At 42.9% G+C, this 124,482-nt stretch overlaps 1 protein-coding gene across 1 annotated transcript; it reads right to left on the bottom strand.

Annotated features, from left to right (window-relative positions):
* Positions 1-6,464: 6,464 nt before the first annotated feature.
* LRRC2 (leucine rich repeat containing 2) lies at positions 6,465-112,484 on the bottom strand. Its single transcript, XM_006129375.5, has 9 exons — positions 112,349-112,484; positions 103,273-103,418; positions 91,068-91,278; positions 74,511-74,667; positions 60,911-61,047; positions 20,540-20,685; positions 14,298-14,453; positions 12,844-12,980; positions 6,465-6,798 (listed from the first exon to the last, which is right to left on the bottom strand). The coding sequence occupies exons 2-9, from the start codon at positions 103,395-103,397 to the stop codon at positions 6,749-6,751; spliced, it is 1,119 nt and encodes a 372-aa protein (XP_006129437.3). The 5' UTR covers positions 103,398-103,418; positions 112,349-112,484; the 3' UTR covers positions 6,465-6,748.
* Between the last annotated feature and the right edge of the window lie 11,998 nt (positions 112,485-124,482).

The following is a 124,482-nucleotide window of genomic DNA, read 5'->3' as shown; positions in this document are numbered from 1 at the left end:
AAGTGGCTTTTTTTTTAAAGCAGGATGGCTTAAATATGGGACTGTCCCTTTAAAAAGGGGACATCTGGTCACCCTACTTGGATGTCCCTTCCTAGCAATGCCCATATTAGCAACCTTTGCTTAACAACAACATTATGCTCAGCACTGAATCCGTCCTATTAACTTGAATGGAGTGGGATTAGGATATTAGCAACAGGCATGCTGTTTGGTAACAACTTTTTTGAAAGCAAGGCCATGGCTGCCATCAGGTTTGCAGGACTGCAGCCTACAGTGAAGGAAGGAAGTTGCTGAGATATATCGAGCCCTAAGGGCAGGGCAAGGCATGGTCTGGAGTCTACAGGAAGAGATATCATCCGTCATCAAAGCCCTCCGGCATGCACACGCCTCACGATACGTTCTTGCATCTGAATTCAGCGCCGCAGCTTTTGCTGTTGCCCTGACTGTATTCTCCCTTCCATGCTCCACAGCACCAGCATTGTGGCTCACATTGGGTAGTGATGTGTGTGCCCCAGTCAGATATCATTTGTGGGAAACACAAGTTCCTGGCAAGTCTGCAGCCACTAAAGGCACATCCCAGCACTTTCTTCTCTGATGCAAGCCTCACAGGCCTGCTTTTCACTTATCCTATGAATTGTTGGTCCAGGATATCAAAAGCTTGTCTACTCACCAACAGAAGTTGGTCTAATAAAAGATACTACCTCACCCTCCCACTGGCAACTTTTCCACACATTGACAGCTTTTGAATAACAGCAAGTTTTTGCTGGGAACCAAGAGGTTGCTAGTAAGCAGAATCCTTTCTACATTGTAGGGATAACATATTAATGTATTGAAAATGATTCCTCCAAATGGAAGTGACTCCCCATAATTTGTTCCCTACAACTTAAAGTGTTTAGATTTATTATTAATTCTTCTTATTATTATCATTATTTGTTAAGATTGTTAAATGTTTAGATTTATTATTATTATTGTCCCTTTAGAATATAATGTATTAGGTCATGTAACTTAGAACTGTTAATAATATAATCCTATGTAGCCAGAAACAGCCCCCCCTCTGTGCTACAGGGCATGCTCAAGTTTGTGCAAGGGGCTGCTTGAAATTGACATTGCAGAGATACATGGTAACAATGCATTGTCAAGGCACTAACTCTGCTATGGGAGCCAAGCCCTGTAATTGACTAAGGGCATTGTTACATAATTGACGCCCGTTCTCTTTAAAACATTGTAACTTTACTCAGCACTCAGAGAATGTTTTAAGCAATACCACCCAGAAACTTTTGTAACTACAACTTTTATTATTATACAAAATACTGTATGAATGTTTGAGAGAGTGCTTGGACGATAAATGAATGGTTCTGAGAGGTGCCAGCCTGAGAATACAGCAACAAAGGGCTGAAGAAGGAGTCAGGTGCCAGTGCAACCAAAAGGTGTCAAGTGGAGAAAACCAAGTACTGGAGGTCCACCCGATGAGATCACTGACGAGCACCTGGCAGCCACCCTGGAGACATCAACATGATGCAGCAATTTCCATAGACTGGCATAGGAAAAAATTCCTATAAGAACTGAACTAAAAAACTATGGAATCAGAGTCCAAGGTTCTGCTGCCAGCCTACCAGGAGCTTCAAATGCGCATCTGATCAGGACTTCGCTCCCCACTACCATCACTTGTGTACAGAATACCTGGCCAGTATTCTGTCACAAGCAACTTCCAGGCTGGTAACTATAACAAATACACAGAACCTGAATGAATGGATGAATAAATGTTTATATGTATAAGGGTTAAGTAGTTAACAACGTTGTTTGCTTCTATCTTTTCTTTATTTTTTTATTATTATCTTTACAATAAATGTGGCTTTTTGCCTTATCCCCCTCATAAGATCCTGCTTGCTTTTATTTGGTATAACTACATGACTACAAGAACCAGGGCTAAAGGAAAAACATCCACTATTATGAGCTAGTATTATGCCCTTGGATAAATCTAGAGTAACTCCAAGGTAAAAGCAGGATTCTGTCTAATTTTGGCCCCAATTCTCCAATTGGACCACCAATGTGGAGAATGACTGACTCCATCTCCAGACCTTTATATATCACAGAGCATGACTGCTGCACCAAATATATAAAGAACAAATGTAGTCATTTTGCCTACATCAAAAAAATCCAGACCCTTTTGTGAACTGGAATAGCAGCAGAACAAACATGTGTATTTGATTTGTTAGTCAACTCCACACACTTCATGAAGAATGTAAAAAATATTCCCTTGCTACTACAAGTGACCATAGGAGTCTCCGCTGCCAAGAATTGGGATAGTTTAACATTATTGTTGCTACTTGGGAAAGCTGTAAACAGTAGCTTACAAAACTATAGGAAGTCTGGGGAGAGTACAATAGCAATGCTTTTTCACCTCTTACAGAAGTCAGAAGGCTGGGTGAGGTAAAAAAGATAGAAACCTCCTAGCTGCTGGAAGGGCTGGAATTTCACCTTTATAAAATGCTTCCTATTTACTGCTGATGTGAAAAATACAGAACTCAAGCAGAAACCAAAATCCCAGTACTTTCCCCATTACCAATAACTGATAGCCAGTAAATGGTGCACCTGACGTGTGTGTTACCAAAGGGCCTGCACTAAGTCTAAAAGGTTTAATCCTCAATCCAGATGGTGTGTGGTAATTTTTTAAAGTATTTATCCATTGAATAAATATATAAAACCTCTAGGCCCTGTTACCTAGCATTTGTTATAAGATCAGCAAGGTGATCCCTGTTTTAATAATACAGCCCATATATGATTTTATTTACAGTATTTTATAACAACATGTACCAGGATAATTGAATTACCTGACTCTTTCAACCTGAAAATAAACTGATTTAAAATATCTTTTTTTAGAAAAAACTATAACAAGGTTACAAGCAACAGAAATATGTAGTTGCTGAAAACTGGCATTCCACCATTGCTGTTTACACAACATCAGTAAGTAAAAAAAAGAAACTAAAATAATATTGATCTATTCTTTGACTTCTCCTGCCATAAAGTTTTAAACAAACACAATTTGCCTTTTCTCCCTTTCTAATGTCATGCAGAAATTTCTGTATCTCTTATGTCATTTTAGCAGTATCATCTATAGTACCCGGCTAAGTCTACACTGGCCCCTTTTTCGGAAGGGGCATGCTAATTTTGAAAGTGGGAATAGGGAAATCCATGGGGGATTTAAATATCCCCCTCGGATTTAAATAAACATGTCTGCCGCTTTTTTTCCGGCTTGGGGAAAAGCCGGGAAAAAAGCGTCTAGACTGGCCCGATCCTCCGGAATAAAGCCCTATTCCGGAGGATCTCTTATTCCTCCTTCAGAGTAGGAATAAGAAATCCTCCGGAATAGGGCTTTATTCCAGAGGATCGTGCTAGTCTAGATGCTTTTTTTCCGGCTTTTCCCCAAGCCGGAAAAAAAGCGGCGGACATGTTTATTTAAATCCACGGGGGATATTTAAATCCCCCGCGGATTTCCCTATTCCCACTTTCAAAATTAGCATGCCCCTTCCGAAAAAGGGGCCGGTGTAGACGAAGCCCCCATGTATGATGCAAATGAGTAGTCATAGGATTATTCAGATGGTTAATGTTAAGCGTGTTGATAAGTGTTTACAGAATCACAGCCTTAGCGATTAATAAATTGTATTATTTTCCACATTATTTTGTTGATCTGAAGTATTTTACATAATATTTGGGGGCCAATGAATCTCACCTATCTTTACTAGTGTAACAAATGTAGAAAAATAATTTAATAGTGTAAAATCATATTTTCAAAAGTTTTTTAGAAATGCAATAAGAATATTATATAAATTACCTCTGTAAGTAATATTTCTGATACTCTTTCTTGCTCACTAAGTAGTGTTAGTGAACTCAGTCATTGTTTGTAGATTTCATACGTATGTATGTAGGTAGGTATGTTGGGGTGGGGCATGTCTGTGTGTTTATTCTAATTCTAGGGTTTAAACCTGTAATCATATGTCACATGAGACTCAACATGGTTTCATATAATACTCTTCTGTTATTTCAGGTCACTTTTAAAAACCTAAGAAACCACATGCAAAAATGTAGATTAAAAGAGAACATTAAGTTTGAATGGAAAAAATAGTAAGTGATCATGTAATCAATGATTTTATCATAATGCACATATGTGAAGGGGAAACAAATTAAGGTTGCACAGAAACCTTAATTCTGCATTTCCTAACCTTTCAGTGATTTAATGTTCTTTTAATGTAATTTTTACTTGTACAGTAATTCCTCATTTATCACTACAGATATGTTTCAGAAAATGATCATGTTAAGTGAAAACGTGTTATGCGGGGTCAATTTTCCCATTGAAAATAATGGAAAAGGTGGGGGTTGCGTTTCAAGCGGTGGTGTCTGTTGGGACCGAGACAGAAGAGTGGGGGAGAAAGAGGACTGGGTTACAGCAGGGAGGGGAGGTGTTTGGCTCTGGGGAAGGGCGGAGCAGAGAGGGAAGGGGGATTAGGTTGGCAGTATGCCCCTGTGATGGGTCTGCCGGGACCTGCACTGCGTCCAGCGAGTGGCCGGGGAACAGCGCAGCGAGCAGCGAACCCTCCACCGCTTTGCAGGGAGGTGGAGGAAGGACCGCGCAGCCGCCGGCGATGGGCTGGCTGGGAAAAGCCAGCTACCGGCCTGCAAGCGGGGGTGAAGGAGAGGGGACAAGGCGTCTGGCGAGGGGGAGTCAGCGGGGAACGGTGCAGCGAGTGGCGAACCCTCCATTGCTTTGCAGGGAGGTGAGGGAAGCCCCGTGCAGTCTCCGGCAACAGGCCAGCTGGGGAAATCGTGTTATTCCAGGGACAGTTGTGTAATTCAAAAAATGTTCCCTAAAAAAAAATCATGCTATAGCGAAAACGTGTTAAGCGGACAAGTGTTAAATGAGTAATTACTGTATATCTACTACATATTTGAGAAAGTTTGCCTGTCTGTTCAAGAACTCCTCCTAAACAATAAGAGCTAGAACCACCAAAATCTATATGCAGCTTCCTCTTATCATAACTTAAAGTGACCTGTTCGGTTATGCCAGGAAAATGGGATGTGCCTGAAATAGAATTGTTTCTCTCACTCCCTGAGAGGGACAGGAAAGGGAAGAGCAAGCAGCCCTGATACAAATCTCATCTATAGCAGAGCTAGCACTCTTCTGTAATATGTCATCCTTATGATGTTACTATCCTTTATTACATTTTTCTCCCCCATACACAAACATTTTGGGATTACTTTAATTAAATGAGTTCAAGTTTCAATTAGTATTTTTAGATTAAAAGTCGATTTAATAAATGAAAAATATTCATATGCAAAACTAAATCATCAAAACACTCTACAATTTGTACACTTACAGAACTGAGTACAACAGGTTACAAACAAGCAAAACAAAATATTATAACCAACAAAATCATACTTATACAGCTAAGGCATTTGCATTATGCCAACAAAAATACTGTAATTTAAGAGCAATCAATATTAGACAAAGTGCTTGGTTTCAAAATATTTTCGTGATGTTTTATTCATTCAGACTTCTTCCCAGAGATTATTTTTCTTTAAAGTCCTATTAAGCCATTGCCAAACTATTAATAGAAAATTGTTTACTGCAAAAATTCCAGTTGCCAGTGTACTAATATTTGTGATAATTTAAATGCTTATAATATATTTGAACAAAGTGACAGTATTTTCAGACTCCATGCTGTCTACTTGCTGAAATTTATTTAAATTGAAAAACCACAGACGCACCCTTCTGAACAGCAGAAAGTAAACATCTCACTCATAAACAATGCATTTAAACCTACCGTTAAGAACTATTGCAAACAACTGACTTAGTCATTTGGTCTTTAAAATATAATAGATCACATGCATTTTCTAAAGCATTAGCACTTCCACTGCTTGTACAAAACAAATGTTTCTTTAGAACCGCAACAGAATATATACCTGATACTCCATAAGGCCCCTATCCTGCAAACACATATCTGCTTAACTTCATTCAGTAGCCCTATTCACAGTAGTGAAATACAACCCGGCTACGTCTACACTGGCCCCTCTTCCGGAAGGGGCATGTAAATTTCAGCAGTCGTCGTAGGGAAATCCGCGGGGGATTTAAATATCCCCCGCGGCATTTAAATAAAAATGTCCGCCGCTTTTTTCCGGCTTTTAAAAAAGCCGGAAAAGAGCGTCTAGACTGGCCCCGATCCTCCGGAAAAAGTGCCCTTACTTACTTCGAAGTAAGAATAAGAGCCTCCGGAAAAGGGCACTTTTTCCGGAGGATCGGGGCCAGTCTAGACGCTCTTTTCCGGCTTTTTTAAAAGCCGGAAAAAAGCGGCGGACATTTTTATTTAAATGCCGCGGGGGATATTTAAATCCCCCGCGGATTTCCCTACGACGACTGCTGAAATTTACATGCCCCTTCCGGAAGAGGGGCCAGTGTAGACGTAGCCCCCATGTATAAATATTTGCAGGATGAGGGCCTTAGCAGTGTATAAATTAGTGCTTTTGCTATTGACTTGAAAATAAATACGTTCATTTAAAAAGTGAAATGATATCTGATTAAAAACTATTTAGTCCTTGCAAATTTGTCTGTAGCTGTAGAAAGCAGATATGGTAACAAATAAGAAATTCCGTGATCATTATTTATGAGCTGCTTTTGACCCTCCGTGACATTTTCCATTCACATAGACATACAATTTTTTTTTCTGGTGTCCTACAGGATCTTAGAGATTTCTGATCTTCAGAGCTGAAGAGTAAATGATACCTTTGTAGTATAGCAAGGTACAGATTCTATAAGAGGAGAAAAAATATACTGTATTTAAAATTTCAGCTATATGATCATCAAGTAAACATTTATAAGTCTTGCCTAGAAAAAGCTTGATATCTTTATTTCAAATGTGAACTACAACAGATATGATTTGTTTGCTGTTTTTATAGAGTCTGCTGGTCTATTTTAGGTAGAATGCCAAACTAGATGATCATAATGGTCCCGCCTGGCCTTGCACTTGAAACTGTGCCTCTACAAAGGTGAATGTATTTTGTGCTTATTTGCCTTCACTAGATTAGCACTTATGGGTAGAAACAATTTTTATATATTAAAAAATATATTTTCTATATTTGTATATATTTTAAACGTATTTTATATATTTAAAAATATATTTGATTTGCAGTTCACTTTTAAAAAAACAAAACAACAAAATACAGTAAAACCTGTGTTATCTGGCATGCTCAGTGATTAGAGTATTCCGGTTATCTAAAAATTCCAGTTATCTGAGAGTCCCATCAATCTAGGAAAAACCAATGGACAATAATAGTAAAACTCAAGTTTTTAATATTGATAGTTTTGTAGTGTGAGGCATTTGGTCTCACATTTCTATTTTGAGTTAAAGATGATTAGTACTTCTTAAATAAAAAACTGTTAAGCCAATCATGGTAAACCAAGCCAGGCCTGTGCGCCTGAAGATGTGACAGTATTGTGGCTGGGGGCAATGCCGGTTAAAAAAGTTTTCTGGTTAACAGAGTGTCGGATAAACAAAGGTGTCACTGTACTATAGAGTTTTATTAATAATTATTATTATTATTATCTAAATTTCTACCAATGAACTGGGTTTCAAGGACAATTTTTAAAGAATAACATTAATTTAATTTAAAAAACTGGCAATTATCCCAGATCAAACCAAATAATCCAGGAACACTGCTAAAGCATAGAGTTCCCCACACATAGCATCCCCACTAGTCATGGAGTACGTCTACATTAGTCCCCTAGTTTGAACTAGGGAGGCTAATGAGAGCAAATGAAATTGCTAATGAAGCGCGGGATTTAAATATCCCATGCTTGATTAGCATATCCCCGGCCAGTCGACATTTTGGAAACTGACTAGCCTGAAGTAACTTCCCCCATCTACACGTGGCAGAGAAGCACAATTCCGAGATAAACCCCTTAGTTCGAATTAACAGTTAAATCCTATTCCATGAGGTTTATCTCAGAATGGTGCTTCTCTGCCACGTGTAGACACGGGCAGTTACTTTGGGCTAGTCAGTTTCCAAAATGGCAACCGGCCTAGAATATGCTAATGAAGTGTGGGATATTTAAATCCTGCACTTCATTAGCAATTTCAGTCACCCTCTTTAGCCTCCCTAGTTCGATCTAAGGAGCTAGTGTAGACGTACCCATGCAAACAGAACACCATCACTACACACCTGTTTTCTGCACATCTCCAAGACTTTTAAGACCAAATTCTAATTTGATGTTTTCTTGTTTTTTCCCCACCTTCAGATGTGCACTACTATTAATAATGTCAGCATCAGTGGTGGGCAGAGGAAGTAACCCAGCTCTATAGCATAAACTCAAGTGTGTGGGACAGTTCTCTAATCAAGGCCTCATGGGAGACAGGTTTAAGAGGCAAGGGAAGGCTCAACCCCTCACCTCTTCCTATCCCTATCCCCCCGGGCCCTTTCTCTCCCCTCCTTTCCCTCCAGCCCTTTCTTGCCCCTTCTCCCCAGCCCCCGGCCCTTTCTCGCCCTCCTTCCCCTTCCCCCCCACTCACCCTGGCTCTCTCTTGTCCCCCCTTTCCCTTCCACCGTACCATGCCAGGGGTGGGGCAGGCAGACAGGGCTCTGTGGCCTGGTCCTGGCTTCCAGCTGCCTCCCCAACAGCCTCCAGCCTCCCTGGGAGGGGCTGCCTTCTGGGGAGTGCAGCTCCAGACCCCAAGTAAAAGCTGTTGCTGGAGCAGTGCCACCCTCACCTAGGGTTACCAGGTAGACTCCCCCCCCCCCCCCAAAATACTGGACACACTTGATTGTGGGTGGGAGGGGAGGGACTGGCCAGAAGGGGGCGGGACTGGCTGTGAGGAAGGGGGGCGGAAGGCGGGGCTGGTGGCGGGGGTCGGGGGTTGCAGGGCTGGCCGGGAGGAAGGGGGGCAGGATGCGGGGTTGGTGGGAGGGAGGGGGCCACGGGGCTGGCCAGGAGGAAGGGAAGGCTGGAAGAAGGGGAGTGGGAAGCGGAGCTGGCGGGGGTGTGCAGCCACTGGCTGCAGCCGGAATCCAACAAGCCGCGCCTCCGGCAGGCACCCCCTCTAGTTGCTAGTAGAAGCTGGGTGGGGGGAGTAGCTAGGAGCCACTCCCCCTGCCAGGCTTCTGCACACAACCAGAGGCTCCCAGCTGGGAGGTGGGGCCACAATTGGCGCTGGGAGCCTCTGGTTGTTTGTAGAAGCCGGGCGGGGACAGTGGCTGGGACTCCCAGCCACTGCCCCCGCCCTGCCCCACCTTTGCATTCGACCACAGGGCTTCCAGCGCCAATCGCAGCCCCACCTCCCAGTCGCTCCCCTGCCCCCGCCAGGCTTCCATCTGGCACCCTACCGGAATTTCAGAAAATACCGGCCATTGCACATGTTCTGTATTTTCTGAATTTTACTACTGGACAGAGGGCGCAAATACCAGACTGTCTGGTAGAAAACGGGACACCTGGCAACCCTACTCTCACCACCTTGAATGGCCCACGTAAGATTCCCCTTCCCCGGCCTCCCAGACCCCACCCTGAATCCTGCATCTTCCATCCCCTTACCTGACTCCCTTCATCCCCCTCCCCCTGCCCTCACCCCTCCCACATACACCCCAACCCTTTGACCTGAGATCCCCCACCCCCAAACCCGACACACCCAATTTCCCCTGCCTTGAGCCACTCCTCACCCCCAATTCTTTACTCCAGCCCCCCCCATATACTTCAACCCCCTGCCCTGAGCCTCCCTACACCTTCCACACCCTGTCCTGCCTCCTGTACCCCTCACATCCTTCCCTGAGCCCCATCATTTAAATAAAGGTTGTATATTTTCCTTTTAATTTCCAAAAAGGAAAACATTACAACAGTTAAGGACCCACACAATTCTGGGTATATCTGCTGGTTTAAAATAATATTTTTGTTTCAGTTAGTTAAATATGTAGTAATCTGGAATAATTACTATATGAAAACTAAAGTGCACATTTAAATATTAAATCAGCTTAGAAATACTGATTAAAAAAGTAAAACAGAAGAGCTGCATCATGTATTCCATATTTAATGTTCTATTCAGCAGGACTTACCTTCTACTATAAAGCTTAGCAAATAAATCTCTGAAAAACTTCAGGTATATCAAAAAATCTTGTGACTGTTTCCTCCTCCCCCAAAATTGGTGGGGGGGGGGGGTTAAATTAGGTATGTACTGTATATCCAGTCTTCACAATCTGGCATGCAGTAGAAAACATGCTCCGTTGTCTTTAGAAAGAAATTTTAGAAATGTGTAATTTACAAATGTTATTTACTACATTTGAGTTCAGGGATCTGGGTGAAAGGGAATGAGCAGGGAGGGGGAGGGAAGAGAAATGGGAGACAGAGGCTATGTCTACACTACAGAGTTTTTCAGGGATATCTTTGGTATCCCAGAAAAACTCTGCCACATCCGGGGAATGTGTCTGCTCTTCTGAAATTTTTTTCAGAAGAGCAAACGCACTTTTTCAGCATCCCTTTAAACCTCGTTTTACAAGAAAAAATGGATGTTCCAAAAAAGGGTGTTTTTCTGACATTTGGCCCAGTGTAGATGGGCCAAATGTAGGAAAAGCCTCTTCCAAAAAAAGAAGCAGAAAAAGCTATGCAAATTGCGATTCGCAATTTGCGTAGCTTTTCCTGGCAGAACAGTGTAGTGTAGACATAGCCAGAGGGAGCTGGCTGACCCTGGACAGAGTGGGGGCAGAGTCTGGGGCAGAGCAAGTGTGAAATATGTGTAAGAAGCTTGCCTTTCCAAGCAGCAGTTTCACTCATGTCCATGCAAGGCCTCTTGGCACAATAACCATTATGGACTTACCAAATTCACAGCCATGAAAAAAATACATCATGGACCATGAAATCTCTTGTCTTTCATATGCTTTTACCCTTTACTCTACAGTCCAATGTTTTTCAAATTAGGGGTCCTGATGTTGGGGTCACAAGGTTACTTTAGAGGGGTTATGGTATTGCTACCCTTACTTTTATGCTGCTTTCAGATATGGGTGGCTGGAGAGTGGCAGCTGTTAGCTGGGCACCCAAATCTGAAGGTGGCTCCCTACCAGCAGCAGTAGATAAATAAGTATGCCAATACCATACCATGCCACCCTTACTTCGGCACTGTTGCTTGTAAAGCTGGACCTTCAGTCAGCAGCCACCAGTCTCCAGCTGCCCAGCTCTGAAGGTAGCTGCTCAGAAGTAAGAGTTGTAACACCAAACCATGTCATCCTTATTTCTGTGCTTCTGCTGCTGGTGGTTCTGTCTTTAGAGCTAGGCTCCTGAGCAGCAGCTAGCACTTTCCAACTGCCAAGCTCTGAAAGCAGCACCGCTACCAGTAACAGTGCAGAAGTAAGAGTGACAGTACTGCAACCCCACCCAATAACCTTACAAATCCTCTCCCTTCCCCCTCCCCACACACAATTTTTTTGTGTCAGGATCCCTCACATTATAACACAGTGAAATTTCAGATTTAAATAGCTGAAATAATTAAATTTACTATTTAAAAAATTCTATGACCCTGCAATTGACCAAAATGGACCATGAATTTGGTAAGGCCCTGTCCTAACTGACCATAAAGAATTTTGATCCCCTCTGCGATATTTGTATATGTTTGTTCAGATCTTGAGCTCTGATTCTGGCATCTCTAATTAAAACATATCTGATAGCTAATCTTATTTTGGAAAAAAAAAAGACATAAAAGAATGTTCGCCTACCTCCTACAGCATATAGAACTTTTTACAGCTTTTAAAATTGTGTATTTCATGTGCTCTTACATACTACAGTAAACTTCCCATAATCTGGCACCTTTAGGACCCAGGGGGTGCCGGATTATCAGATATGCCGGACTATCAGAAGGGGGGGCTATGAGGGGTCTGGAGTGGGGTGGGAGGGGATGCCACCCCAGACCCTTCATAGCCCTCCCTTACGATAGTCCGGCTCTGCCCCAGGCGTCCCTGATTCAGCTGCTGCTGGTCAGTTTCAGCAGCAGCTGAATCGGGGATGCCTGCAATAGAGCAGCTGGGGTGCTGCCGGGTTGGTCCCGCAGTGCCGAGGGGCGGTGCTATGGCACCAACCCAGCAGCACTCCAGCTGCTCTTGGGGACGCCTGGGATAGAGCAGCTGGGGTACTGCCGGGTTGGTCCCGTAGCGCTGCCCCTCGGCGCTCCGGGACCAACCCGGCAGCACCCCAGCTGCTCTGCCCAAGCGGTCCCCAAGTCAGCCGCTGCTGAAACAGATCAGTGGCTGATTCCAGGAAGCCCCGGGCAGAGCAACTCTGCCCCGGGCTTCCTGGAATCAGCCGCTGATCTGTTTCAGCAGCGGCTGAATCGGGGACGCCTGGGGCAGAGCAGGTGGGGTCCTGCCGGGTTGGTCCTGCAGCGCTGTCCTTTGGCGCTGCGGGACCAACCTGGCAGCACTCCAGCTGCTCTGCCCCAGGCATCCCCAAGAGCAGCTGGGGTGCTGCCGGGTTGGTCCCGCAGCCCCGAGGGGCAGCGCTACGGGACCAACCCGGCAGCACCCCAGCTGCTCTGCTCCCGGCTTCCCCGATTCAGCTGCTGGTCAGTTTCAGCAGCAGCTGAATGGGGGAAGCCTGTCCGGCTGCCCCAGCACTTCCGGGCACCATGAGGAGTCCCGGAGCATTGGATGCCGTCTAATGGAGTTTTACTGTATTGTTCTTTTACACTTGCCCTCACTTTTTATAAAGATTAAGGATATTGTTGATCTCTCTGTATAACCAAAGCATATTATGTTGATATGGCTAGGAAATCTTTATCAAAATCTACATTTATATCAGGAGATTTACTAAAAATTTAGCATATATACCTCTTTCTCTTATGTCTGCAATGTAAGCTTTCATAAATTCTTTCTCAAATTGCTCCCGATCTCGATCACTTTCTAGGATGTCTTCAGTATCTTGATAGAAGATTGTTTCAAGAGGATTATCCTTAAGACTGATAAATCTGTAAAAAGAGAAATATTTGACATGAAAAGATAACTTCTTAACATGAGTTGACTGTAGAATGCTTTTTATCAAATATTGATTATGTTACAAACTTTTTCCCTCTTCTCCCACGTTACAGAGTTTGAATTTATTAGCTCTAGAAACTATATTTACTAACTTATCTTGTTCAGGTGGCCATGCATGTGACCAACAATTTTATTGTGACTATCTGAGTTTTAGTGGCCACTTGCAGGAAGAGGGGGAATTTTAAAGAATTTATGTTTAAGTAATTGAACAAAAGTGTTCTATGATCTTTCTATTATTGATCAAGTAAATATTTTAGGTAGCAATCTATTTACACCATGTTCTTCCTAGTACAATATATTATTTTTCTGTAGGAATAGAGTTTTAGCATTGTGGGACATCTGTAACATCACATTTCACAACATTTGGCCAGTTGTTCCATAATTCTACAGCATCTTCTAACCAGAACAAGAAACTTCAACATGGACCCCACTCTATCCATGTTTCATAGCATTCCAGGATTTAGTAAGACTTCCTTAGCTGATGATACAAACCTTTAGGAGTTATAATTACTTCCCAACAGCCATTACAGCAGAGAAGTTCAGTCTGTGTGCCCTTTTTGTCATGTTTGTAAATATACATACTTTTAAAATGAAAATCACATGGTTGCACAAATTGCTCAGTAATTCCATGCACAAAGTAGGTGTGCATAATTCTGAAAATCTGGGCCATTTCTCTACACCAACACAAAGTAATTAATCAGTAAAATTTCACAAATTAACCATATGGCATAGTAACATTACTAGGAACTATTCTGTCATACTCAAATGACTTCAGGTCCTAAATCCCAAGTGTCACATCATAACAGGATTATCATAGTTACATATGGTAATCAATGGACTTACACAAGTCCATTGATACGCAACTATAGGATACAATCTCTCAATCAAGAATACACACATTAGTAAACTGACACAAACTCTTAATGCTGATGAGGCAATCTCAGTACAAGTACAAAAGCACTGCTCAGTATCAGGTGAAATATCAGGAAGCCTGAGGTATGCTTGTACAATTTCCCACTGGACTTCAGCAACTTCATTGCCCTTAATTAACAGTTCTCATGTAAATGAGGTCAGAATTTTGCTCCAGGCTACGTGGAAGTTGCACGAGATACACTCAGCCCAGCAAGCAGGAATTCAAAAATGCAATGAAAGGAAAAGGGAAATGTGAAACTGTTTTTGGAGCACTTACTGCACTGAGCCACTTACCTTTCTGCTTCTGGCATATTCATTTCTCCCTAACTATTACTTACTTTAAACCTGTGGTTGATTCACAAACATCTGTGGGTATCTCAACCAGATCATCCCCACTGACCACCAGCAAACTGAGCTTTGGCATATTGACCAAAGCTCGTGGAAGATAAGTCAGCTTGTTTTTCTGCAGGAGAAGTGTCTGCAGTTCCTCTAGTCTACGGAAGCATAACAAAGAAACATGGTGTAAAAATACATTTTGAAGATCTTTTATTATATGTGTGAACCTATTCAAACACCAAATATTAATTTATATTACTAGGAAAGAAGGAGAAAATGAACCATATCCTTTTCCTTGTGCTGTTTTGTATTTTCACAGAACTCTCCATTGACTTCAATGGGATGTTTCATGCATGGTTTGACATGATAGATGCTAATAATATACCTGTGAGAAGACTTAAAAGTTGTGCCCAATCAGAAGCTAATGGAGCAGTAGGCACTTTAGTGGTTCTATGAACATGTGTGCACATGATTCCATGCCATACAACATGATACAAAGCTCTCGTGTATCTCATTCTGTCAAAGAGTCATCAAAATATAGGTGGGATTAAAATATATATGGGGACTCTTACAAGTAATATTAAAATCAATTTAAAGGACCAAATCTTGTGGTTTATGCAGTAGGCTCCTTTCATTTCTTTTATGTCCCTTTATCCTTTCTTCACACAATAATAATTTGGAGCTTACCAGGAGCTTGCATTCAGGATGTGACCAAGAGTCTTCAGAAAGTGATTAAACCTTTGGATCGCTAGCCCTTCCTGCTTCTCCATATAGGAACTAATGATACGGCCAAGAATGACCTTGAGCAGGTCACAGCAGATTACGTAGTGCTGGGAAGAAGGATCAAGGAATTTGAAGTGCAAGTGGTGTTCTCATCCATCCTTCTGGTTGAAGTAAAAGATCTGGGTAGGAATCATCGAATTGAGGAAGTAAATGTGTGGTTGCGCAGGTGATATCAGAGAGAGGGCTTTGGTTTCTTCGACCATGGGACTCTGTTCTGGGCACAAGGATTGTTAGGAAGAGATGGGATCCACCTAACCAAGAGAGGAAAGAGCATCTTCGAGAGCAGGCTTGCAAACCTAGTGAGGAGGGCTTTAAACTAGGTTCGTTGGGGGACGGTGACCAAAGCCCTGAGGTAAGTGAGGAAGTTGGACACCGGGAACAATCATAAGGAGGAATGAGCAACAAAGGAGGACCCCTGATTTGGATGGAGAAGGCAGGGCGATCAACTGGTTATCTAAGGTATTTGTAAACCAATGGAAGAAGCCTGGGAAACAAACAGGAAGAATTACAAGTGCTGACCCAGTAGAAGAACTATGATTTGATTGGAATAACGGAGACTTGGTAGGATGACTTGCATGACTGGAGCACTATCATGGAAGGGTATAAACTGTTCAGGAAGAACAAACGGGGGAGAAAAGGAGGAGGAGGAGTTGCATTGTATGTAAGAGAGCAGTACTCCAGTACTTAGAGGGAGAAAAGATTAAGAGTCTATGGGTTAAATTTAGAGGTGGAAGCAACAGGAGTGATATTGTGGTTGGTGTCTGCTATAGACCACCGGATCAGGTGGATAAGGTAGACAAAGCTTTCTTTGGACAACTGAGAGATGCTTCCAGATCACAGGCCCTGGTTCTCATGGGTGAGTTTAATCACCCTGACATCTGTTGGGAGACCAATAAAGCAGTACAGAGACAATCCAGGAAGTTTTTGGAGAATGTTGGGGATAACTTCTTGGTACAAGTGCTGAAGGAACTGACTAGGGGGCATGCACAGCTTGACCTGCTGCTCACAAACAGGGAGGAACTAGTAGGGGAAATAGAGGTGGGTGGCAACCTGGGAAGCAGTGATCATGAGATGGTAGATTTCAGGATCCTGACTAAAGGAAGAAAGGAGAGTAGCAAAATACACACCCTGGACTTCAGAAGAGCAGACTGACTCCCTCAGAGAACTGAAGGGCAGGATTCCCTGGGATGCTTACATGAAGGGGAAAGGAGTCCAGGATTCCTGGCAGTATTTTAAAGAAGCCTTATTAAAGGGTCAGGAAGAAACCATCACTATGCACAGCAAGAAAAGCAAATATGGTAAGTGATCGGATTAGCTTACTGGGGACATCCTTGGTGAGCTTAAACACAAAAAGGAAGCTTACAAGAAGTGGAAACTTGGACAGATGACTAGGGAGGAGTATAAATATATTGCTCGAGAATGCATGGGAGTTATCAGGAAGGTGAAAGCGCAATTGAAATTGCAGGTAGCAAGGGATGTGAAGGGCAACAAGAAAGGTTTCTACAGGCATGTTAGCTATAAGAGGGTGATCAGAGAGGGTGTGGGACCCTTACTGGATGAGGGAGGTAACCTAGTGACAGATGATGTGGGAAAAGCTGATGTACTCAGTGCCTCTGTCTTCACGGACAAGGTCAGCTCCCAAACAAATGCACTAGGCAACACAGTATGGGAAGGAGGTGGATAGCCCTTCGTGGGGAAAGAACCAGTTAGGAACTATGTAGAAAAGCTAAACATACACAAATCCATGGGCCAAGATTGAATGCATCCGAGGGTACTGAGGGAGTTGGCAAATGTCATTGCGGAGCCTTTGGCCATTATCTTTGAAAAGTCGTGGCAATTGGTAGAGATCCCGGATGACTGGAAAAAGGCAAATAGAGTGCCCATCTTTTAAAAGGGGAAGAAGGACAATCCAGGGAACTACAGACTAGTCAGCCTTACCTCAGTCCCTGGAAAAATCATAGAGGGGATCCTCAAAGAATCCATTTTGAAGCACTTGGAAGAGGGGAAGGTGATCAGGAATAGTCAAAATGGATTCACGTGCCTGACCAATCTGATTAGCTTCTATGATGAGGTAACTGGCTCTATGGATATGGGAAAGTCAGTGGGTGTGATATACCTTGACTTTAGCAAAGCTTTTGATATAGTCTCCCACAATATTCTTGCCAGCAAGTTAAGGGAGTATGGATTGGATAAATGGACTGTAAGATGGATAGAAAGCTGGCTAGACTGTTGGGCCCAACAGGTAGTGATCATTAGCTTGATGTCAGGTTGGAGGTTGGTTTCTAGCAGAGTGCCCCAAGGATCTGTTCTTGGACTGGTTTTGTTCAATATCTTTATTAATGACCTGGATGAGGGGATAGATTGCACCATTAGCAAGTTTGCAGATGACACTAAGCTAGGGGGCGAGGTAGATACGCTGGAGGGCAGGGATAGGGTCCAGAGTGACCTGGACAGATTAGAGGATTGGACCAAAAGAAATCTGATGAGGTTCAACAAGGACAAGTGTCCTGCACTTGGGACGGAAGAATCCCAAGCATTGTTACAGGTTCGGGACTGAATGGCTAAGTAGCAGTTCTGCAGAAAAGGACCTGAGGATTATAGTGGATAAGAAGCTGGATATGAGTCAACAGTATGCCCTTGAAACCAATAAGGCTAATGGCATATTAGGGTGCATTAGGAACATTGCCAGCAGATCCAGAGAAGGGTTATTTTCCTTTATTTGGCTCTGGTGAGGCCACATCTGGAATATGGTGTACAGTTCTGGGCCCCCCGGTATAGAAAGGATGTGGATGCATTGGAGAGGGTCCAGCAGAGGGTGACCAAAATGATTAGGGGGCTGGAGTGCATGACCTATGAGGAGAGACGGAGGGATTTGGGATTGTTTAGTCTGTAGAAGAGAAGAGTGCGGGGGGATTTGATAGCAGCCTTCAACTTCCTGAAGGGAGGTTCCAAAGAGTATGGAGAAAGGCTGTTCACAGTAGTGACGAATGGCAGAACAAGGAGCAATGGTCTCAAGTTACAGTGGGAGTGGTCTAGATTGAATATTAGGAAAAAGTATTTCACTAGGAGGGTGGTGAAGCACTGGAATGGGTTATAAGGGAGAAGCGATGGATGTCATATACCTAGACTTTAGTAAGGCATTTGATACGGTCTCGCATGATATTCTTATTGATAAACTAGGCAAATAACTTAGATAGGGCCACGATAAGGTGGGTGCATAATTGGCTGGATAACCGTAGTCAGAGAGTGGTTGTTAATGGTTCTAAATCCTGCTGGAAAGGGATAACAAGTGGAGTTCCTCAAGGGTCTGTTTTGGGACCCGTACTATTCAATATCTTCATCAATGATGTAGATATTGGGATAGAGAGTACGCTTATTAAGTTTGCAGATGATACCAAACTGGGTGGGGTTGCGACTTCTTTGGAGGATAGGGACATAATTCAAAATGACCTTAGCAAGTTAGAGAAATGGTCAGAGGTAAACAGGATGAGGTTTAATAAAGAGAAATGCAAAGTGCTCCACTTAGGAAGGAACAATCAGTTCCATACATACAAGATGGGAAGCGACTGTCTAGGAAGGAGCATGGCGGAAAGGGATCTAGGGGTCATAGTGGACCACAAGTTGAATATGAGTCAACAGAGTGATGCTGTTGCAAAAAAAGCAAATATGATTCTAGGTTGTATCAACAGGTGTGTTGTAAGCAAAACTCGTGAAGTCATTCTGCCGCTCTACTCTGCACTAGTTAGGCCTCAGCTGGAGTACTGTGTCCAGTTCTGGGCGCCACATTTCAAGAAAGATGTGGAGAAATTGGAAAGGGTACAGAGAAGAGCGACAAGAATGATTAAAGGTTTAGAGAACATGACCTATGAAGCCAGGCTTCATGAACTGGGCTTGTTTAGTTTGGAAAAAAGAAGATTAAGGGGGGACATGATAGCGGTTTTCAAATATCTAAAAGGGTGTCACAAGGAGGAAGGAGAAAATTTGTTCCTCTTGGTTACTGAGGACAGGACAAGGAGTAATGGGCTTAAAGTGCAGCAGGGGAGGTTTAGATTGGACATTAGGAAAAAATTCCTAACTGTCAGGGTGGTCAAATATTGGAATAAATTGCCAAGGGAGGTGGTGGAATCTCCCTCTCTGGAGATATTTAAGAACAGGTTAGATAGACATCTGTCAGGGATGGTGTAGGTGGAGCTTGGTCCTGCCTTGAGGGCGGGGGGCTGGACTCGATGACCTCTCGAGGTCCCTTCCAGTCCTATGATTCTATGATTCTATCTAGGAAGGTGGTGGAATCTCCATCCCTCGAGGTGTTTAAGTCTTGGCTTGACAAAGCCCTGGCTGGGTTGACTTAGTTGGAATTGGTCCTGCCTTGGACAGGGAGCTGGACTTGATGACCTCCTGAGGTCTCTTCCAGTTCTATGATTCATTGATGAACATTTGGTCTTGAGAGTGAACTATAAAACTTGAGGAAATACTTTTTTCTTCTTCACCTAGTAGAGATTCTGGTTCTGCTACTAGAATAGTAATGCAGCTTTATGTATTGCATGTGAGTCCCACACTTTTCCTCTGAGAAGGTATGGTAAGTGATGCTTCAGCACAGTGTTGCCAAATCTTAGGATTTTTTATTGTGAATTTCATGATATTTGATGTTTTTCTTAAAGTTCCAACGGCTGAGTAGATTGCAGAATAATTTCAGCATTACATATACATATATTATACACATATTACATATAAGCTTCTAGTCCTCTTAATTGAAGAGAAAAGATTGAAGCAAGAGCACAGGAAAATCTCAGAAATCAGAAGGATAATTTTAAAAAATAACAAATCTATATATTTTAATTAATTATTTTCAGTCCAATCTCATGATTTGAAGAGTCTTAGCTGAGAGTTTTAATATTTGAAGTTAGCATTGCAAGGTCATCAGCTGGATGAAAATTTATAATGGGTTGAATTAAAACCCCATTGATGTTGATGTGCATGCACTCACCCTTCAGCTATCTTAACTGTAAACATATGCCCCATTTGCCATATTAATCATGCTTTGGCTTGCCCTTTCTCCCCATCTCACATTCCCTCTCTGTACACAGTTACACAGTTGCTGCCCCTTCAGTTGCAAGTTTGCTGCTTCTATCTCCACACAGAGGATTATGTTGCTCAGAAGCAAGACAGGAAGAGCAACTAGCTAACCACAAAACAGGGAAACTGACTACATACAATGAGGTCAAACAAAATGGAAAAGAGAGGAAAATATATTTTGTTCTCCAATATTTTTCAATAATGGAAATGGTAGGTTTAAATTGTAAAATGCTGGGCATGTTTTCAGATGGCAATGGAATTTTCCAATGATCACCATCAAACAATAATTGGAGTTTTTCAGTGATCCTTTTCAAATAAAAATTGGTCATGTTACTTTCTAGACAAGTTTACTAATTCATAAACATGTTTATGAAATATAAGAAACTACCTGTCTATATCTTGTGGGAGATCTCTCAGTTTGTTGTTGCTCATATCCAGCCAGTGCAAACTTGACATCCGGAGTATACAAATTGGAATAGTGGGAAACTTGTTTGCTGACACATCTACAAATGTGACTTGTTTCAAGTTACTTAGCTGGAAAGAAACAATGCAGCATTTTAGTTACATTCTACCGAATATCTTGTGCATATCATTGCGCTCTTCAAATAAGTATCATAGCTTCACTGGACCACTTGAAGTACTGAGTATTGCATAATATTTCTGATTTATCCTTGGTTTTCTGCCACACGTCATAGCCATCACTGTTCAGGGTGATACCAGACGTAACAACCTGCAGAACTTTTCAACACCTTTCCATCCACCAGAGAGACCTCTAAACATGGAATGACGTGTTATTTGCCTTTTAAAGAAGCCTGTCGTCTGAGAAAACAGTAACTGGGACAAGATATTGACCCCAGTCTTTCCCTAGAGTAGTACAGAAAACTAACAACAATAAATAAAACTGTTTTGATAACTAAAAGGCTTAGTTATTACATACTATATATACACACACACACACTAAACATTCATTTTTAAAAACACCACAGGGGTTTTATCAATATATCTTCTATTTGCTTTAAGTAGACTTCTTTGGTTATAAAACCATGTAACACATTGAAAATGCATAGTTAACAGATCACTTGAGAATTAGAACTTTACCAGTTCATGTCAGCCTAAAATACGATCCAATATTTTTTTTAAAGTAAAGCTATTTAAAAATACTTTTTCTTTTGTCCCAAACTAAATATATAAAAATACACTAAACCTTTTTATTTGAAGACCTATCGCAGGACTCACATTTTTTAAATAATAAACTGCTAGAGTATCCACGGTAAACTACAAATGTGAAGTAGACTTGTTTAAGAATTAAATGTTTGTATGAAGGGCTCTGTGTACTACATCAATTATTTACAGTACTAGTGTTCATGAAACTGTGCAGACATCTTAAGTATCAAAGCAGTTCATATAGAAATATTTTAAGAATGGAAAATATGTCTTTACATTTCTAAGTATGTATAGGTATATGAGATTATAACCTATTCCCATTGGCCCCAGTCCTGAAGTGAGGTGTGCATGGGACTTGGCCTATGCTTGTACTATGGGCATTTTAGGATGCAGGGCGTATTTTGCAAATATTTAGCAAAAACAAGTGAAAGTATTATTTTTTTAATTATTACCTTTGTAATAATGCAGGATGTTATCAGTGACATATGTAAGGGAATTTGCTTTCTTCTGGTTGAGATCCTGGCTGCACTGAAATCAATGGCAAAATGTCCATTAACTTCAATGGGGCAATATTTTGTCCTTAAAATTTAATTTGACACTGCTTCTCTACAATGTTCATATTCTGTGTGGTTCTGTGTCAAAGCCTTACCTTCCTTTCAGATACAACCTGATATTGCTGCCAGCTTTCCAAGAACAGGCTTTAGAACTTTAGAACTATTCAAAAAGCTTACTTGAAGAATATTGGATTGCAGAGGATACTATTAAATTCAGCCTTCAGAATCAAGACAGAGGCACAGAATCAAGATAGAGGCTCTCAAAGTCAAGATACAAGTCAAAAATCTGCCTGCTCCCACTTAAAGCTGCTTTGAGGCAGCATCCCAGTGGAAGCCCCTCCCAAGGAAATCAAAACTGCCAGGAAAACATTTTAAAGAGCAATGTGTCATTTCCAAACCATGTGTCATTCCTTTTCAAAAGCAAAATTGCCACACATGCCATACAAGTTTCTCTCAACCCAAAAAAATTAAATTGTTAAAACCACATCTGTCGGTCTGAAATAGAAAATCTGAATGGATCTGACACAAGGTCTGAGGATAAAACAAAACCCCAAGCAACCCATGTCCATGTGAAGGTTGCAAATCTTTCTCCAGTAACAAGATTCCAAATCTTTCACTTCCAAGAGGACCTACTTGATATTGGCCCTCTCACAAGTTGCCAGATACTTCCTTTTTCCCAGACAACTACTATACCAAAACAATTATGTAATATTAATACTAAATTCTGTGGCAAACTGAAATTTCTGCAGCAGTGTAAACCAGAAAACATATAAAAACAAAATGTTTTACTGAATCACATGGTAAAAGGAACATCCATACTGAACTACTGTGCTATAAGTGTAAGTGGCATTTTTTCCATTTATTATGCTAGGCCCAAGAGATCATTTCATTGTTTAATTTTGTTTTTCTTCTTAGTTTATAACCCTGCAAAAACTGAATTTGCCATGGAAATAAGATTGTCTTGATACAAAACTTTGATTTGGCATACCACAAAACAGAGGAAGCTCTAATTATATTGTATAGGCTACAAACCCTCACTGTGCTTTCTTTTAGGGCAATATTTAACAAGGTCTGTCTGGTTTCTACACTGTGTTCCAATAAAATAGAGTTTTGATTTAATCTGTCGCTGAAATGCTACCCAAACTCCCTTGGGGGATATGACACACTGGAAATTATGGCAGCTATGTATTATATTTACTAAAGAAAATTCTATATATACTTATTTCCTTTTGAAAGACTAATGGATTTTTGCACCTCCGATAACATTTCATTTATAAACTAGTCTGCCAACCTTATCATTTTTACTTAAGCGGTTTATTTTTGCTATTTAACTTTGTTATCTAACTTTGAATCAGTCGGAATATAGGCTTTATGCAAGATCCATTTTAAACACTAGCTATATTTGACAGTCTAACTACCTGGCCATAGTTATTGCAGTTCTTACTTTTAATCATAATTGTCATCTTTATTTGACAAACTACCTATATTGCTCCTTATCTTAATAATTTTACTTTTAAAGAAAATAGTCTTTGCAGCATTCCAGAGCTCCACTGCTTTTCTCTCCTCTCTGGCAGTTAAAGTTTCAGTTGAGAGAAAAGGACACGATGTCCCTGAGTTGAATGAGTTGTTTGATTAATGGGTGTGTTTTTATTTTTGTTTTATTTTTGTCATTGAAAGGAATTTACTGATAAGGTCTGTTGGTTGTGGTTTTAGTATGAGGTGCCTGCTGCATAGCATCATCAAATGCAAAGATCTAAAATTATATCAATACCTAATAAAAAAACTCCTTATTAAATTAAATACAAATATTCTTTGGCAGAAATAAAATCTGACGAAAAGCCAGGAAATACCAAGAATTAGCCCAGGTGTGCTCAACTGCTTTCAGTTCTCGTCAAACAATTTCTGGCCTAATACACAAGGAGCCCAATTTTGCTAGAAAATCCTGGGCCCACTGAAGTCAACATGTTTGACATAATTAATTTGAATGAGGCCAGGATGTCACCCAACCTCTCCTGCCAGCTGTGGATGGCACTTAATACCTCGCAGGGGGCACTCCGGAACAGACAGGATTGGGACACATCTGTGCTGCAGTACGTATGACAAGAGAACAACTCAGATCACTGCTTTAGTTTTCACTCTTAGCTAGCGAGGTCTTTTAAATTATCACCCCCCTTAATATTTTGTTGTGTATTTTTAATAATAATAATTATTATTATTATTACCATTTTTTTCAACACACATGGCAGTTAAGAAGAACATGGTAACAGCTCCTTTAGAATCTGTCATGCTCATTCATGAAAATGCATAGGCATATTTAGAGCCCAGTCCCATTAAAGTGAACCTCCACTACAGCTTCTATTTTCTTCCATAAACAGGATGCTAAATGACACTATGGCAAAACACAATCTAGGGTTAAAGTCTGTGATTTCATCAACTCAAGCTCTTGACAGTAGCATAAGGAAACTCAACCCAAAGACTTAACATGGGGGTAGGGTCCTTGCTGGATCACAGAATTCTGGCAATTGAAGAACATAAAATTGATCCCAAAAGACAGCCAGGTGCTTATTGTTGCTATTATTTATTTGTATTGCAGTAGCATGTAGTGAACCCAGCCACACTGTGCTAGGTTCTGTGCACACATTGTATAATCAAATGATGGTCTCTGTGCCAGTGTTACTTCCGTAGCTCTTGCAGGACCAATCCTTTCCCCACTGAAACACAGTCAATGATGTGACAACCACAGCTATAGACATATCTGAGCTACCTTTGATCTAACTAGCTTGAACAACAACAGTGAAGTTACGGCAGCATGGGCAGCAGCACAGGCTAGCTACTCAAGTACCCACAATCCGAGGCAGGCTTGCACAGCACGTACAGCTTCTTCACTATTGCTATACAAGCTAGCTAGATCCGAGCTAGCTCAAGTGGTGGTCGACAGGTGGTGCAGTCAGACCGCTGATCACAATGTTGACAGAATCAATAGCAAAACTACCACTGACAGTAAAGCCAGTAGGATTAGTCAATTATTCAAACAAAGACCCATAGAAAGCCATGACGTATAGAAGTGTTTTAACTGATTTTACATTTTTCCTTTATTCCACTGACCCCCATACTTTTGTTTCATCCTTTGATCACATATACATAATTGGAGAATTGGTACAGGTTGAATCTCTCTGGTCCAGCACTCTCTGGTCTGGCAACACTCATGGTCCAGCGTGATTTAAGTTAGCCAGATGTCCGCTTATCATGGGTATGGTCAAGTTTCTCATGGTTTCCATAGTGTTTGTTTACAGCCACCAGTCCTGGCTGTCAGTGTTCTGTGCTGTTATTTAGTTCTAATTTACCCTTAAATGTCTTCTAAGAGCCTAGCAAGCAGTAGAAGTGTTGGTAATGCTGCTAGATAATACTGACTTCTCGTAATTTGGCAAATTCTCTGGTTTGGCATTGGTCAGGTCCCAGGGTGCCAGACTGGAGAGGTTCAACCTTGTAATAGCAAAAGCCCTATTTTGCATAAAGACCTGATCTAGCAAGAAATGTAACCACACACTTGCATTTAAGCACATAAATCCATTTAAGTCAATGGGACTACAAAGGTGCTTAAAATTAAGTATGTGCTTAAGTACTTTGCTGGATTAGGACCATTTCAAAGGCCAATTTCCTAAAAGGTTACTTCTTGTTGATTAAAGTTATATATTATAAATCTTCATACTCCTTATGCTCCAACTGCATGTAAGCTAAACGTATTGATATAATTTGCCCATACAAAATAGCACTGTTTTCTAGGACTCCAAATCATGCAGCATAGGAACACAATGTGAGGAAGTGAAAATAGCCCCATTGAAGCAAATAGCAAAACTCCTGCTTACTTAACAGGACCTAGAAAAATCACATGAAGGGCTTAATTTTCATATTATTTAATTAAAAACATTAGTTCAAAAAGCCCTGTCAATAGTATGGCACATTTTTTGACCTCTCAGTAATGCTCTGAGTAATGTTTTGGTTTTCAAAGATCTCTTTTAAATATATTCTGCTCCATCAACAAAAAATGGAAAATATGCATGTCTACTTTTAGAACAGAACAGGTACAAATACATTTTGGTATGCTTCCTCACACTGTAACAGCAATTAATGGAGAAATACTATTAGAATGACACAGACTTAATGATATAAACACACAAACATAAACATTTTGACATGACTATATTCACTAAAGTTGCCATTTTGGTTGTTAAAAATGTTTATATTCATTTTAGATTTTACTGAAACACATGGTAAATCAATCAATATTTGCCAAAGGAAGAATGAAAAAAAAATCGTAGAAAACTATATTTTATTTTCAAGCAGCTAAAAAGAGTATTATAAATAAAGAAGATGACAAATGGATTAAGCAATGTAAAACTGTGGTTCACAGTTTTCTTTTAGGTTGGTAAACTAGTAGCTTCTCACTTTAGAAGCAAACATACTGAGGACATTTAAAGAGATAGCATCAGTAGAATGCTGATAGAATGTTGGCTTAGGCTAATATTGGCAGATGCAAAATAAGTATCAAGAAAAAAAATGAGAAGTAAATGTTAAGGAAGAGCTGAAAGACACTTATCCTGTGCGTCAGTACTATGACAGTTGCTGATTGATATACAGCAGATACAGTCATTTTGTCTGATGACTATTAATGCAGTGCAATAGCTTACCATACCACTGTTGATTTTGATTAACTAAGAAAAGAGCCTTTTTGGGTATTCAGCCAGACACCAGCTGTTCTATGAAAATAAAGGTCTATGAAAATAAATCATTTCATAGTTCAAAACAAAATTTTAGAGGTTGTCCCCCCGCCCTACACACACACACACACACACACACACACACACACACACACACACACACACACACACACAAATCAGAAACAGCACCTCTGTAAGGCATGTGTCTTACTTCAGAGGCTGGGCCAGCCAGACTCTGCTCTCAGGTTCAGAGGGTAACCAAGAAGACACAAATCGCTTAATGCGAATAAATGCAAAGTTTATTAGATAATACAGGTGATATGAAAAGGCAAGAGAAGGCTTATAACGTCCCCTTAGCTTGCCGGGGACTCCGACTCAGCAAAGGATGGACTCCTCGGCGAGGTCCAAAAGGCACCTCTGTGGAGTTACAGGTCCTTCGGGAACTCCCAAGGGCGTGGACAACAATAAATGATATAGAGCCTGTACACAAAATTCTAGAAGCAGCAACTAACTATATGCAGAGGAAAAAAACAAAAAAACCCAAACACCTGCCTCTGTGAAAAGATTCCCACAGACAGGCTGTTTACTCCGAAGCTTATCTAAACTATGTGATGAGCTCAACCACATTCTGCATGGCCTATCTCTCTAACGAGTGAAGTAGCTGGGAATTTTCCTTGCTAACAGCAGACCAAAGCCTGTTTTTTAGTTTGCAGACATAAGAACTGGGAAGATTCACTAACTCCTTGTAATACAATGGTCTTCCGATTTTCCACCCACAAGTTCTAGGGTTGCCAGGTGTCCAGTATTCTAACCCAACAGTCTGGTATTTGTGTTTTTTGTCCGGTAAAAAAATCAGAAAATACCGGACATGTGCAATGTCTTCAGTTTTGGCCCTGGCCCCACGCTCTATGGCCGTGGTCACCAACCAGTAGATCGTGATCTACCGGTAGATCTCAGGGGCTCTAAGAGTAGCTCTTGAGCCCTCTCTGAACTGCACGCCTGCGCAGTACATTTACATTAGATTTCCTCATTTGAAGAGCAGCTACTCACTGAGCAACAACACAGGTGAGTAGCTGTGAGAAAAGGTGGGAGCTGGGAGGTCAGGAGAGCTGAAACACCCCAGCAAGCTGACTGTGGCTTTCAGCTGAAAGAAACTGCCCTGCGCTCCAGCTGATTGGCGGCTTCTCCTCTGCGCCCGCCCATGTGGAGCTTGGTGCACCCTGGCTTAGTGCCGTGGCCAGCTGGCCGGGCAGCTACTTCTCTTCCCTCCAGCCCGGCTGCCCTGCGCTTAGCCCAGGGAGGCTGCGTCCAACTCCAGCTGTGCTGGAGCAAGCTTCCCAGGCTGAGCGCAGGATCACAGATGCCCATCTGATGGACTGTATATAGCAATCTCAGACTACAACCCAGACTTCAAGACACTGGCAGATACTGTTCAGTCACAGGTGTCACACTGAGACTTTGTTATTGGAAGAAAAAATATATAATTATCAATACTTGATTTTAGATTTACAAAATAGCAGAGAACAAAATGTATTATTGTAAATGCTTCATTTGACATTTAAATAGCATGAATTAAAAACAGACCATTTATTTCATAACTATAAACATGTGATTTTAATGTTATATATTGCATAATTTAAAAATAAACTGTTAACAGTGTGTATAAGGGCTGGGGATAGCAAGTGATGGACAGGAGAATAGAGAGGGTGGGGCTTCAAGGAATGGGCGGGGCGGTAGATCTTTGCCTGTTCTGAGACTTAAAAAGTGATCTTGGGTGTAAAAAGGTTGGAGACCACTGCTCTATGGGGCTGCTGCAGGCCTCTGGCTCTGGCCTCAGCCCTCTGCTTCAGGGAGCTGCTGCAGGGCTTGGGCCTCTCACTGCCGTGGGTTGCCAGGGGACTCCAGCCCCTTCCCATGCTGCCAACCCTGTTGCTCCAGACCCTTAACTGGCCCTTCAGCCCTTAGGCTCCTGGCCTCTCTGGTCCAGGAGCATCCATGGTCCTGCTGGACCACAGATGTTACCAGACCAGAGAGTGCCAGTTTTCGGAAGTGCAACCTGTACTACCTACAGCGTAGCATGAATACATGCGATCATGTGGCTGGGTGCGGCAACTGTGATTAATGATCAAAGTGAACAAAATTCATTATAATTAGTGGAAAATATCTGAAATACTTGAGACTTTATGATGTCATATGAAAATTAATGTTAACAAATGTCCTTTGGGAGAAATAATGTCCATTACTAACATGCACAATGTTGATTACTAAATTAACTGGAACCCAGAGGAATATGGAAAGATAATTATTTAGGTAAATGAAAACTTCTGTTCAATGTACACTGATGGTCAAGGAAAATACTAGTTTAATACATAAGGAATGTCATGTATTAGAACAGTGAAATTATTATAGTGTCAGTCTATATCTCAATAGTACACCTTAACCTACAATAATAAGTTCATGTCTGGTGACTCTGTCTCTAAGAAAGATACAACAAAAATAGGAGAGGTACAGAAATGAACAACAAAAGTAATCAGAGGAATGGAAAAAAATTCTCTCCATCTTCTTTTGTGAATATTTGCATTGCAGTAATACCCAAAGATCTTAATCTCAAGAAAAACTGAAAGGACTACAACAGTTTAGTTGAAAGTGCAGATAAAGAAAAAAAAATACTTTTTCAGAACAATGAACAATAGAGAAATGGTAAATCACCTGCTCCTATACGTGGTCCCTTATAAACACAAGAACAACGATTCCATTGAATCCAAAAAGCAATTGATTTAAACTGATAAAACGAAATAGTTTTCTTTACATAATTAACCTATGGAACCAACTGTTATAATGTACTACTGAGTCTAAGAGCTTAGCAGGAGTCAAAAAAAGATTTGACATTTATACAGAAAATGAAAATATCCTAAGTTATACTCGACTGAATTTAAAAAAAAAGCATATAAACCTTCATGGTTCAGGACATAAGTCAACCACTACTTCCTGGGACTAGGAAAAAAACTTCAAGGTGCTGGTTATTCTATTATGATCCACTAGAAGATTTATTCAGCATTGCTCAGGACCTCGACTCAATTAATTTTTTGTTTTTCTTCATTTAAATCATTGCTCTGGGGTGGGGCTGGGGAAGACGGATTCTGTATGCAGGCTGTCCCAGGGAGAGAGGACAACCCCAGCACTCCCTCATGCAGCATCTTGGGCCAGGTGAGAAGCATCTTTCCACGGCCACTGCAGTTCCAGTGGGCATATCCAGGGGAGGAGTGCATGTCCCCCAGCTGGGACAGATCCAGATTCATCTGCCCCATTTTTTCCCCAGCCAGAGTGAGGAATGCAGCAAACTGTGCACTTTCCCCTCGCTTCATGATGAAGAGGGAGGGAGCTACCGTCTCCCCACCAAATCCTCCCTAAAGGCACCTATGGAGTGGGAGGCTTAGGGCAGGGAGGCGTGCCCCCAGCCAGCCCCTTTCACCTGTCTGGTGATTCTGTCTCTTCATGAGAAGCAATCCTGTTCCTGGAACATCCTATTTTCTTGGCATAACCAACCCCTTAGCTTGCTTTAAGTCAGGGGTGGGTGACTTTTGTATGGAGGGGGTTTGGGACAAAAGTTAGGTGCAGAAGGGAGCTTGGAGTAGTGGATTGGGATACACGAGAGGGTTTAGGGTCTGAGAGGTTATGAGGTCTGAAAGGGAGTTTGAATAAAGAAGAGGGCTATGACCTGGAACAGGGGAATGGGGTCAGAGTCCAAGAAGGTGTGTGGGTACAGAAGAGGATTCTGGCCTGGTGGAGGGACACAGGAATAGGTGCAGATTCGGGGGGGGGCGGAGATAGTTGTGTCCTGGGAGCAGGGGGGAGGAAGGTGCAGAGGGCTTGGGTGGTGATCTGGGGCTTATGGTACTGGGTGCAGGACATAGAAGAGGGACATAGAAGCAGGTGCAGGTGCGGGAGGGAGGGAGGTGCCAGAGGAAGGCTCTGTCCGAGATGTGCTTACCTAAGCATCTCCCAGCTAGAAGCACTCTCAGGCACGCTTCCCTGCATGCCAGCAGCCCCTGACATGGAGCTCTCTGTGCTGTAAGGGGGAAGGCTTTGCACATTGCCCCGCCACCAGCAAAATCTCTCTCAGCTCCCATTGGCTGGTTCCAGTCAATAGAAGCTTAAAGATTTTTCTAGGGTTGAGGACGGTGTGTGAAGCCTCTCCCTCTCCCCTCACAGAGCCGAGGGCGTAGCTAACTGCAATAGGACTGAGGCCTAAGAAAACAAAATCACATCTCAAAGCTCTCAGTCCTCTCTGATTTTCTGTGAATGCATTCCATTCTGCAGCAAAGCTGGAAAGCAATCAGGAGTCACCAGCTCGTGGCTTCCCTCACAGAAGAGACACAATCTCCTTTATTAAGTTTTAAAACACTGTGCCAAAGTCAGTGGAAACTCATGAAATTAAAAATGTACAGAATTGATTATTTTTCTCTTATCGGACAACATCACTGCATTAAAGCAGTAGTTCTGGACAGATTATGGATATCCAATGATTCCCACAGTCAACAGCATCCAAATTAATGTTCATGACCTCGGCTTTGAAAGTTAGAGCCAGACTTTCAAAAGTGTTCAGCTTCTACAACCAAGCTCAGATTTTAGAAAAAGCACAACTCTCATATGGGAACCTAAATGAAATGGTCAGATTTTCAGAAGTCTGTTGCACCCAGTAGTTCCTATTGTTTTCATCTTCAGAAGCGGACATCTCAATTGCATTGTATAACCCAGACACTTTCTGGGTGTGCTATACTGTCCCACTAGTGGCACTGAGACCATTTATTGGGAAAATAATGAGTCTATTCTACAGCCTTAGCTAATAACCATTTGGCTTTCAGTTCAAGTGGTAGAGGCTCGCATTCTAAACTTCAAAGGTCCCGAGTTCAATTCTGCCAGCATTGCAATACAGGTTGAACCTCTCTAGTTCACTGGTGCTGAACCACAGAAAGTCAAAATTGTCTAGCAACATTTCTACTGCTTTCTGGACTCTTAGAAGACATTTAGGGGCAAATTAGAGCTAAATAACAACACAAAACACTGAGGCTACGTCTACACTGGCATCCCTTCCGGAAAAGGGATGCTAATGTAGACTTTGGAATAGGCAAATCCGCAGGGGATTTAAATATCCCCCGCGGCATTTGCATTAACATGACTGCCGCTTTTTTCCGGCTAGGGGAAAAGCCGAAGAAAAGCGCCAGTCCAGATGTTATACTCCGGAAAATAAAGCCTTTTCCGGAGAATTTCTTATTACTACTTTCAAGGCTTTATTTTCCGGAGAATAACGTCTAGACTGGCGCTTTTCTCCGGCTTTTCCCCAAGCCGGAAAAAAGCGGCAGTCATGTTAATGCAAATGCCGCGGGGGATATTTAAATCCCCCGCGGATTTACCTATTCCAAAGTCTACATTAGCATCCCTTTTCCGGAAAGGGTGCCAATTTAGACACAACCTGAGAGCCAGGACTGGTGGCTGTAAATAAACTTTATGGGACAATGGGAAACTTGGCCATGCTTATGATAAGTGGACATCTAGCTATCTGGACCACAGATTTTGCCAGACCAGAGAGTGCTGGACTAGAGAAAGATTTGACCTATACTTTTGAAAATCCATACAGTTAATTTCTGTGTCTGACTGGGTGTGTCTACACTGAACTATTGGTCGAAATAAGATATGCAATTTGAACTATGCAAATTGTGTATCTTATTTCGATCTTATTTCAAAATAGCTCATTTTGAAACATGGCACTGTCTACATAGCACTTATTTAGAAATAAATCACTATTCTGAAATGTCCCTTACTCCTCGTGGCATGAGGTTTACAGGGATGTTGGAATAGCAAACCCATTATATTTTGAAATACCGGGTACACTCAAAAGATGTGGAATAGCTATTTTGGAATACCTCTGGTATCCCAAAATAGCACTGCAGTGCAGACGTAGCCACTGGGAGCTATTGGGAGCTGAGTTCTTTTGAAAATTTGATTCTTAATAAAATTGTTTTTATTTATTCTATTACAGTAGGACATAAAAGCATCCAACTGAGATCTGGGCCCCATTATGCTCAGTACTATACAAATACACTAAGAGTCTCTAAAACCCAGAGTTCCTGATTCTCAGTCCTGTGGCACATCTCTTGAAATAACTCTGCTTTTCAACTTAATTTAAAAGTCCTGTTCAAGTTTCAAGATTTGCTTTGGTAATGTAGTTTGATCAGTGGGAAACATTAAGATGATGTGTTTTCTAAAAACTTAAATTCTTTTTTTAATTCTTCTCTAGTTCCTGTACTCCATTTGTTCTTAACTGCAATAGAAGGGCCTTTAACCAAGTTCCTTATACATTTTTTCATTGCCTCTAGTCATCTTTTCAGAGACCATTTTGTATTATGTAATATTTTGAGATCTTGGTGCCAGCTTCTGAGGATGAAATTTTTTCAACTGTATTAAAAGTAATTTCAGGAAATCGGATTTTCTTTGACCCTATTCCTGCCCCCAAGAGAGATTTCCAGAAATAAACAACTGCAACCAAAGTACAGCGGAGGGAACAAGGACTAAGAAGCACCCACCTGTCCCTCCAAATATCAAGCTATCAATTCATTCTAGTAAAAGCATTGCAACATAGGATTAGCAATATCACATCGGCCCATATCCAGTACAACAGACTACCCCTCACAATTGCCAAATACCTGATATGTCAGAGAAAGACAAAAAAAATCCCAAACCACAATATATCGATAAAACAAATATCCAATATTAATTTTGCAAAGCTTTACATGGTGACAAAAATCTTTCTTTAGCCCTGAAATGATCTGTTTATACCCTTAAGAATGAGATTTAGTTAGCCATATCATAGCCAGCATAACTATAAATGATATTGTTCATAAAATTATCCAGGGCTTTCTAATATTCATCCACAATAATTGGTCAGTGGCATGCTACAGAAGTGGATTTCATAGGCTGCTTATTGGCTGTGTGAAGAAGCATTTCTTTATTTTTTTTCCCTAAATTTACTAGCCATTAATTTCATAGTATGAGATTTATTGTGCATTCCATGTCACTTCTGATGTATTACAGGGCTCAGTTCTGTGGAGTACATGAGTGTCTCCCGCTAAGATCTGAGAGGAGAGGAAAAGAGAGAAAGATGGAGGGGAATATAAAGGGAAAGGGAGAATGAAGTTGCCCACAGAGAGCCAATGAGGAAGTGAGGCAGAAACAGGTTAGACCAGTCAACCAATTCATAAATGAAAAAGAAAAGTTCATAATATGAATCTAATCAGACAGACAGAAACCTTCACTTTTAGCAATCAATGCTTCCTTGGATTCAGTTGAGGGCCCAGAATCACCTAAAGTTTTTCCACAGTGGACACTTGATAATTCACTACCCTGTTCTGTTCACTCCCTTTGGGTATGTCTACACTACCCTCCTAGTTCGAACTAGGAGGGTAATGTAGGCATACCGCACTTGCAAATGAAGCCTGGGATTTGAATTTCCCGGGCTTCATTTGCATAAGCGGGGAGCCGCCATTTTTAAAACCCCGCTGGTTCGAACCCCGTGCAGCGTGGCTACACGGGGCACGAACTAGGTAGTTCGAACTAGGAAGCCTAGTTCGAACTACCTAGTTCATGCCCCGTGTAGCCCCACTGCACGGGGTTCGAACCAGCGGGGTTTTAAAAATGGCGGCTCCCCGCTTATGCAAATGAAGCCCGGGAAATTCAAATCCTGGGCTTCATTTGCAAGTGCGGTATGCCTACATTACCCTCCTAGTTCGAACTAGGAGGGTAGTGTAGACATACCCTTTGTCACATCTGGCACTGGCCATTGTTGGAAGACAGCATAGTAGCCTAGCTGCACCATAGGTCTGACTCAGTATGGACATTCTTATGTTTCTTATGAAAAACCCTCTTGAACAACAGAAGCAGTAACCACTCTAATATGTCTTCAATCTATTTCCACCAAGCCACTAACATCGCTTCCATTATATGTAGGCACAGCATCAGCCAATTTGATCACCTTTAAGTCCCAATCTTTGCCTGACACTGAAAAAATACAGACACGGCACCATTCATGTAAAATGGAAAAATAAAATGGAGCTGGGTGTCACAAACTAGGGCATGGGCAGTCAGGCCTGGTGGTCAGATCAGCAGTAGCTAGAAGGTGAGAATCTTTCATTACCGAATGTCAGAGGGTACATCAAACCATAACTGACATTAAGCCTCACATATTCATTGCCTCAAAACAATGTTGTCATAATCTGTCATGTGAGGTGTCATGCAAACTAACAACACATTGGTCATGAATATTGTAGTATGATATATCAGTATTAAAATATGTTCCTAAAAAGTATGTAGCAAACAGTGTATCAGCCCATCCTAGACAAAGAATAATGTTTCACCTGTTTTCCAGGTTCTCCAATGCAAATACCAGATATACCTCAGGAGGACAATAAAAAGAACATTTTCATGTAAGGTAAACTAAGCCCTCAAGCCTGGTGGGGTGACCCACTTAATCACAATAGGGGATGAAGCCTGAACTCCTAGGAAACTTTCTGGTTCTTGAAACAGAGACAACAGATTATGGGGAAATACAGGCCAAGTAAAAAAAAAAAAAGCCATTTTGCCATCCCTCATTTGGGTGACAAAGGGGAAATAGTGCCCTTGAGCTCATGAAATGTGAATCCTCTTGGCCTGAAAATCAAGAGTAAATGGAACTGACTGTAGGTGAAAAACCTGCTTGGACAAAGACTGTAACTTGCTGAAGTTGTTTTAGTCACTTAAAGTGTTTTTTTTATTTCACTTATAACCATATTTGTATCTTCTATTCTTACTTTTTGTCAAATTTCGCTTCTTTATTAATTCTTCATTCTTGTTTTATTAAAAAAATCATAGTGCTGTATATTAAACTGGAGGTTGAAATACTCAGTTAAACTAACAGGCTGGTTCAAAAACTTCAGAAGGGTAGCCAAGTTAGTCTGTAACTGGAAAAACTTAAACAACTAACAGTCTAGCAGCACCTTAAAGACTAACAAAATATGAAGATGGTATCATGAGCTTTCATAGGTATGATCCACTTTTTCAGATTTTTCTGGAGTATTAGATGTCCAGATCCAAGTATAAATAAGGGAAAATGAGGTGGGGGAAGGGGAGAGGGAAAAAAAGAAAAAAATAGTGAATTGGATAAGAACAATTTGCTGATAAGAACTCTAAGGCTATGTCTACACTGACAGGTTACTGCACAAGAATATCTTGCGCAAGCAAACGTCCACACTGGCTAGAACCACAGTGTAAGAACACTGAGCTCTTGAGCAAGAAAGCATCCACACTGGCAGGAAGCCCTTGCGCAAGAATGTGTCTCCGGAAGAAATTCGGCCATGTCAAGAGGTCACCAGCAGTGTCTCTGGGCATGCGCTGGACCCCCACTGGGAATCATGCTTAAAGGGACTCCTGGACAGCTGTTTCCCTGTGGCTGCGTGCTCAGGCACCCCTTTCGGGGGAGCAAGAGCCACAGCTGTGCCTGTCACCTCTGTTCCTGGCAAGTGCTCCGGGCACTCTTGCTGCCACCTTCACAGCCATGGAGCCGGAGGAGGACCCCAGCCAGCAACGTCCACTCATGGACATTATAGAGGCTCTGGAGCTCCTCCATCACAGAGCCACAGTGCTCCAGCAGGAGCTGGAGACTGGGCAACACGTTCAGGACCTCACCACGGCTGCAGCTGGGCTCGGGCATCCGCACCCCACCACCGACAGGCGCCTCTGGAGCTATGACACCAGTGCGGGACTGGTGGGAGCTCCTCATGCTGGGACAATGGGGTGACAGGCAATGGATGCAGAACTTCCAGATGCACAGAGGGACATTCCACGAGCTCTGCACCTGGCTTGCCCCTGCTCTCTGGAGGCAGGACACCTGTCTTGACCCCGCCATCACCGTGGAGAAGAGCGTCGCAATTGCCCTATGGAAACTGGCCACCCCGGACAGCTACCGCTCTGTGGGGAACCAGTTTGGGGTGGGCAGGTCCACCGTCGGTGCGGTTGTCCAGCACATAAGGCCCCCGGGGGACCACGGGCTTTTCCCGGGGGGGAGAAGGGGCCAGACCTGGGAGGGGAGGCTGTATAGGGAGGGGGAAGCCCCACACCTGGGGGGGAATCACGCTGTTCCTCCCGCACACAGGTCCACTGGTGGGAGAAACCCCCACGGGCAGAGGGCCCTGGCCCTGTGTGGGGGGAGGAGCTATCCAAGGAGGGGAGGCAGCACATCCCAAGGGCCCATGTACCTACTGTGTCTCATTCCTTGCATCCCCTGTGCTCCCATGTGCCCCTCTGAAGGTTGTCTGCGCCATCAATGATGTACTGCTCCAGAGGGTCATCTTCCCTCGTGACCTGGATGCTACCATCACTGGCTTCACCAGCCTGGGGTTCCCGAACTATGGGGAAGCCATTGATGGGACCCACATACCCATCCGGGCATCAGAGCACCGAGCAGCCTGGTTCATTAACCGGAAGGGCTATTGCTCAGTGGTGCTCCAGGCACTTGTGGATCACCAGGGCCGGTTCATGGACATATATGTGGGGTGGTCTGGCAAGGCCCACGACGCCCGAATCTTCCGGCATTCAGGCCTGTGTCACAGGCTAGAGGAGGGCACCTACTTCCCCCAGCAGGACTTCCGCACTGGGGCAGTCAGGATGCAGGTCTGCATTGTGACGGTTGCGGCCTACCCCCTGATGACTTGGCTGATGTGGCCATACATGGGCCGACTGGACCACAGCCAGGCCACCTTCAACTCCCACCTGGACTAGGCCCGCAGCCCCGTAGAGGGCACCATCGGGCGTCTGAAGGCACACTTCACGTGCCTCCTGACCCACGTGGACATGAGGGTGCAGCATGTCTCGGAGGTCATCGCAGCGTGCTGTGTGCTGCATAACATTATTGAAGGGAAGGGGAAGGCCTTCCACCCAGGGTGGATGGCTGGTGAGGGCCAGGCCTACCAGCAGCCCCAGACGGCTGCCACCTGACAGGCGAACCGCGATGAGGTGTTGGTCCGGGAAGCCCTCCGGGTGATGCTGGACCAGGCCCCACAGTAGGCTGCACCTATGCCTCCAAGCGCAGGGCTCTCTCCATGCCTCCACCTCCCATTCCCATCACCAATCCTTCTCGCCACTCTTCCCTCACCTCCCAATAAATAGCATGTACTGAGCTAGGAAAAGGCTCTTTTATTTACAAAGGGAAGGGGGTGGACTATGGGAAGGAGGGGGGTCTGAACTGGGAGGGCCTCTCCCTCCCCCACGGGTGCACGGGAGCCGATGCCCCTCGTGCCAAGTTGGGGCAGGCTGTACCAGGAGGTGCCAAGGGTGGGGGACCTCAGGAGGTGGCATGGGCAAGGCAGGAGGAGAAGTGGGGGGAGAGTTGGGGATGGCAGAGGGGGGCCTGGCAGCATTGGGCTGCTGCACAGGGCCCATTTGCTCTGCGATCGTGCCCAGGATAGTGCACACATGGTCACAGCGCTCCAGGTACTGGCCCCACACCCGCTCCTGCCACTCAGCATCTGCGCAGATCTTCTGTGAGAGCGCACTCCATGCGCTCGATCGTGCAGATGTGGCGGCGGAGCAGGTGGTGGCAGTCCCGGGAGCACTGCAACGGGCCATGGATCCTTGGCACCGGTGGGATGGGGCTGAAAGGTACCTCGCTGCCAGGGGGTCCCACTGCAGGAGAAGCAGAGGAAAGCAACATGGTCAGTGAACCCTGCCCCATGGTGTTCTGGGCGCCCTGGGCCCTCCTCCTAGCACGTCATGTGCCACGATGCCCAGTGGCTGGCGAGGAGGAATTCCCTTGGAGCAGCGGAGGGGGGGGGGTCCCAAGGTGGCCCAGGAGCCCCCAGGGAGGCTGCATGTGCTGGGGGGGAGGCCTGTTGTGCCTTCCCCGGGGGAAGCTACAATGTCCCAGAGGTGGCCATGCATGTGTGCTGTGTGCAGCACCCTTTAGGCTGTGTGGGGTCAGGCCTGCAACCTTGGGGCTGGCCTACTCCTGGCCAGATCCTCCTCCTCCTACCCCAGGTCTGGTCATGCAGAATCCCTGGGGTCCCAGGCGTGTGCTGGGGCTAGTTGCTGCTTCTGTGTGCCACTTGGTCTGGCTGCATGTAGGGTTGCCAGATGGTTTCAACAAAAATACCGGACACACTTGATATTACATGACAATCTACATTACATCTTAGTTAGAAAATACCGGACATTTATATTTTCTCATTTATAGCCTCTCAATTTGTTTCCCAAACAGAAAGCTCAAATACTGGACTGTCCAGTTCAAAACTGGACACCTGGCAACCCTAGCTGCATGAGGTTGCACATGCTGCATGCCTCTGCACAGCATGTGGCCAGGCTGTGCCATGTGCCGCTACCTCTCCCCCATCCTGTGGCCCCCCCTGCTCCCAGAAAACTTGTAAATGGTAGCCACTGCACTCACCAGACAATCCCTCGCCAGCTTCTGAGGATGCCCAGGACACGACCTGAGTGCTCTTGGGCTGGGGTGGTGGGGTCTGGCTGCTGTCCTCTGCCGCCTCGTCCTCCTCGTCCGTGGACTGGTCACTTTCCTCCTCCCCCTTCAGTTCCCTGGGTCAGACCACTGGGGTGGCCACCGCTGTGTCCACCTGGGCCAGCAGGGGACTGGCCTCTGTGTCCCCCAGGGGACTGGCCTCTGTGTCCCCCAGGATGTGTTGCAGGTAGTGGTAATGGGGACAGGCAGTGGCTCCGCCGCCCCCACGCTCGCTGGCCCACACATAGGTAAGGCGCAGGTCCTTCACCTTGGCCCGGACCTGTTCCAGGGTCTGGGCCAGGTTTCGCTGTGCGGCCAGTGCCTAGGCCATCCAGGAGAAGATCTCGGCATATCTCCTCCTGGACCTGGGGTCCAGGAGGACATTCACCTCAATGGTGCTCCAGCATGGAGCCCACCGCTTGGTGCCCCTGTGGGCCTGTTGGGTGCTCTGGGGTGGCTCCTTGGTGGGGTCTGAGGGACCTGGCTGAGGCTGGGCAGCTGCCATTGCTCCACCTGGCTGCTACCCGGGCCGCACGTGGTACATGGCTGTGCTGTGTGCCTGTGCCTTTAACGGGGGGAGGGGGCAACTAGAGGGAACCAATGAGTGGTGATTGCCCGTATGGAGTGTTGGAGAGGCCACCTGTGTTTTTTACTGGAGGCCAATTCTTGCGCAAGTACGTGTTTGCTGAACGTCCACATTGCCCTCTTGCGCACAAGAGCATCTGCGCAAGAGAGCTTATACCGGATAGAAAACAGCGTAGCTCTTGCGCAAGGAGCTGTCTCTTACCACGCCATACTGAAAATTTCCTTGCGCAAGAGCGGGCGAGCAGTGTAGACGCTCTGCGGATTCTTGAGCAAGAAAGGCCATACTTGCGCAATAACCTGCCAGTGTAGACATAGCCTAGGTGCCCATTGTTTGTTTGTTTGGTTAAGTCATTAGGATGTGGAAGCTAGTGTGGGAGAGTGCCGATATTTTTATTCATTCCTCTCTGATAAGAATCAAACTTGTAAATAAAGTTAAGTTCCAACCCTTCCCTGTGTATTTGGCTTGTAGAATTGGCCTAAAACAGCACCATGACTTGGAGATCAATTAATGAGTGCCCAGGCAGGTTAAAGTGTTCTCCAACAAGTTTCTGTGTGTTGCTGTAGCGTGTGGCTCTCGTCGCCCTTTTGGTCACTGCCCTCCGGCAGTGACAACCATAGCCTCTAAGCTGTCCCCTTCCGGGGGATGGTTTGTTGTAGGCCGGCAGGCCTTTAGGAGGCGGATCCTCCGCCCTGGTACAGTGGATGGCTAGCCCGTCCTATGGCCCTACTGGGCCTTAAAGAAGTCCGAGTCCTGGCCCTTTAAAGGTCCGACCCGGATCGTGGCCGGGTGTCAAACCCCTCATACGGACGCCCAAGCCCTCGAGCAGGGCAGGGCAGCAGCTGGCGGCCAGGCCCCCAACGCAAGGCGGGCTGCAAACAAGCCCACAGGTCTGTAGGAGTTCCTAGTTCAAGGGCGGGGCACGCAGGGCAGCTGCAGCTGTGGCAAGGGGGTGGGAGACTGCCACCCGGTTGGTGGGTGGCAGGGGCGCAGGCCCACCCACTCCACTGCGCCCCGGCCCAGGGGCCCTGGATGCAGCCGTTCAGCTGCTACGGGCTCAGCAGGGGCTCCAGCCCGCAACGTGCTGGCCTAGGGCGGTTCTCAGCCCACGCTACCCCCTGGGCCGCCTCTTGTCTCCCCCTTCCCTCTTCCCCAGTACCTGTAGCTCCAGCAGCCGGTCGGGGAGTTGAAGCCCGCGTCGTCTCCGCAGGGGCCGGTGGTCCAATCCAGGGGTCAAGAGGTCGGGGAGTTAAAGCCCGCGTCGTCTCCGCAGGGGCCGGTGGTCCAATCCAGGGGTCAAGAGGTCGGGGCTCTGGGGTGTTCCGCGGGGCCGGTCCGGCCCGGCGTTCTCGTACCCACCGGGGGTCCAGCTGGTCCAGCGGCTCGGTCCCGTCCTCTGGGTCCGCGAGTGGTTCAGCTGGCGGGCCCGACCAGGCCTTAGTAGCCCGGGCAGGGAGGCCCTGGCTGGCCTCTGGGAAGGTGGCTGAGGGCGGCCTAGCCCGGGTCTTAGCCTCCCCAGGCAGGAGCTCCAGCCAGGCCTCCGGCTCCCTCGGAGGCTGGGCCCTGACTGAGCTCCCAGGCAACCTTCTTATAGTCCTAGTCCCACCCCCTGACTTCCGGTCAGGTGAGGGGGCGGGGCTAGGCCGGGCCCAAAATGGCCGCCAGAGGGGTTCCTCCGCCTCCGGCTCAGTGGGTGGCCATTCCACCCCACTACACTCCTCCCCCCTTAAGTCCAGTTCCCGATCTCCGGGACTGGGCTTCGGCTCTTCCTCCCTGCGGGACAGGGCATCGGCATTTGCATTGTCCCTCCCCGCTCGGTGTTTCACTGTGAATACATACGGCTGGAGAGACAGGTACCATCTCATGATGCGACTGTTGGTGTCCCGCATCTGATGGAGCCATTGCAGGGGGGCATGATCTGTGAAAAGAATAAAAGAGTCTCCAAGGAGGTAATATCGCAGCGCCTCGATGGCCCACTTTATTGCTAGGGCCTCCTTCTCAATTGCGGCGTAGCGACGCTCTCGGGGAAATAGTTTTCGGCTGATATACAGCACTGGGTGTTCCTCTCCCTCAATCTCCTGGGACAGCACTGCCCCCAGTCCGCAGTCTGACGCGTCCGTCTGGACAATGAAGGGCCGGGAGAAATCGGGGCTGAACAGGACCGGCTCGCTGCACAGAGCGGCTTTTAGGTCCTGAAAAGCAGTCTCGCATTCCGGCGACCACCGGATCCTTTGAGGACTGTCTTTTTTGAGGAGCGCCGTGAGAGGCGCGGCTCGGGTTGCAAAGTGTGGCACAAACCGGCGATAGTAACCTGCCAATCCTAAAAACTGTCTTACTTTCTTCTTCGAGGTGGGTGCCAGGTAGTTTTGGACCGCCTCCACCTTCCCTACTAGGGGCCGGACTAGGCCCCGCCCCAGCTGGTACCCGAGGTAGGTGGTTTCTTGCCAGCCAATTTTACATTTCGTGGGATTGGCGGTCAGGCCGGCATCCCGCAATGTCCGCATTACGGCCGCTACCCGCTCGAGGTGTTCCTCCCAATCTTGGCTGTAAATTACCACATCATCTAGGTACGCGGCCGCATATGCCGTGTGCGGTGATAGCAAGCGGTCCATCATTCGCTGAAATGTTGCAGGGGCCCCATGGAGTCCAAACGGCATCCTTTTAAAGTGGAACAACCCCGAGGGAGTTGAAAAGGCAGTTTTTTCTCTCGATTCGGGGTCCAGGGGGATCTGCCAATAACCCTTTGTAAGATCCAGGGTGGTTATAAAGTCGGCTCTCCCCAGGCGTTCTAACAGTTCATCTGTTCGTGGCATGGGGTAGGCGTCAAATTTGGAAATTGCATTTACTCGTCTGAAATCGATGCAGAAGCGGACACTGCCATCGGGCTTCGGCACCAAGACGATTGGGCTACGCCACTCGCTCTGGGAGCGCTCTATCACTCCTAGTTGCAGCATTGACTGGACTTCCTCCTCGACTATCTTCCGCATCCGGCGGGGGAGAGGCCGAGTACCTTCTCGTACCACTTGGCCTGGAGGGGTCCAAATGGTATGTGTTATTACCCCAGTACAGCCGGGTTGGGTTGTGAAGGTCTTTCGAAATGTCTCTATGAGATGACGTGCTTGTTTCACCTGGGTTGCAGAGAGGGTATTTCCCAGCTGTGGTTCTTTTTCTTCCCCCAGATCAGGTATTTCCGGCCCTAAAGGGGGCTCCGCTGGGTAGGGGGTAATCATCAGGGCCTCCCGTTCTCGCCAGTGCTTCAGGAAATTCACATGAAATATTTGGGTTTTCTTCTTCCGATCTGGTTGATAGATCTCGTAGTTCACCGGCCCGACCTGTCGAATGACCTCATAGGGCCCTTTCCAGTGGGCCAGGAGTTTGGATTCCTCTGAGGGGAGCAGAAGTACCACCAGGTCCCCTGGTTTAAAACTTCTTTCCTGGGCTTGTCGATTATAGGTCCGTTCTTGGGCGGTCTGGGTTAGTTGTAGATTTTCCCGAGCCAGGGCTCCGGCCTGTCTCAATCGCTCCTGGAGCTGGAAAACATATTGCAGGAGGCCTTGTGACGGTGAAGGGGTCGACTCCCACGTTTCCCTCACGAGATCCAGGATCCCCCGAGGGCGATATCCATATAGGAGTTCGAAAGGGGAAAACTGAGTGGATGCTTGTGGCACCTCCCGGACCGCAAGCAGCAGTGGAGGCAGTAACAGGTCCCACTGTTGCAGTTCTGCTGGGGAGAACCGCCTTAACATCCCCTTTAAGGTCCGGTTGAACCGCTCCACTAAGCCGTCGGTTTGGGGATGGTATACTGACGTTTGTAGTTTATGTATCCCTAGTATTGTACACACCTGTCGGAACAGTTGTGATGTGAAATTAGTCCCTTGGTCCGTAAGGAGTTCTCGGGGAAGCCCCACCCGAGCGAAGATTTTTACCAGCTCCGAAGCAATGGTTCGGGCGTAGGTGTTTCTCAGCGGTATGGCTTCTGGAAACCGGGTGGCATAGTCCATTACAACCAGGATATAGCGGAACCCTGCCTTACTTTTGGGCAGCGGGCCGACTAGGTCCATGGCCACCCTCTCAAAAGGGGTCCCCACCACCGGGAGGGGGACTAACGGGGCTTTCGGCACTCCTGAGTCGGAGGCTAACTGGCAGTTTGGACATGACCGGCAGTAGTCCCGAACGTCTTGGTATACTCCAGGCCAAAAGAACCGGGACAGTACTCTCGCCAGCGTTTTTTCTGTCCCCATGTGGCCAGCCGCCGGAATGTCATGGGCCAGTCGCAACACCGCCCGGCGATGACAGTCCGGGACGAGGATCTGGGTCTTGACCTCCTGGGTCCGGGGGTCTTGCATGACCCGATAGAGGCGGTCGCCTTTCACTTCAAAGTGGGGCCACTGGGCTGCCTTCTGGGGGTCTACTACGGTACCATCAACCGCGGCCACCTGTTCATAGGCCGCCCTCAGTGTGGGGTCTTCCCTCTGGTCCCGTGGAAAGTCGGCCAGGGTAAGGGTCTGGGCATTGGCTTCTGCCGGGGCCTGGGGTTCATCGGGCCCCTCCCCTGCCCTTTCCCCACGAGGCTGCTCACCCTCAGGTGCCTCTTTGGACCGATCTTCTGGTGGTCTCTCTCCCAGAAGCTCGGTCTCCACTTGCTCCTGGTCAGCCGGAGGCCTGGGGGTTACCTCGCGCACTAGGTCTGCGAATCCGGGCCAGTCTCTTCCCAGGATGATAGGGTAGGGGAGCGTCGTGGCGAGCCCTACAACCATCTCGGCGGACCGCCCTCGGATTGTGAGTCGGAGCTTTGCTCGGGGATAGGCCTTCACATCGCCATGTATACACCGCAGGTACAGCTCCCCTTCTGGCTTCAGGTCTTCCGGAAGGAGATCCCGCCGCACGAGGGTCTGCATACAGCCGGAGTCCAGAAAGACGGCCACTCCTTCGGAGTCCTTCGGTGCCTGGAGCAGCAACTCCCCCTGGTCGACCGGCAGAATGTAGGGGTTGGCGGGTGTCGGGGCCCCCGACCTCAGCCCCATAGAATCCCTGGGTCCACGTCTGTCCTTCTGCCCCATATAGGTTTCCAGCAGGGTTTCCAGTCCCTCCCCTGGGGGTGACGTCCCCCCGGCTGAGTAGGCGGGTTCTTGGGCTGGTCCCGGCCCTGGCCCGGCAGGTTGGGGCCCGCACCTGAATAGCTGCTGAAGGTCCAGCTGCTGGAGTGCTTGGAGATGCTGGAGCTGAAGGCCCAGCTGCTGTACCAACTGCTGAGCCATCTGCCAGTGTTGGACGGCCAACTGCTGGCGCTCCGTCACTGCTCTCACCACTCGGTCCAGTTCCATCCTGTTTTGGGGAAACGGGGGAAACTCCCTGTCCGCTAGGTAAACAGCCCCCACAGCGGGGGAAAACAAAAGGAAAAATTTTTTTTTTTTTTTTTTTTTTTTTTTTTTGACAAACTGAGGCACACGTTCCGTCCCTTACGTCAGGGTCGGGGTCGCAGTGCCCACATTCTCCACCATCTGTAGCGTGTGGCTCTCGTCGCCCTTTTGGTCACTGCCCTCCGGCAGTGACAACCATAGCCTCTAAGCTGTCCCCTTCCGGGGGATGGTTCGTTGTAGGCCGGCAGGCCTTTAGGAGGCGGATCCTCCGCCCTGGTACAGTGGATGGCTAGCCCGTCCTATGGCCCTACTGGGCCTTAAAGAAGTCCGAGTCCTGGCCCTTTAAAGGTCCGACCCGGATCGTGGCCGGGTGTCAAACCCCTCATACGGACGCCCAAGCCCTCGAGCAGGGCAGGGCAGCAGCTGGCGGCCAGGCCCCCAACGCAAGGCGGGCTGCAAACAAGCCCACAGGTCTGTAGGAGTTCCTAGTTCAAGGGCGGGGCACGCAGGGCAGCTGCAGCTGTGGCAAGGGGGTGGGAGACTGCCACCCGGTTGGTGGGTGGCAGGGGCGCAGGCCCACCCACTCCACTGCGCCCCGGCCCAGGGGCCCTGGATGCAGCCGTTCAGCTGCTACGGGCTCAGCAGGGGCTCCAGCCCGCAACGTGCTGGCCTAGGGCGGTTCTCAGCCCACGCTACCCCCTGGGCCGCCTCTTGTCTCCCCCTTCCCTCTTCCCCAGTACCTGTAGCTCCAGCAGCCGGTCGGGGAGTTGAAGCCCGCGTCGTCTCCGCAGGGGCCGGTGGTCCAATCCAGGGGTCAAGAGGTCGGGGAGTTAAAGCCCGCGTCGTCTCCGCAGGGGCCGGTGGTCCAATCCAGGGGTCAAGAGGTCGGGGCTCTGGGGTGTTCCGTGGGGCCGGTCCGGCCCGGCGTTCTCGTACCCACCGGGGGTCCAGCTGGTCCAGCGGCTCGGTCCCGTCCTCTGGGTCCGCGAGTGGTTCAGCTGGCGGGCCCGACCAGGCCTTAGTAGCCCGGGCAGGGAGGCCCTGGCTGGCCTCTGGGAAGGTGGCTGAGGGCGGCCTAGCCCGGGTCTTAGCCTCCCCAGGCAGGAGCTCCAGCCAGGCCTCCGGCTCCCTCGGAGGCTGGGCCCTGACTGAGCTCCCAGGCAACCTTCTTATAGTCCTAGTCCCACCCCCTGACTTCCGGTCAGGTGAGGGGGCGGGGCTAGGCCGGGCCCAAAATGGCCGCCAGAGGGGTTCCTCCGCCTCCGGCTCAGTGGGTGGCCATTCCACCCCACTACAGTTGCCTTTTTGGATATCTGATTTGTGTCCATTAATTCTTTCCCGTCAAGACTGTCCAGTTTGGCCAATATACATGGCAGAGCGGCATTGCTGGCATAGATCACATTAGTGGATGTGCAGTTAAATGAGCCTCTGATGTAGTGTCTGATGTGGTTGGGTCCAGTGATGAAATCGCTTGTGTAGATGTGTGGGCAGAGTTGGCACCAAGGCTGATTGCAGGGGTGGGTTCCTGGATGATTATGATGGAGATGTGTTGCTTGGTTACTGGAAAGAATTTTGAGGTTAGGGCGGTTGTCTGTAAGCGAGGATTGGCCTTCCCCCCCAAGGCCTGTGAGAGTGAGGGGTCATTTTCCAGGATAGGTCGTAGATTGTTGATAATGCATTGGAGGGGTTTAAGTTGTTGGCTATAGGTAATGACAAGTGGAATTCTGTTGTTTTCTCTTCTTGGCCTGTCTTGAAGTAGTTCATGTCTGGGTACTCTTCTGGCTCTCTCAATCTGTTTTTTCACTTCTCTGGGTGGGTGTTTCAGTTTTAAGAATGCTCTATATAGATTCTGTAGGTGTTTGTCTCTGCATAAGCTCTGTCTCTTTGGAGGCAGCGAACATAATAATTTCTGTGAGTACCCAGTGAGTGACTGGACAGTGCATGGAAGATGGTTTTGGAGAGACTTGGGATTGAAAAACCTGTTGATGTCAGTCTGCAAGGAGCAACCCCACTGGCAGAAAGCAGGATGAGGGCACTATATTGTAAGCAGGCTGTTAGTGTCAGGGCTCTGAGCCACATAACACCAAAGCGCCCAAGGTTCTAGGGCAGGCAAATGGGAGAATCCCTTTGTGGCTTAGGTGAAACCTCGAAGCATCACAAAGACCACAGCTTTAATTTGAGTTAAGGTTCAAAGCTACTGCCAGGGACCAGGAGTCAGAGCTGGAGCAAGGCAGCAGGGCTGGAGCTGTAAGAAATAAGACAAGAGCAGTACTGGGCACAAGGCAGACACAGACATGTCTACAGCTGCAAGCGTAAGCATTAAGTTGTCAGCAGCCTGCCACTACTGCTAGGATTAAAAGCACACCTGATGGCTCCTTCCAGCCAACAGTCAGGCCAGCAAATCAGGCAATTCTGTCGTAACCCAACTCGGCTCATTAACCAGGGAGAGCCAGCTAGTCCTAGGCTCTGATGAGAAAATCCAGGCCCAGAGTGCACCATCTGCAGCCACTGACATTGTACACTGTCTGCTGACAGCACTGCATCTCATCTTCCTGCCCACAACAGACTGTTGAGGATATACAAAAATTCATGGTTAACAGCATTAAATGTTGCAAACAGCTTTAAAAATTAACTTGTAATAATGTACTCAGTAATTAATTTAATAAATTCTTATTTAATATTTGGTACTACCCAGAGACTCCAGTCAGGATTAGGAACCAGTTATGCTATCCCTACTCCTTGCACTTTACGGCTGTGTCTACACTGGCCCCTTCTTCGGAATAGCCATGCTAATTTAGAACTTTGGAATAGGGAAATGCGCAGGGGATTTAAATATCCCCCGCGGGATTTAAATAAACATGGCCGCCGCTTTTTTCCCGGCTTGGGGAAAAGCCGGAAAAGAGCGTCCAGACTGGCGCGATCCTCCGGAATAAAGCCCTATTCCGGAGGATCTCTTATTCCTACTTTCAAGAGATCCTCCGGAATAGGGCTTTATTCCAGAGGATCGCGCCAGTCTGGATGCTCTTTTCCGGCTTTTCCCCAAGCCGGAAAAAAAGCGGCGGCCATGTTTATTTAAATCCCGCGGGGGATATTTAAATCCCCCGCACATTTCCCTATTCCGAAGTTCTAAATTAGCATGGCTATTCTGAAGAAGGGGCCAGTGTAGACGTAGCCTACTTGTTTCACTCATAAGAACATATGACTCTATGGACCATTGTGTAGAAGTGACTTGCTTTTGCCCTTGCCCCCTTCAATCCCTTAAGGTGCTGCACATCCCAGGGGAAGACAGACACAGGAAAAGATTTTTTGTTTATACAAAGGTTTGCTTGTTTGTTTTCATTGTGCCATTTCCACTCTGTGCTTGTAGAAGGTGAGGTTACTTTTGTTTAAAATTCAAATGGAAGTTAAAGGTCGCTGGTATCACAATACAAAGTAAAAAGCGATCAGTTCTCTAACAAGGCAGAGATATTACTGGCAAATGACTTGGTGTGGTAGAGGAAAATAATGTCTTTGAAGTGATATATTAATTATAAGATTGTTTTAATCACATCGTCAAGAACTACGTCAATTGACACAGAAGTTCCTTTGTCTAGCTACCTACTCCTGTTTCCTAACACATCTGCATGCTTTTCTTTACTCTCATATTTTAATTTATAAAATTTATAAAAACTCATACAGTGCTAATGCCTTTGTGTATCTCCTCTGAAAACTAACACCTTTGCACCTGCCCCTTTTCAGTTTTCACACACTCCTGCTAATGTCTGGTATTATATCTTATGCCAGTTTTGCAAAGCAGCTGTTCCTTATCTTGGATTGACAGGATATTGGCAAATGTTATAATAGTCTGAAATTTGGCATGAGTTTTACATGGATTTGCCATATAAAAAAACCTTTTAATCTTTGCAGGCAAGTATGAGTTTGAACAACAAAAGCAAGATAAATTTCTCTCGAACAGAAAGTCAGCAAAGATAAGCAAGTGCACTTTTCTTAAACTGCAAAACGTAGACTGTGAAATGCTGGTCCCATTGCAACTAATTTTAGTAGAAGCCAGATTTCACCCAGAGTAAGCATTTTGCCACACTGATTTGCTACTTCCTCCCTGAAGAAATAGCCAATGCACACAGTTTTCTCATTCTATACCTGTACACAAACCAAACTCAAATGACTTTCACACTAATAAAGTTCATTTTTTACTTGTGATCCAATACTTCACTCCGTACTCAGTCAAAACTCCTGTAACAAGGTAAAGGTCTTGCATCTTGTAAACAGTCAACAGGCTAGAAACAGGCTGCTAGAAGAGAAATATAAAGGGAAGGTGAAGTTTAGAGGAAAGATGAGCCTTTTTCCTTTCCAGCTGATTAAAGTAAGGCAGTCTCTGGAGAACTATTCCAGTGTTTCCAGTTTACGTGTTTTTGTCTTTTGTGATTGTTTGAGTGATAATAAACAAGGAAGGGCTTTAGAAATACTGGGGTTTAGAATTTTACTTATATTTCCTGATTTAAGTTGTGAAACCACCCACCAACTTCAACTGCAGTTGACGTTAACAGGAGTTGTGACTGAGTCTTTTCTCCATGACTAACGAGAGAAAAGAAACACGTTATTGTCCCCCTTCCTCCAAAAACAAAAAAAAAGGAAAATAAATGGAAACCAAATAATATCCAGCAGTATGTTTTATGCCCAACTGTTTTCTTACTTTCATAGGGCCTGATTCAGGCAGAAAAATATCTTGCTTTGCAAATAGTCCCAGGGTTAAATGGGATTGCTGGCTAAGACAGGCCTACGATACCAAGACTCTGTTATTAAATCTTAAATCCTCATTTTAAAAAAATGCTTTTAGGTCCTAGCCACCACCAATCCCCAAATCCTTCGCCTGTGCTCTGGGTAACAGAAAATATCAATGGTTTCCATGTTGTTAGGGTAAAGTGTGTCAGAAAAGTTGAATATGTGAATAAGGAGGAGTAATTACTCTTGTATTTTTTCAGCCACCCACTATTAAAATAGAAAAACTGTATCAAATATAAATTCAGGCTGGGAAATAAAGTATGCATTTTAATGGTGGCTGTAATTAACCATGAGAACAATTTACCAAGGACTGTAGTGGATGCTGCATTCAGTAACAAGACTGCATGTTTTTCTAAAAAAAATGTTTCAGGAATTATTTAGGGGAAGTTCTATAGCCTATGTTAGACAGCAGGACAGACCAGATGATCATAGTGGTCCTTTGATTGTATACAAGTTCCTATGCTTTTGAATTGGGTTTAATAAAAGCTCTAAAAACTTTACTCTCATTTATAGTTGGTTTTATCTTAACCCTTCTGTGCAGCAATACATCAAAACAAGATTACCACCTGTTACACTAAGATTACAGCATGCCAAAAAGAAAACATGATCTCCTAGCTCTCTGAACTTTGGAGGCCGGATGTTAAGTGATAAAATTAAAATACATACAAGTGCACATGATAATACTGGTGTGGACACACACACACACACACACACACACACAGTGCAGAAATGTTACACCTTACATTAAATATAAACAAAAATATGCTGCTTGGAGCAAAGTTTACTACTTTTGATTAATTTATTCAAGGTGCTCAAGATATTTTATCTACGTGCACATTTTTACACCCTCTTATTATATTTTCGAATACTCTTCGCCATTTCATTCACTCTGAATTGTTCAGGCTGCACAAACCTGCTGGGATTCTCTCACTGCATAAGAAGTTCACCGCATAAGAAGTTCAGAAAACCATGCTGCACCCTTGGTTATCATTTTTAAATGTGATTTCCTTGAACGGCAAATCCAAAGTAGCTGTTTACAGCTTTTCTTAAATATTTCTTAAATATCAGAGACAGATTTAGTGAATTAAAATAAATAAACTAAGTAGTAGGAATGCCTCTAAAGGTGAAGAAGTTTGAATTGATCAGAGTTCTGGCCCTTCCAAGTAGTACAGATATCACTATGAAATACCAGCACAAAAAGAGTACTTAAGAAGAGATGTTAGAAATGTTGAGGAGGTGATGCAATAATATTATAGTTGAAGGTGTCACCTGTTCAAAGCTATACACTTAGGAATGAAGTCAGATCAGTTTCTGTACATACAAAAATGTATGAAGGCACACTATAGTATATATTTCATTTACATTCTCCATAATTCTTAAGAAAACAAATTGCAGTGGATATGTTGTTACATTAATTTGCATCTAGACTTGGTAGTTAGAATATTGCTTGGTCCTACTTCTTCTTTCACATACATTTTAGTCCATATTGTAAATTCCTATGGTCAGCAAAAGAAGAATTGGGTCTATATAGTTCATTCCTTCTTAGATTCTCAGAGTACAGTGTGATCATTAATTAATATATCTTTACAATCTCTCTGAAATCTATAAATCCCTTTTCCTAGATGAGGAAATTGAGGCACAAATAACAGTAGCGCCTTGCTTAAGGTAATTCAAGAAATTTGTGAGACAATCTCAATCTCCAGACTTTTGGTTCTGTGTCTTAACCATAATGATATCCCAATAAAGAACACTGCTGCAAAATAATAGAGGGAGCCAATTATTTTGACATGAGACCAGAGCTGCTATAATTCTGAATAGATTTTGCGTGCTTGTTTTAAAGGCACATAGGAAAAATATACTCCTCCACCCTGCATAGTTTTCTGCCCCATTGTATGTATAGAGCCAAGTTACAGTGACTCGAAATCTAAGTCTAAGTGCTAGTCATTTCAATCCCAAAGCTTCAGGCACCAGTTTTCAAGGTGTTTCTAGTCTGCTGTATATGCACACAAAAGATATGTCTAGACTGGAACAAAAGCATTTTTTAAAAAATTAGTATTGTTGCATTAGCTTGGTTTCACCTGAATCAGCTATATTAAAATATAATGTATGCTGTCTCACGAGACTTTTAAAATAGATTATATATCTGTTCATTAAAATGTGCTACGAAAATGGTTGTGGAGGGATGTTTTGTTTTGTTTTTTAATCTTTCTTTATGTTCCAGATATATCCCAATATGAAGACAGCATGATTTTGGGGAAAGATGACATCACAGGGCAGATTGCCAGCTAGTATCAATTGTACATCTCCATAGAAGGCAATGAATCTATGATAGTTTACACCAGGAGAGGACTTGTCCCCTAATGAGGATAGGGAGGGAGGGACACCCAGACATCGGAGACAAATGCCATGATCCTACAACTCCTAACTCACACAAAGTAATGCTTATTGACTCTGGTGGTAAGTCTATGCTACAGACCTCTGCCAGCACAGCTACGTCAGACAGGGGGAGTGAAGAGGTATAATCCCTGACTGACATAGCCAATTCTTGAAGTGAGGGTGCTGACCTGCATCCCCCTCCCCTGAGCCTTTCTGTGATCCTCAGGATACCCTAGAAATAAGACCCTGCATGCAAGGTCAGTGGCTGGAACTCCAGGCCAGCAACAGAGCCTCTGGACATGGGGCAAGCAGCCAAGTGGAGCCCTAAACTCTCATATGTAGGCCTGGTGGCCAAATGGAGCCCTGCATGCAGAGCTTGCATTAGAACCCACAGGGCGGGTGGCCAAGCAGAATGCCAGGCAGGCAGTGTAGACCTTCAGGCCAGCCACAGGGCTGGCAGTCAGGAGTCCCACATGAGGGGTGGACGGTGATCAGGAGTCCTGCATGCGGGACAGCCATCCAGGATCCTGGGGACTGCACTGAGCCCCCAGGGTCAGCAGCCAAGCAGGACCTAGGAATGGCAGCAAAGCAGGCCTGGCAGCTGGGACATCGGGAGCAAAACCTGAGGGTGCTACAGCACCTCCTGTATGGCTACTTTCAGCACCTATAGACAAAGTTGTGCCAGCAGAATCTCCCAAGGTAGATGCTGCTAGATCAGCAAAATGGTCCTGTACCAATCTACCTAGTTTCACTCATTGTGACAGCTGTAAGCACACTAAAACAATTGGCCAGAATAGTATGCTGGCATTCCTACAGAGTACTAGTAAAGCACTCGAAGCACAAGCTACCTGTGGAAAAAATAGTGTACATTTGTGTAGTTAAAATGTATATCATAATGCATCTGGAAAGAGGGGCAGAAATAAGTGTGTGTTAATTCTCATATTTCCTAACTTTTGAGTTCTTGAGTTTGCAGTCACATAACTCGTATAATACAGACTTTTGGGGGCCTTTGGGAGGATTTTTTTGTGTGGAGTAATGATATAAAAGTGCAAAATCATATCAATATTCACACTGCAGAATAGTTGACTACAGCGAACCTCAGTTTCAAGTACAGTAGTTCTGTGGGGAAAAAAAAACTTAACTGTATAATTTCTGTACAATGGTACAATACCATCCACACAGCTAAATGTTATGTAAAAGACCTAAGTGATCATGTATTGTTAATGGTCCTTATCTTTAAAGGTGCTGCACATCTAATTCCAGCTGGATCGTATATTGAAGTCAACATGAGTTGCAGGGGCTTAGTACCTTCCCCATTTGACCCCCTAAAAAACTACCAACAATTCCTGACATGTATCTCTTATCTTGCAAACTCTGGGCCTATGCAAATCCTTTTTCATTGTGAACAAAATGTTAAAAATAGGAGCAAATGGTGCACCATCAAAAATGTGTGTGCACATATTCCAATCCCAGAACACAGCAGTTGTGCCTACAGATTGGATAACTGGTTGTCAAATGAGTGGGGCGCAAGTGGATGATTTATGCATGGAATTCAAGGTGGAGCAGGTCGAAGATGTGCAATGCTTTTGCCATCTTTAAGTAGAAAGTGGTAGCAGGTATTATGTGACATACACAACTTAATTTTTCCCCTCTAATTCATTTAGTTTGCAATATTTTCTTTCTGTATCTGTTTAAAAATCCAGAATTCTCTCCTTATGAAATTCCTCAATAAATTGCCTTAAAAGCTCAAAAACTACTATATATTCTACAGCTGCCATAAAGAAAATGGATAGAAAGAGAGTAGGGAGACTTGATTACTGAAGATGTAATTCAGTCTCAGAGTTCTGATGATCTCATAAACTTTTTATGGTGCCGTCAGAAACTCTTGCCTGAATTACAGGCATGTTATCGGTCTCCCTGAATCCATCATCATATATATTATCAGGTTCTCCCTGGCTATTATTCTATATACAATACTGGAGGTAAAATTAGACTTTGATCATTTCTGCTGCGTTGAAGTTTGTCATTATTTCTCTCAAGCAAGTTTTACAGTGGAGAATATTACTTCCTTCAAGTTGTACATTTCTGTAATCTTCCAAGGAAGAATTTTTAAGGATTTTGAAAGTCAAATAAAAGTTGAACTTTGCAAATGACAATCTATTAGTGTTTTTAGGGATAATTTTTTTGTCCACCCACCTCCACGTCCCCGCTTTCCTTCCCGCACACAGAGTTCCCTATAGTCATACTGGAGGTTGTGATATTTATCTTGTGAATGACTCATTTCAGCCCAACTGGTAATTTTCAGAAGTAAATATGTTCATCTTTTTCAGGATTATATTTTGAAATGCTTACCTTTTCCTCTTTCTCTATCGGTACCAAGTACCAGTTATTTCAATATTTTTCAATCATGTAGAAGCAATTATTGTTAGTTACCATTAGGGTGACAAGATAGCAAGTGTGAAAAACAAGCATAAGGGTAAGCTAGTAGGCATCTATATGGGCTCATCTTGACTACAGGGAAGATCTGAAAGAGAATATGCAAATTTCCCTGAAAAAATTAAGTTCGTGCAGCTTTTCAAAAAAGGGAAGGGTTGCAGAAAAAAAAACACATCTAGACTACTTTCACTTTCGAAAGCTCTGCTTTCGAATCTTCCCTGTAGTCTAGACATAGCCTATAAGACAAAACCCCCAAATATCAGAACTGTCCCTATAGAAACAGGACATATGATTGCCCTAGCTACCATCTCTTGCCCATCTAACAATGAGATGTCAGACACACATTTGTGCCAACATTTTTGTATGCTTGCCACAAATTTTGTACAAAGTGGGCCAAGGAAGGAGTTGATTGGAAGCTTATGTTTTACTCATTCTGTTTATGCTATCCATATGCACGTATGATTTTTGTATTTGAAGTTATAAGTAATGGCTATGCACTGGTATTCTAAATACATCCTTCTGAGAGATATCAACAGGTTTTGCTCACTTATTGAGAATGGGTGGCTAGTCAAGTGAATCAGAGTATTTGACTGACAATGGCCTTGTGCAAATCCACAACTGAGGAATTTTAGAACAACATATAAGCAATGGCTGCTAAGGACTGAGTCATGCCTGCTAATGTGACAAACTCCATTTTGGGAAGTACTTTCACAAAGCAAGAACAATGGAATTCCCTCCACATGGGTGAGGTTGTAAAAAGCGCCCTAGAGGTTCCTCCATTTGTCTTTACTCCAGCTCATCACTTCAGGAGCAACTTTGCTATGAAGTGAGCCCAGAAGGACTGATGACCCATCCTAACAAAGGATATATTCCCAAGGCTTATGAAACAGCAGATTATTCCATCTCTGCTACCAGCTTACACCAGAAACTTTGGTGTATGTAATCTGTTTTCTTTGACAATTTTATTATCAACCTTTTTTTCCCCTTTCTTTTATTAATAAATCTTTAGATTTTAAATTCTAAATGATTGGCACAGCCAGCTCTTTTGGGTAAAATCTGATAAATAAATTGACCTGGGAATGTGGCTGGTCCTTTGGTATTGGAAGAACCTGTTTGGATTTGGTGCGATTGGTTGTCATAGCCTCTCATCTGTGTAAAGTGTGGTACTGGTTGTGGCACAGAAGAAGATGGAATGCCTAAGGGATTGCTTATGTGACTTCTTGCTGGCCAGTATAGCAAACAGAAGTGCTCTTTGTGACTGATTTGTACTGCCTTAAAGAGGAGGATGACCAGTTTTGGGTTACAAATAGCCCTATTTCTAAGCAATTGGCCCCAATTTGACCTCTCAGTGATGCTCTCAGAAATCTTGTATATATTACAATATTACATTAGCAAAGGTGATGTTACTACTTTAAACAAATGTGGTTTAAAATAACATGAATAAACAGGCCCCAATTTCTTGTGATCCTTGATCTGTTCTATGACGGTGGTAGGGAGTTCAGTCAATGAGAGACTGTTAAGAACCTCAGGGGCCAGAAAAAGGACTGCTCTCTGACTCTCCACTTATAACAGCAGGACACTGATACGAGACAACATGATCAAACATTTAATGAAGGAGAAGGCAAGGACAGCCTGAAACATCCTTGATCTCTGAGAAACATGAAGAAAAGAGAAAGAAAGACAAAATTACCATCATGTTGGGAAAAGGAGAAGGCATGAGAACCACTGAAGGAACTGGCTTCATCATCAACAAGGAATGGTCTTTGAAATTCATCTCCTGAAAGTTCAGGTCATAACACTTCAGAGTGCTACACCTCCAACTGAACAAGAACAGCACCCTCTAGATGATGCAGTTCTATGTTGCCACAAGCACAAGCAAAGAGGATGACGTGGAAGAATTCTATTAGGAGCTCAAGGAAACCATTGCTCAAAAATGCACATAAACAATCGGGATGGGAGATTCAGCACCAAAGTTGGAAGAGGAAAAGAAGGTGAAAAGTTCATTGGAAGGTATGGCATTGGCAAATGGAATCCATGAGAAGAGCAACTGGCATCTCTTGTAGAAACAAAAGAAATGCTCATTGGTAACAGCTGGTTTAAGAAGAAGGCAAAGAAGCGATGGACATGGATCATGCCTAATGTGAAGAACAAGAACAAGATTGACCATTTATCTCGGTATCACCATCACTTAACACAAATAATGACTACTGCTTGCTCTGAACATGGCTCAACTTCAACAAAAAGGTGGAAAAGAAAGTACTACAGATGGCAAATCAGAGACAGGGCTCACAAATACTTGACAAAGCAATCTTGAAAGTGAACACTTTTAAGGAAGGTGGGAATTTTATATATCACTGCGATGAACATTATAAAACCTTCGCTGATAAGCTGAGGCAATGCATGAAATTAGTAGAGAAAGAAAGATCAAAAAGAGTGAAGGAAATAATCTCAGAGGAAATGCAAAACTTGCTAGAGAAGCAGAGAAATATGAAGCGAAATTATGGTGACAAACTTGAGTACTCCCTCCTCTGCAAGTTTATAAGAAGATGACTAAGGGAAGACTTCATGAAATACTGAAATGAAAGGCTCTTTAAAATATCTGAATATCACAGAAGCCTCAAAAAATGCAAAAGGGGAATTGACATTGTACAGGTCAATAATAATAGTGCAGAAGAACAGGGACAGAAAAACAGTAATTGACAGAACAGGCATGGAAGCAGTCTGCAAAGATTTCTATTCTGAACTGTTTGTGTCTCAAATAAATATCCCAGTTTCAACACATCAACAGACTAATGGACACATACTCCCGGTCCTTGTCAGTAAAGATCAACATGCTGTTTACAAAATAAAGGATGAAAAAGTCCCAGGTAAAGATGGATTGACAATCAAAATAAGAGTTGGAGGCCAAGACCTCTTGGAAACATAGAAGACAGCATCTAATTGGAAGGAATCCAATGCCATTCTGTTGTACAAGAAGGATGATTGTAAAGATCTAAAGAACTATCATCCAATATGCCGACTCTGATATGTCTACAAGCCTTTTACCAAAATAAAAAAGTGAGTTTGGACGTGCAGCAGCTAAGAAAGCAGGCAAGCTTTTGAAGGCATTTCAGCACAATTGACCATATTTTCACTATAAACCTGCTACTGGAACCCTCAAGGGAATACAAATTCCCTGTATGTACTACCTTCATTGACTATGAAAAAATATTATACAACACAGAGATCAATGCAGTGCTGAAAGCTTTTGCAGAGCAGGGGATAAACACAAACTATATCAAACTATTAAAAGGAAGCAAATTTTGACTGCATTACAGATATAATTTTACTTGATACTCCCCTTTGCAGCCCAGTTAAGAAAGATGTGAAACAAGGAGACATGGGTTCATCAAAACTTTTCACAGCATTCCTCAAAATGGTAACAAGGTGGATGAATTGGAAGGGTTGAATCAACATCAATGAAGAGCAGTTCAGATTTGCAGACAATATTCTGCTGATCACTGAAAATACCCTCCAACCACAGAAAATGCTGCGAGAACTCAACACAAAAAACAACCAAATTGTTGATTGGACTGAAAATTAACCACTCCAAAACAAAATGTAAGCAGTCTGATACCTTGCCAAAAGCCCAAATAACAACCAGGGGAAAACAAATAGAAGAAGTTGAGCACTGTCTATTTAGGCCAAGAAATTAACATGTACAGTAGACTTCCAATAATCCAGAACCTATGGGACCTTGGTGGTGCCGGATTATCAGATATGCCAGACTATCAGGAGGTACTATAAATTGGTTATATATATATACTGTATACATTATATACTGTATATAAAGTATTCTTAACCCTTTTTGTTGTACATACTGTATACAGTATACTGTAATGTTTTAGTTTTTTTAAGCCTTTTTTACCCTTTTTGCTCAGTTCAGCTGCTGCCGCTGTTACCTTGTGACTAATTTTTTGCCGAAGCTCATTCACTAGGCTCTTGCCATTTTGATGCGGGACTATCAGGAGTGCTGGACTATTGGAAGCTGGACTGTTGGGAGTTTTACTGTACCATGATCAAGAAGGTGAACTCTCACAAAGAAAACAAAACAGGTTGGTGGACACTCAGGATATCTATCAAGAATATCCTCCAAGGAAAAATCAGCAAAGCAATGTGTACCGGCCTCTTCGACGCAACAGTATTTCCAGCAGTGTTGTGTGACAGTGAAACATGGGCACAGACAAAGACAGGAGCAGTAACTATCTGTCACAGAGAGGGCGATGGAAAGAATACTGGGAATTCCAACCCATGACCGAGTCCCCAGTGAAGTGATCAGACAGCAGAGTGGAGTGCAGAATGTTGTTGTTGAGAGCAGGTATGGCAAAATGCAATAGGCTGGGCATGTAGTGAGGCTCACTGACAACTGATGGAGTACAGTTGTTGCCAAGTGATACTCAACAGGAACTGGAATGAGCACTTAGCCATCCTCCAAGGATATGGGAAAATTTTATTATGAAAAGATATGGTCAATCAAGGAGAAGGAAGGCCAGGATACAAGAAGAATGAAAGATGTGTTTTGATTGGCGCAATCAGAGCTGAAAAACTGATGGAACAAGGTGATTACGTTTTAAAATTTAAAATTCCCAAGCAAATATCTTATTTGTGTGTTTATGTCTGAATTAGAGAGCAGATTTAAATCCACATATCCTACCCCACAAGTAAGTACATTAATCACCCTCTTTCTTATCCAATGAATATTTATGTATTTCCATATAGTCGGAGAGCTTTCAGAGGAGAGACTGAAAGCAACTACTTCAGAATAGCCAATAGCCTGTTGGTTAAAGCACTCAGTTGAAGTATATGCTCTAGAATAGGGATTCAAAATTAGATCGCCTACATTACAGGCAGGTACCCAAAACACTAGAATAAAGATGATAAAGACAGAGAGACAGGCACATGTGGTATTTGTTGACTGGCTTGATGCTGTAATTTATGCCAATACACAATGTTTGCTTGTGAAATGAGGCTTTGGGAGACAAACTTGCCTCAGTTACCCCCCACTACACTACTGAACACTTACTTTCCACCCAAACTTCTGACCTACAAGAGTACTGAAAAGTTTTAAAAAATTCTAGATCTAGACACATGAGGGTTCAAGAAATTTCTAGATTAGTAATTTTATTTAATTTCACCATAAATATTTTAGACCAAATGGCTGCCTTAAATAACAAACACCAGTCAAAACACTCAGTACATATAGTAATATATAGTAATGAGTAGACAACCACACATTGAACGTAGGTGATGTTCTGTTGTTGCAGGGCTAGGTGTCTCCCTATGGACCATCACAATGCTATTCAGAGTAGGTATATGAGATATCGATTAATTTAATAATTATGTAACCCCACCAAATCCAAGTGATTACGTGATTATTCGATTGTCCCCGGGGGCAGGGCCTGGAGCAGGGCCAGAGCCAGCAGATGTGTACTCCCAGCCCCACTACCAAGGAGCCCCTGCCACTCCGTGCTACTACCTCTCTGTCACCTCCTGTCTGTGGCCGGCATGCCGTCTGACCCTCCTCCTCCGCCCCATGCTGCTGCCTCTGGTAGAGAGGCAGCAGAGCAGGGGAAGGGAGGAGTCGGTTCCGCAAATCAGCACATACAGTGCCCCAACCTAAAAGTTGGCTTCCCGTGTGTACTGGCTCCTGCCTGTCCCTTCACCCTCTACACTGCTGTCTTCCTACCAGGCTTATCAGTTAATTGTTTTTTACACTAACTAACTATTTCAGAGTAGTTCTTTCTGATCCTCAGGAGTAACAAATACCTACATTTCTTCCAGTCCATTTTTGCTGTTCATGGCAACATAAGCATTACTGGCTTGGGACAGCACCATGTTCCTTTAACAAATATTATCCCATAGATATGGGGTTGCAACTTGGAACATTACATGGATAATATATCTGTCAACACATACTTATATTTCCTGGTAGAAAGCCTTCAGCAGCTTTCCCTTAGCCTCCAATAACATGCAAAATCCCTTTTGGCCCCTTTCCCTCCTTTATGCACGAGAGCAAATGTAGACAGACATTCCATATGGCTCTTTTCTGTCTCTAAGATATTTTCAGTGACAGTGCTACTAAAACTGCATTGTTGAAGTGTGAGTGGTATGTGAAATCAGATTGTAAGAATCTCTATTTATGCTGCATGTGATGAAATATCTTACAGCCCAAATAAATCAGATACAAGAAATGCAGTTGAAGATCTTACTTCAAATGGGAGCTCTGTAAGTTCTACATTTCCAGACAAATCCAGTTTTTCCAGATTCTCACAGTCTCCCAGTTCTGGAGGGATGCTCTTCAAATTATTAAAACTCACATTGAGTTCTTTCAGTTGTTTTAAACAACCTGTTAAAATAAAGAGCTAAAATCAGTGGAGCTGAAGTACAAAGGAATCAAAAGTCTATTCAGGTTAGCAAAGGAATGGCCACCCAACCTGCCAGTTAGTAAACAAAAGAAAAAGTATTTTAAAATATTTTTCAAAACACTGCTGAAGTCACTCTGGGCCCTGTCCTTTAAGGTATGGAATGCTCTCAACTCTCAATGAATTCAGTGGGTGCTCAACCTCTTACTAAAGGCCTGATCATGCTTCTGTTGGCATTAATGGCAAAACCCCTATTGACTTCAATAAGAACTGGATCATGTGCAGGTGTAGGCCCTTGGTTACTGCTAAAAAGGAATAGAGAGATTGTCTTTCAGCTGAAGAGTATTGTGACAATTGGCATGGCCTTTATCGTTGTTAATTTCTCCTGTCACCAAACTTATTGGAGGACATCAAGAAGTGCCTCTGGCATGTATCAAACATTATATGATTGTTAGTGTAATCTTGGTGACTTCAGTGCTCATATCGGATATGGAAATGTATATAGTTATTACATTATTTGCCCTTATTGAAAACTATGCTCCTTGCCAGCTGGATCTTAGACATGGATGATATTTTATGGTATGTTTAGTCATATTTTATTTGCAGCTTGGCTTATAAAATGATATAATCCTCAAAAATGGTTTTGAAACATCATCAAAATGCAAGTTATATTTTGCTGTGCATGTAGAAAGCAGAATTTGTTTTGTTAGCACATGGGTTCTCAATATATTCATAGCAAGAATCATGTTTTTTAAGGAGACTGTTTGATGGACAACTCCTCTACTTCATAACACACAGATAAATTCCCCTTTCACTGGTATTCAAATATATCCCTTTGGCAAATACTGCCATTGTTTACATGGTAAAGAAATATTAGGAGAGTATTTAATATATTTTAGCTACCTCGAATGCGATTCAGAAACTGGAAATAAGGAAGAAAACCAGCATCAGGTGATCAACAAGCTCTCAACCATCAAGAGATCCATATCTTAGGATGAGTATATAGCATGAACAAAACCAAAATTACTCTATATACTACTGAGGCGCATATCCACAGTGAACCCTGCAAAGGATGAGACCTAGGCCAGTTTTATGGAAGTAGAAGCCCCCACCCTTGTTCTGTGGCACCTGAGACAGATTCACGGAGCTAAGAGACATGACCTGGACTTTAATTTTTATCTAAGTTCTTTTACTCCCATTGACTTCAGTGAAGCTTTGCCTCATAACTGTGTGAGTATTTAAGCTCTATGCACACAAGAAATTATTTCTTTTATTTCTTCTTGAGTGGTATTTCAGTTAAACTGTCAAGAGAAGATTTCACCTCTGGACTACAATAGACAGATTTTGTCAGTGTAGTGCCATCCCAGAAGATTTACTGAGCTGGAGCAAGGGGATAATAGAAGTAGCCTTGGGACTGATAATGTTTACCAGTACATCAAAATATAATTTTAGCCTATCAAATGTAACTTTTTTAAATAAATGAAGATATTTGTACTATTTAGGCTGTGTTATATCAAATTATCACCTCATTATAAGAAAAATATGTCACTGACCCATAGATGTGTGGAGGAAGAACATGTCAAGTTGGATGAAAAAGATTTCTTTCAACATGGACCCAGTTACTTCTTGACTTTAAACAGGAGTAAGCCCCACTGAAGTTAATAGGAGTTGGCATCATTTGCACCAGAGGAGAATTTAGACCTAACTCTGTACACCAAGAAATGTTTGCTAAAATTTCTCACAATCCCTATTATCATTTCTGCTCTACTGGTGGATAGTGTTAATATACACCAGGCTTCAGATTACTACTGGGCTGTGCCTAGACGGGCAAGTTTTTCCGCAAAAGCAGCTTTTGCGGAAAAACTTGCCAGCTGTCTACACTGGTCGCTTGAATTTCTGCAAGAACACTGACCATCTCATGTAAGAAATCAGTGCTTCTTGCGGAAATACTATGCTGCTCCCGTTCAGGCAAAAGTCCTTTTGCGCAAAAGCTTTTTGCCAGTGTAGACAGCTCAGATTTGTTTTGTGCAAAAAAGCCCCAATCGCGAAAATGGCGATCGGGGCTTTTTTGTGCAAAAGCACGTCTAGATTGGCACGGACGCTTTTCCGCAAAAAGTGCTTTTGTGGAAAAGCATCCGTGCCAATCTAGATGCTCTTTTCTGAAAATGCTTTTAACGGAAAACTTTTCCGTTAAAAGCATTTGCAGAAAATCATGCCAGTCTAGACGTAGCCCTGGTGTTTTAAGCCCTTTGTTGTTTTAAGCAAACAACTCTGCTCAGGGCCGATCTTCAGAACATAGCATTACCACTGGTGAAGCTGAAATGGGGATAGTAACAGTGAGAAATCTTAACAAATTTGTCCTACTGTTTGAGCAGGATGAGGGAACAAGAAATACATCATTTGTATCTCCTTCCCTATGAAATGAGTATCCGGTCCAGCCATCCCCAAGATTAATCAGCCAGTTTATTTAGTACTCTGGGGTACTCCCTTTTTCTGGCTGCACGGAATGGGTCAGGGTTTGGTCCCACATGTGTCAATACTACATTCAGATGGTGCTCAAGCATAAATTCACAATTTAAAAAAACCAGAATAACAAACCTGATGCTGGTACAGCTTCATGGTTAACTTCTCTTTATGAGGCTAGTGCACTGAGTTTTCCATTCCATAAAAAATATAAATTAGCGCATTAAACAGCTAACATCTTTTCATATTTTCCAAACACAGGCAGTTAAAGCAGTAATGAAACCCATAGTTTCCCTGGCAATTTCATGTCTACGAATATTTTATTTTTAATTAGAACCTGCCATGCCATCACAATTGGTACATAATATACCTTTTATTCTCATTTGATTTTTAAACTCATTATTTAAAAAATTAAACCCAGTAATTAAACCCTATAACTTTTAATTTTTAATATGCAATGCACCACAATAGTGATTGCTATGCCACTTGAAGATATAGACATGCTTGCATTAGTGCTTCTAAGGAAGTAGCTGGGAGAATAAAGTCATAAAATAGTTTTTATAACCTAAGGACAATGTTCTTCATAAGTGTTTTTCACTCATATAAGCCTACAGAAAACTGCAAAGGAGGTTTATGCAATCGTCTCAACTAGTCAAGCCAAATTATCTGAACATGAGCTTCTTTTGGTCCATTAAAATGTAAATTGTATCTTTTCTTCATCCTCTCTGGTACACCAGTGATTCCAGTCTTGTTTCATTTCAAGGGGCATAAACTCTAACTTACTGATGACAATTTAAATGTCAATAGTATTCATTATTTCACTGTTAATCAAAGTATTCCAGAAAAAAAGAGGGATTATGAACTCTTGAACATTCTATTTTAGTATCTGTTTGTGGCATAACAAATAGGCAAAGCTTGGATTTGTGGGCGGCGCTTCAGAAAGTATTGTTGTTTTTTAAAAGTATTATTATTAACAAAGTGACCATGGGTTAGTGAAATTTTGCTCTTTGTCCAATTTCTATATATTCACATCTAAAATTTTGAATTTAAAAAAATCAGAAGGCCAGAATCAATCCTTATTGCAAATGCAATATTTTTCTTGGGCAGATTGAGATATGAACCTTGGGATGAGGGGCTCAGGGTCCGAGGGTTACTGATATGGCAGAGAGTCAAAAAGAACTCAGAAAGCCTCTCTAGCTGATTGTGTGGAAGGGGAAGATGAAGCAGTCCATAAGGGTTAGGAGGATAGACACAGGCTCTGCCTGGGGAAAAAGAGCTAGCATCAGATAGCATTTACGAGGACTGAGAAGGAGGTTCAAGGAGTGAAAGAGGGATTAGGAAAAAAATCTCTGTAGTGAGGAGAGGGCAGAAGAAGGGGAAAATTTGATGGACCAACGCTCCATATAAACTTTATCTAACTGTATATTTTTCCTTAACAGATAAAATTGAATACCAGCTCTTATCTCTCTGTGGACCTCTAAAAGTTATATTATCCTGGGACAATGGACATTCTCAGTGGAAGGGATCTAAGCGCTACACTACCGCGCTAATTCGAACTAATTTAGTTCGAATTACTTAATTTGAACTAAGCTAATTCGAACTAACGGATCCAGACTAAAAAACTAGTTTGAATTAGCATTTTGCTAATTCGAACTAGCATGTCCACATTAAGTGGACCCTGAACTGGGGTTAAGGATGGCCGGAAGCAGTGCTGGCAGGGCATCAGATGAGGACTTAGAGCATGGAGCTGCTGCCTCAGGCTAGCCGAGGGCTGTGCTTAAAGGGACCCAACCCCCACCCCGGACAGACAGTTCTAAGGGGTGCCCCACTTGCAAAGCAGTCCTGGCTTGGATTGCCCGGAGTACCCACACTGGGCACATCACAGCACTCAGCAGGCTGCCATCTGGGGAGAGAGGGCAATTGGGGGGCTGCAGGAGAGGTTCCACCCACAGAAGCCCGCAGAGCCAGCCCAGTCCTCCCCATCGGGGGCTCGTACCCTATTCCTCCCTCACCTCCTTCCACTTACCCTTCCCTGGCCCCCCTTCCTGATGTACAAAATAAAGAAAACGTGTGGACAAAAATAGAATCTGTCTTTATTGAACAAAACTCAGGGAGACTGGGAAAAGGGGGTGGGAGAGGGGAGGGCAACTAAAATGATCAGAGGTTTGGAAGAGGTCCCATATGAAGAGAGGCTAAAGAGACTGGGACTTTTCAGTTTAGAAAAGAGGAGACTGAGGGAGGATAGGATAGAGGTCTATAAAAGCATGAGTGGGGTGGAGAGGGTGCATACAGAAAAGTTCTTCATTAGTTCCCATAATAGAAGGACTAGAGGACACCAAAGGAAAGGAATGGGTAGCAGGCTTCAAACTAGTAACAGAAAGTTGTTCTTCACAAAGCAAAGAGTCAACCTGTGGAACTCCTTGCTGCAGGAGGCTGTGAAGGCTACAACTAGAACAGAGTTTAAAGAGAAGTGAGATAAAGTGATGGAGGTTGGGTCCATGGAGTGGTATTAGCCAGGGGGTAGGAGTAGTGTCCCTGCCCAAAGTTTGTGGAAGGCTGGAGAGGGATGGCACAAGACAAATGGCTTGGTCACTGTCTTCGGTCCATCCCCTCCAGGGTCCCTAGGGTTGGCTGCTGTCGGCAGACAGGCTACTGGGCTAGATGGACCTTTGCTCTGACCCAGTACGGCCATTGTAAACTCAGGGCTCAGGGTCGGGGGTCTCAGTGGACCACCTTGATTTTCATGCACACCTGCTCCTGGGTGGCCAGGCTGGCAGCTCTCCTGCCCTAGACGGCCACTTTCCTGTGCCTAGTGCGGAGGTCGTGGACGAGGTCCACGATGTCCGCACTAGACCAGGCGGGTGCCCGCCTCTTGCGGTCCCGGGCAAGCTCCCGGGAGCCGCCAGCCTGGCCCCGGGAAGAGGGGGTGGGCTGGGGGACATCGGGTGGCTGGCTCGAGCCGTGCCAGGTGCAAGGTCTGCTGGCTGGGTGCTGGCGGGCTTGCACCTAGCACGGGCATCGTAGCCAGCCCGTGCCCCTTTAAGGGGTCCGGGGCCGGGAGGCGGGCATATGAGTTTCCCTGGTGTTGGCCAGAGTGGCCACCAGGGAAAGCTGGGGAGGGCTAGCCTCCCACTAGTTCGAATTAAGGGGCTACACACCCCTTAATTCGAACTAGTAAGTTCGAACTAGGCTTAGTCCTCGTACAATGAGGTTTACCTAGTTCGAACTAAGCACTCCGCTAGTTCGAATTAAGTTTGAACTAGCGGAGCGCTAGTGTAGCGCCTATCAAAGTTAATTCGAACTAACGTCTGTTAGTTCGAATTAACTTTGTAGTGTAGACATACCCTAACTGTCAGATTAACATCTGCAGAAGGTTTAGAGGAATCCAGAGTCTGGTCACCTTTAAGAAATGCAGAAAATTTTCCTTTGTGATAAAGATTTTCTGATCCTGCCCACATAGATCTTCCTGTTATCTAAAAGAAGAGCACAGCCCGATACTCAATTGGGTTCTTTGCTTTTGTATTTTAATGTATTATTCAGACAGATGAAACAGAATATATCACAAATGTGGTAGAGACAACCATGGGACAAATTATATTATGATAGCCTCAATTCCCAGCCCATAAATCCATGTCGCCCATTATTTATTCTAATATTCCAAAACTGTGAGCTGTTGCAAACAACCACTGTTGTTAAAAAAGTCAACCTGCCAGAGAAATGTTTCCACCTTCCTCCAAATGGAAGTTTTTCCTTTGAATACTACCCTCCTCAGGGCAATACTCAGTACTGAACAATACTCAGTACTGATCAAATTAAGGTCTGCTCTCCTGAGACTCCTCTGGACTATATAACATTGGAAATAGGGGACTGGGTTCCCAGCTTTATTCTGGAAGCTTACTGGGATAGCAGTGAGAACTTTCAGAATTTTTACAATCAATTTTAAAATGTAATTAGGTGGGGTTTTTCGATCGGTGTTTTGTGCAACTGGATTCAGGGTACATGTCTTGTTTAGATAGAGCCATGCAGTCTGATTCAAAGCTCATGGAATCACATTCAAAGTGAATGCCAATGGGGAGTTTTATATGCAAAGTTTATTTAAAAGTCAAAGCATCTGTAATCAAGAGGAAACATTGTACAAAATTCTCTAAAGTTATCCCTGAAGCAGCATACTTCGTAGTTCTTATACAAGGAAGCTGCACATGATCATGAAGCTGAAAATGGAATATTGAGTGTTCATGAGAGTTTATAAGTTTCCCAGGGTTGCAACAGGAGCATAAAATGGCAAGCTTTAAGTTGTAGCATCAAAGAGGCTTAAATCCAACCTAATTAACATATTTTCATACTTGCTAGCAGTTGTTTTGCTATCATTTAATTTACTTGTAGAAATACCCCTAAATTAACAGGTTTCAATGTTCTTATAAGGTAATATTGCTAAACAGGGCATTATCTATGCAAATACAGAAATGGAAACCAAAAAAACCTCTGATTTCTTGAAGATCTGGTAAGTTTAAGGGAGATGGTAATTTGTGATTTACAAGCCTATAAATTCACGTGTTGCCAATAGCACGATCAATTTAACTAACACTTTAATGGAAGTTTTCACTTCCTTTTCAAACTTTCCACCAAGTGATGGAACAGAATAAACAATAGGGAATAAAGTAAATGAGAACTGCTTTTAAACGGTTCAATGGCACAAGAAGTAGATGCTTCCCTAGGAACAACTCTCACCTGATGGATTGAAGCCAAGATTTTCAGTACCAAAGCACAACTCTCCACCACATGAGCTGAAGAAGAAGCTCTACTAGGTGGTAGCCATTAGAGGGGGACACACATTCAGGCCCTGTTTCAGCAGATTAAGAGTGTGAGTACTATCAATTTAAGTCAATGGGTACTAAGATCATGCTTATGTGGTTTCCAAACTGATTCCTCCACCAGCATGATACATAGTCAAAGGAACTTTGAAAGCCAAACTGCTTTTTTTTTTTTTTAGACTAAAATATATTTTCTAGATTAGACTTGAGCTAAACTGATTACATGTTCCATCCAAAAAAAATCTAAGCCAATACTGGAGAGAACATCAAGGTTTCACAGTTAAGAGCTGAAAATCAGGCAATGTTGAATTTAAGGTAGAATGCACAATGCTTATATTCTGTAAGCTATCATTTTTGGAAAATCATGGAAGACAGGAGAGATTCCAGAGGACTGGAAAAGAGCAAATATAGTGTCTATTTATAAAAAGGGAAATAAAAACAACCCAGGAAACTACAGACCAGTCAGTTTAACTTCTGTGCCAGAAAAGATAATGGAGAAAGTAATTAAGGAAAATTGTACATAGTCTCGGCTCAGAGATGAGGACTAGGCTTCATGCACAGTGTCTCCTGGGATGATTGCCCTTCTCTTTGTTCTCCACAGCTCGACCAGCTGCAAGAGGGGAGTAGTCACCACCTCCTGTGCCATCCTCCCGACCCCACATGATCCTCTGGCACAGGAGAGCCCATGAGGACCTCCAGAGGGAGCAAATCACTGCTCTCTGAGCCCTGCAGTGCTCCATGTACTGGCAGGACCAGAGAGGGGAGAAGGACCTCCAGCTGCGCCGTGATATCTAGTGGGAGCTATTTCAGCAGGGCCAATCCATCTATACATCCTTCTGTATGGTCATCGACCACCAGCTCCCACCCCTCCAGCTTCTCCCCCATTCCTGCCACTGTGGCTATCCAGGACCCTGCACACAAGACAGTGACTCCACCCAACACAGGTGCCACTCTCAGCCCCAGCCCTGAGCCTCTCCTCCCACCTCTGTTCTCCCTCTCCTCCCAGGTTCCTTCCCCAATCACATTTACCCCAATAAAAAAAAAGAGTTGATTGTTTCCAAGCAAAAAGTATAGTTTATAATATCTGCAGGGGAGTAGAAAGGGAGGGGGAGAGGGCAGGGGAAGAGTGGAGTGTGGGAGGAAAGGCAGAGGTGCACAGTGTGCAGGTGGGTGGGTTTGAGCTGCATGAGCTCAATGGAGAGTGGAGAGGAATTGCCCCACAATGAGCGGGTGGGTCCTGTTCCTGCAGGGCCCAGAAGGCATCCTGCAGAAACTGCAGCAGGAGGTGCACCAAGACAGATAAAAGCAGTCAACTGCTGGGAGGCAGCTCTAGCTCCATGTCTAGAGATCTGAGATGTACACAACCATAGCAGACAGAGAAAAGGCTTTGCTGTCTCTCAGGCCGTGTCCACACTCAGGGGTTCTTTCGAAAAAAGTACCCTTTTTCGAAAGAACTTCCCCTGCATCCAGACTCAAGCCGCGTTCTTTCGAAATTATTTCGAAAGAACGCGGCTTTTCTTCGATGGCGGTAAACCTCGTTTCACGAGGAAGAACGCCTTCTTCGAAAGTTCCTCTTTCGAAGGAAGGCGTTCTTCAATGTAAAGAGGCCGTCTTCGAAAGAGAGCATCCAGACTCGCTGGGTGCTCTCTTTCAAAAAAGCGGATTTCCTCTATCGAAAGATCCGCCTGCAGTCTAGACGCGATCTTTCGAAAGAGGCTCTTTCAAAAGAGCCTCTTTCGAAAGAAGCCTGCAGTCTAGACACAGCCTCAGTGAGGTAAGCAAAAGAGAAGAACCTCAGACACATCTGTACAGGACGTTTCTTTAAGCTTGAGCCTCAGATAGCCTCAGGCAGCAGCTCCAGGGAGAGAGTGCTGTCCTCATGCCTTGCCTGAAGTGCTTCCAGGTGGCCTTAAATGCGATTCAGCATCCAAGGAGTGTGGACGATCGGTTTTGAAATAGCTCAGCACTATTTCAATGGGCATTTGTTGTGCTGACGTACTATTTCAAAATAAGATATTTTGGAATATTTCCTTTAAAATAACTTATTTCAGTATAAGTGTAGACATGCCCTTACAGAGTAACATGGCTACCCCTGTAAATCAAATGCTATCGGCGTTAATCTACCAGCTGGGAAAGTCAAATTTGGCAGTGAACTCCAAGTACCAAGTTTTCAACTAAAAGAAATATAAATAAAAGATACGGCTGAGTCTACACTAAAAAGTTACATTACTAAGGCTACGTCTAGACTGCAAGCCTCTTTTGAAAGAAGCTTTTTCAAAAGATACTTTTGAAAAAGCCTCTTTCGAAAAAGAGCGTCTAGACAGCAACCAGTACTTTCGAAAAAGCAAGCCGCTTTTTCGAAAGAGAGCACCCAGGCAGTCTGGATGCTCTCTTTCGAATAAGCACAGTTTGCATTACATAGCACCTTTTTTCGAAAGAGCACTTTCGAAAAAAGGCGTTATTCCTCATGAAATGAGGAGTAACACCATTGAAAGAAAAGCCGCGTTCTTTCGATTTAATTTTGAAAGAACGCGGCTGTAGCCTAGACACAGGTGAAGTAGCCTTTTTTCGAAAAAACTCTGCAGTCTAGACACAGCCTAAGAGACATGAAAAATCCACATCCCTGAGCAAAATGGACAACGTGTCCTAACCCCCAGTGTAGGCAGTGTTAAGTCAATGGCAGAATTCTTGCAGAGATAGATTAACTGAAGTGATGGGAGAACCTCTCCTATTGCTGTATTGAGTGTCTACAATGAAACACTACAGCAGCACTGATACAGCATTACTTGCAAAGGTGTCGCATAAGATGAATCTGGCACAGATCACTGAAAAAGGGGATTTAATTTTTAAGTCTTTTTTCTCCTTTACTTTAGTGAATATACAGTATTGTGTGTATGTTCACATGCTCCTGCAGATACACACACACACACGCTGATCCATACGTGGGACCTCTAGATCTCAAAGCATAAGACTCTATTGCCAAAAAATGTAGATAGCAACAGCAGGCTCAAATCCCACTGCATGGCCTATAACAGGGTTGATCAAATACTGGCCTGCAGACTGGATCTAATCTGCCAGGGCTAGGTCCTGGTAGGCCCCTGCTGCTATAATTACCTGCACTGCCACAGGGTACATCTACACTACAGCGCTAATTCGAACTAACTTAGTTCGAATTAGTTAATTCGAACTAAGCTAATTCGAACTAACGCATCTAGAACTAAAAACTAGTTCGAATTAGCATTTTGCTAATTCGAACTAGCAAGTCCACATTGAGTGGACCCTGTACAGGGCTTAAGGATGGCCGGAAGCAGTGCCGGCAGGGCATCAGAGGAGGACTTAGAGCGTTGAGCTGCTGTCTCAGGCTAGCCGAGGGCTGCGCTTAAAGGGTCCCGACCCACACTCCGGACAGACAGTTCTCAGGGGTGCCCCGCTTGCAAAGCAGTCCTGGCTTGGATTGCCCGGAGTACCCACACGGGGCACATCACACCACTCGGCCATCAGCCCGGCTGCACTTGCCGCAGGCTGCGATCTGGGGAGAGGGGGCAATTGGGAGGCTGCAGGAGAGCTTCCACCCCCAGAAGCCCGCAGAGCCAGCCCAGTCCTCCCCATCGGGGGCGCGTACCCCATTCCTCCCTCACCTCCTTCCACTTACCCTTCCCTAGACCCCCCTTCTTATTGATGTACAAAATAAAGATAACGTTTCTTCCAACATTGACTCTGTCTTTATTGAACAAAACTGGGGGAGACTGGGAAAAGGAGGTGGGAGAGGGGAAGAGAAAGGCTGGGAGAGGGGAGGGCAACTAACATGATCAGGCGTTGGGAACAGGTCCCAGATGAAGAGAGGCTACAGAGACTGGGACTGTTCCGCTTAGAAAAGAGGAGACGGAGGGGGGACAGGATAGAGGTCTCTAAAAGCAGGTGTTGGGTGGAGAGGGTGCATTCAGAAAAGTTCTTCATGAGTTCCCATAAAGAAGGACTAGAGGACACCAAAGGAAAGGAATGGGTAGCAGGCTTCAAACTAGTAAGAGAAAGTTGTTCTTCTTCACAAAGCAAATAGTTAACCTGTGGAACTCCTTGCTGCAGGAGGCTGTGAAGGCTACAACTAGAACAGAGTTTAAAGGGAAGTGAGATCAAGTCATGGAGGTTGGGTCCATGGAGTAGTCTTAGCCAGGGGGTAGGAGTGCTGTCCTTGCCCAAGGTTTGTGGAAGGCTGGAGAGGGATGGCACGAGACAAATGGCTTGGTCACTGTCTTCGGTCCATCCCCTCCAGGGTCCCTAGGGTTGGCCGCTGTCGGCAGACAGGCTACTGGGCTAAATGGACCTTTGGTCTGACCCAGGACGGCCATTGTAAGCTCAGGGCTCAGGGTCGGGGGTCTCAGTGGACCACCTTGATTTTCATGCACACCTGCTCCTGGGTGGCCAGGCTGGCAGGTCTCCTGCCCTAGACGGCCACTTTCCTGTGCCTAGTGCAGAGATCGTGGACGAGGTTCATGATGCCCGCACTAGTCCAGGAAGGTGCCGGCCTCTTGCGGTCCAGGGCAAGCTCCCGGGAGCCGCCAGCCTGGTCCCGGGAAGAGGGGGTGGGCTGGGGGACATCGGGTGGGTGGCTCTGTGCCGTGCCAGGTGCAGGGTCTGCTGGCTGGGTGCTGGCAGGCTTGCACCTGGCACGGGCACCGTAGCCAGCCCGTGCCCCTTTAAGGGGTCCGGAGCCGGGAGGGGGGCATAGAGTTTCCCTGGTGTTGGCCAGAGTGGCCACCAGGGAAACCTGGGGAGGGCTAGCCTCCCACTAGTTCGAATTAAGGGGCTACACACCCCTTAATTCAAACTAGTAAGTTCGAACTAGGCTTAATCCTCGTAAAATGAGGTTTTCCTAGTTCGAACTAAGCGCTCTGCTAGTTCGATTCAAATTCGAACTAGCGGAGCACTAGTGTAGCGGCTATGAATGTTAGTTCGAACTAACGTCGGTTAGTTCGAACTAACATTGTAGTGTAGACATACCCACAAATACCAGCAATCTTAGCTCCCATTGCCATAGATCACTGCTCCCAGCCAATTGGAGCTGCAGGAAGCAGTGTCCCAGTTCATGCCGCTTCCCGCCAGTCCCATTGGCTAAGAACGGCAATCCGCAGCCAATGGGAGCTGCAATCACTGGTACTTGAGGCCATGCAGGTGAACATAGAAATGACAACCTGCCAGGGGCTAACCCTGGTGAACTGCAGCCGTGTTATTGCCCACCTATGGTCTAGGCACGTGAGTAGGACACCAGCCCTGCTGTGTTAGTGTGGTTTACAGCTGCACAGAGGGTCTCTTTTGCTTTGGTTGTACCAGTTCCAGCAGTGTTCCTCATTCTAGGTATGACAAAGGTCTCTCAAAGTGATAGAATCTTTCAAAAGAAAATACAGTTTTGAGAGACCATTGTAAAACACTAAAATGCCAATAGTGAGAATTTGTTTAAAAACTTAAAAATAATAATAATATCTAGGCTAAGAGTTAAGTATTAAATTCTGTCTTTAGCAAAACCCCTAGTTGTCTAGAATGTAAACAGCACTGTTTTTATAGACCATTACACTTCTGAGGTGAAATAGATGGAATAAAAGGAGGTGTTTTATCCAAAATTATATATTGCATGTTTCCCAATAGGTAGTATCTGAATTATTTATTTATTAATTCCTGTATTGTGCTGTGACATATGTGTTTCAGGCTGGCGTTCTGTGACATTATTAGGTTATCAATAACAAAAGCAATGGGCCAAAAAATGCTGTCCATTCTTAAACAGAAATTAAAAACAAACAATGGCACCATAGACACCAAAAGCGACTGCCTAACATCTTAAGAATAGGTCACTGTTATTTTCTCTTATATTTTGGCCAGATTTGACTACAAAATACCATCGCTCCATTGTGTCCAACCAGTTCTGAAGCACACTGGTTGGACACCAATTAGCCACACTCAACTGGTCAACTAGCTATTTGGATACCACACCTATAGATGATTCAGCAGATATAAAAATATTGGAAAAACAGTAACCATCCAACATAACTATTTGCTGAAAACAGTAGACACTCTAAACTTTGGGAGTGCTATATTTACAAGAAGTAGCTACATGCCCAATGACCACCATGCACTTGCACATTTATCTATAAAATTAATTGATTAAATCCAAGTCAACATACCAATCTCAACTGGAAGATGTGTGATCTGGTTATTTGATATCTCCAAGACTTTCAGCTCTTGAAACAAGGCAATGTAGGCTGGAATGATTTGTATCTGTGTTTTGTGTATATGCCATTCTTTCAAATGCGTCTGTTCTTTCAATGAATCTGGCAATTCCTGTAATGAAATGAGATCACGTAAATCCAGAGCATTTAGCTAGTGTTTTATTTTTCTATATTTCCAATTTAAAGACAAGCGAATATCTATCCTCTTTATTTCCCATTGGTTGTCTTGGGATAGCGTGGCACTTTGCTCACATCCCTTCCAGGAGTTTCCCTTCTAGATGGAGCATTGCCACTGCTCATTGCTACCTCAATTGGTTTACAACAATCAGTCTGAACTGTAGGTCCTGTCCAAACAGCCTGGCATTTTTGTCAGCTTATTTGGTCAGTAGGTCTGCAGTTCCTATTGCCCATCATATGCAATTTATTGCAACAGGATAGTAAATAACGTCTTTGCAAATTTGTTAAAGGTGTTGAATGGACTTCAGAGGAGTGCAGACAGATCACTACCCAAAGCCACTAGATCAGATTTTACCTATTAATGTACACAGTAACTTCAATTAGACTTCTGCATGCATACAACTGATAGCAAAATTGGGTTAAATTGTTTCAATTCAACAGGGCCTTCTTACGGAAGGCCTACATGCTACCATAACCACCAAGACAGGGAGTGTCACTTGATAAACCAGGAACTTCCCTAGAAATTGGAAGGCCAGGACTCACCCAAAATTCAGGAGTGATCCAAGTCACTCCCCCTGAGAAAGGGGGAAGCAGAGGGAGGGAATAGTTATTTCTGAACTTACAGTGAATATTACCAAAAAAAAGGGATGTGGGTACTGTCAACAAAGCCAGTGTGTTAATATTCAATTTATCTTGGAGAAAGGGCAAAAGCCGTGTACTTATTCATAAAGCAACTCTTAAGACTTTATTCACAAGCAAATGAAAAAGGACATGTTTCAGCAAGGTCTACATGGGCCAATTAATATATAACATATTAGTTTGCTTTAGTAAATACACCTCCACAGAGCACATTACACATCAATAGAAAAGCTGTTATTTACAGTTAGGGCACATCTACACAGCAGGGCTAAAGCCGAAATAAGCTACACAACTTATGTAGTTCAAGTTGCATATCTTAAGTCAAAATAGCTTATTTTGGCTTTTGGTGCTGTCTACACAGCAGAAAATCTGAGAAAGAGCAATCTTCCTCTGACTTCCCTTACTCCTCATAAAATTAGAGTTACAGGAATCAGAGTAAGAAGTCCTCCAGCTAGATATTATGTCAAAATAACTGTTTGTAGTGTAGATACGGACTGTTATTCTGAAATAACACTGCTGGGTAGACATAGCCTTAGGCATCTAATGTTAGGCACCAAGATTTGACAGCTTTGGCCTCACTAAATTGTAGAATTAAACATTCATGTCTCTGCTCAAGTTTGCATTCCAATATGCCTCACCAGAAGTAACCAGGTAGCAGGTTTTAAACAAACAAAAGGAAGGGTTTTTTTCCACGCAGCACACAGTCAACCTGTGAAACTCCTTTCCAGAGGATGCTGTAAAGACCAGGACTTCAAAAAAGAACTAGATAAATTCATGGAGGCTAGGTCCACCAATACTTATTAGCCAGAATGGGTAGAAATGTTGTCCCTGGACTCTGTCTGTCAGGGACTGGAAATGGATGACAGGAGAAGGATCACTTGATGATTACCTGTTATGTTCACTCCCTCTGGGACATCTGGCATTGGCCACTGTCAGAAAACAGGATATTGGGCTAGATGGACCTTTGGTCTGACCCAGTATGGCCATTCTTATGTTCTCACAATTTAATCACAGGAAGTTGCTCCACTACTTTTCACTATAAACATCTTTAATGTTCTCACGCTAGTTTGGCTATTGGGTTTCTTCAGTGCAGAACTCAAATAAACTTAATCATAGAGTTTATGATACCCATAGGTACACCAAAGCACATAAGCAGATGCTTAACTGTCCGCACCTGAGTAATCTCATGCTCATTAAGCAAAACATATGCTTAAGTCTTCTTGACTTCAGCATGTGCTAAAGTGTTCTGTTGAATTGGGTCCAAAATAGTGTGGTCCTCTGAGACCTTCCTTTTAGCATTTATCAAATAACTGAGAAGGAATGTGGATATGTCTAAACTGCAATTATAAACTTCACTGGCCTAGTCTAGCTGCAGACTTATGCTTGCAGGTTTCAAGCTGAAAGCCCATGTAATCACATTATAGATTTATGGACTCCAGCAGGAGCATGGGTTCTAGGACCCTGCAAGAGATAGGGTCAGAGGTCAAGCACCAGCCCAAGTCCCAACATCTACACCGCAATTCAAGAGCCCTGCAGCCTGAGCCACGTGAGCCAGTGTCAGATGGCACAGGCCAGTTGTGGGTCTCTAATTGCTTTGTAAACAAACTCTTTTAAACTTGATCCTATAGCAGCATATCATCACTGGGTCAAAATCATAGGTAACATTTTCAGAAGAGTCTACATGACCGGGAAGCCTAAATCCCATTTTCAGAAAGGGTACGTCTACACAGCAACATTATTTTGAAATAACTAGTGCTATTCTGAAAGAACTTAGTCCGCGTCTACACAGCAGGCAGTTATTTCGAAATACTTCTTACTCCAACTCCTGTAACCCTCATTGTACATGCTGTAAGGGAAGTCGGAAGAAGACTTATTTCAAAGTAAGTGCTGTGTAGATGCTCCCAATTTAGAAATATGCTGTTTTGAAATAATCTATGCAACTGACGTAGCTCAATTTGCATAGCTTATTTCGAGTTAAGCCCTGCTTTGTAGATGCACCCAAATGGACCCAGGCACTTAGGCTCCCAAGGACAATTGACTTTCACTTTCTGAAACAGGACTTAGACTCCTAAGTCACTTTAAGCATTTTTTGAAAATTGTACTCCAAATCTTTCTTTTGCCTCCAGGAAGCTTGGATATTGTGAGTCTTTAAACAGCTCCATAATTAGAAGCAATTTTTGCCTCGCCAGTTTCTAGTATTATTTCAAATACTTTGAAAAGAATTTGCTATTGGGGTTATTTTCAACACTCCATTATGTTTAGCCTGTGTCTTTCAGGCATGTTGAATGATGGGAAGTGCAGGTCTTTTAAGCTTTTGAATTCATGCAAAATTGTTTTAGTTAATTGGTTTTCAATTCCAACCAACTTTTCATAGTTTGAATTATACAACAAATGCCCTAAATGTGGGTCAGATAGAAATCAATTGATAAAGATGAAAACTAAGTAATTTTAGACTCTATTATGCAAAGTAGCATATCATCTAGCAATGTTACTGCTAGGTTTTCTATCATTCTGCAGTGATAACAGCTGGAATAAATAACATAGCTGCGGTGCCATTACCATCTCTGCAGCAGTAGCTCTGCATCATAAAATGAGTTTTAATAGTTTCTACCTTTACTCCCTTTAAATCTTTGTATGTGGGTTTTGTTTTGTTTTAGAATTTTACATCACAAAGGCAACTTTAAATGCGAAAACCATAATTTTAGCTTGTTTTAAGATCAGAAACTTCCGTTTTTCTTTAGAATTAATAGTTCCCCAAAACTATTAATAAGGTGACGTATTTTAATAAATTCCTGGTACTTAACTAACCAGAATCATGTACAGCTAAATCATTCATCTTAACTTGATTAGCAGTACAGTGAAACAGATATTCAAATGCTGACCACTGATATTTTTAAAAGAATAATTTAATGTTAGTTCTAATTCCATGACTTCATATGTATTTAAACCTGTAGATGTTTATTCTGTAGGTAATTCTCTTTCCCCCATCCCTTGTTGATATAGATTGTTTTCTTTTAGTTTTGTATGGGGGAGGGCTGAGTTTGGCTGCATTTCCCAGGAGGTAAATACCATATTTGTATCTGTTTTATATATATGTCCGTTGATGGCAACTTTAAAAAAAAATGCCTGAATTGTCTCAGGATTGGTAATGAGAAATCTTTCCAAATTCTTGTAGATAGTTACCGTACCTTCTCATTCACTCCGACCTCTCCAAATGTGCAGTACTTATTGTTACAATAAATAATGAATACATAAATCATGAACTTCAAATGACTGCTTCTCTTTTTTCATCTCATTCTTGTTTTTCCTCACCATTTATGGACTGAACTGAGACTTCACTTGAAACTTCAAATGACAGTAACGTGTAGCACATAGTTATATGAGCCAAAGAAGCACTCTCGAGAGGACTTATAAGTTTGTGAGGAAGTGATTGGACAGCCCAGTAGCTAAGGGGCTAACCTAGGACCTAGGTTCAAAGGGCCCTTTCTACCACATATGACCTGTATGCATTTGGGCAAGTCACTTAGCTTTTCTGTGTCTCAGGGTATGTTTACACTATACAGTTCTTTCGGAATGAACTATTCAGGAATAGTTATTCCAAAATAGAGTTTTTGAAATAGCACATCTACACTGCAAGAAAGCCACAAAATGAGTCTGAGGCACGCTTCCCTAATGTAGACGTGCTATCTCAGTTTAGAGCCCAAGGAGGAATAATTCAGAATGGCCCTCATGAGGGGCTATTTTGAAATAGCAGAGGTAGAGCATCAACACATGCCTTATTTAAAAATAGTTTCAGAATAGGCATTATTCTTCATGGAATGAGGTTTACAGAAGTCAGAATAAGCAGTCCTTAAATTTGAAATTATTTCAAAATGACAAATTTCTTTTAGTAGAAACTTGCATTGTTATTTCAGAATAACGGCCAATAATCATCCGAAGCACAGGATTTGGTGGTGATGGGGGACTTCAGCTATCCAGACATATGTTGGGAAACTAACACAGAAAGACATAGACTATCCAATAAGTTCTTGGATTGCATTGAAAACCATTTTTTTATTTCAGAAGGCTGAAAAAGCTACTGGGGATAAGCTATTCTAGATTTGATTTTAACAAATAGGGAGGAAATGGTTGAGAATTTTAAAGTGGAAGGGTAAAAGTGATCATAAAATCATAGAGTTCACCATTCTAAGGAATGGTAGAAGGGAGAACAGGAAAATAGAGACAATAGATTTCAGGAAGACAGATATTGGTAAGCTCAGAGAGCTGGTAGGTAAGGTCCCATGGAAAACAAGACTAAGGAGAAAAACAACTGAAGAGAGTTGGAAGTTTTTCAAAGGGACATTATTAAGGGCCCAAAAACAAACTATTCTCCTTCATAGGCAAGATAGAAATTATGGTAAAAGACCACCTTGGCTTAACCGAGAGATCTTTCATGATCTAAAAATAAAAAGGAGTCATAAAAATAGGAGTCATAAAAAGTGGAAACTAGAACAAATTACAAAGGATGAATATAAGCAAACAATACAGGAGTGCAAGAGCAAGATTAGAAAGGCAAAGGCACAAAATGAGCTCAGACTAGCTACTGACAGAAAGGGAAACAAGAAAACTTTCTATAAATAGATTAGGGTATGTCTACACTATCCCGCTAGTTCGAACTAGGGTAATGTAGGCATACCGCACTTACAAATGAAGCCCGGGATTTGAATTTCCCGGGCTTCATTTGCATAAGCGGGGAGCCGCCATGCAAATGAGTTCGGCTACACGGGGCTCGAACTAGGTAGTTCGAACTAGGATTCCTATTCCAAACCAGCGGGGTTTTAAAAATGGCGGCTCCCCGCTTATGCAAATGAAGCCCGGGAAATTCAAATCCCGGGCTTCATTTGCAAGTGCGGTATGCCTACATTACCCCGCTAGTTCGAACTAGCGGGGTAGTGTAGACATACCCTTAGAAGCATTGGGAAGACAAAGACAGAGTAGGCCCATTGCTCAGGGAGGAGGGAGAAACTGTAACAGAAAACTTGGAAATAGCAGAGGTGCTTAATGACGTCTTTGTTTTGGCCTTTACCAAGAAGTCTGATGATGAAGTAGTGCCTAACTTGGGGTATGTCTACACTACCCCCCAGTTCAAACTAGGGGGGGTAATGTAGTCATACGGAGTTGCAAATGAAGCCCGGGATTTGAATTTCCCGGGCTTCATTTGCATAAAGCCAGCAGGCGCCATTTTTAAATGCCAGTTAGGTCGGACCCCGTGCCGCGCGGCTACACGTGGCACGGACTAGCTAGTTCGGATTAGGCTTCCTATCCGAACTAGCCTTGTGGAACGAGGTGTACAGCTAGTTCGGATTAGGAAGCCTAATCCGAACTAGCTAGTCCATGCCGCATGTAGCCGCGCGGCATGGGGTCCGACCTAACTGGCATTTAAAAATGGCGCCTGCCGGCTTTATGCAAATGAAGCCCGGGAAATTCAAATCCCGGGCTTCATTTGCAACTCCGTATGACTACATTAACCCCCCTAGTTCGAACTAGGGGGGTAGTGTAAACATACCCATAGTGAATTCTAGTGGGAATGGGTTTAGAAGATAAAATAAAAAAAAAGAACAAGTTAAAAATCACTTAGAAAAGTTAGATGTCTGCAAAGTCACCAGGGCCCGATGAAATGCAGCCTAGATTACTCAAGAAACTGATAGAGGAGGTATCTGAACCTTTAGCTATCATCTTTGAAAAATCATGGAAGACACGAGATTCCAGAAGACTAGAAAAGGGCAAATATAGTGCCCATCTATAAAAAAGGGAAATAAGAACAACCCAGGAAACTACAGACCAGTCAGTTTAACTTCTGTGCCAGGAAAGATAATGGAGCAAATAATTTAAGAATTCATCTGCAAACACCTGGAAGATAATAAGGTGATAGGTAACAGCCAGCATGGATTTGTAAAGAACAAATCATGTCAAACCAATCTGATAACTTTCTTTGATAGGATAACGAGTCTTGTGGATAAGGGAAAAGTGGTGGACGTGGTATACCTAGATGTTAGTAAGGCATTTGATACGGTCTTGCATTATATTCTTGTCAATAAACTAGGCAAATACAACTTAGATGGGGCTACTATAAGGTGGGTGCTTAACCACCCTGGCTGGATAACCATTCTCAGGGTATGTCTACACTACCACCCTAGTTCGAACTAGGGTGGTAATGTAGGCAACCGGAGTTGCAAATGAAGCCCGGGATTTGAATTTCCCAGACTTCATTTGCATGTTGCCGGGCGCCGCCATTTTTAAATGTCCGCTAGTTCGGACTCCATGCCCCGCGGCTACACGCGGCACGAACTAGGTAGTTCCGACTAGGCTTCCTAGTGGAATGAGGAGTACAGGTAGTTCGGAATAGGAAGCCTAGTCCAAACTACTAGTTCGTGCCGCGTGTAGCTGTGGAGCACGGAGTCCGAACTAGCAGACATTTAAAAATGGCGGAGCCCGCCAACATGCAAATGAACTAGGGTGGTAGTGTAGACATACCCTCAGAGAGAGTTCTTAACGGCTTACGATCCTGTGAAAGGGCGTAAAACGTGGGGTTTTGCAGGGAGTCTGTTTAGGGACCAGTTCTGTTCAATATATTCAACAATGATTTAGATATTGGCACAGAGAGTACGCTTCTTAAGTTTGCAGATGATACCAAGCTGGGAGGGGTTGCAACTGCTTTGGAGGATAGGGTCATAATTCAAAATGATCTGGACAAACTGGAGAAATGGTCTGCGGTAAATAGGATACAGTTTAATAAGGACAAATGCAAAGTACTCCACTTAGGAAGGAACAATCAGTTTCACACATACAGAATGAGAAGCGACTGTCTAGGAAGGAGTACGGCAGAAAGAGATCTGGGGAGTTATAGTGGACCACAAGCTAAATATGAGCCAACACTGTGACGATGTTGCAAAAAAAGCAAACTGGATGCATTAACAGGAGTGTTGTGAGCAAGGCAAGATAAGTCATTCTTCCTCTCTACTCTGCGCTAATTAGACCTCAGTTGGAGTATTGTGTCCAGTTCTGGTCACCACATTTCAAGAAAGATGTGGAGAAATTGGAGAAGATCCAGAGAAGATAAACAAAAATGATAAAAGGTCTAGAAAACATGAGCTTTGAGGCAAGGCTGAAAGAATTAGGCTTGTTTAGTTTGGAAAGGAGAAGACAGAGTGGGCATCAGAGCAGTTTTCAGATGTCTAAAAGGGTTTCACAGGGTATGTCTACACTACCCCACTAGTTCGAACTAGCGGGGTAATGTAGGCATACCGCACTTGCAAATGAAGCCCGGGATTTGAATTTCCCGGGCTTCATTTGCATAAGCGGGGAGCCGCCATTTTTAAATCCCCGCTGGTTCGAACCCCGTGCAGCACGGCTACACGGAATAGGAATCCTAGTCCGAACTACCTAGTTCGAGCCCTGTGTAGCCGCGCTGCATGGGGTTCGAACCAGCGGGGATTTAAAAATGGCGGCTCCCCGCTTATGCAAATGAAGCCTAGGAAATTCAAATCCCGGGCTTCATTTGCAAGTGCGGTATGCCTACATTATCCTCCTAGTTCGAACTAGGAGGGTAGTGTAGACATACCCATAAGGAGGAGGGAGACAAATTGTTCTCTTGGCCTCTGAGGATAGAGCAAGAAGCAATGGGCTTAAACTGCAGCAAGGGAAGGTTAGGTTGGACATCCTAATTGTCGGGGTGGTTAAACACTGGAATAAGTTGCCTAGGGATGTTGTAGAACATTGGTCACCAACCAGTAGATCAGGATCTCCTGGTAGATCTTGGAGCCTTTGACAGGTTTGGCCAGGAGGCTATCCATGCCAGCACTTCATCTGCCCCTCCTGCCCTTTACCTTGGAGCTTCCTCCCACCCCCAGGAATCTCCTGCTTGCTGTGCAAAACATGGGAAGAAGAGGAAGGGATGCTGATATCTGGGTACTCTTCTTCTCCCCAGCCCCACTCCTACCCCCACCCCTCCGTATCCCTTCTCCACAGAGCAAAGCGGGGACAGGGATGAAGAGAGTTTGCTGGCTGTTTTTGGGCGTGGTGCAGGGCCAGGGTAGGGGTGAACTTGCCTTAGCACCACTGTACCGGTGGTGCCCAACTGGAGCCCACATTCCAAACCTTGGCCCCAATCCTGAACCCCTCCGGCATCCCAAACCTTGTCCTAACCCTAAGTCCCCCCTGCACCCAGAATCATGCCTGGAACCTGCATCCTGAACCTCTTCCTGCACCTCAACTCAGAGTCCCTCCAACACTCCAAATCCTTTAGCCCAAGATCAGAGCCTGGATATCCCTTCTCCACACCCGAGTCCTCTGCCCACTGCCTGATAAAAGTGAATGAGGATGAGGAGGAAGAAGTGAGCAGGAGCGGCGTTTCGGAGAAGGGGTGGGAAGAAGGCAGGGTAAAGGTGTTTGTGTTTGAGGTAGATCCTGGATTGCACTTAAATTCAAAAAGTGATCTTGTGCTTAAAAAGACTGGAGACCATTGTTGTAGAATCTCCATCTCGGAGCTATTTAAGAGCAGGTTAGATCGACATCTATCAGGGATCGTCTAGACAGTACTGGGTCCTGCCATGAGGGCAGGGGACTGGACATGATGATCTCTTGAGGTCTCTTCCAGTTCTAGTGTTCTATGTTTCTATGATTCCAAAATAACTTTTCTGTGTGCACATCCTCAGTTCCCATCTGTAAAATGGAGATAATACTTTCTTACCTCACAAGGGGTACATTAAAGAGTCTGAGGGGCTCAGATAGGATGGTAATCAAGGCCATGTTAATATTGGATAGATTAGAAACACCATTTGGTCACAGTTCCTAGAAAGCTCATCTTTGGCATGAGGAGTAAGAGGACATTATCCCTTTTTCAAACTTAATGTTCTTCTCTTCCCCTTCTGGCTGGTGCATGCTCCTTTTCTCATCCACACTATTCCCAATTGCTTGTGAGGGACAGTCCTTGGCATGTTCTTCTCCCACCCAAGAAGCAAGGTCCGGGTAGATGCTACAGGGAAGATGGGAAGAGTGGATGGCAGGAAGAAAGCACATTACACTTCTTTGTTCCCTGGCTCTGCCATGGTCTAGCTCTGTTGCTGTTCCTTCACTGGTCTGCCATTTCTTTCCTTCTTCCACTACATAATCTCCTAATATCTATTATTCCGAATTAACTCAAAATGAATACTGAGGGTGACATTCTGGTCCTATTGGAGTCAAATGGCAAAACTCCCATAAGCCTCAATGGGGCCAGGATTTCATCCTAAATGTTCTCCAGAAGTAAAAAGATAATCGAGCAAAACCTCCTTCCCTTGTTAAAGACAGCTCGGCACATTGGTTCAGTCTTTCCTGTGCTATCTCAGACACAGATCCAAGCCATCAGACTCCTTTATAATTTTTTTAAGAATGAACAAGTAGTCATTTAGGGGCTTATTCCACTGTCTGGAATCAATCTGAAAGGCTTAGAAAATTGTACTTATGTTTCTGTAAGGACTAAGAATTGTTTTATTAGTATCAAGATACTTTTTGTGGACTTTTGGTGCAGTAATCAGGCCAAATTCAAACCTGATTGCAGTGGAGTTGAACCCACTCACACAATGTCTGAATTTGTATCAGTTGTCTAGACTTCCAAATTTTCTCCGACAATCTTTCTCTGTACCCGGAGTTATAAGGAATAAACAACCTAATATTTTGTTACAGTGTGTTATTTTTTTTCAGGATATTACCTCTTTCAATACATTTCTGTGTTGCTGAAGTATAAGTTAATGTGACATTTTAGGCCTCTGTTAACAAACCAATGAGTAGTAAGAACTACAATTTACACAGACTTTATACTTTTGATTTCCTCTCCAATTCCCTGACGTTCATCCATAATCTTCAGCCACCATATTGAAGTGGCAGGCAGCTGATAAATTACTTCATGAAGAAAGCCACTTGGGAAATGTCCAGTCTTAGCCTCTACGAGTAAAACAATACCAAGAAACCCTTGCTTTGAAAAACTATTTAAAGGCAATATACCAAGATATCCACCACTTATTTAACTATCAGCAGAGAGAATAGAATCTACTTACTAGAGATGTTCCTAAACCAAAACTCTTGATTCCAAACACCAAGTTTTTAGAGACATTCAGATTCTGATTTAGATCCACACTTACCATTCTCTCTGCAATGGTTACCATTAAACCAACAGCTTGTCTGGATCCAAATACCTCCCTTAGCTTTGAGAAAGTTTGGAGCTGGTTCCAAACTTTAAGACTCAGTCTCATCTCTACTATTTAACCCTGCCAGATTCTTCATGATGTCAGAAAATGTCTATTGGTGTATAATAATGATGAGATAGAATTTGTCCATCGGGTGTGGTTATTTCCCATAAACTTGACTTACTATGACAAATATATAACTCACTGTGACCAACAGGTGGGAATAACAAATTGAAGTAGTCTCTTTATTGAGTTGCAAAGTAATATAAATTAGCAAAGTAAAATAGAGTAATTTGCAATAAATTATTTATTCAGTGAATCTCATCTATTTATCTCTTCATAAATTGCACCTGAGGTCATGATTGGCTCATAAACAATTACTATAGTCTAGCTTATGAACAATCAATTTGTTGAATGCATTTGATATTCAAGCCTTTTTTTTTTTTTTTAACTGAACACATACTGTTAGAAACATGGGTCAAGATCCCAGCTGGCATAAAGCAACATAGCCAAGATCTAAGGGTGAAATACTGGTCCTGTTTGACTCAAATGGTGTGTTTCAATTCTCTGACTGCCTTCATTCCAACATCTCACTTAAAGTTTGCTGATTCCATGAACATTCTTGATGGTTAACTGCTTTCTGTGAATAATTAATGAATGAAACACTTTCATGGCTAGAAGCCAGTCAGAGTAAATTCATCAAATAATTCAAATACATTTTCATACGTTGGGTTTTAACAGACTTCACCCATCTGCAGTAGCAAAAACTTTCTCTGAAGAACTCATTTAATTCAGTAGGTATGTGTGAATCACAAAGAATCTCAGCTAAGAGCATTATCAACTGTCTGTCATTCTCTACTAGATAGCGGATTTGGACATGTGTTGTTAAGGGGGTCTAAAAGTACTATAGAATTATTTTTTCATCAGGGGCTCACTTGGGAGATTCTTCAAGTGCAGATGAAAAGAAATGACATGCAGAGGGAATTGAACTGTAACGGGAAAACTGTGAAAGAGACGCAGAGAGAAGAGCAATGCAATGGGAGGATAAATGAAAGATCCAAAAATGAAGAGGAAAAGACAATTAAAATAAAACAATAAGCCAGATCCTGATATGGTATAAATTATTTACATTGATATAACAGTAATACCTACTGATTGGGAGCCCATTGTAGACACTACCAATATATAAAAAGAGTTTGCCCCTGCTCCAAAGAGCATACAATCTAAATAGAGAAGACATATTCTTTACCTTCCTGATTGGTGGTAGGGGAAATAGATGAAGTGATTTACCCAAGGTCCCATAACTCAGAGGTTCCCAGCCATTTTTTATACTGAAGACCAGCAAACCTATTCACAAACTTTTGGTGGCCCCCAGTGCCAGTTCTAACCCTGAGAGCCCCACACCCTCCACTACCCCCCAGCACCAACCATTGACCCCAGGGTCCCCAGCATCCAAGCCCTGTACCCCATGCTAGCCTCCTGCCCTCAGAGCCCCCCTAGTAGCAGCCCCCCCCCATTCCAAACACCTCAGTGCCAGTCTCCTGCCCCTTATGTTGAAGAAAGAAAGAGACACTTCTGAGCCACACATAGCGCTTCCTCAGCTTCAGAAAGGTACTTTGAGCATCACAGCTAAATACAAGTCTCAGGGGGGTAACCTTGTTAGTTTGTAACTAAAAAAACATTAAAAAATAGTCCTACAGCACCTTAGAAAATAATATAAATAATAAAAAATATATAGATGGTATCATGAACTTTTGTGGGCACAATCCACTTCTTCAGATGAGAAATATGGAGTAAGAGGCACAGAGCTTCAAATGAAAAAATAAATACAAGGTCGAATAGATAGGTTAGCATGAATTGCACTAACACATATTCTAAAGGACTATTCAATTCTTCTTTATTTTATTTGTATTTCCAAATTTGGAGACTCGTTTAAAATAATCATAAAATTGAAGCAACAATACCAATTAAGAAAGAGGAGAAGGAAAGATACACAATCAAGAAGCTGGGGGAAATAGCCAACAAACTACAATTTACAACCTGAAAACTTAGAGCTTTAAAATTCACAGTGTATCTACAGAGGCATAGCTATAGTACTGTAGTGCAGGCATTTACTGCAGTGACAGAAGAGGTTCTTCCATTGCTGTAGCAAACCCACCTCTCCAAGAAGTAGTAGCTGGGCCAATGGAAGAACTTTTCAGCAACCTAGTACTGTCTACATGGGGACTTGCGTTGGGGCACAGCCTCGAGTGACACAGTTAAGCTGACCCAACTTTATAATGCAGATCAACCCATAGCCTCAGATAAGCCCCTTCAGACAAGAATGCTCTGTTTCCTAGACAAGCTTTTTTTTTTTTTTAAATAGTTATATGGGTAAAAGCCCTACTGTAGATGCAGTTATGCTGGTATAAAAATGCCTTATACCCTATAATTGATTCCCTTCCCTGTTTTGGAATAGTTATATTACTATCCATGTGTGTTATACCAAATAACTGCATCCCCACTGATGAGGTTGTATACCAGTATAGTTAAACCTGTATTTTTTCCTACCTCATCCTTCCCATCTAACTGTTAATATTCCACAGACAGGCAGAAAGGATCAGGCTTGCTAGGAGAATGCAGTGGGTTCTAGTCTGTTCTTGCAACTAGAGGAAAGCCTATCTAATTTGGCTTGGAATGAAGCCTAAGGTTAGAGGAAACATACATTTAGCCTATATGTAGTTTTAAAATCCTGCTTCTCTCATGCTTTGTTCCAGTTGTTCAAAGAAGGTACATTTTATTTAAGATGGCCATTGGTCAATATTACTGTTCACAGGTTCCCAAAGGGAGGAAATACGGGTGCCCCATACCTTGCAGGGCGATGAGCAGTTGATATACACAGAACAGAGAGGAAGAATCATGAGATGGTGAAAGGCACAAGGTCTAACACCTGGACACCTGAGGGAGTGCATTCAGAGAGACAGGAGAGAGGACAGAGGTGTTGCTAGCTCAGTATGTGGGATAACTCTTGGTGTAACTGAGGAATATTTCCATTAAGTCAGTCATGCTACACCATTATCAAACCACTGCGAGTTCCGATGCAGGTTCAAACTACATATTTAAAATACCCATCGTAAAAAAATGAGGTATAAGTAGCCTTCCTAAAAGGCATTGATGATCCACAGGGTCCTTGAGATCTACACACATTCTCAAAATGCACATACTGTATATAAATTATTTATACTTTATAATCCAACTCTGTTTAGCTTACATACTATACCTATTTATTTAAAATATAACTCCGTGCTTGCACTTCACCTCTCCTTCGAACCCTTAGCAATAATAAGTTTACAACTAAGAGATACAGTGAGACTCCACTTAATGAAGATGAAAACCTCAGTGCAAATGACACTTGAGTGGCTGAAGCATATTAAATGAGAATATGTCCGGATGAAAGGTTATAATATCTAGTCAGCAATTCATACCCTATTGTGACTTTTCCTCATGCAGTAAGTCCTCAGAAATTGCAACTTACAAAACTATTTTCAAATGGGTATTGTCAAGTTGATCTGATTTTTATTTTCAGGGTTATTCCAAAATACACTGAAGACCCTTTTTTAAATGTTTATTGCTGTTAATGTGTCAGTTCCTAGCCAAAATAGAGATAACGAGCTGAGCCACAGACCAGCACTGGGAGGCAAAGGTGGTTTGATGCCACTTCTCCACTTCTAAGAGCTACTCTGGAGAAGTGGCTATGTATAAAATACAGCACATACTTTAAAATCAGAGGTTGGCAATAAGCTGGACACGTATTGCCAGGGTAAGCTCCTGGTGGGCTGCCAGTGCTTTATTTACCTGCGCCTACTCATGTATAGCCACTTGAAGCTCCCATTGGCTGCAGATAGTTATTCCCGGCCAATGGGAGCTGCAGGAAGTGGTGTCCCAGTCTGCGCTGCTTCCTGCAGCTCCCGTTGGCCAGGAAAGGTGATCCCCAGCCAATGGGCACTTCAAGCAGCCATACCTGTGGAGGCACAGGTAAATAAAGCACCAGCAATCCACCAGAGGCTAACCATGGTGAACTGTGCCCTGCCTGCAGGCTGATTATTGCCCACTGCTACTATAGACCTATATGCTGCTGCAATTTATGGTTACATCTCATCATCCCAATGACCTGCTTTGCAAACCACACTAACCATTCCTCCTACCACGCCTGACAATCTCCCTCCCATTTGCAAAGAAGACCTATGCTGATAGCTATGGTGTAGGCCAAGCCACAACCTAGCTCCACAGATCTCTGACACTCAAAATTATTTCTCAGAGATAACAGTTTTGCTTCAACCATAAGGATACATAGCAGGATCCAGAATCAGGCCCCATTTTCAAAGTTAAATGTTTAAGTTGTTCCAATCACCTTCACAGAATTAGCTTTCAATAGGCCAAGAGAATGTATTATCCCTGACTGATGATAGAAAAGGGAAAACAGAATAAGAATATTAGCCACCTAAAAGTGAGTCAGAGATATGACAAAGTGTTCAGCAGTCAGTTACCAGACAGTCACTTCGGGGTTGCAGCTGTTTGTCACTGCCAAATTTAAAAAGCCAGCAATCAGAAAGGCATGCTGGCAAAGTTCCTATAAAAAGACTGCACAAGCAACCTGGCATTTCCTAACATTTGAGTGCTTGACCTTGCAACTTCCATATTCTTTGAATGTAATGTTTTGTGTGCTATTATTTATACAAACTTGTTATGTCTATTTAATGCACTTTTTTGAGTATCAGATTGATTCCAAAATATACACTGCAAAAGGAATATTTTCCCTCACAGGATAATATAATTTTCAAATTCACTCTCAGACTAGATCATGCTCCCCCCACCCTTTTCTCATTATACACACACAAAGAATTATCTCTGATTGTGAAAATAAGACATGCTTCAGTGCACCTTTATCTTTCTAGAAACCAAGTCTGCTACTAATTGACGGGCATCAGGTGTGGGAGAGGAGCCCTGATCTCACTTCTAAACTGAAATCTCATGAAAATCAATGCAACTGTTATTTTCATCACTCCACTACTGGTAAGGTCTACTTAGGATTTTGTTTTAAGCAGATGCAGAACAAAAATGGGTGTCTAAGCCATCAAAGAACGCAAGCAAACCATTGGGTATTTTAAAAAGAATCAATAAGCCAGTCAAGTCGGATACTGTTACTGCCATCACCTTTTCACCAGAAGTAGAACTAGGGAAAGATCCCACTGTATTGTGATGGCTTACTCCCATGCTTTCCAGAGAAATACATTACAAACATCTCTGCAGAATTAATTATCGACATATTTTAAAACTAAAAACGTTACTAATTTATAGCTAAAAAGGAAGGAAATATTACTGTCACTCCTAATCAGTAGAAAACTACTCAGGATGGACTAGAACATCAGACTTTACCATAAAAAGTTTTGTTAGTGAAAAAGTGTGCCATGCTAATCACTCAAATACTACAGAAAAATGCTCAGACTAAGTTTACCGTCCAGTGCGCTCCAGAAAGTTGAAAAATAAACTTTCTTCTTTCTTTGTCTGCTACATTTGACAAAGCACTCTTCTTAGAGAGCTGAGAGTTCTTTTCAACTTTATCCACGAGCTTCACAGTGGTATCTATGAAACCATTCTTTAGGTATGCAGATTGTGGAACGCCTTTCTTTCTGCACTCTAGGACGAAGTCCCATTCTTGCTTTATCCTGAAATAGTGCCGATAAAGAGTTTCTATAAATCCAAATAACAGAAGTAAAAAACATAAAGTCTTGTATTTTAAAATGAGACTCCGTCCAACCTCCAAATCAGGACACACATTTCACACATGAAAATGATAAAACTGAATGCACACAAATCAGATGGTAATCCATTTGATTTTTACACTAAAAAGTCCTGCTTGCACTTGGAAATGCATAGATGTCTTTTCATAGGCAAATGACTAAAGATGCAAATTGAGCATGTACATTTAGATGCCATTTTTAGAATGCTTGGCCCAAGAGTAATGCTTGGGTTTGTCAGGATGAATGGTAGAATTCTGATGAGTAAGATCTTCTTTGATGTATCTGAGGCAGGATCAGAAAGTTAGGCACATCTGGGATCTGATTTTATATGAATTTTGCCATTCATTTCAATCGGAGTAGATAGACTCATACCAAACAAGTTACAAATATAAGAATACAATTAAGACCATAAATTGATTCTGGATTTATGCTCATAATTTTTCAACAGGAAAAATATTTTCTGACCTTTTTCTGGCCATTGGAAATAATTTATTTTTCCTTAACTTTTTAGATTCAAGTAGAGTTTTTAACCTAGAAAAGTAAAGGGATTGTCTTCTAAAACAGTGGTGTGCACGTTATAGAAAAGTTGAAGTTAAAGGTCAAATATATTTTACCCATGCTAGTTTCAACCTGAATGTTACTTAGGGCTTATTTATGTGAAAAAGTTTCACCAGTAAAAACAAGGGTAACATTTAACATCAGAGACACATATTTTGATTTAAGGATAACTTATTTTTGTTTAGTTCAAGTCAATTAAGGAACAGGTGTAACTAAACCAAAATAAGCCATTCTTATATCAAAAGAAGAGTCTCCACAAAGCCTTTTGCTCCCGTTTAACAATATTGGCTTAAAAGGCAATTTAAATTATACTACTTTAATTTGGTCATGTAGATAAGCCCGTCTCTGAACCCAAAGATCACTGGCAAAACAGGGAGCAGACAGTAGGAAGGCAAGAGTTAATTCAGGGGGTTCACAAATCTAAAAAATATTGTTATAATATACATGGAGGAAAAATAGGCCCAAGACACCTACATATTGTTTTCTAAAATTATTCTACTAGTGAGTGCATCTAATTAACTATAAAAGCTTTTTGTTGTTGTGAGCAAAAAGTTGGGCAAGAAAGAAACGTGTAGAGATACATTAAAATAAACCCCAGAAGGCAAGAGAAAAAGAAAAATAAGATTTGAACCATTAAAAAGGGGAAAAATTAAAAAGTATCCAAGCCCCCACAGTTTACTTCTCTGATATCTTAGAATTTAGAAGTGACCTTAACTTTGCTGTGCTGTTCCTTCTTCATACACTCTTCCTCTGCTTGTCCTCCAGGTATATGAATTCCATAATTGGTGAATTTTGATTCTATGGAACAATTCTCACTCTTTCATGGAATTCCTTGATCATCCACCAAGAATTAAAAATTGCACTCTAATAATTCAGTGAACTAAAAACTGGCTGTTTGTTTTTGGTGACTTGCTTTTCCTTTACTCAGCCAGCCCTATAAATGGTTAATTCTTTCATTCAAACTGGTTGAATTCAGGAACCCGAATAAAACCCATGTAAATGGAAGAGGTGGGAGCATAAAAACCTTCCCCTCTCCAGAAGTGGGTCATGTCCATGCTGACCATTAGTTCCAACCCAATACATAATAAAACCCACAAAGAAGATTTAGCTCTAAATCCTTTAAGTGTGATAGCAACCAGGGAAGCATTGATGACAAGAAAATGTATTTTCCTCTGATATTTTACTGATAAAATGTAGAAAATACAATTATTTAGTGGCAACAACAATTTTTAGTTGAGTAAAACGCAATTAAACCCCAAACCACTGATAATGTAATCATTCAGCAACTGAACACAGCAGAATAACTACAAACTAAGTGACAAACTGAGCACGAATATAAACACATGGTGATGTAAGAGCGGAGAAGAAATTTGACATGGCCTTTAGTGTCAGCCTAATGCAATATGCTCTTCAGAGCTTATAAAGAATGATTTCATATAACACCAATTTACGCACCATGTGGATAGAGAGTGAATTATACTAATGGGGCAATGTCTGATTTTATCCAGTCTGTGTCAGAATTCTAGGCATGGTCAATTCCAAAGGCAGATGTTCTAATCACTCGCAATCATAGCTTATACCACTGGAGCTGCATCGCCAACCACATATTAATCAATATTACATTCCTTGCATAGAACAAGCCTCGTATACAGATTTGGAGGAATTTGATTTTTATCAGTAAATATCAATAAACATTGATTTTTCACCATACACATATAAAAAAAAATTCATCTACAATAACCTAAATTTCCAGATAGGTAAAGTAAGAAAAGTGCTTCTTGACAGCTTATTAGACATTAAGTAAATTTACTGTGTAAATTTTATACAATGTTGACAGTTTCTCTCTTGTCATTAATTACTGACAGTTGTGAAAATTTGATTTGGTAAATTAAAGAAGTGCTTTAAAGTAAGTGTTAATATAATCGATCAAAACTGGATAAAAATCAAAAGGATATTATTTATTAAATAAAATTATAAAATAAATAATTGACTTCTATTCAATCTACTAGTCTATTCTTATGCCAGGTTAAAATGTTCAGAGAATTTTCATAGACAAATTGATAATCATTACTTTCAATGATATCTGTATCATAGAAACTATAGATGTGAGATCACCCCAAGGGGACAGGTCTAATTAGGGGTTCATCATTCTGCTTTAGATAGTCATTGTTAAGTATGTGATTGCCATTGTTCCTTATAGAACCTTTATCAAAATAAACTGTTTTACCTCTGATTGACTATCTTGTATAAGGGAAACTAGCTGGAGTTACCCGGCGTTGCTCGGTCCTGCTCCCCGCCAGCCAATTCGCTTCCCCCTCCTCCCCCCTGGCCAGTCCTGCTTCCTGCCAGGCGGTTCTCCTCCTCCCAATCTCCTCCGGCCAGCTCCACTGCCCCTAACCCTCCTCTCCAACCAGCTTGTTTTCCCGCCGGCCGCCCCTTCCTCCCAGCCAGTTCCTCTCCCCCTTCGCCCCCCCCAATCAAGTGTGGCCGTTTTGGGGGGGGGTTTAGACTACCTGGTAACCGTAGCTGTGGGGGGGTAGGGTGGATGCCCAAGCCGTTATGCGCATGGGGGTGGGGTGAGTCCTGGATGGTGCTTTGGGGCCACAGGTGGCAGGCACTTGACCTAGGGTGGGCGGAGCTGCCCCTGCAGCGCAGTGTGGCAGGTTATTTTTGATTTTTACAGGTTGAGATTGGGCCCGATTGGGTCCAAAAGAACGTTAAAATCTTCTCCTGGAGGAAAGGTTATCCCATGGAAAGTTTGGTTGCGGTAGGTCTTATAGTGTCCAAGTTATTAGAGCACAAACATACAAACATTCTCCTTTATATATTAGATTATGTATTATCACATTTCTGCTATCATGCGTGCCTTTGAAAAAGGAAAAAACCCTCTGTTAGTGAGAAAATTCTATATGAAAGATGAAGTGTTATTTTAAGAAAATAAACCATCAGTAACTATTTGGCACTTCCAATTCTTTTTAAATCGGTTAACATTTCTCTGAGGTGCGTAAATTTGTTTCCAGTCTAAATGCTTTGTTTTGAAGAATGGCTTTCTTTTAAAGGCTCTGGAAATCCCAGAAACACATTTTCCCCTACAACAAATACTTAAGAGGGTGGGGAAATCTTTTATTGGATCAACTTCTTAACTCATCCATCTTTAGGGTTGCCAGGTGTTCAGTTTTCAACCAGACAGTCCAGTATTTGAGCTTTCTGTCCGGGAAACAAATTGAGAAAATACCAGATATATAAATGTCCAGTATTTTCTAATTAAGTAAGTTTTATTATTATGATAAGTATCAGTACATAGTTGCATACCGCCTGACTGGTAGGCACGCACACACTGTGTGAGCATGTCTACCAGCCACACAGTACGCAACTACACAGTAGAGAGGAGGAAAGGTGGGGCCAGGGCGGGATGGAATCCCCAGGGCCGGACTCGCCCTTGCGCCTCACTGGGACCATGCACAGGATGGGCAGCACCCTGGGATCTGTATGTGCCTTTGCCAGCCCCGCTCCCTGCTGGCCAGTTCCCCCCCAGCCAGCTCCACTCCCCTAACCTCCTCACGGCCAGCCCTGCTCCCCGCCGGATGGTTCCCCCAGCCAGCTCTACTCCCCTCAACCCCCTCCCGGCCAGCCCTGGTTCCAGCCAGCCAGTTCTCCCCCCGCTTCATCCCCCCTCCGATCTCTCCCGGCCAGCCCCGCTCTCCCCCAAACCTCCTTCCAGCCAGCCCTGCTCTCCCACCAGGCTGGTTCCCCCCTGGCCAGCCCTGCTCTCCCAAACCGTCTCCTGGCCAGCCCTGCTTCCCGCCGGCCGGTTCCCACCACCCCCCGATCTTCCCCAGCTAGCCTTGCTCCCCCACCCCCCATCCTGTTCTGAGATCACATGTGTCCGGTATTTTTTTGAAACCCATCTGGTAACCCTATCCACCCTTGTGTTGTGAGAAAACTGGATGTGACACAAGTTGCGGCCATTTTATGTACTTAAGCCTCTCTCAATTAATGGAAGTGAGGATACCACATAGGAATAATTTGGGCCTGATTAGGCAGACAGAACAAAACCAGCTGTAAACTGCAATTTTACTTGTTGATATAGAAAAAGAGAAAGGACACATTCTTGAGGAGGTGGGATAAATGTGGAGAACTGACCTTGAAATTTTTCTTTTTACTGAAGATGCTTTGCTAATAAGGAGAATGATGAATTATTATTGGCTATTGCCAAGCCCACTATGGGGAGATAGGTGAGCAAAGAGAACTAGAGCCTTGGCCCTTTAAATTGCCACCAGAGCCCAGCACGGTGCACTCCAGCCAGCACTGAGGGCTGCCTGGAGAAGGCTAGCCCTGCCCCTTCTGCCCAATGCTTGCTCCTTCCTGGGCATTGGCCCAGTCCCCTTGCACTTTGTCCAGGAGCCCAACAAGTCTGTCAGCTCCCCTAGCTGTTGCAAGGGAAATGGTTAGCTTTTATGTGCTTTGTCAGAGAAAGAAATGGGGAGAAATAGTTAAGTTACCACAGCTTTGGGATCTGAAAATGCTGAGTAATACTGAGACCAATATGACAACACATAAGAGGGTTGTAGAGATGCTGTAGAGATGCAAACTCCATAAATCCTACAGTTTATTTTTGTTTTCTGTTTATTAATTAATAATAGTGTTGTTGTTATTATTATTATTATTCAGCTGTGAAATAAGCTTGATTTTCATTCTAACCTTTAGGGAATGTTGCAAATTTATTGTAAAGAGATGGGGTTCTTGTAGTGTTTCATAGATCATTTTGCTACAATTGGGTCTAATGGAGTCGGACATGTGGCATGAGTACATCATAAAAGGGCAGGGAGATCATTCAAGTGAGATCTGAAGCCTGAATTCAGTAAAATACTTAAGCACAGGCTGAACTTTAAATGCAGAAATAGTCACCCTGGCTTTGATGAGTTTATTTATGTGATGCTAGCTAGGTATATGCATAAATACACTTTGCTGAAAGAGAAATCACTCCTCCCCTAGAAAGATGTCAGACACTGTGATAACCTCACTACAGGACAATCGAGTATCTGTTTCCAATAAGTCCTCAAGGTAGTATTTTGAGGTATGGTGTAAGATCAGCAAAGATTATGAATACTTAAGTTTTACTGTTGAGGTTATTGCTGATTTTTGTCCTCAGTAAGACCTAGCCGCTCCCACTCCATAACATCCCTTTTTTATTTTAATATGTGAAGATTAAACAAACTACATTTCTCCCCCTAATGTGGATAGGCAAGTTCTGTGCTGCTGCCATTTTAAATTCTCCAGAGATTTCACTTTGGGAGTAATACAAATAACTGCTGAAGGGTACATTAAATAATACTTTGAAGGAATAACCTTCTGGAAAATAAGTAGGGTGACTGGATTTAGCATATAAAAGGATTCAGAGTCATTAACTGAGACGATACCTTTCATTTTTGAGGGTGAATGGCTAAAATACTTTCCCCAGCATAATTTAAAACTTGCTAAGTGGCTGGATGGGCGGTCTCAAAGGAAGAAACAAGTGCTTTAGGAAGTGGTGTGATGTTTCATTAGATGGCACTCTTCCCTCAGAATCACCACTGAAGAAATAGCCCAGCAAGGTACCTGAAGGTACTGTATTAATTGATGTCATTTCTTGTGTGAGACTCATTAAGACCTAGCCACTTGCATGAATTAAATGATCCCATGGGATTTTTTGCAAGAAAAGTGTTGTTAGACTGGCCAAAATACAGTTTAAGTAATTCTGTTTAACAACATTTTCTCCGTTAATTCCAATTCCAGTCCTAACCTAATCCTGTTGTACAGGATTGCAGCTGAAGAATATGGGCAGGACGGTAACAGCCAGAAAACTGTTTGTCTGTCAATTATATTATACAAAAAGATCTGTTTGAGTAAATGCATATGAACAAAAACAAATTATATGGTTAAAATGGTAATTAAACATTGCATAATTACTTCCAGCCTAACCACCAATTTTTCAAGGATTCATAATTTTCCAAAACACTTGGTTTGGTCCAAGTTTGTTGAGAAAGTTTCTCAAAAATAACTGAACCATTTTGTGCTCAATGAAGCACCAAAAATGAAATGCTTTCTCTCTTTTAAAAAAAACTATTAGCAATAAAACAGCTGGAACTAGAACAATACATGCCAGCAGAGAAATAGAGAAGAGACTTTGAGTGTTCTATTGAGAGTTAATTTTGATTAACAAAGATAACTTTGGGGAAAAAAATGTTACAAGCTGCATACGGACTGAATAACGTACAGGCTTTTTTACTACATTCAGAAAGAGTCCAACTTATGGTTAACTTATCTTCCCAGGATGTAGCTAAGAAATGAGTGAGACAGTTCTGCAAGCTCTACCTTATTCACTTCATATTTTGTTGGTGGATTGGGAATGAACCAAGGGCACTGGATTGAACCTTTGTGTCTTGAATGGACACTCAGGCCTAGTCTACACTACATGGGAAAGTGGAAGTAAGATATGAAACACCAGCTACATAAATTACGTAGCTGGAATAGAAGTATCTTAAATCCCTGTCCACACAGTGGGGGGTCATTGGGAGCTTTTGGAGTAGGTGTACCAGTGCCAATGGGGGCATCCTTTGATCTATAATACACCCGCTAAATTGACAAATTAATTTGTCAAATCCCAGCTTAACAAAACCCTGGCTGGGATGATTTAGTTGGGTTTGGTCCTGCTTTTAACAGGGGGATATACTCAATGTCCTACAGAAGTCCCTATGGTTCTATGACATTTCCACACTTTTCAGAGTTTAACCTAAGTCTTAGTTCTGTATTAACAGTGTGTGTTTTTGAATTGCACACAATGGCATACAAACCCATTCACATGGATTAGCTAGTGGCTCTATTCTCTAGAATTTGTATTGATTTCCATACAGATGCAATGAACATAGAATACTGTGCGTTTCTAACATATTGTGGCTTATAATTTAAACCATGGTCAAGAAAATTTAGGAGGAGCTTTTCTGAAAGGTTTGGGAATTGTAAACAAAACAATCATTTACACCTGAAGACAATACGGTGAGCAGTGTTTTAAGATACAGAAAGCAAAACACTAAGCTACTTCCTGGCCTATAAAAGTGCTCTGCTATTCAGCAATACTCCATCTTTTCTGAATTTATCCAATCCAGCTCCACTTCCTAAAACCCACTTCACATACATCTATCTCCCCAAGTGCATTGAAATGCCAATGCATAACATTCAAGTGGTAAGGGAAGCATACAGAACCTCACTGTATGCTTCCCTCTTATATAGAAAGTCAATTTCTTTTTAATCCATGAAGTTCCTTTCCAAATCAGAAACAAGTTTGCAGCAAATAAAGTTTCGCCCTTGCAGAAGGCTTGCACCCACCAGGGATGCAAGCATCCTACACACAAACAAATAACATCTTTCCTGATGTGGGACCAAAAAAAATAGGAGAGCAACAACAGCAACACTTTCCTTTCACTAGGGCCGCAATAAATATAATTCCTTCTAGAGCACTCATTCAACACTCTCTTTCCTTCTACAACTGGATTCATTCCAAAACCAACCCTTGCTTGTTTGCATTTCTCTTTTATACCCTTCGTTTGGTCCTGATTATTTGTGGAGCCGAGTTCCATTGGCTCCATGATTTAATTCAGGAGTTTCAAACTCCTGGCCAGCAGGCCATCCCAGCCAAAGCAATTACACAATCCAACCCAGGACTCCCAGTGGACCAGGGGAGCTGTCCGTTACCTCCTCCCAATCTCCTTCTCTTCTTGCCATCACCCCACCCACTCCTCCCATAGCACCCTGTCCCCAAAGACATGGCTTTGGGATCAGCAGGGTGAGGCTATCATAGCACAGTGACATCCCCTGCACTCACCATGGCTGCATAGAAGTGGAACAAGTACACTCACCCATTGCACTCCACTTCCCCCATGGAGTACATGCAAATATTATAGATGCCAAATCAAATCCTACTCCCTATATAGTAGGAAACCACTGTGGGCATAATATTATGCAACTATTGCACAACATCTTAACGATTGTTATATAAACTAAAACAAGGATTCTTAATTTCATCTGGATGGACTTGTAAATATAAACACTCAAGGAAAGACTGGCACTTCCTTACTCAGCAGATTGACGTAATGTCCAAATTCAGTCAACATTTTTTTCTTTACAGTCAAAACTGTTATTTGGTGGAAAGTATACAGGAAGTATACCATCCTCACTATAAGTCCAAGATATGTTCCAAAAAACTTGACCTTATAGCGAAACAACTTAAAGTGCGGAATTTTTCTCCCGCGTCTGATTTCTCCCGCGTCTGCGTCTGTGCAAATTGGTTTGGGGTTTTTTTTTTTTTTTGCGCAACTTAAGAACAAGGAATGGAAGGACTTGTAGTGCATCAGTTCCTACAAGTGTAAATGACTTCAGTGTGGAACGGATGTATACCAGGGCGACATATAGTGGGGACGCTCTGTAACACTATGTAAGTGCTGTGTATTAAAACAAACTAAAGGCAGAGCAAAAAACAACAAAATAATTCTCAGAATGTAATTCCCTACCAGTTGCAGAGAGGGGTTTCTTCTCACCTCATGTGCCCCTGCTTTCAAAGCCATCACGAACACTCATGATACTACATATATTTTTTTAGCCACTAAGGTGCCACAGGACTACTCATTTATCATGCTTTGAGGAGGGATAATGAGCCTTTACAGCATCCACTAATGTAGTATGGTGCATTAAGATTAGCATTTTGGAAAGGGCTCCACCAACAGTTGTTGATACTAAGAATTTGAAAACTGGGCTGAGTGCTTTTTTGACAATCTGGCCCTGGAAACACAATAGGCAACAGCTGATATGTATGTTTTTAAGCACATGCATTTCTTGGAAATTCTGTCAGGTGACAAAAGGGTTTTTCTCTAATTGTGAGCTTTGCATTAATGGCCATTTCCTTTGTGACTTTGGCCACATTATTATAATTGCATGATCCTGCAGCACTGGAATTAATTGGAGTTTTGAAATTAACTTCAATAGGAGCAGTATCAATCCATAATAACACAGTAATACCTTACTTCTGGAGCACTTCCATTGAAATCAGTGGGATTATTTGGAGAATGTGATGCTTCTCAACATAAATAAAGAGCTTCAGAATTTGGTCCCTTGTCGTGGAATAAAAGTATTGTATTCATGTCGAGCTTAAAATAATTTCTTGCTCTATATTGCTGTCTCCTGTACTGAAGCCTAGATCTATCCTTGTTGGTACAGAAAAGATAATGAAGAGATTTGGAACCTTATTACTGAATATAAGAAAATTGTGCAGAATGACTGGGCAGAACAGCTCACAAATCTCTGTTAGCTTATGATAAACAAGCACAGATGTCAACTATAGTGAGATTGTTGTCTTCATGGAAAACATGACTCACAGGACAGCTCTGGGTCTTGCCCGAGTTCACTGGCAAAGAAGTGAGGTAGCTAAAATTAGCAACAGAAAAAAAATACTCCTTGCCATATTAAGGTGCCCTCTTTTTTTCTGTCCCCTTTGAATTTCCCTAATGTCTGCCAGTTGAGGTTCGCTTTTGTAGTAGCCAACATAAGTAAACAAGAAAATGATCTCTGGTTCTGAATGTTTTGAAAACCTACACACTGTACAATGAGTCAGAGAAAGAAAACCAGGGAGATGGAGAAATGCACAAATCAGTGGACAGATTAAGGCCAGCCACTACATCAATGCCCAAAGGGGGCACGGACTTTTCCTGCAACTTGCACCGCTTTGCAAGGGCCAGGAGTAGTCTGGCTGGAATGTGCAGGCCCCAATCCCCCCTAAAAGCTTAGTGGACACTAGTTGCCTAAAAGGGGACAAGAAGGTGATCTTTTAAGGTATGTTGTTTATTAGTTTTGTCTTTCTGTGATAGTGATTTTGGGACAATAGGGGGTGTCAGTGTTGTGTCATTCTTACGGTGGAACAGTTTTTTCAAAGAAGATTTTGCAGCATTTCCAAAATATAGAAACTGGATTCGCCTGATCTCCTCTGCAAGTTTGTTCCATAGACAGATCCTCTTGACCAAGAGTGCTTTCTGTCATGTGCCTTGTCCTGGGCTTTTAGACGGGGATGTAGCTCTTATATCAGGCTGAGCTTTCACAGGAGACGGGAAGAGTAACTCCCTCTGAGTCAGCCAGTTCTCATTTGAGAGATTCACATGGTCCCTCCAGAACCATTCAGCCCTGGGTACTTTTCAGCAAAAAGAATCTTTTCTTTTTTTTCCTTCTTCCCTGAGCAATAAATATGATAAAAGTAAAGTACTTCAACTACTGCACTGAGAGGTACTGACTTTCTGTGTTCCCAAGGGCTGCCCCAGTCCTCACCCCCACACCACCCCTTCCTCCCAGCCCCTGCCCTCACCCTCCATTCATCCCCTCCCCACACATATCCACTCCACCCCCCCACACACACACACACCTCTTTCCACCCCCACTCCTTTCCACCTCTCCACTCACCTCTTTCTCCTTATGCTCCTCACCTTCCCCCCCCCCTTCCTGAATGCTGCTAAACAGCTGATCACAGCAGTCAGGAAGCACTAGGAAAATGGGGGAGGAGCTCACCCGTGGCACTGCTGTGGTGACTGTGGGGAACTTTTTTTTTTTTCCCCCTCTGAGGGTGCTTCAGCCCCACAACACTCAGAGTCAGCGCCCATTCCTGCACTATCTTCCCAATAGAATATTACGGCGACTTTCATGGTGATGATCGCAAAGAAACTAAACTATCAAATCATTAGTAACCTATAATAAAGCAACCAGTAGGAACCAATGAGGTGAACAGAATTGTATTCAAGCTTTTTGTTTTGCTTTTAGGTTGGAACAACAGAAGGCTTCTAAGATAATCCTTTTGTGTTTCCCTCTTTTCTCCTTTATGGAATTCAGGAACACTGTGCCTGCATATATATTTCTTCCCTTTTGTTTCTGATGACAACAAAACATCACAAAACATTTCTTACATTGACTCTCACAAGTATATTTTCATAAGTGTTCCACAATAAATGCGGTACTTTCATATTGCACTTTTCATGAACAAAAATAGATGGAGGGAGTACATCAACTTTTTAAATTAAAACTATGCAATGAACTAGCAAAATAGCCCATCAGTAAACTGCAATCTATATAGAAAGTTCAGCAACTAATAAGATAAGACAATATACATACAATTTGTTCTGTATTTCTGTTACGGTCATTTGAGGGGAGGAGCAAAGTTCCATCAGCAAATCCAAACCAACTAAATTGAAATGGATTCCTAGGATCATTTGACTATCCTTTGCATGTAATTAAACTAACAGATAAGTTTAATGAATTAAGTTAAAATAGAAGAGCAGTAGATTGGCTTACTTCTCTAATGAACTTTTTGCTAATCTTTCCTTTTCCTTTTTTTGAGTTTCTTTATACTTCTTCACTTGAGTTTCCCAGAATCCTCTTGCAGCAGAAATGTCAAATATTATCACCTGATGTCCCATGTTACCGACATTAAACTTTTCCTGTAAAAAAACCAAGTGTATCATTAAGACGACCTCCTAATAAAAACAGTTATTGCAAATAATGTTCTGATCCAGTTCCTTACAGCTTGCTTGGGGAAAATAGACAAAAGATATTAACTTAAGTATCATCCGACAAAAAATATTTTTCTTTAATAATACAAGTAACAATAAGAGTAATAACAACAGTTTATAAGAATCCTGTCAATCCCAAATGATTCTAAAGTGTTCACCAAACTTCAGTCTTCATCCTGATTACCTTTTTTTGGGCTACTAATCCTTATTCCAATCAATGGGACTACTTGCACAAGTGGTCATCAGCAGGTTAAGGATTGCACAATGGGTCTCATCAGATACAGAAATCACTTCATCTACTACTAAAATGCAATCACTGATCTGTGAAATGTGGCAATTGTTTAGGAGACCACAGCAACAGGACCTCCATTCAGCCAGGTATCTCACTTGCCTACTACTTTTAAAGAAGCAATTGAGTACAGTTCTGAATTGGAACCTCAGACAGGAAATAAAGTATGTTGTGTCCAGCTGAAACTGCAGAGACAAAATTAAACACAGTGCTATTACCTGCACTCTGCTCCTGCTCTTAGGCCTGGTCTACAATGGGAGTTTAGGTCAAACTAAACTGCATTAGGTCAATTTTTTAAACAATGAGTCCACACCACCAACCCTTTCTGTTGACATTAAGGCTTGTTAAAAGTCAGTGGTGGTACCCCAGATTTTTATAAGGAGTAACATTTCATTTGACCTTGCATGGGTGACTTTAAAGTTCCATAGAAGCAGCACTGTGAAGTCAATGGCTAAATTCCCATTGCTTGTAATAGGAACAGTATTAGAATTTAGCCAGGACATGAGTGCTAATATCTCTCTTCTAGCACGTACGCACGCGCGCACACACACACAATTGTATGGGATTTTTAGGTCTCTCTACACTGTATTGTAAACCTGGGCTCAGATGCAAATTTGAGCCCAAAACCTCCCACTATTCACACACAAATGTATCTGATTTGCATTAGCAGACCTTCAGGACCTGTACCCAAAGGTGTAGTTCTAAGCCTGAGTCACGCTGAGATTTGAGTCCAAGCACTGTTGTTTTGCAGTGTGGACACAGCTCAAGTCACAGACTCGAGTTGGAAGGCCTGTCTAGCGCAGTATGGGCAAGCTAGCATAGTTAACAGACCGGCTTCCAGTAATGCAGCATGGACACACAAGTATGGTCTTGGCAATATGGAATCCACAAATGCAGATTCCACAGACCTGGGTTTACAATGCTACACAGACCACAAAAAAGACAGCATCTCCAACAGGACAATACTTCTCAACCCTGTTCTGGGCCACCGGTTCAGTACAGACACAGATGGAAGCAAGCAAACAAACAACCCACTAAATCACCAACACCAGCACAAGTATAACTCAGGCTAAAAATCACTAAAACTGTTCTCTCATGCTCAGAGTCATGCTCAGAAGATGTAATAATCTCAACTCGATTTTTTTATCATGAGATGCAGCTAATCTATCTATGGAGGGCTTTTGTTATGCCTACTTGTTCATAAAATGGTTCACTGAGCCAACATGAGGAAATCTTACAAAACAGAACTCTGAAAGCATTTTAAAAATAATTGCTTTCACCAAGATAAAAACTGCTGTTTCTTCTCTTTTTTTTTTAAGCTTCACTTGAGATTTCATTAGATGCCACTTTTATTACATTGTTCATTAGTAAAACACACAAAGGACTTGAGCTGTCAAGCTACTATTGAACAAATAGCCTGTCCCTTACCTTCATATGTATTTTCAAGCTTTCAGCCATTCATTTTTCCAAGTACTTACTCTGATCACTGTTTCCTCCTATCCTTCCACTGGAGTCACTTATAGTTTGGCCTTGAGACAAAACACTTGGGAGGGAAGAAGAAGGGGGAGTAAGGGCCACCAAATCCCTACTTTATTTTTATTCTGCTTTTTCTTAATGCTCTTTTTCTCTCAACCTACAAAATATCTCCATACTAGAGGGCATATTAAGAAATACAAAAATATGTTGTTTAACAACAAAACACTGCAGTCTCCTCTAACCAAACCCTGGGGTGTGAGTTAGGCATATGCAGACTGATAGGCCTATAACTCTACTTGTTCAACTTATTCGTTACATTTATGAGAGACATCCTAAGAACACTTATGGAGACGCAATGCCTCTGAACTTGGGCATAGGGAAGGGTCACGTATTTTGTGATGCCAGCGTCTTTTGTATATTTGGATGGCTGTATGACCTTTACCTTTCCTGCTTGTAAAGAAGCTTCTGTTGTTTGTTTATATCTGAGTGTTAACAATGAAGCCACAAATAGCTCCCAGTGTCTCTCTTCAAACCGCTGCTGAGTAAAGTCAGAACTCCACTAATAGCAATGCCATGTGAATGCTGACCTTAGTCCTCTAGGTCAGATGGGTTGTGCAGACACTAATGCCATGTTTACACTAGCAAGCTTACAGTGGCACAGCTGCATTGATGGAGCTGTGAGATCCCTGTGTAGCTTCTCTGTACCAATGGGATAAATACTACTCTCCCATTGACATAATTAAACCACCACCAATGAGTGGTGGTAGTTATGTCAGCAGGACACTATGCTGTCTGCATCGGCCCTTCTGTTGGAGTAACTTAAGTTGCTGAGAGAGTTGTTTTATTTAACACCCTTGAATGACATAAGTTATACAAACGTAAGTGCAAGCGTTAGAAGAAAATAATTTTCTTTACTTCAGAAGTAGCTGCGCAGCTGCTAGAGACCTTCACATGTGGAAAGGATTCTTGCCACCTTCCCTATCATAGTTTCATTATGCTTCCCCAGTCATCCTCAACAAAATTCAGCTCCCTTTCCTCCCCCATCTTTGTACCAGCAGATGTGGAAGTAGCCTTGGCCATGATTGAGAGGGCTGTCAAGATCTGGACACAGCTTCTGCCCTCTAACAACCTCAGCAGTGCAGAACGCAATGCTATCCATAGTCTCAAAAAAACAACTCTGACATTATAAACAAAGATGGTGACAAAGGAAGTGCAGTTGTCATCACGAACAGGTCAAATAATGAACGGGAGGCTGCCAGGTAATTCCCCAACACCACATTCTACAGGCCACTATCATCTGATCCCACTGAGGAATACCAAAAGAAACTACACTATCTGCTCAAGAAACTTCATGCAATAGCATGGGACCAAATCCAAACCTACACAGACACAGCCCGAGAGCCCCAACCAGGAGTATTCTATCTGCTACCCAAGATCCATAATCCTGGAAATCCTGGATGCCTCATTATTTCAGGCATCAGCACCCTTACAGCAAGGTTGTCCGGCTATGTGGACTCTCACCTCAGACCCTATGCTACCAGCACTGCTACCTTTGAGACACCACTGACTTCCTGAGGAAACTACAGTGCAGTAGTGATCTTCCCGAAAACATATCCTGGCTGCCCTGAGTGTAAAAGCTCTCTACACCAGTGTTCCACACAAGGATGTATTACAAGCTGACAAGAACTGTACCGTCAATGATGCCACAGAGCATCTGGTGGCTGAACTATACGACTTTGTCCTCACCCACAACCATTTTCTATTTGGGGACAATTTATACCTTGAAGTCAGCGGATCTGCTATGGGTACCTGCATGGCCCCATAACATGCCAACATTTTTATGGCTGACCTAGAACAACGTTTCCTCAGCTCTCGTCCCATAGCACCCCTCCTCTCTTTGCACTATATTGATGTCATTTTCTTCATATGGACCCACAAGAAAGTTTTTCAGCAATTTCACCCCGTCATCCTCTTCAGCCTAGACAATCCACACAAGGATCCACTTCTGAGATACAACAGTACAAATAAATGATGGTCACAAACACCATCCTGTACTGAAAACCTACTGACCACTATTCTTACCTACATGTCTCTAGCTCCCATACAGGACATATCACTTGATCCATTGTCTACAGACAGGTCCTAAGATACAACCATATCTGTTCCAATCCTTCAGGCAGAGACAAACATCTACATGCTTTTTATCAAGCATTCTTAAAACTTTAATACCCACCTGCCAGAGCCAGAAGAATACTCAGAAGTCACCTACTTCAGCACAGACCCAACAAGGAAAATAACAGAACTCCTATAGCCTATATCACCTATAGCCCACAGCTAAAACCCCTCTAGCGCATCACAGACAATCTATAACCTGTCCCCAAAAATGATCCCTCATTCTCACAGACCTTGGGAGACAGGCCAATCCTCACCTACAGACAACCCCCTAACCTGAAGCAAATGCTTTCCAGCAGCTACACTTCACACCTCAGATACACTCACCCAGAAACCCACCCCCGCAACAAACCCCATTAGCAACTGTGACAACATATCTATACAGGTGACACCATCACAGTACCTAGCCACAAAAGCCACACCATAAGGGGCTCATCCACCTGCACATCCACTAATGTGATATATGTCATCTTGTGCCAGCAATGCCTCCCTGCCATATATATTGGCCAAACCGGACAGTCTCTGGATAAATGGACAAAAATCAGACATCAAGAAAAGTAACACACATGAAACTATAGAGGAACACTTTAACTTCCCTGGACATTCGGTAATGAATTTACAAGCAGCCATCCTTCTACTAAAGAAATTCAAAACCAGATTACAAAGAGAAACAATAGAACTGCAATTCATTTGCAAATTCAATACAACCAAATTAGGACTGAATAAGGATTAAGTTTTGTTATCTCACTACAGAGGCAATTTCCCCTCTCTTTGTATTGGCACCTCTCCAACAACTGCAGTGAGTAGCCACATTCATTCTGATTGAATTAACCTTATTAGCACTGGTCCTACCTTTGATAAGTAACTTCTTTTTTTTTGTTATACTAGTAGTGGTATATATACCCCGGCCTTTGTAATTTCCACTCCAATTCATCTGATGAAGTGGGTTTTACCCACGAAAGCTTATGTCTTATATAAATCTGTTAGTCTCTCAGGGTATGGCTACACTACCCCCCTAGTTCGAACTAGGGGGGGTAATGTAGTCCTACGGAGTTGCAAATGAAGCCCGGGAATGCGTACAGCTAGTTCAGATAGGAAGCCTAATCCGAACTAGCTAGTCCGTGCCGCGTGTAGCCGCGCGGCACGGAGTCCGAACTAGCCGGCATTTAAAAATGGCGCCGGCCGGCTTCATGCAAATGAAGCCCGGGAAATTCAAATCCCGGGCTTCATTTGCAACTCCGTAGGACTACATTACCCCCCCTAGTTCGAACTAGGGGGGTAGTGTAGACATACCCTGAGATGCCATAGGACTGCTCATTGTTTTAAAAGGAAGCAGTGGGTGATAGTAGAGAATACATTGAAACCCACATATCTTTTGTGGGCTTTTGCCATCCAGGCCAGAAGAGCATTTGCTCAAATGTCTGTAAAGTTTACTCTATACCAGTGTTGAGTTTGAAGCTGAGTACCTTCCTCCATAGATGAGGTTGGCTTCTGAATTATATTACAGATCATCAATGCCCATTTGTCAGATGATGTATTATTATAATGTTCATTCAGTCTTATGAAGTATTAGTGAGAGAGATCATGAAAGCAAGGCTCTTTGGTAATATACTACTATATAATGAAAGCACCGTCCCTTCTAGGGGAAAAACACTCCAGGACCATAAAGAGAAAGCAAAGGGTATGATTTACAACAGCATCACCTCTGGAAAAACGAGTTCTGCATATAGGAGTCAATGGAAGCAGATCATCTTACCACTAGTAATTCACACTCAGATATGGGCAATTTTGTGGGCCTTAATCAATATAATGAAATGTAACATATTGGGCCAGATTCATTTCTGGTGTCGCTCTATTGATTTCAGTGGAGTTTGATCAGGAACTAAACTCATCCATTAATTATAATTCATGGCTATTGTAAAGAATATTGTAAAATCTTTGCCTGCTATTTAGGGGAACATGAGACACTGTACACACACTATTTTTCAAAGAAGTTTATATTATTTTTAAATAATTAAATAGGGGGAATGTCCTCTTCTGGTATCAAATGCTGAATGATTTTTAAGTACTGTTATAAATATGTAGTTCCAACATTATCTCATAGCTGCAGGCTATTGAAGCTGAATGTTGTTGTTCTCATTCTTTCTGCTTTTGTTATTTTCACATTTGTTTTCCAGACATAAAGGGATTTAAAAATCGATTTTCTGTTTTACTTATTCTTCAGAAATACAACTGTCCTGCAAACTTGTACTCATGTGAGTAATTTTACACATGAGTGGGCCAATTGAAGTCAATGGGAGGATTTGTTTACATAAATCTATTCGTGTATATAAGCATTGATAGAATCAGAGTTCAAAAGGCCAAAAATAAAGAGGTGGTATTTATCATATGTTTTACTGAAATAATTGTAACATTTATGCACAAGTCTTTCATCAGGATGAATATCTGCTAAGCCTAAGTACCTGGCATGTATGACTACAGGCAGCACAGGCTGTGTGACACATAGATTTAAAAAAAAAATCCACATTTCCCTTCCAATTAATACATTTTTAAATTATTAATATTATGGTAACAGCTAAGAACCTCCTACCCAAGAACCATGCTGTTAAGTACTGTACAAATACAGAACCAAAAGACCGTTTCTGCCCCAAGAAGTTTACAAGAAATTATGTTTATCTTCACAATAAGAGCATTATCAAGGACAATGCATGAATCTATCTACCTCAGCCCACACAATCCATGAAAATTTTAACAAAGACAGAAAAAAGATGGCCTTTGCAATGTGTTCAGAAGTTTAACAAAGCTTGGCTCTGGGAGAGCAAATGAGGAAGCAAGGGTCAGAACTAAGGATGCATCACCCATGGAGGCCTGGTCTACACTAGGAATTTACATTGGTTTAGCTACGTCTCTCAAAGTCATAAAAAAAACTGGTGTACACAGCACTTCCATCAAGATAGCTATTGCCTTGTGGAGAGGTGGATTATCTATGCTGACAGAAAAGTCCTTCCATCAATGTACAGCTGTAATATTTTCAGTTTAAACATATCTGGAGAATACCCTGCCTGCAGCTTCCTCTCATTTATATTAAGGCCAGGTCCACGCTAGACCTGGAAGGCCAGATTAAGGTATACAACTCAAGATATGTAAAATACATAGCTGGAGTTGGTTTACTTTAAGCTAAGTTTGGCACTGTCTTCACAGAGAAAGGCCTATGGGAACAAATATTCCTGTTGGCTTCCCGTATTCCTTGCAAATGTGAGAGTCACCCAGAGTTATCCTCAGTGTTCAGTTTAGCCGGTCTTAACTAGACTTGCTAAATCAAACACCAGAAGACACATCTCCAGTGCAGAAAGTGAAAACGTGGCTTAAGGGAATTCCAGCTAAAGCACTTTGGCTAATTTCACCTATGGCAGTAGTCATGGGAAGAGTGGCGATCTTTCAGGGAGATAATCATGCCCAAACAAGACTGTATAGGTTAAACTAACACTGAATTCCATCCAGAAGCTTCATGAAAACCAATGCAGGTGACAGCATTTGTTACAAGCACAGAATTGCTCTTAATAAACAGGCTGCAACATCCTTCTTTAGTTTCCTTCCTTACATGAGGGATATTCCCTGACCTGTTTAAGAGCCTTTTATGTTGCAAGAACAGAGTAAAATGCCTTTGTCTGACCTGTGACTCAGACACATCTGCCCCCATTACTGCACTTGGAGGGAACACTTCAGCTATCCATCTCAAAATCATGGGAACTAACACAGTTCCTACACATTCTGATGCCATGGTGTTGAGTGCAGTATAAGAATTTAGGGCACACCAATTAGATAGTATAGAGATAGAGGGCAGCTCTAAATTACTCCTGCCCCCATGGGCTAAATAATGCCATCAAGAGTTGTCACCTCAGAACCACTTGTTTGGCTGATAATACACTGCAGCTCTGCCTGCATGATCTCCTCCTGATCATGGGCATGTCCTCAGCCCACCCAAGAATGCATTGGTATGAAGGAAACAAGTGGTACAGAGCTGGTGACATCAGGTTTACATGCCCCAGAATTCACCTTCCATCAGGGCAGTCCTCATCTTCCGCCTTGAAGCAGTTCTCTACCTCCTTTGTGAGGTCATAGAGGTGTATAGGACCCAGCACCTAGGATCTGACCCTTTGTGCATTGGGTGCCATCACACATTCCTCACCTTCTCATGGATCCTGAGTTATTTACTACAGAAGTTCAAACGGGCATTCACACAGTTTTGGGGCCTTGGGGATGTTTGGTACACTTTAGCCTGCAGTAAGGAACACTGCCTTTATACCACAGTGATGGACACGACAAATACTTTTACTAAAAACAACCACCGCGTTTAACTTAAAATGATACATTTTGTTCACAAAGACCTATTAGCTGGTTAGATTTCCTCTACCAGCGCTGGATTAGGTATAAGTGGCCATCAGAGGCTGAAGTTCTATAACTCTTTTTCTGTTCTGTAAATTTTGACAGCCAGTGAAAATAAATGGCCAATCTCTTCAACCATTTATTTTATTGAAAATCATTTTCACACCAACATATGTCCTTGAGATGTAATAGCAAAGGTTTATTACAGTGCAGACAAGAAGAGAGCAAATATCTAGTCTTATAAGCATTGTGCGTTTATAATGCAACACGCTGGCTTGAATTTGTACCAGGTGTAAATCTATTGAAATCAGTGGAGTTACTCTAGGGGCTGAATTTGGCCCGCTGTCTTTAAAGAATAAAACATATACATCTCTTATAGTTCAATATTCTGCGTCTTGGTTATCTCTCTCATATACACGGGGGCTAAAACTTTTGCAGTTCATTAACAGCAACAAAGACCTTCCTGCATCCCACCCTGCCCACAAATCCAAAGAAACTCTCATTGCAGCCAATAATCAGCAAAGTTGACACTTACCTACAACTAAAAGAACACAAGTGTCCAGAGCTCCCGGATATGCACTGTGGTTAGTTAATAGGGACTCTGAGCTTGTTTACAGCTGTAACATAGTTCATGGCAAGTCAGATCTGTTTGAACCCCCTAGCGTGACTAGCCTTCCATGTGCACTAATATGCTATATTTGTACGGTGATAACATGATCTGTGGTCTGAGAGCCGAGACATGTGCAAGATAAAATATCTGTACTGCATGACTCAACAGTAACAGCAGTGTTAATGGAATAGCATCTTATTTGAACTGTAACCTATGGGTATTTAAATCACACACAGGTGTCTGTGATACTTTCCACTTGAAAATGGAATGGGTAGTCCTTACTTGAAATCCGTTAGTTTTCTATTGTTGCAATTAACATAATTTCTATAGACTGGAAACCTGGTAATACAAGAAAATGAAAAGAGAAATAGATGTGGAAATCCTCTTCAAAGGCCAATCAATACTACCTCCATTTATTTAAGGTTCCTTGACATTAATTTTAGGCACTCTTAAGCAAACTCAGGTCCCTTTAGAAGTTTTATTTAACTGTAGGGAGACGCTGTTTTCTGTAACTCTGGTTATACGGTTAATTTTAGAATGATCCATCTAAAAATGTTTCTGTTCCCTAACAAAACAAGGCATTTTGATTAGTGTTCCAAGTTCAAATCTAAGGGTATGTCTACACTTGCCCCCTAGTTCGAACTAGGGATGCAAATGAAGCATACCAAAGTTGCTAATGAAGCGTGGGATTTAAATATCCCACGCTTGATTAGCATATTCATGGCCAGTCGCCATTTTAAAAAGCCAGTAGCCTGAATTAACTCACCACGTGGTAGTCTGATCCAAAACCCTTCCCTCGAATTAACTGCTACTCCTCGTGCAATGAGGAGTAACACGAGGCATAAGGGAAATCGGTAAGAAAAGGCTTTCCTTGTCAACCGATCACTGTCTAGACCACCGCTTTTTGACAGCAAAGTGCCGCGCCGGCAAAAAGCAGCGGCCATTTTTATTCTAATGAAGGGTGGGATATTTAAATCCCCACTTCATTAGCAATTTCGGTATGTCTAATTTTTTTTTGCAGAAGAGCAAATGTGCTCTTTTGGGGAGACCTGTATACCTTGTTCTACGAGGAATAAGGGCTCCTCCAGAAGACATGGGGCCAAATGGTGAGAAAGCTTCTTCTGGAAAAACCAATCGAAAAAAGCTCTTTAAATTGAAGAGTGCAATTTGCATAGCTTTTTCCAAAAAAAGGCTATAGTGTAGACCTAGCCTGAGAGAGAGAAAGAGAGATGTACACTTTCATTCTGTGAGTTCATTGGCCAATTTCATCTATAGGGAATTCTGCTATGGGACTTTCTATCAGCCAGCCTTTTCTTTATCCCCATTTTAGGTTTCTGTGCTGCTGCTCCATTTTTTTCCTGTTGTAAAACAAAAAACCCTCACCTGTTGGCTGAAGTAGTTGGCATTTTTTGATAAGCTATGTGTTTTCCTCTTCAAGCTCAGCAATTTAAACATTAATTACAGCAGCTGGGCCTGATTCTGATTCAATTTATTAAATTTATTTCACTATAACATCATTGTCTTCAATGAAATCACTAATGATTTATACCAGTGAGAGAAAAGAATCAACTGCAGGACTAAAAATGGAGTTTTGTCTTTTGTCCTAAAAGACAGAACATCCGATTGCAATTACTGTGAACTCTTGTGGAAGTGAGTTCCACTGTCTTCATGCAGTTCTTGATGAATTTCTGCTTCCTGAGCTCACAATCTAATATATCCAGTGTAACAGAGCTTGATGTTTGAAGTCATGATCACGGAAAGAAAAATGCTTCATTGGGTAGTTAAGATTAACCACAGAGGCCTTTGAGTATTAACATAAAGGTTTGGGACTCAACAGTCAATGCATTTGGGTGATGTATTCACAGAAACTTGTGTTATACACGCAGGCTGATGCATTCTGTATCAGTGGAGCTTTTTCAAGGTGCATTGCTTTATTCCTAAATTGCAATGAGCAAGCCAGGAAGCCACCAATGCACCAAGTTTCATAGTCAAGTGTGAATCTAATAAGACAGTACAGTCTTCTGGCCAGACCACAGTCAAATCGCATTATTTACAGAATGGCTATTTGGAATTCCACTAGCAGTGAGGAGCCCAACGAGACTCTCAATCTGAGAACTGATTCAGGAATTGGAAGGGGCAATGACTGCAATATAGGAAGTTACTATGGTGGAAACAAGTTCTTCCACGTGCTTCCCTCTTCCCATCAACATCCCATTATCTTTTCCTAGGTGTTTGTACAATGCCTCACAGAATGAGTTTCTAATTCTGGCCCTTGACTTTGTGTGCTACCATGATGCAAATATTATTATTAATAAATAATAATAAATCACTTCCATCTTGACTTGTTTCAGGTTCACCAACTGCTGTTCATTCAGCTGTTAATGTTATCTAGACATCTGGAAAGTTGGGACATCTTGTGTTCTTTATGTTTGCTATCATGAGAGAGCTGGAACTCAGAAATAAACTGCTGCACACTTCAAGTTCTATTGCCTCCCTGGCTTCAACAGATGATTCATATAGATCAGGGCTACTCAACACACAGCCCCTGGGCCGCATGCGGCCCGCAGCCCATTTGGTTGAGGCCCACGGTGCGGTTTGAGTTTATGCAGGGCTCAACACATGGCCTGCGGGTGGGATCCTTTGAATATGGCCTCCATTGGGAACATGCTCCACAACAGTGAGGTGTCTCCCAGGCAGGGTGAGCACTGAAAGATGCAAGCAGATAGGCTGGCTGGAACAGATGGGTACAAGGTGTCAGCGTTTCTAGCACCCAAGAAGGAGGTGCCAGGAGCGCTGGGGCATTGTGTGAAAGAAGCTATTTGCTTATATTTGCATATATATATTTTCATGAATATGCAACCACACTTAAGTTGCAGTCCTCGGCATGTGCTGTGAGTATCATTGTGGCCCCCGGGGCTTCCAAAGTTGGGTTGCCCTCATATAGAAGTTATTAAATTGAGAAAGAGGATTGTGTCTCCAAAGAAGAAAGTCTAAGTATGAACTGTAGCCTAGTACAACTCTCTGAGTTCAGTTCAAGGAAGGATTTGGATCATTTCAGGGAGTTGTAGGAAATGTTTGTAGAGATAAATAATAATATCTAGCTCTTCTACTGTATTTTCCGGAGTATATCTCAAAGCACTTTATAAAAGGTCACTGTCATTATACCCATTTTACAGAGGGAAGCTGATTATTTAATTCTTCAGACTAACTATATTAGCACTGTGGGACTGAATACCAGAAATTCTGGCAACTAATAATACAACCTGAGCCACATCATATCTGCAAAAGTCTGGCTGAGCCTTCAATGCCTAAAGCTGTTTACAAAAATAGCTTATTCAGAGGTGTCCAGTTGCTTCTTTGGCTTCACAGAACCAGTTAAACTATTAAGAATTAAGACAGATCACGGGTGTTAAAAGAAGAACCCATAGTTTTACTCTAATTCTCTTTAGGACATACACACAGCTTCCAATTACTATATCTGAAGATTACCTGCTAGCCCACTTTTTTATGTAAAACAGCATGAGTGGCTACAAATTAACTCAAACAAATAACCCAATCTATTAAGTCAACAATATTAAACACTAGCTGCATAGATAACAATTTTCCTTCTCTCTCTCCCCTAACTTGTTCAAATATGAAGTAATGCAGTTCTATAAGTATTCCAATTGCTAACAATCTCTAAAAGACCTCTGAGATGAAGGGTCAACCTCTGGATGACATGAGATCCAGAATCTCCCAGGGCAGTTCTACCAGGTATAGAAATAGAGAGAACATTAGGGTAGACAAGGTAAAAACTAGGGTACGTCTAGACTACAGGCCTCTGTCGCCAGAGGCATGTAGATTAGGCTACCAGACATAGTAAAATGAAGCGGCGATTTAAATAATCGCCGCTTCATTTAAATTTACATGGCTGCCGCGCTGAGCCGACAAACAGCTGATCAGCTGTTTGTCGGCTCAGCGCGGCAGCCATGTAAATTTAAATGAAGCGGCGATTATTTAAATCGCCGCTTCATTTTACTATGTCTGGTAGCCTAATCTACATGCCTCTGGCGACAGAGGCCTGTAGTCTAGACGTACCAGTGTTTTTAACACCGTGTCATTGAATTCTGCTCAGAACAGATCTATTCTAAGCAACACAATAATTAAAACACCAGAGAATGTCAGTGTCCTTCTATACCAAAGCTGACCATTGTTGCAACCACCAGTAAAGATGCACCAGTAGGAGACTTCCTCAAAGCTCCTAAAGTAGGGTAGGCTTTAATGCAGGAGTGGGGAACTTTTGGGGGGTCAAGGGCCACTGACGCACAGAAAAATCAAAACCCTCACTGACATGGCCTCTGACTGAGAAGTAGAAAGACACTCCCCACTTGCAAACCAGAGCCTGTAGGTTTTGTGGGCTCCCCTGGGGTTGGGAGTTGGTGGGTCTGGGATGCAGGAGCAGGCTGAGGATTGGGGTGTAGGTCTGAGTGGGGAGTAGGGTGCAGAAGGTGTAGGGTCTGGGCAGGAAAGGGCTTCAGGAGCGAGGTAGGGATGAAGGAAGGGTGGGTAGGATGGGGCTTCAGGAGCTGGATAGGAGTATGGGATCTGGGAAATGGGAAGCACTGACCTGGTGTGGCTCCCCATCCCCTGCTGCTCCCAGGCACCACCCCTTGCTACTCCTATTGGCCATAATTATGCCCATTTGGAGTGGTGCGGGGAAAGCCTATAGTCTCTGTGCTGCCATTTCCCCTGCCAGGGAGAGGGGAAGAGGAAGGGAAAGTGGCAGCACACAGAGTGGCTTCTTCCCCTCACCAAGCAGAGCATGTGGGTCAGGTCAGATCAGGCTCTAGCTTGTCTGACTCCAGCCACAAGTTTCAGGGATCCTCCCCATCCCACCCTATGGAGTGCCAGTGCCAACTCCCTGATGCTGGGAGATATCCCCAAGCCTTGAGGGCTGGATCCAGGCAAGCTGGGGACTGGATCTGGTCGCTGAGTTATAGGTTCCCCACCCCACTATAGTTAAACAATGTGTCAAACAATAGCTTTTTGGAGTAGGTATTTCCCATGAGAATGGCCCAGGGTCAGGCTAAAGACAAGATAGAATTAGCTGTGTAGATTTGCCATTCACTATACAAGCTATGCAGGGCTTAACCAAGACTCGGTGTTGACAAGAATACTTGGCCACCAAAATTATTTCTGCTTGTTGTTGTTGTTAAAATAAAGCATTCGTATGCCCTTCAAGAGCCATCTGTAGTTGCCAGAGCTGCAGGGTGACATTTCAGCATCTACAAGTCCCACAACAAATCATTCCAGCAGGACAGCTCAGTACCTATTTGAAGGAAAGGTATCAATGCCCTTCTGACCTTGTGAAGTTGGCCCTTCCTGATATAGCTTAAAAGGCTACTGAGGAATGGAGCCAAGTGTTAATTCCTGGCTTAGCTGAAGCTATGAGACAGATGCTCTAAAATGTGTCTGGAGCATCTATGCCAAGACATGATTAGACCCAGTTCCCAAGAATTCGTACTGTAAGCAGTTCGCAGAAGGGCTATGTCTAGACTGAAAAGAAAAGTCGGGAAAAGATATGCAAATTGCAAACCACAATTTGCATATCTTTTTCCATTTTTTTTCAGAAGAGGCTTTTCCAAAATTTGGCCCATCTACACAGTGCCAAATTTTGGAAAAAGCTCTTCTTTCAGAATATCCCTTCTTCTTCATACAATGAGGATTACAAGGACCATAAAAGAACGCGTCCGCTTTTTCAGAAATTGTTCCGAAAAAGCAGATGTGTTCCTTGGATGCTGTGTAGCTTTTCTGGGTGTCCTGGAAAACCCCTGTAATGTAGATACAGCCTGAGAGAAAAATCTGACCCCCAATACTAGTAAACATCTCAGAAGTCATTTTGGCTTGTGAAAGGCTATTCTTTTGGAGGGGACTTGTCTATTGATTAATCTTCAATAACTTGATATTCACCAGTGAGAATCCTGCAAGAGTTTATGCCGGATTTTGCTAATGTTTTCAGGGAGACTCATAACATTTTAATGGAGATTTCTGCAAGATACTTCACAATTCCAAATCTTTTTGAAGGAAGGACAATTGTATGAGTGCACAAAGAGGTAGCTGACAAAGCTACAAAGAATACAAAAACACTGTACAAACAAATTAATAATAATGCCTGATAACTGGTCTTCCACATGAAAGACGTATGCAGACACAAATCCAGAGCAAAGCCCCATATTCAATCTCTAGAACCTGTTTTTGGAATAGCTTCCACTTGATGGTAACTAACTCACCTCAGGTGTTCAGAAGTGTTCTCGGAGCTGAGTAATGGGAATGATATCAGCCAATTGAACTCTTATTTGATTTGTACAACAGCAGACCCCTGGCATAACACTGTTCTGTTACATCTGATTTGTTCATCAACCACTGCTCAGAACTCTGGTGGTGTTTGAAATCAGGAGGCACTTTGGTAGAAGCCCAAGTCAGTTGATATCCTCAATTGGAGGCAGCAATACAATAAGGGTATGTCTACACTAGCCCCGTAGTTCGAACTAGGGAGGCTAATGAGGGCAACTGAATTGCAAATGAAGCGCAGGATTTAAATATCCCGCACTTCATTGGCATGTTCCCGGGTGGTCGCCATTTTGAAAATTGACTAGCCCAGAATAACTGCCCGTGTCTACATGTGGCAGTGAAACGGAAGTGTGAAGTAAAGCCCTTAATTCGAATTAGCTGTTTAACCTAATTCCAGGAAGAACAACAGCTAATTCGAATTAAGGGCTTTACTTCAAACTCCCATTTCACTGCCACGTGTAGATGTGGGCAGTTATTCCACGCTAGTCAATTTCCAAAATGGCGACTGCCCGGGAACATACTAATGAAGTGCGGGATATTTAAATCCCGCGTTTCATTTGCAATTTCGATCGGCCCTCATTAGCCTCCCTAGTTCGAACTAGGGGGCTAGTGTAGACATACCCTAAGGGAAATGCAGCGAGCCTTCCATCCATATCAAAACAGTGAAGGAGCAGAACCTTCTTCCAGGAGATCACATCATCATCAAGGCCTAATGCAATGAGATCAATAGATGGGAACCTATCGTTTTCCAAGTAAGGCTAAAAACTAATTTTGTGTTAAGAGAACAGGAGCGCTATGAAGAGCAAAGAAAATAGACTATTGGCCTATCTACTCTATGCTGACTTCCTATCATGGGCAGCCCAATCAGAGCTTAGGTTTGAGAGGGAGAAATAACCTGCCAAAAATTAAGTCGTAACATACATCCCCAGAAGTGATCAGCTTATGCCCTGTAGCAATGCATTTTAATAAACATCAGCAATTTAGAGGAATCACTCTAACCCTGCTCAGAGGCAGCACACAAGGACGGACTGCTATAATGACAGTGGTTGTAGTAACAATGAAACAAACAGCACCATCTACTGACTAAATTATGGTAATATCTAGTCAATTTACAAACAAACAACAAGCACCACATATGATCCTTTCTAATCCAAAGCTGACTGCAAAGAGTTACAAAGGGATCTTACAAAACTGGGTGATTGGGCAACACAAGGACAGATGGAATTCAGTGTTGATAAGTGCAAAGTAATGCACATGGAAAAATATAATCCTAACTATAGATACAAAAATCATGGGGTCTAAAATAGCTGTTATCACTCAAGAAATAGATCTTGGAATAGTTGTGGCTAGTTCCCTGAAAATATCGGTTCAATGTGCAGCGGCAGTCTGAAGACTAAAAAGTTAAAGAATATTGGGAATCATTAAGAAAGGAATAGATAAAAAGACAAAATACCATATTGCCACTATATAAAGTCATTATATGCCCAAATCTTGAATACTGTATGCAGATCTGGTCACCCTATCTTTAAAAAAAAATATATATATAGTGGATTTGGAAAAGGTACAGAAAAAGCAATAGAAATGATTAGGGGTAAGGAACAGTTTCCATATCAACAAGACTGGAACTTTTCAGCTTAGAAAATAAATGACTAAAGGGTGGGAGAGATATGTTAGCAGTCTAGAAAATCATGAATGGAGCGGGAAAATAGAATAAGTAAATGTTATTCATTCATTCACTAACATAACACAAGAAGCTGACACAAATTTATAGGCAGCAGATTTAAAACAAACAAAATATATTATTTTTTCCACAGTCAATTTGTGGAATTCCACCAGGAGATGGTGGAAAGGCCCAAACCATAACAGAGTTCCAATAAGAACAAAACAAGTTCAAGAGGATAGATCCATCAATAGCTATTAGCCAGAATGGGCAGGGATGGTGTCCCTACCATCTGTTTGCCAGAAGCTAGGAATGGGCAACAAGGGATGAGTCAGTTGATGATTGTCTCTTCTGTAGCATCTGGCATTGATCACTGTCAGGTCACAGGGCTAGATGGCTATTGATCTGACCCAGTATGGCCATTCTGATGTTCTTGTATAGAGCTGAAATGTATCTGTCCCCTGGCTGTAACCCACTAGACCCCACTCCCCTTCCAGAGCTCAGAGAGCATCCAGGCATCCTGATGGGGTCTGTGTTTTCTCTGTGTGTGTGTGTCTGTCTCTCTCTCTCTCTCGTTAGTAACAAAGTAAGAATATACATTACTATATATACTGGCTAACCAGTATCCCTTAAGTGACTTGCCACATGATGTCAGAATATGTTAGTATTAAAGCTGAGTGGATCTAATAATTATTTCATTTTTTCTTTTATATAGGAATTAGGTACAGTGCTCCTATCAGCTAACTGCTAAGTTGTCTGCTAAAAAAGGTAGAGTTTTCCAATACCTTGGTAGCCCCCAGATAAAGATGATGCATGGGGTGGAGAGGGCAGGTGGTGTCGGTTCCTCCCCTCCCCATTTGGTGCTTAACTTGTACTGATCATGATCAGTAACATTGCTGAAGCCTCTGTCCTCAGTCCATCCCCCAATGCTCTCTCCCCCACCACAGCATGCAGAAGTCGCCTTTCCCATACCAAAATCTGAAGTGACCCCCCCCCCGAAGAGGAGTTGCCCATGTATGCTAATATACAAGCTATACTATTTTTTCTTTAAAGTGCTGGGGTAATACTGAGCTAAGAACTCTCTATTATTCAAACCTTGATATCAATTCAGAGCTATCCACTGTTTTTTGATAGGTCCCGCACATTTTTCAGTTAAGTATACATAGATGTGCCACGAATTGTTTTACGCAAGAGTCAAGAAAAGGTAAGAAAAGAGGAGTCAGGTTTTGTGGAGCCTAAAATGCAAGGACAATAAGCTTGAACTTCATGCAGTGGTGAAATGGGGTCACTGAGGAATTCAGAGAGAAAAGGAAAATTATAGCTTTTTGTAAGGATTGAAGTGAGTCATTATAGGTGCCAGGAAGCCAAGAGGAAAGGCTTACACCAGGAAACAACCACTTCCCAGTAGTGCCAGATACCTCACAAATCTTACCTCACAAATCTTGTCTCCATTAGGAACTAATGATAACTAATCCTAGCAAAGCAAGGGGTGAAAGTAACTTAAATTTCTTACAGGTACTGCCATATGGCAACTCCCCCCTCTCCTACTTGGAGGGGCTCAGGGCAGAGGTTCAGGGAGAGTGTTGCTATACGACAGTACTTGTAAGAAACTTTTAAGTGTGGGATAAAGTGCGGGGGGAGGAGGTAAAAGGTGGGGAGGGGCCTCAGGGCAGGGGAGAGGGGTGCAGGAATCCATGCAGGATGTTGGGGTAGATGTACATAGGGTGGGTGTATGGGGTGGGCAGGCTTGGGTAGCCCTGATTGGTGACCCTGCCCTGCACTCCTCTTGTTCCTGGCCAAGTATGAGCTGTGGGGACAGCATCCATAGGCATGGGAAGGGAAGAATGCAAGGGGCTGCTGCAGGGCTCCTGGCCCAGTGCCTAGGATCCCAACTAGCATCACTTACACATGCCAGAATCCCAGCTGCCACTGATTCCATGCGGCCAGAGTTTTCCTGACAGCCCCTCATACTGGGGTCCCAGCTGTTGGCTCCACATGCATGGGTCTTTGCTCCTGGCCTCAGCTCCTGGCCTCAGCCACTTTCTTACCGATGCATGTCAAAAAGGAGAAAGTAAGCAGTTTTCAGTAATAGGGTGCGGTGACACTTTTGTGTTTTCTATCTGATTATGTAAGCAAGACGATTTTAAGCAGGATGAAAACTTGGGGGCACACAAGACAAATTGACTTCCAAAGAGGTACAGTTATCTGGAATGGTTGAAAGTCATGGGGATGGGGGGAGATAAATCATAGATTCCCCATAGTCTTTACCTCTGTCTGCCCTCATGTGAAAGCTGAAAACTGTCTAGGCTTCACTAGAATTTTACAATGTGTCAGGTACCATGCAGTGAGAACACACCTTTTTTCCTAGTGAATATGCACCCACAGCTCCACTCAGAAGCATATCAAGTCACACACAGAAAATAAGGCACAAAAAGGGTTCAATTCACAAGACAAATATATCCCTGGCATAACTTTACTGGCCCCAGTGACAAATTTGGCCCAACAATTTTTAAAAACTAGGTTGTAATTTTCTTTCCTGTGTAATGTTGCCTGTAAGTCTCATCATAGATCAGCAAGATTCCCCAAGGGCAATATTTGTACTTTGGCCAATTTATGGATCACAATCTTATAAAAGTAGAGAGCAACAGGGAAAATTAAAAGTTCTAATCTATACTTAAGAACAAGCAATATCTATTTCTCAGTAATGAACCTGATCCTCTCCTAATGGGAGTATATCCAGATACTAAGCTTTCTGCTATTTTTGTGAAAGTTCTCATTTCAGTGTCTTGTGAAAGTTCTCATTTCATTTCTTGTTTATTAGATTTAAATATAGCTGACAATTCCATGACCTAATAAACGTGTCCGCAAGTGCTCAGGTAAATACGGTAACTCAATGTGCAGATGAAAGAAGTGGCAGACAAAGGCCATTCCCAGTGTCCATGTGACAAGGAAGTGGTTTTCTCAAATGAACGTTTCAAGATAATAAAACTGGATTTGGAGTTGTAAAGAAAAAAAAATTAGTGATTTTTGCCTGGATTGTGGTTTCACAGGAAAAGATTCACCATAGTTCTAAGACTCCCAGAGCTCCATGTTAGTTATGTAGTCCTTCTTTATCTGCTGTACATACCTGTCCTCAAACTACAGGCAAAGAGAAGAAGGAAATGTACGACAAAGCAGCATGAGCACTAGCAGCATCAACACATCCAAGAGGCTGTCAGTACCAGAGGTCACCACACCTGGATTAACATCAAATCACAACTGCATTTTAAAGGAAGGAAAAACAATGTGTTCCTGTGAGGTTGTGGGTTTTTTAAATGTATCGTTCTAGTTTGTAATTTGGAGGAGGACGACAAAAGAAAGGAGGATCAAAAATTATCAGGGAGGGGTAAAGGTGGTTAAAATTGAATTTTAATGTTATGACCATTCATAACGTGCAATGTATTGACATTCGTGTTGATAGGGTAATTCACTCTGAAATGGTCAATGTTTTCCTCTGTAGATGATTCATGAAGCAATTAGCAAGTGTTGGACACCATCAAAACAAATACAGAGCAGAAAATGAAGTATCATCTCTGGCATAAACCTACTGGATTCCCATTCTCCTAGTAGCTCACCAAAGAGAAAATGTCTCATTACAAGCATACGTTTAAACAGTTGAGCTTTGTATCAGTGTCAACAGTAAGTACCAAAGGTGTTCAAACCATTACATATAATCATCTTTCGCTCCATCGAGCAAACATGACAAGTGGGGGCAGTGGTAATTATGAAAGGTAATTACAGGTGGAGACAATGCAGCTCATCAGACAAGACAATGAATTGCATGGAAGAATAAGGAAGCCTTGTGCAAAGTGCTAGTGACTTCTGGCTTGTAATACAGACAGATTCAACAATATCTTTAAAATAATTAATCTAGAAGAATGTAATGTTAAAAAAAAATCCAATTACTAAGTGTTTAATTTGTTGAAATGAATTGTCCCTCCCAATAGGTCCAGCATTCATCATTTAGAATTGGAATGGAAGTTTTAAAAAGTCAAACCTTCAGGGCAATTTTCATAACATTGTTACAGAT

This window comes from Pelodiscus sinensis, chromosome 6, assembly GCF_052426305.1.
Source record: "Pelodiscus sinensis isolate ZL-2025 chromosome 6, ASM5242630v1, whole genome shotgun sequence".
Classification (NCBI taxonomy): domain Eukaryota; kingdom Metazoa; phylum Chordata; order Testudines; family Trionychidae; genus Pelodiscus; species Pelodiscus sinensis.
The sequence above is the reverse complement of the archived record's forward strand: the minus strand, read 5'-3'. Positions and strand labels throughout refer to the sequence as shown.

Coding starts and splice junctions, on each gene's coding strand:
- LRRC2 (XM_006129375.5), bottom strand. CDS start 103,397: ATGGGACATCAGGTGATAATATTTGACATTTCTGCTGCAAGAGGATTC. Junction 74,668..91,067: donor TTTCTGGAGCGCACTGGACG/GTAAACTTAGTC, acceptor ATTTCATTACAG/GAATTGCCAGATTCATTGAA. Junction 20,686..60,910: donor TTACAGAGCTCCCATTTGAA/GTAAGATCTTCA, acceptor GTTTCTTTCCAG/CTAAGTAACTTGAAACAAGT.